Source organism: Colias croceus, chromosome 25 (genome assembly GCF_905220415.1).
Source record: "Colias croceus chromosome 25, ilColCroc2.1".
NCBI lineage: Eukaryota > Metazoa > Arthropoda > Insecta > Lepidoptera > Pieridae > Colias > Colias croceus.
Window position 1 is genome coordinate 5,190,577 of NC_059561.1, and position 137,279 is coordinate 5,327,855.

General features: G+C 31.7%; 1 protein-coding gene and 1 long non-coding RNA gene across 3 annotated transcripts; one reads left to right on the forward strand and one right to left on the reverse strand.

The window, feature by feature from the left end:
- The first annotated feature begins 42,325 nt into the window (after nt 1-42,325).
- On the forward strand, nt 42,326-52,275 carry LOC123703299. The gene is made up of 3 exons (XR_006752970.1): nt 42,326-42,878; nt 42,953-42,957; nt 52,262-52,275. It is a non-coding gene; the product is annotated as an uncharacterized LOC123703299 (long non-coding RNA).
- A 1,251-nt stretch (nt 52,276-53,526) lies between these two features.
- On the reverse strand, nt 53,527-120,984 carry LOC123703186 (Down syndrome cell adhesion molecule-like protein Dscam2). Of its 2 annotated transcripts, none has more exons than XM_045651109.1 (32): nt 120,763-120,984; nt 116,089-116,155; nt 107,960-108,024; nt 106,554-106,645; nt 104,873-104,964; nt 103,663-103,814; nt 102,242-102,332; nt 100,944-101,343; nt 99,656-99,791; nt 96,611-96,730; nt 94,769-94,936; nt 92,383-92,527; nt 91,735-91,883; nt 88,408-88,573; nt 85,990-86,126; nt 84,457-84,609; nt 84,019-84,109; nt 82,787-82,869; nt 78,548-78,682; nt 78,093-78,245; nt 77,016-77,145; nt 75,617-75,795; nt 71,948-72,127; nt 71,151-71,345; nt 70,472-70,672; nt 69,735-69,895; nt 69,225-69,399; nt 68,804-68,921; nt 67,314-67,468; nt 66,772-66,885; nt 54,063-54,140; nt 53,527-53,585 (listed from the first exon to the last, which is right to left on the reverse strand). In XM_045651109.1, exons 1-32 carry the CDS (start codon nt 120,806-120,808, stop codon nt 53,557-53,559), a joined length of 4,356 nt encoding a protein of 1,451 aa, XP_045507065.1. In that variant the 5' UTR covers nt 120,809-120,984; the 3' UTR covers nt 53,527-53,556. The 2 variants fall into 2 exon arrangements, with proteins under 2 accessions (XP_045507065.1, XP_045507064.1); XM_045651108.1 differs by having other exon boundaries at nt 94,769-94,945.
- Between the last annotated feature and the right edge of the window lie 16,295 nt (nt 120,985-137,279).

The following is a 137,279-nucleotide window of genomic DNA, read 5'->3' on the forward strand; positions in this document are numbered from 1 at the left end:
ATGTCTCGTGCGTGAGAGTGAAAGAGAGAACAACTGTATTGGTGATAATGCGTTAGTAAGTAGGTATGTATTAATTACGCTGTTTTTTAGTGGAATGATGTTGGCGTATGCCGCGTCTACTAGTATAATAGGTCATTGGTTAGTAACGCGAACGTCTAAACGCAACCAAGCTAATTTAGCTGACTTATAACGGAACGTGTTTTTATGCATACGATTCTACCTCAGTTTATATATTATGTATTTAAATGATATTAGTAATTAATCCTTTGTTAATTACTGTAAGAAATAAATACATTGAAATGATTAAAATTTAAATGATTTCTTAAATCATGCCTACTCCTTGTTTTGTCGAAGTATCATTTTCTAGACCCTTCCAGAAAACACTATCCCTGTAATATCCGTTCATTGTAATTTTAACTTCGGCCCATTGAATTCAGAGGACAAAAGATTTACTCCCGACAAAATATTATGTCGAGAACAATGTATCTTTAACAAAACATTTTTGTTTTCCACTAAAAGGAAATTTTGTGAAAAGATAAGATATTGTAAGAAAACGACCCGTAGTGTATTCCCATTAAGATATTTCTCGACGTAAAACAAATATTCTTGTTACTAACTTTATATTAAAAATTCATGGTATAATTTTTTGGATTCAAAATTGAGACTTGAAATAGTTTACGCTAATTAAACGAAATTGGAATAATAATGAGTTTTTTATCCGGAAAATTATGCTATTTTGTAACAAAGATAATAATATAATAATGCTGATGTAACAGTATCGTATTATACAAAGCTAATGATGTTGTTTGTTGTTTAATTTTCAAAGTTGGTAAATAGACTGGGGTAGAAGCCTTTAAAAATAATAAAAAGATAAAAAAAATCGCAGTTGGATGAAACCCATTAGAAAAGGAGGGGAATATGATGAAAATAAAAAGAAAAATAAATTATGGTCAATGGTTCGGGAAGTGGGAGGGGGGAGCTTTTAAGAGAAAAAAATGGTTTCTCTCGATTTCCGACAAAACTACAAGTCCTACGGAAAAACGTTCAATCGCAAAGTTGTAGGTAATAAAAAGATCTATAACTTTTGTATTAACAATTTTTTCACATAACCTCAAAATTTAGGTGAAAAATGCAAAAAACCATGTTTTTTGTTTTTTATTTTTATCTACTTCTACTTCTTTGCAAAAATAAATTAAAAATTTACTATTTTGGACACCGAATCAGGATTAGGTACAAGATGTAGCGTTTAACAGCATAAAAGTAAAGCACAACAAACGAAAGAAGTTATATTCTTAACATATCTCTAAATACGCACAAACAAATAACAAATAAAGGGAGCATCAAACAGACAATTGAGATACACTAAGAAATCACTTAGAAATAAAAGATTATCCCTTCAGGCAGTTGTGTTGAGCAAATGTACGTAATCCTATTTACTTGGGCCCTAATTCAGCGGACTTCGGGAGGCTTTACTGAAATCACTGTAAGCCTTTTGCAGGCAACTTTTCCGCATTCTTCTTCTAACGAATTTCAACTCTATTGTATGTGATTAAAGCTCATTTAAGAATACGCGTTTTTCACATAATAGGACACGGCTGTTGAATTTACGGATTGTGTAATTTCTGCTATGTTTAGGTGAATGTATGTTTTATACGTTTTTAATAAGGTCTAAATTACCCTGTGAAAAATTAGTTTGCAAAGTATTTAATTTCAGCAGTGTAATATTTTAATGCAGTATTTTAGAGAATGGATTTTTAAAAAGGTGGAGATAGAAAATAAAATATTGGCGCTGTGTAATACGAGCTTAATTAATTTTTTAATCTATAACAATTAAATTATAATGTAATTATCCCTTTTTCGTATGATTACTTTTTAAAAATGCGATACAATTTTTCCCTCTCTTATTTTTGGCAATTTTATTTGAAAAAATAAGCATTGCTATCCTTTTTCCTTTTCTGTCTTCGTTAAGAGAATAAGTAATAGTTGTTGACCGCGTTTTATTTTCATTATAAAAAATTCCCTTTTCGCCCACTCGCCTTTTTAAATATGATATATTTTTTTAATTAGATGATAATTGTATCTAAATTAATATTAATGAACGTTTTTCTCATTAGTAAGATCTTTCACAATCTCTTATTATTATGGATTACTTGCTATCAGGAGTACAATTACATACACGTATTGCAACTACATACTAATTAATTTTACTGATTTTACATATTGTTATCGGAAGGACATTATGATAAACATAGTAGTGTCTTGACAATAATTGTGAATATACAAGTACGATAAAAAAACCTAACAATTTAATTCAATCACAATTCCCCAACACAAAATACATCATGTATTCTTTTTAATCTATACATTCACATAACACATTAAAAAGCAAGAACGTGTAAAAAATCTTAAAAATCATCCAAGTGAAAATGTTTTTCTCTTGTAAAAATATCCGGTGGAGCCGCGGTAACAAACGTATTATTCCAATCGTTGTACTGACTGCCGGTTTAATCCCGTCAAACGGAAAAAATTGGCAGGGGACTATTTTTGTATCGTTCGGTATGAAAATATAATTATAATAAATATAAATATTCAGGAAAATTTTCACACACGGCACAATCTGATCCCATACTAAGCTTTCGCTTGTGTTATGGAAACCAGATGGCTGATAAACATACATATAATAATTAAAAAAAATACTTATATAGATAATTAACACCCAGATATAGAGCAAACATCTATGTTCATCACACAAATATTTGCCCCGAGTGGGAATCGAATCCACAACCTCTGACTTGGAAGGCAGGGCCACTACCAACCAAGCCAACCGGCCAGTCATGGCTTAAATATTTTATTTCACAAGGATATGTGTAATAGATTATTGTGTTATATTAAGGCAATAAAGTTACCTGCTATATTATGACTGCAAAAACTGTTACTGTCAAATAAAATAATTTAATTAGGTACAAGACGAATACACAATAAAGGTAGAAGAAGTTTGAAAACAGCAATAACATTACACTATAATATCTGAATCTTGCTTCAACTTCAAGATGCCATATTTTGTCGTATTGTATCAATAAAATTACATGGTCGTTTAGTAAGTTAGGGATATAATTTGTATAATAAAAAGTGATGTCCCATTTTCTATTGTGTACTAGTATTTCACACCTGTTTCTTTGATGGATTTTTTTACGCATACGATAATACAATTTCATCTCGCAAACCTCAATATTATTCGAACACAAAATCGAGTGACATAATAATACGCCCCTCACCCACATTTCATTTCCACAGCCATTACTGAGATTGAGGGAAAACAAAATTTAGAGAGCTTATACACTCCACATGAAGTGGGATTAACGAACGTTTTGATTCAGTAACTGGGTTAAATATTAATCAGATGTAAACTGGTTATATGTAGGTCTTTAGCATTTATTGAATTTATTTGATTACTAGCTGTGCTCCGCGGTTTTACCCGCAGTGCTCCGCTCCCGCTGATCTTAGCGTGATGATATATAAGCCTTCCTCGATAAATGGGCTATCTAACACCGAAGTTTTTTAAATCGGACCAGTAGTTCTTTTTTTTTTTTTTTTTAATGTCAGAGCAAGCAAAGGGGCAGGTGGGCCACCTGATGGTAAGTGGTCACCACCGCCCATAAACACTTGCAACACTAGGAGTGTTGCAGGTGCTTTGCCGGCCTTTTATGGACAAATAAGCTCTTTTCTTGAAGGCCCCAATGTCGTAGTTGTTCGGGAACACCGCAGGTGGCAAATCGTTCCACAGTTTCACCGTACGCGGAAGGAAGTTCCCGAGATTAGCGCTTTCAAACAAACAAACAAACAAACTCTTCAGCTTTATAATATTAATATAGTAGGTACAGATTCGTCGTTTCGTCGTCGTGGTCGTTTGTTAGATGAGCGCTAACCTTATGGTAGGGTTTTTTAAATGCCGAAGGTTATGAATATAAATTCAGAAGTATGTTGTTATATTGTATCGGAAGCTGATTCTTTTAGGTAGAAGTGACTGTAATTATGTATTAATTTAATCCAATAATTAATCAGGAAATATTAAGCAAATCAGTATTTAGTTAACAATGATTCAATTAAATGATACCACAAAATAGCTAATTAAATTAGTACTCGGTAAAAAAGTTTAGTTATATTTTTACCGGCGCGCAAAATACAATTTCTACAAACGCGAATAAATATTTATTTAAATACAATTACGTATTTACTAAAGCGCTATGTTTCACCTGAACATATAAAATTATAAAAACTCGCGTAAAAGTATGCGAATTAAAAGTTTTAAAGTATCGCGGTTACATAATTAAAGAGGTGAATTTTAGTTGCATTTTCGAGATTTGTTGAGAGCGGCCATTTTGTAGTGCTGCAGCTGTAAGCTGCACGAGTTAATGAACGAAACTAGCGTTGGTTTTTTTTTAATTTTACCGCGCGAATGTTTTAATTTAAAATGTTTTCATATTATGCTAATTTATGTTGCTTCGTTAATTTGGGATATGTAGGGCATTTTTAATGTGCGCTACGCTGAAGGGAAATGATTTTATGTACGTACTTATATTTGTATATTTTTGACGTGAAGACACTTTTTAAGTGAGTATTAAGTTTCTTCAATTAACACATCAATTCATTCCCCAAGCATTAAATATATGATTTTAACAATATACTTTTGCAAATTTATTGATAATAATATAAACAACGGAACCAAGTACAGAAATCATCATGTAAATTTATATTGATAACACATTAAGCTCAAAATACAATTTGATACAAAATTTTGAACACAAAATTCGTTGACGATGTCGCAGCCTATTCAGGCGTTTGATAAATCAAGCTTTACAACACAATTGTTGTATGATATTGATTGAACTTGCTCATTTCCCTTTTGTTAAACATACCTAAAGATATAATAAAATGTCAACAGCCATTGAATCTTTTGTCATGTTCTCTCAAGTGTCATTTTCGAGTTGAATAAATGTGACATCACATTCAATATGGCGGTTTGAATATGAATATCCACATGAACATCAATATACCCTTAATATACCTATAAAATACGGAGGTATCAATATATATACTATACCTAATAATATATTATATAATATAATAAAGCTGAAGAGTTTGTTTGTTTGTTTGAACGCGCTAAACTTGGCTCCGATTTGAAAAATTCTTTCGGTGTTAGATAGCCCATTTATCGAGGAAACCTATAGGCTATATATCATCACGCTAAGACCAACAGGAGCGGAGCACTGCGGGTAAAACCCCGTGGCACAGCTAGGCAGAAAATATATGTAAATACTTTTTAAATAAAGTTTATGTAAATGTAGCAAATTTTATAGTGTAAAGTTTATAGAATAGTCATGCTACTTGCATGACTATTCTATATTATATAATGCTTGTTGTTCTTAAGAAACGATGTTACAAATCTTTTCCTTTCCTTTACTTTTTTGTTTGTTAAGTTCATTCGATATTCGACCGATATAAAGTCACAAAAATAACCAATAAATTGAGGTCTATTGAATCACACAAAGGCTTGAAAAAGGTTCTACGATACTGCGATTTATATCGGAATAAGTGTCACTTTTCACGGGATCTAAAATGTCGTTTTACTGAATCGTGTAGGTATATTTTGTTTTTTTTGGAATAATGTTAAGACTTGAGGTTTATTGGAAATACGAGATATATTCATATATTCTTGGACAGCTTATATAACGGCTATCTCGACTTAATAAGTACCTAAATTATTTTATACGTATTTTTTTTGTTAAATTGAGGATCGAATTATCGAACCCATATTGTCTTTCAGAATAAGGCCACCACGCCAATTAATTGCACTTAAAAACCCAAGTCTGCCATAAAACGGCTCCCTATTCTGTAAACTTCACACATACAATTAAAAATAATCCCCGCTCACGTTACGTACGTTTCTGTACGATAAATTTTACGCGTTAATAATTCTAGCGGCACCAATGACACCGGCTTTTAGCTTGCTTTGATGTCTCCATTAGTGCGAGCTCCAATATACTATGGTACGATTTTGAAACGCAACATTTTGTGCGCTAATGGAATTCTATTTTCAAGAAATGTCTCGTCATGATTTTATCACGTAAAATTAACATGTCGCGTGTTTCGCAAGGGAAAAGGGAATGTAAGCGATATTGTGACATCAGGAATTTTTACTGATTATTATATTTACTACTTCTGCGTTTTATCTGCAAGTTTTTTATATGACACTAGCTTTCCGCCCGCGTTTTCAAAGAAAAACCCGTATAGTTCCCGTTCCCGTGGGATTTTCGGGATAAAACCTATCCTGTGTGTTAATCCAAGTTACCCTCTATATGTGTGCTAAATTTCATTGTAATCGGTTCAGTAGTTTTTACGTGAAAGAGTAACAAACATCCTTACTTTACTTACAAACTTTCGCCTTTATAATAGTAGTAGGATAATCGGTAAGGGAGTTGGTGGGTTTGTATTACATCACGCTACGAGTCATAGCGTAGCGTAGCGGCTACGAGTCGTAGCATAGCGTAGCGGCTACGACCAATTGTGTAGCATACAAATCCCAAAACTAAACCTCTGTAGTTAGCTAAATTATTATCTAACATAATCTTACTAAGCGCATATCTACTAACATTACTTCTGCCACAAAAATATGCATATTAAAGCTCTTATAATATCTGGCTAAATACTCTATGTTCTTACTATGTTCCAAAGATTAGTACCCCTAAAGTAAAAGTGTAAACATACGTTAATGGTTCCTCAAAGACTTTGCTAAGTACTTGGAAATTTTGTTCAGTCTATTTATGTAATTTGGTTCACATTTTATATACTTTATATATAAACGGATGGGCTAAATTTGGATAGGTTGGACCCAGGATTCGTGTATCTTTAATTTATATAAATATTTAATTAATTTACCTTTCTTTAATTTATATCTATAAATATCACGGATGGAAGAAGGAAAATATTTGAAAATCACATAGTTACATTGTAAATAATAATAATTAGCACAAGAATTCAATGTTTTATAGTAAAGATAGTTTACTATTACAATTTACAGTCCAAAGCAAGAAATATTTTTTAAAATGTTATGTTCGCGTTTATATTATTTTTGTAAATTTATAATATTACCCAGGAGATAACCTGCTCTATACCTAAACCCTGTTAGAGATACTATTATAAGTCAGGTATTGAAGACAGAATATCAGATTAGTTATTAAACGCTTTAACTATTTTGTGAATTTTTATTTGAAAATATGAAAAAACTTGCAATATTTCGTCGCAATACGGATGTTTTAACATTTTTATCAATATTCATATCTGAAGAGTCGTTAAGATTAATCCCGATGATTCTGATGGATTCTGCTGTATAAAAAAGAAAACGTATCCATTACAAGTAGTTTTGCTATTGCTTTTATATCCAATAATAAGAAATACGTTAACATTTTCTTAAATATAGTAGAATGAAAGTACCGGACAATTTCAAGAAACTACCAGTAAATCTTTTCAAAAGTAAACTGACGAACTGGTTAATGGTGAGACAATTTAATGACATTGAAGAATTTATGACTTTGAAGTAGTGTAAACTGAATTCTGTGTGATGTAATCGTGTAAATTTTGTACATTTAAATAATTAGATTAATTAAAATTCTTTTTTTAATATTTGCACACCCAATCAATGGGTAGAATGTATTAGCCACATAATATTGTAATTAAAACATCTATAATTTGTAACTATCTTCTTGCAAATTAATATAATTTGAATTTTGAATTTGATAATAATTAAGTTTATTTTTTTAATATTTGCACACCTAATCAATGGGTAGAATGTATTAGCCACATAATATTGTAATTAAAACATCTATAATTTGTAACTATCTTCTTGCAAATTAATATAATTTGAATTTTGAATTTGAATTTGAAAGAAGCTTATATAATATTTAATTTGTATGAAAAGTTTTAGGTCGAGTAATAAATTAATTAAAGTTAAGTTTGACCGCCAACAAAGTAATATATACGTAAAAAGATGGAAGATGAAATATTTTTAGTACCTATACAACTAATTATTATTATTAATATCTAGACACAATTATTGTTATACACAACTTCACAATTTCTTTATATTCTAAAGTTTATTCAGTAGCCAAACAGAATTTACACAGAAATTTAGTCATCCTCACATATTATGAACTAGTATATATTTAAGTTACATGTTGTGACGTACATAAAAGGCGTTTAAAGGCTTATCTTGAAGACTAGAACCATAATTTAACTCAAAGCTTCTCGCCTAAAGAGATTTCTAACGTTTTACATTCTTAAAAGCTTGCTTCTGTAGAGGTGTTTTCGTAAAAGCATGTGGGTAATTTTGAGGTTTTAACATTAAATATTAGTGTTTAGTGCCGTGGGTAAGTGGTGGAAATTTTATGTAGAGGTGTCTATGAGAGGACAAAATAGCATGAAACGTTAGGTTTTATTTTTAAAGTGTCTGAATAAAACACAGATAATTATAATACTTTACAGAAGTGAAACTATTTAAAATGAAACTGACTTTATCTCAATACGTATTTAATTTTTCGTGTATTGTAATGACATGAATAAAAATGCAAAAACAATGATTCAATTGTATAAAATATTTTTTTACGCAAATAATGTGATCTTCTTTTTCTTTAGTTAGATTTCGTCAAGCAAGCATTGTTTAAAATACTAGATAAGGTTAGGTTAGTTTTACCACCGTTTTCTTCAACTCACGTACGCTTTATGCTAAAATGCATAAGATTTACCCTTTTTCAGTCCATTTCCCGCGTTTATCGTGCCGTGACAAACTGACATACTATAGAATATATTGCGTGTCTTAACCATTGTGCTATGGATCTATAAATACTAGAAACGACAAAGATTTCCATTAATATTAAGTATTAACAAATTGGCTTGAATTCAAAAAGTTCTTTTTTAATGTCATAAGTAATAGTAATAGTAAAAATAAGTAAAATAATGCACAAAATATATAACATATACAAACAAGCAGCGCCTCCTATCGATAGCTTTTATAAAACTATTGTTAACCATCTAGTCTCTAGATATTCAATACAAGGAACGTTCTAGTCAATCAACAACCTTATCACACGACACACTTTATACCAACAAACAGGAACAGAAGATTCCATTAAAATAACAATTAAACCTTTGTTTGTTTATAGCAACAAAAAAATCGACACAATAACAAATAAACATAATTCTACGGTTTCTTCCAGCCTACATATTCCGTGATAACAATGACACCGATTTGTAAGGTCTCCGTTGTTATAAATTCAGACTCGTACGTGTGAAGTGTGTATCGACAAAGGCGTTTTGTTCTACGCTCTGTTTTACAAACGCTTTGTAATTTCTATTGCGCCTTTTATCATTGTAAACCGTTTTATTGTTTAAGATTTTGTTGTTTTCTTTAACCGTTTGAATGGATTTGGGTAATGTTCTGTTTATTTTTAGTAGTGTAATAAAAATAAGGAAAGTATGTATTCTTCAAGTTTCCTTAACAAGGAAATAAATGTAGATGCAGGAAAATGTAGTAGAAGCATGAGTCTTTAGCGGTACTTACTAGCGGTAGCTAAAGAACAACAAATAATTAACTTATAGAGGTTTCATAAAAATAAGAAAAAAAAAAACCTAAATGAAATTCAACAATTCCATAGCCTACATATAAAAAAAAAGACGTGAGGCACTCGGGAACTGCCGCGGTAAAGCTATTGCATAGCATGCCTTCAAGCCACACCTCCGAGCCCGTCGGAGTGGGGAACGTGAGGTTTTTTCGTTACGGAATTTCTCGATGATTCGGTCCCCGCGCTCAAGGCCCGCGATAGAAGCTATGCAATAGCTTAAAAACAAATTCAAATTCACGTTCCACGCACGAAATGTCAAATGTCAAACGATAAACGTCAAACGTCAGCGCGGTATCAGAGCGGAATCGGCGGGATATCGTAATCTAATACCGTAGCTGGTACATAAATCTGCGGAAGACGGAACCGGCCGCCATAAATCTGGCTCGGAATATGCATGAGCACATTATGGGAGACGGGCCGTATGTTTACTTATGATATGTAGTTTCGTGAGGGACAAATGTTAGATACCTATATAGTATTGTAATTGATGTTGCGGTATGTGAGTTTGATATCTTATATCCGTTGGCTTAGATTACAAAATAAAGTACAGATGGAGCATGACAACCGCCCGTCGCCCTTGTCAAAGAAAATACGAAATCAAAAACAAATACGTCGCTGCACCATTGCTATAGCGCATATAATGTCATGCAATACGTCAAAAAGGGTTTGCAATTTTAGTAAAAAAATGCCGTCTTGTGATAATAAAACGCTGTAAAATTTGTTCCCGAAAACAAAAAAAAAAGATAAAACATCGTTTCACAGGTTTTCTGTAGATTATTTGGCTGATTTATTTCTTTAATACGAATAATAATTTTACAGATATGAAGGAATACAAAACTTCAACGTATGTTGCCAGTATTTTGAAAATGAATTTGCCATTTTTATTGGTAAAACGGTAAAATGGTTAAAAGATCTTCAGGGTAATGCTGTTGGATTTTTCGATCGTGAATGTGATTATTTGTATAGTGCACTAAAGGTTCATGATCATTATTAGATTATTTTAATAAGCATAATACATTATTTTGTTACTTTTATAAAGCTTAAAAACGTCATAGTCGTTTTCGCTAGCGATTTAATTTATGTGAACTCCATGATGGATATGATGAAAATAAAATGTCCCGTATTCTCGACTAAAAACTACCGCTATTCGTATTTCGTATTCATATATTATGAAAAATAAAAAATAATATAATAATTATAGTTAATATTGAAACTTTTTTTATGTAATTTATTTAATAAAAAATTGAATACAATTATTTTGTCCATATATAACTTTAGTAGGCAGGTACTTTATGTAATAAAAGAATTTAAATAAAAATTAAAACTTGACTTCTCATTTATGTATATAGCCTACGTCACTACCGCCACTAACATAATAATTCAGATCATTGCAATGAAACCTCACCACTCAAAATCGGTCCAACGGTTTATACTGCAGGGCGTGTCAAATAAATATTATATGGTAAATGTTAAAATAATTATGTAATGACGATTCGAAAGTGCTACTAAATAGTAGTCTAATTGAATAAATGAATGTTTGAGTTTGAGTTTGAGTTTATACATACATACATAAACTCGAAAAACATAACCCTCTTTTTTCCGTAGTCGGGGAAAAAATTGGGAAATTTTTCAATATCTGGCAACATTACACGCACACAGAAGCACCGTGTACGTACAGTGCAGCGGTGAAATGACAGCACACATAGCTTTATTGAAAATGACGATAAATTATTCGGTTTAGTTCGGCAACGCTCCATCTGTCTTTTATTTTGTAATCTAAGTCCGTTGGTATGTGAGAAAGCTCGTGTTACAACTTTTGAATATAACAGTAAAAGTACTGTTCCTTTTGATGTTACAATTTGATTTTTATCTGCCTAGATAAGCTCTTAAAAAGGTTGAAAAATAAATATATATGTATAGCTGTAAATAATACATTCAGTGCTCATATTTCTCATAGAATATCAGTTCATGCTTGACGAAAAAAAAGACATTCCATAATTTCCATTTTCTTCTTCAAATAACGAACGGACAATTCAATATGCATTTGTCTCAAACTATTTTACATAGCCCTTGTTAAACCTAGCATAAATATTTTCACACTTATACCTATTTCGAATGAACTACTACAACATTTACTAGTAGGTACCCTAGTTCACGCTCCGCCACTACCAGAAATAGATTGTGACGTCACACCATCCGGATGTAATCCAATAGTCTGAGCGTAATTAATTTGTAACCATCCAGCCAGGAATACAGGAAGATTAACATCCACTGCGTTTCCTAGATAGAGGGCTTGATTAGGGTTTGGTCCTTATGTGTTATTTTACGCGAGTATTAGTTTTCAAGTGTAATGTGTATACCTACCATTACATTTAGTAAAATTTACTAAATGTATGAATGTTTGTGTACGCAGCATAAAACGCGCCAATATAGACACAAATGTAAAATGGCGGCACTAATAATTTCGTCTTACTTACAACACGTTACATTATAAAGAAGTAATTAAATTGAAGTTTCACATCTATACTAATATTATAAAGCTGAAGAGTTTGTTTGTTTGTTCGAACGCGCTTATCTCAGGAACCACTGGTCCATTTATCGAGGAAAGCTATAGGCGATATATTATCATCACGCAAAGACCAACAGAAGCAGAGCCACGCGGGTGAAACCGCGGAGCGCAGCTAGTCAGTACATAAAGATTAAAAACAACAATACGAATCCATCAGTAGCACCTCAAATATTCCAAAGAAGCCATATTAAAGTTATCAACTTTTAACTCCCATTGAAATTGAAAACAATAGAAGCCTTCTTCAAACAATGATTAGTTTGAAAGTTGACTTCAGTTTCTTCAGCCTTAATTAAATGAACGACTTCGCTGACTAAGTCGATTATGTTCGCTTAACTTTCGGTAACCCCTACTAAGAGTTGCGCGGAAAGTTTTTTAGTTTTCTTCCTGCAATTTTATTTGCGTGCACATTACTTATCATGTAATGACTGTAATAACTCTATCTTTTAGGACTATAATAGTTACAACTTATTCACGTTTGAGAATTGTGGGTTTATATGTGAAAAAAAAAGTATTATCAACAAGCAGGTGGCTCGATTCAAGTTACAATATTGTTAGTCAATTTTATTATATGGACTTATTTATATAAATGGTTTTTGCAAGGCTAAGCTTCACGATTTTTTAATTTTTGACATAAAATGTAACTACAATATATAAATACATATTTATTATAATTGACATTGAATTTACAAAGATATTAATAGCTTTTAAAGTGTTAAAACCGGATGAATATTTTTATCTGTTTTAAAATTAAAACGACATAACTAATATAAAGTTAGCGTACTAATTGACAAAAATAGTCAACTTTTGCCGCGAAACCAAAACGTGAAGGGGTTACCATTAAGTGCAAATTTGTATTCAGTAACAGTTGTCAAAAATAAACTGAAAAGCTCAAAGGCAATAAAGGAATAAAACAACGCGGTTATAAATCGAGAACATTTAGTTATAAAATCATAAATTTGTTTTATGCTTCGCACCCACTTCATAGGCGCCGACTCGATTCAGCGTCAATTCGCTATTAAGAAAATATTAAACTTGATTTTGGTACTAAAATACAGATTGTTTCTGTTTCATATACTGCCAATATTCTCAACATAATTATTCGCTATTTTAGTGTATAAATACGACAAATGTTCTAGAATTCTAGATCAAAGCGTACCTACATAGAAAAAAAGGGTTCCAATTTTAATTGCTTTGTCGAATATATGAGTTGAATGGAAATTAACTTATTCATGAACACGTCTTTTAATTTTGCGTGTCGTTCTTATACACAGTGTAGCTGTTTTTTTATAGTGATATAATACTTATGTGTGTCTTTAACATATCCAAGAAACATGATAATATGATTGTCCTTATTTTTATTGATTGTGTTTTTACACATTCAAGAAAGAAACAGAAAGTGAGAATTTAAACAACGATTCAACAAACTGTATAAGTAAGGTTACACTCAGAGCTAATCGTCCTGCTAGACCCAGATTTAAATATTCTGGACGTCTTCGTTGATTAAACATTTCTTGAATTAAATGTTTAATACTAGGACTATGTAATTACTTTAAACCCACGTTTGTATCTAGGCCAAGGTTTAAAATAGTATGAGCATATTCTTAGCTGCTAAAAGTCGAAAACAAATTTAAATTCTTACTAGCCTTCCTTGCTGATTTTAGCCGCGTAGGTATATTTGGATAGAAATAAATAAATAAATTAAATATCACTTATGGCACTCGAGATTAATGTAGCATTCTGCTTGGGAAAAAGTTGTGTCTATTCGATACATATTTTAAAAATACCTCTATAAACTTTTTCTTTACATAATATAATGCAGGCATAATATTTATTGGGTCGAGCCATTATTAAAGGAGAGAAGAAAATTCCTGATATTTTGAAGTAAACAATAACATCAGGCATATAATTTGCATATTGAGTTTATAAATATAACATCGTACATAAATCTATTTACTCACTTTTTTATTTCATCCAACATCTCGCAAATAGCATCTAAGATAAAAGTTACAGTTTAAACATTCATTACATCGGAATAAACACGAAGGCATGGAGCGGGTAGTAATAATCTAGCTACAGTTTCTGCCAGAGAGCACTTTAAGTACGAGGGTAAACAGGCTCCACGGGCGAACTCTTTTTAGGGGTCCGTACTGCAATATAAAAAGACCTTTTTTATAACGCCTGATGGTAAGCGATCACCGCCGCCACAGAGCACCGAACCATACTATTATTATATTCTGTGACCGAATACGCCGCGGCCGCCCATGAAAATTTGCAGAGGTAGGTGAAAATGCGTGTAATGAAGAGAAGATTATGGATAGGATGGCCTGCAAAAAATAAGGAAAACTTTTAGGCCCAATAATATTTTGGTAAATACTAAAGTTGAAAATATTAAATTTAATAATAATATGTTCAAAGGCATGAAAGTGTGTTGAGTTTCTCATGTGATGTTGCCAAATTATAACGATTTAGGAAAAGATCTATTGCCTCCTCATTATGACAAAGTCATGTGTAGATATAGAATTACTAGGTTTTCGCCTGCAGCTTCGCTCACGTTTTCAAAGAAAAACACGCGTAGTTCCCGTTCCTGTCATATTTCCGGAATAAAAAGTAGCCTACGTCTTATTCTGGGTCTTCTCATATCAAATCGGTTCCGTAGTATTTACGTGAAAGAATAACAAACATTCATCTAATATCTATATATCTAATATATATTATAAAGGCGAAAGTTTGTAAGTATGGATGTATGGATGTTTGTTACTCTTTCACGTAAAAACTACTGAACCGATTACAATGAAATTTAGCACACATATAGAGGGTAACTTGGATTAACACATAGGATTTTTATCCCGGAAATCCCACGGGAACGGGAACTATGTGGGTTTTCCTTTGCAAACGCGGGCGAAGCCGCGGGCGGAAATCTAGTCATTTATAATATTCAATTTTATTACGATATAATAAGCCACAATTGCTGAAGTTTTTTATTTTTAAACACAGATGAATAAAAATATGTTCTATAATATACGGAACAGAGTTAAAATTTCCTCGCAATGGAAAACATTTCGTTAGATAGATAGCAAGCGAATTTAATGTATTTCACAGTTCAACGCTAATGCGGGGATGCATATTTGAGCTAGTGTTTCCATTTCAAGTTTCATATTATATTTATTTTAATTGTTGTTACAGTTTCATTATTAAATGAGAATTCTGGGAATGTTTTAATGAGGAGTATTTAATACGAATATTAATTTTAATGTAATTAAAGTTTAAATAAGATTTGTGAAGGAATTTTTATTTTTTGCTTCAGTTGTGGTTTGGATTAAAGCGAGAAACTATAAGTTAAATCGCTAGTAAGAAGCCCTGAATAAAAATTTCAATCTTCGTTAGAATTTTATCAAAAATTTATCTTTTCTTAGATTCATATTATACATTACTAGCGGTCCGCCCCGGCTTCGCCCGTGGTACATGTTTACGTTTCTCTACATACGAATATAATAAAAAAAGAATTATCTAAATCTGTCCACCCGTTCATGCGTGATGCAGTGACCAAGGAAAACGGGTTTCATTTTTATAAATATATAGATTTCATGAATAGACACAACTAAATACATAAAAAAAGACTCTTTAACGGGTTTTATACGTCTCTGACTTAATAAGTACAGCGGACGGCAATATTGCAGTTGCTACAAATATATGAGTTTAATCCGTAATAAATTTTTGATTTCTCAATATAATATAATAAGAAGCAACATTAAAATAGTATTTACAAAATTATAACAAATCATTCCCATATTAAAAGGTTCACCTCTACGTATTTGTGTAAACCACGTAGCACCGTAGAACACGGCTACGTAAACAAGCGCAGACGAAAAACTTAATTATAGCAAGTCGTGATTTTCACTTGCTACGTGACTTGCGACTACTTAAACTGTATGCTAAAATCTACACTTGTATATTATAAAGAAACAATTGCTCTAGGCACTGGGAGAATACATTTCATCATAAGTTTTTCAATTGTTTTGAATGTAATATGGTAAGTTGGTATGTGTGTGTGTGTATTGGGGTTGTGTACGGATGTGTGTGAAATCTTAATAGTTATGTAGAAACGTTATTATTTTTTTTGTTTATAATACACTTCCTTTAATTCCTTACGACTGACACTACAAAGTTTCTTGGCGCACTACTCTCTAGAAAATGCTTTCCAAATTTGTTGGTAAATTATGATTTATTATGATGATGCAAAAAAGCATTAACCAAAAAAAAACCTTTTTTTTTTGGTTAATGCTTGAGTTTTAACTATCTCATATTTTCAAGGAAATACAAAAACAATTAACACATACCTACGAAACCCAGGCTCTACGAAAGACAAATTTATTATGTCAATATTATGTAATAAACAGGAACATAAAATTCCCATAAAAAGTCAAGTCCACATTCACAGTGGTTATATAAGAGTGTTAGAAGTACTTCCAAAGTTTATTGATTTACAAAGAAATATAAAGAGGTCGGGATTATAAGATAGAAGGGAAAACTTCAAGATCGAATAGAGTTCTGTTATTGACTTTACTGTCATGGGATTGTGTTAGTGGTCTAACTTATTAAAGAAATAGTTTTAGTATGAAAGTTATGAGTGAGGAGTAAATGAAATGATATAGTCAATTCACAATAAGTTATAGATAAAAGAACACTCAGTTTAGTTTAACACATTGCAAGTTTAGTTTTTGGGTAAAGTATTAAAAAAAATCTATATTAATAATATCTATAGTTTTTTTTTTCAATTTTTTTGTGGTGGCATATAAAAGGTATAAAATAAAATATTTTCAACCGATATTTTTTATTACAAGCATTCCTTTTTGTATTTTATAACGTTCATTATTATGATTGAAATCTATATATATATATATATATATATATAATATGTTTGCTAACTGCGATAATTTATTTTACTACTGTGAAAAAAGGACTTATTACTGTTTTTTCTATCGAACAGTAGGCATTCTATCCAGCCTTTTTTAAGCCTAAAAAAATGTCGCCACAACTATTCGCAAGGCCAGCGAAAAATAGCCATCAATCTAGACGGATTGACCACTTTACTGAGATAAAAGAATTAAGGTTATTATTATGTCATCTTTGACCGTGCACTCAAACGGCTAGCATACGTTAGTTTTTGCTCTGTGAAGAATTACTATTTCTTATAGTTATTTACGTTTAAATTGCAACAAGTACTTTCATAACTTGACAATAAACCAGTGCTGCAGTGAATTACATCAAAAATATCAATAAACAGTGTGTATTTTAAGCGAACTAATATCATTCCGTTCAAAAGTTATATTACAATCGATGTACTGACGTCTGCATGACTTGTGATTTCTACGCGTAGTGCGTGCAATTTGCACGGTTCCGCTCCACGCATAAGCATCAGAACTGCTTGCCTGCCGCGTTGAAGCATAGTCCCCGCCCATTGCGTCAAAGAATAAGCGACGGAACGTAAGTTACTTAGTGCCTTGCCCTTGTGTGCCGCTGTGAGAATCTTTATATAGGGAAAATTCGGAAATATAAGTTAAAGTTTTTGGATTACACTTTTTAAATATATACTATGGCTACTGTATCCGCATTATGGGGATGTTGCACAAATGACGATGATACTGGTGGAAACCAAAAGTGCATTATATGTTCATCGTGTGGAAAGTCATTTCATTATGCCTGCTTATCTATGAAGGTTTCCCCCTACAAATCTAAGGAGGAAAAATCCTGGAACTGCCCTATATGCCTAAGCAAGAACCCAAAAACTTTGAAGAAGGATTCGACTCCTATCCGTAATGTAACCTTGAATAGAGGCAATAAAAGGCAAGCCTCAGGATCCCCACCACCAACTTCTCCGATATCTAATAATGAAGATTTACGTTTAATGATACAGAATATTATAAAAACGGAATTTAGCGAGATGTTAGGTCAATTTAATGTTAGTATTGTCTCCACTATCAATAAAGAACTAATACCAGTCCGTGAGGAAATGAAGGAGCTCGTAAGATCGATGCAGTTTATGAATGCAAGATTTGATGAAATTGAGAAATTACAGCAATCGGCCACTGAAATAACAAAAAAATTAGAAAAAGAAAATACCGAACTTAGAAATTCAATTGATGATTTACTTTTACGAATTAATAACCTGGAGCAACATTCTCGTTCGAATAATCTGGAAATACAATGCATGCCTGAAAAAAGAAATGAGAATCTATACAACATCGTTACTCAACTAGGCAACGTTGTTAATTGCAACATCGGAGAAAAAGATATTTTGCATTGTACTCGCGTTGCTAAGTCCAATAAATCGAATTCTCGCCCACGGTCTATAGTGGTTCAGTTAACGTCAACAAAGATGCGCGATCAGCTGCTTGCCTCGATTCTGAAGTATAACCAAAACAACCCTCACGATAAACTAAACTCTACTCATCTGGGCTGTGAGACACAGAGGTCTCCTGTTTACATAATGGAACACCTTTCGCCAGCCAACAAGGCTCTTCATGCAGCGACCAGAATTAAAGCTAAAGAAATGGGTTACAAATACGTCTGGGTTAGAAATGGTAAAATATTTGTACGTAAAACCACAGACTATTAATAATATACTACGTGTAAAACTGATGGTGCTGAATATATATTGATCAAGAATAGTGTTAGTCTTAGCAAATTAATTTAGCTGAACCTAGATCGTAAGTTTTTCTTTTATTATAACCATGATTGAGACTTAACCTCTACAAAATTCAATAATTTAAAAATCTATTACCAAAATTGCAGGGGCCTTAGAACTAAAACCAACACTTTTTACAATAATATTTCCTGTACCGATTATGATATAATAATCCTAACCGAAACCTGGCTAAATAGCAATATACTTAGTTCTGAACTGGTTGATGATAGGTACGTGATCTATAGGCGGGATAGGGAGACGTCAGGTTTTCACCCAAATAAAGATGGCGGTGGAGTCTTAATTGCTGTTCTAAGGAAATTTAACTCCTACCGTATCGATAGATGGGAAAGTAGATGTGAGGATCTCTGGGTGACTGTTGATGTGCCTTCTAATCACGTCTCAAATCAAGTTATCTTCTGTGCAGTGTACCATCCTCCACCTGTTTCTCTGTCCTCCATCGAACATTTTATTGAGCACTGCAATATAGTCATTGAGTCGACAAAAATGCCAATATGCATAATAGGAGATTTCAATCTAGGTAAAATAAACTGGACCTCTAGATCCCTTAATATATCTCTTCCTAATGTGTGCAAAACATTTCTGGAATTTGTTGATGTTAGTAAACTGTCCCAATTCAACTGTGTTAAAAATATTTCTGGTCGAACTTTGGATCTTGTCCTTACTTCCTTATCTTCATGCTCAGTAAGTGAACCCTTATTCACTTTGACATCCATTGACGTACTTCACCCTCCGCTTGACATTACACTTATATTTTTAAAGGAACTAAATCTACCTTACAACAAACACAACTTGAAACGTAATTTCTACAAAGCAAATTATAAGAAAATTATAGAGTACCTGAATAGTCTTAATTGGAGTGAAGTTCTTGGTGGGTCTAATGATGTTGATAGCATGGTTCAAATTCTATATGATTTGCTAAATGAGATCATAGCTAAGCATGTTCCAACCAGTAAAACCTCATCGACTCGTTATCCACCATGGTTTAATAAAGGAATGATACGTTCATTAAAAGAAAAGAATAAGTTGAGATTGCGTTATAAGATGTACAAAAATCCAATGGATGAAATTGAATTCAAATTAATAACAAAGAGATGTCAATTACTAGCAAAGGACTTATACAAAAAATATATGGACTCATTAGAATCTAATCTATCGAAGAATCCAAAGCTCTTATGGTCTTATATCAAGTTAAAGCGCGGTGGAACCAGTTCCTATCCCCTGACTATGAGCGATAGCGAGACTTCTTCATCAGATGCTACAACAATATGTAATCTTTTTGCTTCGTATTTTTTATCATCATACACAACTGCTCATGACAGTGTCTCTCGTGTTCCTTATCATCTAGATGCAATTGAAACTAATAGCCAATGCTTAATAATACCGTCACTTGATAGGGACTGCATTCTTAAAAAGTTACAGTCGCTGAATGTCGAAAAAGGTGCTGGTCCTGATGGGATTCCGCCTATTTTTATATCTACTTGTGCGACAGCCCTCGTTGACCCCCTGGTAATAATTTTTAATAAGTCGCTGAAGTCTGGAACTTTCCCAATTCAATGGAAGAAAGCTAAAGTCGTCCCCGTACATAAGTCCGAGAAGAAGGATATAGTCTCAAATTATAGGCCTATTTCAATTATCTCAACATTTGCGAAAGTCTTCGAGTCATTAATTTGTCCTTACATCCAACAACATTTCAAGCTCTATGTAAGTGATCACCAGCATGGTTTCATTCCATCAAGATCAACAACCACAAACTTGGTGACGTTTACAGAGTCTCTTATCCGAAATATTGACGCAAATAAACAATTTGACGTCATCTATACAGATTTTAGCAAAGCTTTTGATAGAATCTCTCATCCTATACTAGTCTATAAACTTTCTGCATATGGCATCACAGGGTCACTATTAAATTGGATCCAGTCTTATGTTACGAACCGCGAGTTCTTTGTCGTCATGAATGGGTACAGATCCAATAGTCACCACATTTCATCGGGTGCTCCCCAGGGTTCGCACTTAGCACCCGTCCTTTTCAACATCTATATCAACGACCTGCCCCGATGTTTTCAATTTTCTGAATGTTTTATGTATGCCGATGACTTAAAATTTGCTAGAGCTATTGATGAACCGAATGACACTGCGCTACTTCAGGACGATTTAAATAGGCTTACTCAATGGTGTTATCAAAACAAAATGCAACTAAATCCAAAAAAATGCTACCATGTAAGTTTTTCCCGTAAAAATTTAACCTTTCGATCGCAGTATCTAATTGGTAATGAACTAATTCAAAATGTTGACACAATCCGAGATTTGGGAGTAATTTTTGATAAGAAAGTAACCTTTGTACCTCATATTGATCATGTCATTAAGAAGTCATCCCGAATGTTAGGCTTCCTAATCCGAAACACTAAGGACTTTATCCGTGAGCGTACAAAAATTATGCTATACAATAGCTTAGTACGAAGTATTATGGAATACTGTAGTATCGTTTGGAGGCCGCACTTTGCCACTCACATGTTGAGATTGGAAAGGGTCCAGAAACGTTTTTTATGGCACTTAGCTTTTTTTAAAGGGAAAGCTAAGCAGCTGTCCTCTTATAAGGAGCGTCTCGGCTTTTTCGGAATGATCTCTCTATCGACCCGCTATAATGTCAGCGATGTGTTGTTTCTCTTTAAAATTCTTAGAAATAAAATTAACTGTCCAGGCATATTGCATCTGATAAATTTTCGCGTTCCATCCAAGTACCCACGTAAATGTATTACTCCGTTGTGTCCGCCACTACGAAGAACGGTTCTAGGGGCAAATTCCCCCATCGGCAGATTAACTAAATCTCTAAACGAATACAGTGATCTAATAGATATAAATGCAGACAGTGTGGTTAAGTTTTATAATGCTTCTCTCAAATATTTCAAGGAAAAATAATTGTACCAAATAATGTATTTATTTAATTGTAGCTTTTTTATTGTTTTTGTTATTTTAATTTTTTTTCTTTAATTTTAATATTGTAATGTAATTAATTGAATGACGATCTTATCTTAATATTAATATGAATGTTTAAATTATTTATAAATGGATATTTTTCTTATGTTTGTTCAAACTATATTTTTGTGTAGATATTATAAAAAAAAATTGAATTTTTGTGTTGGTTTTTTTTAAGCTTTTTAATATTATATTTGAAAATTGTAAATTAAATGCCGATTTTATCTTAACTTGAATATTTACATTGTTTAAATAGATATTTTGTCCGTCGAACTTTATTTTTATGTAGATATTATATTATATTATTAATATTATAAAAACTGAATTTTTATGTTGGTTTTTAACTTTTTATGTACTTTAATTTAATATTTTAAAATTGTAATTTTTGTATGCCGATTTTATTTTAATATGACTTACATTAGTTTTTAAATAGATATTCTGTTGATAATTTGTTAAACGTTATCTTGTGTATTTATTAGTTTTTTTTTTAATGTTCATAAGTCATAACCGTTTTCAAAAGCATGTAGTGTTAGCCTGTAAGTAATTGTTACACTTGATACGTTAAATTGTATTTTTCCTTTTATGCCATATATAGTGTAAACAATTGTTGGCTATCCTTGGTAAATAAATAATAAATAAAAATAATAAAGGTTGAAAAATTGGTGCGAGGTTTAGCAAAATGCTAGAATTAATCACACTATACCACGTATTTAACTCATTGAGATCGATATAATATAAAGTAATTGCGCTCTACATCAAAAATGTAACACATAATATTATGAAATACGATCTATGAAAACGAATATCAATTACCTAATTACCTATATGTCAAATATTATAAAAAAACGAATTACTAAAATTTTAAAGTATTTTTTGCATCTCACCATATAATTTTATTTGCCTGATTGTTGCATCAAAATTTAATAAAAACGTTATTGCTAAAGATTATTAATTCGTTATAATTAATACCTATGACGTCACAACATGGCGCTAAATAGATCCTGTTCATAGTTGGATCGTATATAACAAGCTCGTATTCAAACTTAGATACAATCTATCTCAGTTGTACCATTTTTGGTACATCGACATTTCTAGGTACGTGACAAGCTTGGTTCTGTTGATTCATATTCCGGCAACCAAATTCCGCATTGTTCGATCTTACTAAATGAAAAACGGGAATGTTGGACCACAGATTACAAACTTGACTGAACTACTACTACTGACTGGAGTTTAAGGTATCTATCTATGTTTTCATTTCATGTATGTATCTTTTGGTTTTGCCCTTGTTTTCGTAAATTGTCCATATTTACGAGAACTTTCTTCTTAAAAAAGCCTTTCATAAATTATATTATATTAGTATTACCTTCTACAAGATAATAGATAAAATAATTAATAACAATACTATTAAAGGTATAAAGATTTCTTTACAAAAGAAGTACTACATAAAACACCAAAAAAAGTACTGTAACATATTTGATTCATGCGATCCTTGTACATAGAATTCTGTTCATCAATACCATAATAACTTTTCAATAAACTTAAACTTTCTGCAAGTATTACTTGATATTTTCAATTCTAATTACAGTATTAAATATTCAAAAGACCCTATGAAGCTCTTAGAGTTTACCTTTGTGCTTATTAACGCAGTTAAGCCTTTGAAGTAGAATTCGCAATCAAACAATTGCGCGAACTTGAAGTCAAACAAACTTTGTTGCTTGCTGTGTATTGCTGGCTCGTATTTCTAGTTTATATTTGGCTATGTTTTATATTTGGAAACAAAAACAATTATATCTAACATTATTTATTACCATTTGTAGTTCAAGATCGAGATACAAAGATGCATCCACGTCAATAAAAAAAAAATACAAAAAGATAATATCAAATTCTATGCCTACAAATATAAAATAATAAGATTTAAAAATAAACTTATCCTATCACAAATCTTCTAATATATAAAAATCAATGCCACTTTTCGTTGTAATTCCATAACTCGAGAACGGCTGAACCGATTTCGATAATTCTTTTTTTATTATATTCCTTGAAGTACGAGGATGGTTCTTATGTAGAGAAAACGTTAATATGTACCACGGGCGAAGCCGGGGCGGACCGCTAGTATATTATAAATCTATTTGATATAAATACACAGAAAGTCCTTTGCTCAGTTATAATATAACATTCATAACTCATAACATAATAATTCGTAAATCAGTGAAACTCATAAAATAAATGAAAATTGCTCAACATAAATATTTCACATTTAATAACTACAGTTCAAACGCAATTACAGTCCGGTCAGACACTCTCCATTTCATTAAACTGTAAAATGTTAAAACCCGTGCAATCTTGAAAATCTAAGCTAAAAAGTTCATTTAGAGAGATCTCGCAGAATTTTCATCTCACGTTTTTGCATCCGCTTTCCGGACGCATCGCGGTATGTTTTTTGCGTCTATGTTGATGTTGGTTTTGGTTTTTTACTATTCGAATCGCAACGTCGAGGGGTCAACTTATACTGGACACTGTATATTGCAAATTTAATGAAATGTTAATTAAAGTTCTTGGAATATTAGTTTATTTTATGCGTGGTGTATCAGTTGAGTTAATTTGAATAGAAATGTTGTGTTTTAATTAGATACGCGATGTAGTTTGCGAAGCGGATATGTCATTGCTAATTATTAGTATTTTATTAAATTACTAGCTTTCCACCCGCGGCTTCACCCAATTTGTCTATAACTTAATAAACTATATACTAAAATCTTCCTCTTGAATCACTTTATCTATTAAAAAACTGCATCAGAATCCGTTGTGTAGTTTTAAAGATTTAAACTAACATAGTGACATAGGGACAGAGAAAGCGCCTTTATTTATACTATGTAGAGATAAGTAACCGGTACGTAAGGGAGCTTACTAAGTATATACAGAGTAAAAACCTTCAAAAGTACATCGATAAACTTCTTGTTAATGGTTAGGAGTTGCTGTCAATCAAGTAACAATTGAGCGTAAAGAAATAACGAAAATAAAGTGGAAATTTCATGAAAATAGTATGGAAAATACAATACGCTACGTAATCTGCGTATCAGCTGAATATTTTATTCCGCCAGCGTTTTATCTAAACCGTAAACCGTCATAAGACAAGAGATCGAGTAAAACGTGAAACATAAAGTTAAATAACAAAACAAAACGAACAATTAAACGGGAGATAAAATTTAAAACAACCGGCATTGATAATGCTTTAGAATCAACTCTTTATTTGCGTGCATCACTACATAGTATAAAACAAAGTCGCTTTCTCTGTCCCTATGTCCCTTTGTATATCTTTAAAACTACGCAACGGATTTTTTAATAGATAGAGTGATTCAAGAGGCGAAAGGTTTTAGTATATAATTTATTAGGTTTTAGACAAAGCGGGTGAAGCCGCGGGCGGTAAGCTAGTTTTTTATAAACTTTTTCTTCAATAGCTGTTTATAGGCTTTTGATTATAATTCTACTATACTTAGATAGTATAATGACCGTGAAATTTTGAGGTAAAAATAAGCGGTTTTTTGTTTAATTGAGCTATATTCATTGTTAGGGTTGCCTGGTAGAGATCGCTACCTAGCGATAAGGTCGTACTGTATTTATTTTCAAAGCAATAAAGCATTTTCATTCATTCATTCACTCATTCACGCTTTTAGAGTAAGTAGAATTCTACTCCTACCGAACCCGAAAGTTTGTGAAGATGAATGTGTGTTTGTTACTCTGTAAGAAAATAAATGCTGGACGGATTTACATGAAATTTTACAATAAAATAGGTAAAGAAATATCTGACGTCTGTAAGTGAAATAAAATCTCTTCATACTTCTTATAAAACGTATGTGACATTCTTATTTATGAACAACAATACATTACTTTATGACTGTCTGCCCGATTTTCGTCAGGCGCCATTTTCAACACAGCGCTGGAATAAAGTACAGTGCAAAAGTCTGAGTACTTTCTAGATATTATTTATTCTTTATTCCTTACTTTCAGCCCGATGTGAAAGTCATTTAATATGATGAAAGCAGAGAGAAATGGGCGTCCGAATATTGCTAATTTCCTGTAGTTGGATTCTTTACGATTATTTTTCAGTAAACGAATATTTTATGTCTATTTCTTGATGATATAAACTGGCCTAAGGTTGATGAGTACTGTACTTTATGATTCACTAGCTGTGCCCCGCGGTTTTACCCGTATTGCTCCGCTCCTGTTTGTCTTAGTGTGATGATATTATATAGCCTACCTACCTACGATTAATGGGCTAACTAACACCGAAAGCATTTTTCAAGCTGGACCAGTAGTTACTGAGTTTAGCGCGTTCAAACAAACAGACAAAGTCTTCAGCTTTATTATATTAGTATAGATGGAATATAAATTATAATAAATCTTTATGGAACTTTCAAAATGCTACAAATAATAAAGTCTGTGTTTATAATAAATCTATGTAAGTTCACAGTTCCCTTTTTTACTGTTTTCATGCTTCATCGGATTGGATAATTATTGAAGCGTAGACACATGGGACCTTGAAAGGGCACGTATGTTTTTTGTCGCTAAAACATAACATGAAGGGAGTCAAATAGGGCGTGAAATTTTCAGGCAAACATTCGCGCGAGTCAAGTTAAATGCTGAACACTAGAATAAGAATATTCTAAACCTTTTAATTTATAGTGTTATAGCTTTGAAATACTTTATAAATGATAAATTTTGTTTAGATATAGGCTAGAGAAAGATAAAGTTTACTTTGTACCTCGGTCTCTATCATTCCCATAGGAGTTTTCTTTGACAACGCGTGTGAAATCTCAAACTTAAACATTTCTTTATTCAATTATTAGACTACTTACTGGGAGCACCTTTGAATCGTGATGATATATTTTTAACATTTACCACCTGCTTTTTTATACTTAAAATAAAACCGCTAATTGCGAATTTGTTTTATTTGTTTGTGTTTATTTTACGTCGCAACTGAGCAATTTAAGGATATGATTTTTTGTCTGTAGATAGGCTAGATGTAAATATTGTTATATAGCTTACTTCTAACTCCGGTCTCTATGATTCCCATTGGAATTTCTTTGGCAACGCGGGTGACGCCGTGGGCTGAAAACTAGTATTATATCCTATCCTACTAATATTATAAATGCGAAAGTTTGTGAGTATGTGTATGTGTGTGTTTTTGTTACTCTTTCACGTAAATACTACTGAACCGATTACAATGAAATTTGCACACATATAGAGAGTAACTTGGATAAGTTTTATCCCGGAAATCCCACGTGAACGGGTTTCCGTTCGTTGACAACACGGGTGACGCCGCGGGCTGAAAACTAGTATTATATAAACCCATATATTATAAATATAGACACATTTATAACCGCTCAAAGCGAATAGCTCCATTCGTTGGAATTTAGATCTCAAGAGACTCTTGATGAATGGATGTAGCTTCTCTCGACTAATATTCTGTATATTTCACGCTGTGAATATAATATAGACGACTTCTCTTATATATAGTGCTGAATTTTTGCTCGTTTTATATACGTTTAACGGTTTTTAATATATTTAAAAAAGCTTAAAATTTATTTAGAGAATTATTATACGTCGTTAAAGCAAATTATGTGGTTTGGATAAATCAAATAGTTTATGATAATTATTATTTCTTACTATAAGTCTATTAGTGGTCTAATCAATTATCTTTTTATTATCTGTGTTCCTTTTTTGTTAAGTTGCAAAACAAACCTAACGATAATTTCTTATATCTAATTTGTGAACTAAGCGACTAATCTTCTAAACTAGGTATTTAAATACAGACCCAATTTGTGAAAATCTGATACGATTTTGAGAAGCGTGGTAGATCTGAAATTCAGTATAAGCACAGATAATATAATACGATACGTATAAGATTAATATAGCATGAAGCCAGTTTTAGTTCACACTAATATTGGCTTCTTTGTTATATTACATAGCTTTCGTAGAGTACCTATTTATATAGGTACCTACTTCCCAAAATCAATACACACAACTACATTGAAATGAACTTACGATAATCCGTGATTTATTACTCTTAAACAAATGTACGTTCTGTTGTAGTTGACGTCTATAATAAGCTATTATATTTAAAAATCATTAAAATATATTATCAAACTAGCTTTCCGCCCGCGCCTCCGCCCGCTTTGTCTAAAACCTAGTTAATTATATGCTAAACCTTCCTCTTGAATCACTCTATCAATTAAAAGAAAACACATCAATATCCGTTTCATAGTTTTTAAAGTTAAGCAGTTTAAGAGACTTTGTTTTATACCATTAATCATACCCAGCTTTAGCCGACATAAATATACTAAATTCCTGACATAACGCGACCTATATTGCGGTTATGATAATATACAGTTCAATTACATTACGATGATAAACTGTTTAATTAATTGCTGGTAATTATTGTGGCTTAGTGCATTCAGTTAGTAACTAAGCTATCGTATTAATCCCCTTAAAGGTTGGGGAGTTATGTATAATGTGATTTTTCTTATGTTAAATTCTGGAGTAACACCCCCAGATTAAGTCAATATTTTTTACTCTATAGATACGATAAAAAATACTTTTTATACTATATGTACCACGTGAAAAATGTCATATACTAAACCTAGTTAGAAAAACAAATTCGTGTAAAATGTGACTCAAAAATAATTTCCCTACAAAATAAATTCAACAGTGCTTCGCAAAGAATAATTTTAAACATTTATAGAGGCATGATAACATTGGGAAGATTTATCTGACCGCGAATGGGCCATTTCTACTGTTCCTATTAGCTGTTACGAGCCAAGCAATGTTATGTTGTAACTTATGTAATTTCCGTTTGCTTAACTGTTTAAGTTATCACTTAATTTGAAACATTTGTGCTTAAGTGTAATTAAGAAACTTAATGACTTTGAATTAAATATTTTTTTATATTGAATGAAAGGAAATCAGAAGCCTTATCGATCTATTATTTACTAGCTTCCGCCCGCGACTCCGTCCGCGCGGATGTCGGTCTTCGCGTGGATGGTTATTTCTCCATTTTGAGTACCTCTGTCAATAACATCTTATAAATATCTATTGGACCCAATTCCCAAATACGGCTAGGCCTATAATAATACGCAACGTGTGTTCGCGGTTCTACGGAACAAAGTCTATGGATAAAACTGAAAAATTAAGATTAATTTTTTTCTACGTATTTTTCCAGGATAAAAAGTATCCTATTTTACGCCCAGAATAATAAGGTATAATTATACCAAGTTTCATCGAAATCGAACTGATAGTTTTCACGTGATGCCTTCACATACAGACAGACAGACAGACAGACAGACAGACAGACAGACAAAAATTTTTTTAATCACATATTTGGGTTTGGTATTGATCCAGTAACACCCCCTGCTATTTATTTTTTCAATATTTTCAATGTACAGAATTGACCCTTCTACAGATTTATTATATGTATAGTTATGTTGTTTTTATTTCTAGTTCTCGCGGAAATGCAAACTCTTTTGCATGTTATTTACACGCAAAAGAGTTTGCATTTCCGCGATGTTCCATAATAATTTCTATTCAATCATACTCTTTATATAAAAGAATATAATATTTAAAATATGAGTAGTTAATTGTTATTTGTTTCAGCTTTATTAAGCTGCTCCTTAGAGCTGCTCTAATTCTTCGAACGTGACATTACATGGAATCAATAGATTGGACCTTGGCTGTATTTATTATGGTGTTACTTCATACTTGAATAAGTAACTGCTGTGTCATTGTTAAAAGTAAATAACACGTTCCTATAATATGTATCTGTATATTTGCGGAAAAGGACATATAACCTTTAGAAACTGAGCAGTATCTAGCAGCCTGCAGGCCACCATTCAAGAGTGAAGAGAGATGTACCTACAATTACATTAGAGAATCAATGTACCACACATATAATACACTTTTCTTTCTTCTTCTTTCTTTTTCAGCCCGGTTTAACCCAAAGTTGAGTATAGGCCTCTTCATGGGCACGCCATTCTTTTCTGTTCTTCGCCACCCGCATCCATTTTCTTCCCAATACCTTCACTATATCGTCAGCCCACCTAGCAGGCTGACGTCCAACATTTCTTCGCCCGGTCCAAGGACGCCATTCCAAGATTCTGTTGGTCGCTTGGATATTGTCGCTTAATCTACAAACATGGCCCGCCCATCTCCATTTCTGCCTAGACACTTTGAGTGCTATGTCTAAAACTCCAGTTTTCTTTCTGATCGTCTTATTTGGAACTCTGTCTATCAAAGAAATCTCGAGGATAGTGCGTTCCATCGACCTTTGTGCTACTTGGAGCTAGTGCACTAGTTGTTGGGTTAGTATATAATATACACATTACACAAACATAACTATAAGACATTTATCACAAAAAAATACACTATAAATTCTCATACATAAAGGAAGAGAGCCAACACTTTCAACTCTTTATACGAGTCCAAAGCCAAACAATGAGGAAAATAAGTTTCAAGTTTTCTTCAAAATAAGTTTAATTCTGAGATTACTGAGAGAAATATGATCCTCTAACTTTAACTAACAGAGACGCAGTACGTTTCCTTGAAACCTCCATTGTTTATAGACGCTGTAAACTTTGGAACTTAGCAGGAAATATTGAAGCTATGAACTTTTATTTATTATAACGTTTTGTTGCTATTACAGTTATTTCGTTTCGTATAAGCCAATTTGTTTTGTTTTTAAACGTGTATGTATATTGTATACATTAGTATTTGAGATTTGATAATGATATTTCAGGGTGTTTTATCATAAAATTATGTATAACACACTAGCTGTGCCACGCGGTCTTAGCATGATGGTATATAGCTTCCTCGATAAATGGACTATCTAACACCGAAATAATTTTTCAAATCGAACCAGTAGTTCCTGAGATTAGCGCGTTCAAACAAACAAACAATCAAACTCTCCAGCTTTATAATATTAAATAAATAAATAGTATAAATTAGCCTCTAATAATTCAGCCACATAATACATTATATTCAATAAACACGTATTCACGTAAAATCCACCCATTTTTCACACGTTATTAGCGAGGCTGTTATTAAGGTTGCTATTTGCTCATACCTCCGATATATTATTGATAAAGTAAAAGACATATTGTGAAGATGAATGACAATACGGGGCAATCCATCACGGTGATCCCTTTAACGTCTGCCGCACTATAAAAATGATTCATTGCTGTATAATGAGCGAGGCTTTGGAGGCTTAGGAACTATTATAACGGTATACATTGAAGCATTTCTGTGTAACGTTCTTACGAATACAATTTCAAGTGAACGCTCAGTTTGTAAGAGTTTCCCTGTAATGTAAGGTTCCTGTGAATGCTCGACGCTCTGTTCGGCGCAATGCTCACGATTGAGAATTTACCTGTTAAATTTAGTTGTTATCACAGAATATATAATAGTTTGTTGTTACTTTAAATTTTTGCTTGGAACTCTTTGCACTAGAAGATGTCGTCTTTGTACTTACCGATAGGCTCGTTGGTTTTAAAATCAGGGTGATAACCATGATGTCTTAAAGTAGTATATAACCAGAAGTAGAAAAATATTACGTCTCTAGACGACCTCCATACCTACTCTGTCATTTTCCCGCCCTGAAAGTAATACTGCTTCAAAGTCAATAAAGGGTGGTTACCATGATGTCTCATAGTAATACAATATTGAACGTCGCCTTCGAGTGGTGGTTCGATAAAATATAAAAACAACGAATGTTCGATGTTCTGGTACAAGTAAATGCTCTAGAGTCTAGTCTATCCTAATGTTATGTTGTTTTATATTATACGTGGTTATAAGGCTAAATGATATATGTATGAGGAAGGTTTGTTTGGGCGATAAAATGGGTAAATGTTTTAATGATTTGATACATATTTTTAGATTGGATATAATGTATATAATAATTACGACGCAAAGAGAGATCGTAAGATCATACCTAGCAACTATATGTTAGAAATGGTGCCTTTTTATTTTTTGGAAAGAATAATTATTAAAATAATTGATGTATTTAGTTTATATTGAGATTGCTTTGGTTTTAAGTTATATTATTTTGTGTTTAGTGACGAAAATCATCCTCATTTATCTGTTGACATATTATGAACAGTCACTGAATTAATTCGTCGTTTTGTATTTTATAAGACTTACGTAAATACTTAAATTATTATTCCAGATTCGCAGCTGACGACGGAAACTACATTTGTGAACTTACACAGCATCTGTTACATTCGACGTAGTTTTTACAAATACTTTTCAACGGCCACGATTTATGTACCAACTTCCATAACTAATTTTTTGCTCCACTGCAGTTTTAATGTATGAATTTCGAGAGTAATTTTGATGTTCCCGTAATGAGGCGGTTAGTTTGTCGATTTAAATATTTTACATGTAATTTTTGGTATGACGCTCGTAATATAACCACATTATTATTCAAAAAATATCAGATGAAAAAGGAATAATGTTTTAGCTTTAGCCATGATGGTAGTCTGTTTTTTGTTTGTGAAAGTTTTTTTTTGGCAGGCTCTATATTGAAATGCTGGCAAGAGGTATTGATAGATTTATCACTTGTGAGAGCAACATTTGTACTTATTAAGCTAATTTTCTATTTTAGTAATTTATATGTAAAAACCAAACAGAAGAAATAGCTCTATGGTAAGCTCTTACGTTCGATTTATTGTTGAGATAATAGCTTGTTATAACTAACTACATATATATGAAATATAAAACAACATCTAACATAAAATATGGTAAACTCAATGAATATTGAGTGCAATATATACCTAATCTAAACACGAGAGAGCCATAAAACGCATAAAACTTGGGTTATATTTTAAAAATGCGCGCGCAAGTTATGTAACATTAATAAAATCACAAAGTTTATAAACTAGTGCATCCATATTTTCCCCATATTTGCATATGTATGAAGAATCGTGTTCCCAAACCATGCAACTTTACTTTTGAAGTTTGCACGTATTTGCTACTACGGTCTACGATGTAACTTTGAAATAATACGTATAGAAACCTCTATGCTCTCAAAAGTACTGCTTCGGTTTAACAACATGTTTAGAGTGTTGCCAATTTATAATATAAAATCAAACAAGACCGGTGAATTTAACGGAAATTTTTTATACATTTTTGGCATCGTGATTCACACATTTTTGTGACTCTAGTTTCATACAGCTTCTTCGTAGTCTGTATCAGCTACATGTATATATGTATGTATGTTATACTATTTTATTGTATTTTAATATTTTTTCAACTAACTACGAATGTACCCTAATAGTACAATATTGAAAAAATAAAAAGAATGTGATGGGTTTTATAATCATTTATGTGCACACACAAGTACAATTCAAAACTACCAATAGAGTTTAAATAAGTCCGAGTTATTATAATAAATATATTCGTTGGCATATTTATTGTTCCTGAATTAATTTTATAAATTATAAAAATATTATGAATTTTATGTCAATTATATGAAAATTGGAGTAGATATTTGATCAAAAACTTTGCCTGCATCCAAGAGCTGATTCTAATCATTAAATTATGCTTACTTTACCAATTGGTTTTGATATTTGCGCAAAATCTAGAAGGAAATCACGTAGCTGTCAGTTCAGTATGGTAACTTACTTCGTTTTGTTATGGAGCCAACATTACAATTTGTACCCATATTTACCTTATTAAATCACACAAAATTAAAAATCCTATACACATTGAAGGTACGTTAGCGTAGGTCATGGTGGACCGTGGTTACGCGTAGGTATACAGTTTTAATGATATAACTGCTAACAGAATAAAGTGATAGAAAGTTTATAAGTTGGTCTAAAGGAGGAGCAAAAAAGAGCAGAAAAAAAGGAGCATTAAAAAAAAATCATTTATTGAACAATTTGTGGGTTTAGGGGTACAAACATGTCACATTTGAACCCCAAACTAGGACAGCCTGTATTTTGGAGTCCACATTTTTATTTAGCCAGTTTAAAATAAAATTATTTCCTGTCACTACCCTTTCTATATTTTAATCTTATAATAAACTTTAATCGTTGAAGACGATGAAGCTCATTTAAACATAAAGGGGAATAAAGCTTGCTGGGTGTAAAGTTGTACTATACGCATTAGTATGTTTACTAGAAACGGTTCCATTTCACGGCAGTGTAAGTTTGTGAAGGGACTTTCCCTAATCAGACATGTGACAGTTGCATGGAGTTATAACTAAACTAGTAAATTCATTCTTGTTACAAATAAAATAATTGTGAATATACTAATACGTAATCCATATTAATATTATAAATGCGAAAGTAACTCTGTCTGTCTGTTTGTTACTCAATCACGCCTAAACTACTGAACCAATTTGCATGAAATTTGGTATAGAGATATTTTGATACCCGAGAAAGGACATAGGCTATATTTTATTGCGAAATATGTACCACGAGCGTAGCCGGGGCGGACCACTAGTTAGAAATACTTGTTGAATCTCTACAATATTTCAGTAGAATTTAATTTAATATAAACGTAATAGTAACGGCTATTATATTCATTAGTAAATCAGATTGCTTCATTTTTTAGTAATACTATGAAACATTTAATTGTTTATTTTTGTTAATATTTTGATGAACACCTTACATGCTTCTGGAGTCCCTTATTTACTTAAAAATATTTGTACTCACTGAAAAACAGAAAATAATATTAAAAAGTAACATTAATACAAAAGTGCACTGTTTTGTATACCGAGTTTGTTTTATTGTAACAGTACAATCTTGTCCATTGCCCTCAACAATTACCTACATATAAGAATTTCCTTTCTTTTAAAATTCTAAGGCGCGCTCATTATCAAGAAAACAACAAATATCAAAAACAATGTAGGTATCTTGTCAGGGCCGGACTCTACACAACCAGGGATTTAAATTTTTATAAAAAATAGCTAAATGTATTATTTGCTTTGAACAAAATCTTTACATTATACAATCCATACTAATATTATAAATGCGAAAGTAACTCTGTCTGTCTGTCTGTTACTCAATCACACCTAAACTACTGAACCAATTTCTTTTGAAAATAAATGTCTCTAAACCTAATTTGCATGAAATTTGGTATGGAGATATTTTGATACCCGAGAAAGGACATAGGCTACCTTTTATTGCGAAATATGTACCACGGGCGAAGCCGGGGCGGACCTCTAGTTCTACATAAAGTTATAGAATTCTATAATTAAAAAGAACTCCCAAAAGTTGTTAAAATATACATATCCAAATAGCTTTGGCTTAGCTAACCTATTATTGTCATAAATATTTTGAAATTCCAAAATCTTTTAACAGTTTTACATCCCACTTTGTATTTGTTCTGTACAAACTTGTGTTCTATAATAACTCTGCACTGAAATTCAGAAGTAGTATTAATTTTATTACTAATTATATAAACTGCGTGATTAAGAAAATGTATGTATGAGGGAGGGCCCCCGCCACGTATTCATGAGGCCCTGTTCAAACCAAGACGGTGCCTGTCTTAGTCGCTTTTTATATAGGCCTTTGTTTCATTGGAAAAGAGGAAGGCAATGAATGCAGCTATTCACGAATGGGCCCCAAGCCAGCAATTATTACTGTAGCGAGAGACAATGGCCATGTATTGTCTAAATTAAGCGCTGACTTTAGGGCTTCTTTAATTTATTTATTGAAATTATCTTTTTAATTGTTGCGATGTATGTGAGTCATTATTATACGATTCAGGAAGTAATTTAATACGAGTGATATGAGTATTCATCATTAAGAGTAATTGTAGCTTAATTTTTTTTCTTTATTCCCTGATCATATAAATTAATTCAACAGACAAAGATTTACGATAGCACCAGAGAATAGAAAGTTTTATTATTTGAGTATGAATTCATTAGTATTCAATCTTTCTTTAACGCTTCAAATCGTGAAAAATATCTGATGGATAGATATCTGTTGGAAATTAGTTTAACTGTTCACATTTGGCAATATCTATAACATTTCCAATAGATACTTTAATTAAAAGAATTATATCTCGCTACATAATATTATCATGAACACATTCTTTAATCGCGTTCAATACTTTTTAAATCAGTCTGCATGAATAATTCATTATTGTTAATAATGTTGAAGATAATTTCCACTATCTGTGATATTATTAAACCTAGATCTTGATGCTTTTTATTCAATCGTTCACTTAACTCTTCAGTCAGAGAAACATTATCCATACCTTATTATGGATAGTCGACTAGAGATAAGATTTCTTCATACGTTTTTTTACTTTGAAGTTACATGATAGGTTTGCCTTATAATTTGCATCATGAATTCTTATTCAATATTTCAAACACTGTATAATCACAATATATTAAGCACAACTGATTAAACACACAAACCTCTCTGCTCATTCCTATCTAACAATCCTACATTCTAGGTACTCCTAACTGATTCCCAGTAGCACAATTATTGTAGTTCTAGTATCCATAGCGAATATTGCCTTTAAACGATCGTACACAAATGGCTTTGACTTTCTAAATCTGTGCGGAGTTTAGCTGAATTGTCGCCTGCAATGCTTTGAATTGCATCGTTAAACGGAATGTTTAACGGTTAACTATTGTTTAGACGCTTTACTTTATTATTGTTTCTGTTAGACTGGGAAGTTGGAGTTTGTTCTGATATTGCATTAGAATTAATAAGGATGATTCGATTGTAGTGCTATTGGTGTTTTATTCTTTGGCTTTGTTTAGGTCTGATAGTAGCGTCTGTTGATTATATTGTATTGTCTTGTTATCGTCGTTTTTTTGTACGTATTTTTTTTATTTTTCTTGGCAATTTTCTGTCACACTATATCGCTAAATAAATATTTTTTATTTTTCTAGTGACATTATATTAGAATGTAATATTTCACTTATTATCACTATAATAGGCTCTTATGAATTGTTGTTAAAAAATAATGGAATAATATTTTCACAGAAATATCCCGCCTTCACCTTATCCAACTTTTACACTAGATCATTCAGGTACTATCTAGTATAGAATGATTTTATCTTACTTTCGCTATTCACTCTATGTGAAGAGATTTAAGTTTCACGCGTTTGAAAACAGATAATGGATTACGGAAGCATAATAATCTGATTTCCAATTGAATGGAAAGGTTTTCGTAAGGGTTAATTTGTATAGGATCCGCATTTACATGTTATTTCAGTTTCAAATAAACTTCTTAGTATATAATCCATTGAGTGTAGGAAGACATGAAAGTCTAAAATGGCCGAATATAGTGCAAGTATACAGTGAAATTCTAACATTTTCAGATACATTTCCTAGATAATAATTTGTTTTGTAAAAGCAAAAGTTTTTATAAATGTTTGTTTAAGATAACCTACGAGTAGTTTTCTTAATTAATAACCTACGAAATAAGCTAATATTGTGACTGTTTAATTTATTTATTTTATAAAATTTCTTTTAAAATAAGTTAATCTAGAAGAATTGTTCTATGAAAAAAGACGATTCAATGCCAATACAGATTATCATTTTACAAACTGGGAAGTATCGATACCACCATAATTTTTGCTACCCACTATCATTCACAAACATCCGCTGCAAAATCCCGAAAACAAAATGAATATGTATGAAACCATAATGGAATAGGTACTTTTAAATTAATAAACGTGAACCAGTCATCAATATTCATGGAACTATCGAGACAGTCCGCTATCAATTACCTAATGCTCGAGCATGGTCGATGAATATAGGAGTCGGTCGTTAGTGCCCTGGATGTTTGGTTAGGTCAGGGTATATGACACTATTAAGTACGAAGTTGTATTGAGAATAGAAGTCGCGAGGGGTGTCCACGAGAACTATAGTCAAAGTGGAACTAACAAGTGAAACTATCCTTATCAAGAGGAAATTTGATTGAAATAAACCAACTTTTTAGCTTTATAGCAGCATAGATAATGACGTCATGCTCTCTATGACGACACGAGTATACTTTGACGATTCACTATGGTTTGTCGTGTCATGTTTCAAGACCGTACTTAATTAGTTGAAATCTTTAACTCATACTATGAGCCCAGCGTTCAAAATTTATATATAAACAATGCGTGTGTGTTTAAAGTATCAACTATCGCCCAAATCCTTTGGAATTATTAACAAAATTATTCAAATAATGCATATTAGTAGACATAGTAGCTGATACATAAAACAGTGATAAATAAAGCTCTATTTGTATATTCAATGAAATATTTGGTCTTAAATCAGCTGACATTAACGCGAATGCCGCTAAAGTACTTACGGCCCATCACGGACGAATTTTCTGCTTTTTTCCTCATCTCAAAGTTTACTTCATTACTCTTTGCAGCCGTTTTGTTTCATTTTAAGATGGATTTAATTGGCATTACCCGGATAAGATAAGTAGTAACGTACTTGTTTTAATATGTAACTCTTTATCACTATTTGCTTAAGGTGTAAGGAATAATATTGGCAACTATTAGCTCGTTATATTTAATAAAACTACAATTATACATGTTATAGGTATTTATTATAGTAATAAAAACTAAAAAAACACTCACAAAGATTCATATATCTACTACGCAAACTTATATTATATAGAGCAACTTATAGGTATTCGGTGGCAATGTATATTAATTATATAAAAATTAATATACAAAACAAACTATTTTTGAGTACGTTTATAACAACATAAAACTAAGGTCATATACAACCCAATTACTTATAAATTTAAGTCTCAATTTATTTATTAAAATGCATTGTAACAACAAGCTTATTAATAAAAAACAGACTCTATTTTTGAACGCATTTATATAAAACTAAGGACATAATAATATAACGCAATAACTTATAAATCTCAATTTATTTAATAAATGCACTATGACATTAAACTAATAAAAAAACAGACTACACAATGTACAACTTAAGACTCCTCTACACTAGATTACATGTCGTTTTAGCAGCCTAGTACTTATCTAAATTAGGTCCAGTGACTGAGCATGATGTAATGAATGAAAAGAGAGGATCTGTAGGACTCTCTAGAACACTCTCTCTAGGCTTCGCTTTTTTACGCTCTAAATGGTAAATCAGGTCGGATTGATACATCACAATGGAAGGGTGGTTAGCTGAGAATAATTAAGTTATTACATGTGATTGTGTGTTTAAGGATTTGTACTATTCGTAGTAATTGTTATAAAGGCGAGGATTTGTATTGAAAACAGATTTCAAGATTCTTAATTTTTTAAAGGTACTTTAATTTTCATTTAAAGTATTAGCAAATTACACAGAAATAAACTGTATTATTTATTAAAGTGCATACTTTATATACAAATAAGGTACGGGAGGCAACCCTATTAATGTTTCTTTATATATGATGAGTTATGACAGACAATTTCAATGATAGTAGATATCGGACACTTTATAAATATGTAGAGTAATCTAGCGCACAAGAGCAACTTTTGTCTTCGCAACTATTTTGTCCCTCCCATCAACTCTATGGGGAGTTGCGTCGTTACGTGCGCGCACTTTCTTACTAGCCCATAGAGTTGATGGGAGAGACAAAATAGTTGCGGAGACAAAGTTGCTCGTGCGCGCTACCTCTTAAATAATAATTTCATTTCAAAGTTATTATTTTTCCACTAATGATGCAAAAAATGGTCGTTGTCTATTATAAATGACAGTACCTTCACAAACCGTGCAATTATTATAAATCACTCACCACGTTTCCCCAAAGTTTAATTAACATAGCATTTCTCTCTCGACTTTCATCAATCTACAACTTTCCTATTTAAACGGCTAATTTACAGAACCCTTCTAAATTTAACTTGAGACTCCGGAAGCTGTTTTTAAAGCGCGGGAACATTTTACGTAATTTCCGGTGTATTTACAAACTCATTATAATTGACATTTTGAATGGATTAGTCAATTTTGTAGTATAATTAATGTTCCTACTAGGGAAAGTTTGAAAACGAGCTTATTTTAAAGTGTGTTACTTGTATTTTAGTAGAATATGATTCGTTGCTGAAGTAAATCGACTTCGAATGTATGTAATAAAATTATAATTATACGGGCCCTTCTTCTTTAATAATATTTTTTTTGTGTTTTTCATTACGTTTGTACAGGTTTGCCTTCACTACTTTAATATTGGTTTCTTACTTCGAACTTAAATGTGATAATAAATAATTATGAATGGTTACTAAATAATATGAAACCATTGTGTATTTCTATTTTTATTTTAGTTAGAATTTTATCTATCGTAGCCACTCAGAGAAAACACTTTACTTTGAATATTATTGATTACTTACTCCCGGTAAATATCTATCAAAATATGCCCAAGGCTGATGACCGAAGTTGGACAAAGAAATATCATTTATAAAGCACAACAGTCAAAACTTTTCTAACCTGATTATAACATTTCTTAAACGTCGAGAAAAACAAATTAAACATTCCCAAGTGAATCCCGGTGAACTCTAATGGAAAACTGGAAAATTAACTTTCCAACGACAATATAGCTGGGTTAATTGAAGATTTCTTAATGAGAATAAAGAAAAAAAAAATAACTAATTAGTCGCCCGTAGCTCTAGCCACGCTCCATAGAAACCGTGTAAAAATATCTAGATTTTAAATTCATTTTAGAATGAAATTACGAACTTTTAAACTTTCATCTGCTTGCATGTTTTATATTAAAATGTGTAGTGATGTGAAATTCTTATATCTTATTTTTATATGAGAAATATTTTGAAATTAAATAGAAATATTTGGGTTTCGTGAAAGGTTTTCAAAACATGATGCTAATGTATTTTTAAAATGAGTTTCAAGTTGGTTTAGTAGAGAAATCTAATTAAGTAGTTTCTAACTCCGTTTTTGTAAAGAAAATTGCATTAATGTATGGGGTATAAAAATATATGAGGCAGAGTTTATTAATTACTAGCTGTGCCGAGCGGTTTCATCCGCGGACAAAATCATGTATTTCTAAAGCTCAAAGCTCATGTATCAAACCTATATTACTGGAAAGTTTCATCCAAATCCGTCCAGTAGTTTTTGTTGAAAGTGTTACAAACATCCATCCTCACAAACTGTCATATTCATAATATTAGTAGGATATACACCACTATTTTTAAATCAGTACAAAAACTTTAAGGACATGTTAGCGAATACTTTATTATCGTGATCATGATTTTAGAATTACATAATATCGATAGATAGCAAAGATATAATCATTTGTTTATTTAAGAAAGTCTCACTAAAATCATAGACACATTGCAGAGTTCATTCACTTATTCATTGATAGTATTACCTAACCTTGGGCAATAAAATGAAACAAGAGATGTAGTTACTAACTTTATTTATTTTAATTTCCTAAATTCAAATCTCCCCTTCATACTTCATCCGGGCTTAGGACCGGAATAATTACTTTTTTACAATAAATTAAATAGGTAGGTACGTAGGTATGCAATTACAAAACAAACAATATCAAAATCGAATTTTGACGTATAAATTAAGAAGTTAGAATCAGCTGTTTTTTACAATACCTAATCTGTAATGAACTTAGGATTTTGGCGTGTTTAAGAAGTTAGAACCAGCTGTTTTTTACAATACCTACTCTGTATTGAAAGAAAAAACGATTTTGGCGTGTTTAAGAAATTAGAATCAGCTGTTTTTACAATACCTAATCTGTATTGAAAGAAAAAACGATTTTGGCGTGTGAAGTTAGAATCAGCTGGTATTGACAATTATCTTAACTAACCTTACAAGTATTTCAATAATAAAATTGTCCTTCAAAATGTCCACCACCATTATCAATACAGACGTGCACGTTTTATTAAATTGTTTTTTAACGAGAGAAGTAAGTAGGTATGTTTTTTTGTCTTTTCACTTCATCCAATATGCGCTGTTTTAATTATTGTTCGACACTAACCGGCTCACTTTTGTTCACTTAATTTCACTCCACAAAAAGAGGTCCAAGGGTGTGAGATCAGGGGCCTTAGACAAAGTAACAATTAAAAAACGATAACGAAGTTAGAAAAGGCAAAAATGTATGGGATTGACATTAGATAGACCACGTGATCTAACGCGGCGTATGTCAATCCCATACATTTTTGCGATTTCTAACTTCGTTATCGTTTTGTAATTGTTACTTTGTCTAAGGCCCCAGGTGAGCGAGGAGGCCAAGCAGCAGGCCCGCCTCGACCGATCCACTGACTTCCAAACTCCGCTGTGAGAAATTCATGAACCGCAGCGTTATTCGACATTCGTACTACGTCGATCCTCTTAAAAATACGCTAGTACATTACACGTTAGCATTTTGTGACAACGCCTGCTGGTAAGCATTTACCACGACGGTTCGTACATTTGGCGATCGAGCGTTCGGGACTCGGGTACTATTTATCTGTACATACGTACTGCTGCACTCGCATTTTCTCCACTCAAAAAGAACGCACGAAGCATAAGTACATAATCCCGTGATATGAATTGATATGATATTGTACCAGGAAAAACGTAAACAAACGCGACGAAAAAAAGCAAGTTTTCACTTCCGCTAACAATTAGGCACTGTTTGTCCGTTGTCGCAACGCGTTCGGCGTTGGGGTGCGAACTGCGAACTGCGAACTGCGACGCGGGCGCAGGCCACAGAGGGAAAGGGGGTGGCGGGGTGAAGGATGGCGAGCTTCGACGCGAGTTTGCCGGAATTTATCAATGGAGCTGTCCAGCGGACCTATTCGAAATCGTACGCTAGAAAATTACAACACAATACCTAGTGTGGGTCATTGACTAAGAATAGGTTTAACAATTTTTACATATTTATGTGGACAATTTTGGGACATTTCTGTTTGTTAGTGTTTTTAATTATTTCTTACACAAATATGATTGGTTAAAGGTACTTAACACCCTGTAAAATTTTATGTACTGATTAAAAAATAGTGGTGTATTATGTATTATTAAATAATTATAATAAACGGATGGTTAGTGATAAAAATAATAATAAAAAAACTTTAAAACTGAGGAGTGAGAGTTGCTAGAAAATTTAAAATTCAAATTCGCTTAAAAGCTTTTTAAACAGTATGAAGTGGGGAATTGATAAATTATGCTGAAGTAGAAAATGTGCATTGTTTCAATATTCTGTTTTAACTTAAGATTAGATAGTTATAAATTAAGATTTTTTTAGATTATCTAGATCTGATAAAGGTAAAAATGTAAGTATTTATGTGTTTGTATGAATAAAGTTAATAATAACTGATATTATGAGAAAGAACTGAAATTACTGATTTCATTTTGAAAGTGATTTATCTGTTCCATTTATTTTCTGATTTTGTTTATTTATTGTTACAATTAATTAAAAATACAATTACATGCTATCAATTTTAATTGTATAGTGTAGTACACATTATTATTTAGTTCTAAATATGTAAACAGTTCTAATATTACAAAAAAAAAAAAAAAACTATCACAGTCTACTCGCGCCCACATAAGAATTTTTCTCTTAAATTTTCCGCTCAAAAAACGCGGGAATCACCCTTACATAAACGTGACCTTTTCAAGTACATCTTGATTAATTTCCCAGAATCTTCACCCTTTGATGAAGAGGGATATAAGGTTAATAAAGCCGCGGCTTGATACTTATCATTCACATCGATAAGAACTCAGAGGCTCATGAAAACCTAATCGCTGTGTGATCTCTCTCCCTTATGGACTTAGTGTAGGGCTGTCACTTTCCAGGATTTGTTGGGGATTAGCTCACGCCATTTTTTGGAAAACTACAAGTTGAAAATAGTATATATAATAAATAAAGTAATTTAGTTTTACAATCGTAAATTGTGTCTACAGTTTCAATCAAATGCAATCAAAGTAAATATTAAATTACGTATTTTGACAATTTACAAGCGCTTTTGAACAAAGTTTAGTTGAATGAATGTTTGATTTTGGGTTTCATTTAAAGTTAACGGTTTGAATGCTAAATAAACTTAAAAAGTGTATTATAATATGTCGTGATTAGGTACTAACTTACTTGCGTACTATGCCCGTTTAATTAATGATGCCCATAAAACTCTGCTTTTTCTTCGACAGAAATATTTAGATCAAATTAGTTTTGTGTTACATAATTAAAATAATTGGATGGATGAGAAAAAAGTTTTTTCCGTAATGTATTTAAATAAACTTGCTAGACTTTAAAAGCTCCATATATTTTCAGGGCTGCTTTGGCTGCTCCCAATTAATTAATACTATTTTTCATGTATAGATTGATTCAGTTATACTCTTTGCTGATAATACACCTGATGGTTTAGGTGTTTGACACTGTTACTGCTTACCTTATTGATCAGCATAAACCAAGTCTAATATTTTCGTTAAGTACTATGATATAATCAAGCGCCTGTGAAAAAACCTTTAAGAATAAAATGTACAGGTATATTGTGGTAGGTAAAAGTTGTGTTGTTGCGTTGCCGAAAAGGACTAATAATAGGGTTGCTACAAATATGTATGATTAAAAAAAAGTACAAATGGATCGAATAATCGACCATGGAAATAAAACAGATTGTCTGACATTTGATTAGTTTTATTTTTATAATGTGATTGAGTACTACGAAATTATCTATGTTGTCTTCTTTTTTATGCACATTTATCTCGAATTAATTGTTATGCTTCTTTTATACAAATTCAAACACAACCATTTATCAAGTGAAACTTCTTTATCGGGGTTGGAAAAAATTTAGCATAACATTTTTTCGTTACGCGTGACATTTTTCCGTTACGCGCTTATCTTTTTCTTATCCCTACCACGCGTGATTTGACGTATTTCTGTAAAGTTGAATATTATAGTAAATTATTTTTTGAAAAATAAGGTCAAAGAAGTTTCACTTCTTACGTGTGTACATTAGTACACGCACACATTTTCTTACGAAACTAGGGGTCTACTAGAAGTGCTTTTCCTCAGATTTAGAAATATTTATAATGTTTATATTGATGAATCTTGAAAGATCTCATCTATCGCGAAAAATTATGTACGTAGTTAATATCATAGTGTGTAAGTGACAACCCTAGAGCCACGGGCAATATTCATCGGCATGCATTATTCAGTTTCATTACTCTGGCCACTTGAGCTATAAATCGAACGAAGCTTTCTTTTTTCTGTACCTTTAGGCAAATAGTCATGGAATATCCATTTAAGCTTATTGTTCCAGTTACGAATTTTAAACTAACTTTGTTGAACTGTTTCATTTCTGTAAATTGAACAGGGTCTTGATATCTGATTTAAAAAATAAGTTAATCGTAGTTTTATTTCTGACATAAAATTAAATAACTAGCTATTTACATTAAATATTTCGCAATAAAAAGTAGCCTATGTCCTTTCTCGGGTATCAAAATATCTCCATACCAAATTTCATGCAAATTGGTTCAGTAGTTTAGGCGAGATTGAGTAACAGACAGACAGACAGAGTTACTTTCGCATTTATAATATTAGTATGGATGAACATCTGGGTTACGTTGCGATAAAAATTTAGATAACTACGTATTTATTGCTATTGTATTATTTCATTTATTTTCCTACCTACTTTATTTGTGTTCATATACACGGTTTTAAATATGCTATAAAAGTAGGAGGAAGGCCGGGGCCCATGGAAATAAACTTTTTTTTTATTAGGAAAAGACTTTCGTAGCTTTACATCCTTCCTATCTTCTCCATAGGGCATAGATACTGCTTTCCGAATCGGTGGTAAATGTTAAAAATATGTAATGACGATTCGAAAGTGCTTCTAAAAGAAGTCTAATTGAATAAATAAATGTTTGAGTTTGAGTTTGAGCTTATTAAATATTTCAATGAATAAACTAAAATATACTTTTTATAGTGTAACACTGAAACAAATTTAGTTTCAGAAATAAATAGTCTGAAATCGCTATCTTAAATCATATGATTCCTCGATTCATTAATGTATCTACCTCCACATATTTATTAAAAATAAATAACAATCTCAATATTTATTTGCTACAATAATTGAGATCGAAATCTGAAATAAAATATTCATCTCTTAATGTAGTAAAAAAGTCTGCAATAGAAATCGCTAGTAAGTGCTATTAAGTTAATCGGATTAAAAGTTCTACCACGGTAAAAGATTCTATAGAATTACAATTTTCAACGCATCCAATGCTGCTTTTGTTTTGAACAACGAGTTTGCTATCTTACAAATGCAGCAATGTATTACGTACTTTGTAAAATACGTGAACCTTTTTCTTACCATAATGAATTTCTAGAGCAAAGGCGAAGCGAAAAGTAATCTAAGTTAAGTCCATAAGTCGTTTTCCTTTCGATAAAGAACGTACCTACTTAAAGTTAAATTATTATTAAAGAATTTGAGATTTAAACGATTCCGGATTTCACTTTTTTATTCACACATTCATTTGGTAATATTATGTACTTTTCAAGTATCTACTTTCTTAATTATCGTTATACCTAAATACATAAAAGTATGATATTAAAATATTGAGTACAGAGAAAAACATCAAATCAAATCAGGATAATCGGGGACTTACAATATAATTTTTCTGGTTATTTTTAAATAAGTATGTAAATGTAATATTAAGATATATAGAGATAAGAGAACAATCCAGTATTTTATTAACATTTTTTTAAATATTACATAGCCTACATCCCTGCCTCTACATTCAAATAAAAATAGCCTAGTACACCGTAGTAGTACTAGTAAACCCTGGTATATCATATAGTAGGTTATAAAAACCAATCCCTGCTGTAGATAAAATAAACACAAACTGGCAGTTATCAATAAAAAGAGAAAAAAAAAAGTTTTGAAAATGGAATATCATAACAATTTCAATATTCCTCCGCGTCGAAACCAGGCCGGTTTTAAGTTGACACTGGCCAAAAATCTTCGGTCATTGCCATAATTGAAAAAAAAAATAGTATGTAACAAGCTGTGGTAACAAGTATGGAACAGTATGCTACGGTACTAAAATAAGCGTTGTTGGACCATAAATTCCAGTTGCCAGTTCAAAAGCATATGTTACTTGAGTCCGGGTCACCTATTTTTAGTTTTACGTAAAACCTCTGCGGAGCAAAGATTTTAGGGGCACCTATAAAAGGATAAAAGCCTTTTTATTGCATTATTTTTATGGGTTACTAAAAACCATACTTTTTCTTAGCTTACTTTGTATTTTTTTGAATATTTATAAAAAAGAAGTGTTTCATATTATAACATTTTTTATAGAAATTTAATTTTTATAAGAATATGCAAAAACATAACATAAAATAACTAGCGGTCCGCCCCGGCTTCGCCCGTGGTACATATTAACGTTTTCTCTACATAAGAACCATCCTCGTACTTCAAGGAATATAATAAAAAAAGAATTATCGAAATCGGTTCAGCCGTTCTCGAGTTATGGAATTACAACGAAAAGTGGCATTGATTTTTATATATATAGATATAACAAATATTTATTTTTTGCATTACTGAAATTCATAGCAATTTTTAGTTTTATATTCAAAGTGTACGGCAATACATTACATACCTACTTAATGTTATGAAAATGTTACGAAGAATTCAAAAGTTTCGATGAAAGTATAAGTTAAGAAGTAAGGGAATCATGTACTTATATTAAATCTTATACGGAAGCTTTATCCTTGAATTTTACAGTCACCTAACGCATTTATGAATAATATTTGCGAACAGAAAAGTCCATGGAACCAATGTTTGAAGGTGGAAATTCGCGCGTCACTTATTTTTCATATTATTCACTTTAGTTTATTCTTGCGTGAAGGCTGGAAGATAAAGTTTTTATGTTTTACATGGGTAAGGTAAATTTAATATAATTTTTTCAGTTCTTTTTATGGGATTTTATTGAAAATTCTAATAATTTATCAAGTTATCCGAATTTGCAAGAGATTTAATAATATGATAGGTTTTATCCCGGAAATGCACGGGAACAGGAACGATGAAGATGACAAATTAACGTGATTTCTGTATTAATTAAAAAATTGAAATAATGATTAATGTTTGATGATAATTGATGAGAGTTATTCGAATTCTTTTCTCATCTACATAAATACTGATATAACAATGATATTATATGTGTATGATAATAATAAATAATAATAATAATATAGTAGCATGTTTGTTACTCTATCACAAAAACCTGCGCATATTTATGAAATGGCATTTTTTAATATGCCACGCGTGCAAAGTCGCGCGCAGAAACTGTATGTTATTTTTAGGATGAAAGTTCTTGACAAAATAAATATCTAACAGGCATGCATATCATAACTTAAAAACCCGACTTTAATAACTTTCAACTGAAATATAAAAAAATTAGAGCGAAATTTTCTCATCTCAACATACGAAGTGAAAATTTAACTTGATTAAAGGCCTTCGTGTGTGAATTTCTAAAATATCATGAGTATTTAGCTAATTTCATTTTATTTTCTACTGAATTGTGTTTTGTTGTAGGTCAGTTCGTAATAACTACACATACGGTAAGACCTAATAAAATGTTACCCATTTGCTATGCAATAGATTAGTTATTGCAATAACATGTCTTGTTTTTATGATTGACGTTTCATATGAGCAAGAGCAGGACACAGCTATGGTAGAAAATGGTTGAAATTTATCCATTGTTTAACTTTTTATTAGTAAGGCCTCTAGTTAATAATAATTAATTGTATATTTATTGTATTGGTTTCAATAATTTATTTTTATAACATTTAAAATTTTTCAGGACAATTTTTCACATAATAAGCTTTCGCTTGTGTTATGGAAACCAGATGGCTGATAAAAATACAATATGTACATTTTTTATTTTTTTAATAAATACTAATATAGATGATTAACACCCAGACACAGAGCAAATATCTATGTTAATCGCACAAATATATTCCCCGGGTGGGAATCGAGCCCACGACCGCTGGCTTGGAAGGTGGACCTACGAAAGTTACAAAATTACAGCTTACAGCAGATCCAAGTAATTTATCATAAACTAGCTTACCGCCCGCGGCTTCGCCCGCGGCTTCGCCCGCTTTGTCTTAAACCTAATAAATTATATACTAAAACCGTCCTCTTGAAACGGATCTTGAAACGCATCAAAATCCGTTGCGTAGTTTTAAAGAATTAAGCATACAAAGGGACATAGGGACATAGGGACAGAGAAAGCGACTTTGTTTTTATACTATGTAGTGATTAATTCACAAACACTGACAACATTGAGCAGATCCTAAAACATCGAAATTCCACAAAAACTGGATCACAGCGTACTTTATTCTCATCTTTGTGTCGTTTTCGTAACTATCTTTATCTTAACGTACACGTACACGTTAAAATAATACAACAAGTAGCAGCACTACACACAGCTAGTACATATTAAAAGTTTAAGCCTTCCTAAGTCGAGTTATGATGGCGCAATGCACTATTTTGTTCGGTCAGGGCCAGCAGCAAACTTTACTAAATTTAGACTTTGAAGCACACTTGCGTGAAATTCCCATTTAAAAAGTTTTTAGACCTTACAAATTTTTAAACTTGGTGTTTTAAGGCGCTTTATGTTTAGCTAAATTAGAAATCAGGAATTTTCCCGGGTTACAACATGAACAACAACAAAAATACTTTATTGTGCACCAATAAATAAAAATTCCAAAAGTCAGTATATAAAATAAATAGACACAGTTGAGCACAACAGGCGGTCTTATCGCTAAGACAGCGATCTCTTCCAGACAACCTGGTGGTCAAGGAAAAACAGTGTAAGTATTCGTTTATAGGCAAGAGGTGCATTTATAAAGTTTAAAATACATAAATAAAGTAGTATAAACACAGAGAACATATTATATACATCCCTATTATACCTACATACATAAACCTACATACACATACATACATATACATACATTAGGGTTAGAACTAAAACAAAATAAATGTGATTGGATTTACTCTAGAACTGTTAGTTACATCTACTGGTTTGAGAAATTCATATTTTGCACATCACAACGGTCCAGCAAATTTTATTTCTCCAATCGTTTATTGTATGCTTAGATTGTATGTATTTAAATATGAATTACCTAATTTATTTAAGACCCATACAACCCTTCCTGTTGTTTTCAGACCCATAACTACATTATAAATCACTGTGAATAATTATAAGTGGGTCGAAGGACGCTTTATCTGGCAAAAATTAGTGGATAATTAGGAAGAAGGGCACTTATGATTATTATGGTTCAAGATTTTTGAAGTGAAACTTCTTTAGGCGCGTTAAGAGTAAAATTCCAAGCAATACCGTCACGTCATGGACTAAGGTGACGATTTTGGTATCTTTGAATCTTGCAAAAGAAGTTTTACTTCTGAGACGTGCCGTCGGCACACACGCTCTTTTTTAACTTCAAAATGACCATGCAGTAAGGTTCGTAATATTCGCAATACCAAAATATTTCAATAAGAAGAATATTCATGGATCATTCTAGTCTAGTCTAGGAAGGTAATTATGTCTAGATCTAAACGTAGGTATATCTTATAAGAACTAATGGTGTTAGACATCAAACTCTAGCTTTCGTAATAGTCATTCCGCTTATACACTACCAAACCATTAAAAATCCGAATTGAGTTTTTATAACAAATATATAGTATATATATATTATGCCGGCACGCTCGCAAAGTAAAATTGAAACTGAACATTCGGCAGTTCATAGGGGAATAAAAGCGTAGTTTTAACTGAAATTTACGGGCGTCTCAACTTATTTATTTACGCTCTGTGGCTGATTTAGGGGGCTCAACGTCTGCTTCACTGGAGTTTTAGGTTAGGAAAGCGGTTTCATATAGACTGCGTTTCAACTTAATAAGTAAAATGTATTTTTACAGTATGTAAGGAATGTTTCTTTGGGAATGGACTCTAAGAGAGCGCAAACCGCAACGCTTTCAGCAAAATTAAATACAGTGATTTCTGGAAACGGTAGGTTTCTCTAAAACAACGTGTTCTTTGAAGGAAAGCCTTTGTATAATTTACCTGGTAAAAGTACATGTAAAAGGTACCTATATTCAAGTTTTCTTTTAATTCAATGTTTATTATATTGATAATAATTAATTTGTAGTTTAATGATGAATCATTTTTATACTTGAAACAATTCGCAACTCAAAATACTTATGGAAAAAATAACTATGGTTTTCAAAAACAAAAAGATCGATCCTTATTAATTTTCCCGCTTTATCCTCCAACGATTACATCATATTTATTAAATTTCGATCACAAAGAAGAGAACCCAGGTCGAGCCAAGCCATACGTAATTTGAAAACGAATTCTTCACTAGAAGAACCGGTCAAGTGCGAGTCGAACTCGCGCATAGAGAGCTCTGAACAAACCTTTTTTATTATGTCAAAATGCTTTTTGCATTTTTTTCTTAATCTGTGTTATAAGATATTGCTTTTACCAAATTTCAAGACCACTTTCTCTGTATTCAAGAGAAGTAACCCTGTAGGTTTTGATTTGCTTGTGAATGTCGAAATCTGTGAAAATTTGCAGCATAAACGGCTGTATCTTTTGATTGCGTTGGCTTATAAGTTTGATTTTTTTCTCAGCCTCAAGGGACCGTAGACTTAAGTTTTAATATGTATCAGTTTGATAGATACCTATACGGTTCCTGACATAATGGGTTTTAACATAACGGTTACAGACAGACGGATAAGTGATCGTATAAAGGTTCCATTTTTTCCTTGTATTATTTGGAACCCTAAAAAAGGATCGTAATAATTTTTGTCCACGTACTTTGTAAACACGAAGGAGTTTTTAATGGCCATCATTTCGTACGTGGGCCGGCGTCACGTGTGAGCTGACCCTTACAAAGTTACCGTAATAAAAAGTCAGTTAGTTGCATTAATTCCTCAAGGGTTTGTATGATTTATATTTAACGTATTAGTTCAGTTTACTCGTGGGACGTTTGGGAATTATCACGTTTTCTGTATATGAAGTCTGATGTTTGAAGTTTGCTCTCACTTTTATAGTTGTTACTTGTGTCTCAAATAGAGATTGTTCTTTGTACAAATGAGTTGAGTTTTATAATATGTGGTTTTATTAGAGTCTTATGTATTATGTTTCAAAAAATAGAACCCTACAAGTGCGTACTAGAGTCTTTGTAACATACAAATTCTAAAAGTTATACAAATTAATAATACGTATTTTTTAATTTATTTTACACTAGATTCCCGCCCTTCTTCGCCCGCGTAGTCAAAGAAAAACTCTCAGTTCCCGTTTCAGTGGAATTTCTGGGCTAAAACCTGTCCGTTCTCAGGTCTTAAGCTGTCTCTGTACAAAATTTCATTCAAATCGGTTCAGTTTGAAGAAGAGACAGACAGACAGAGTTACTTTTGTTTTAAAATTAGTCAGCATAATATAGTAGTACCTAGTCATAATATATTTTCAAATTTTCTATGTAAATAAGCGAAGAGGATATTATAAATTAAGATTATAAAATAAAACACATAAAAAATTTCAAACATTTATTACGACATACAGTAAGTAGATTAACAACAAAATACCTATTTATTACAGTGACTAGATATATACTCAAAGGGTAACTTTCTATGTAATGGGCAAATTATTTCAGAATATTAATAGAAAACAAGACGAGAAAAATTATAAATTTTCATCACATCTACTTCCAACAAAAGTGAACGAATTTTTGTCTAGTTTTCATCAATATACCTAATATTACACAATTTAGTACACAATTTAAATCCGAGAAGACACAAAGTGCTAATAAAAATAATGACTATAGGTAAACTATTGCTACCTAGACATATTTAAACAATTCTCTTATAACATTGAAATAGATCAAAAAAATTGGCGTCTTTATCTAATCAAACATGATTGAAATATATTGTTTCAAAAAACAATAGATAAATATTCGGTACCACTTATTATCGTCGTTTAATAAAAATAAATGTATAGCACATTATGATAAAGATTACATGCAAATATAATGTAATAGTATATATTAGAAACCTGAATCTGCATATATTTTCAGTTATTAGGTACACGAATGCGTTTCATTGTTCCGTTTTTCAACACTATTTCAATGAATTTTATCAAAGAGATAGATTAGACATTATTTCTCATGCTCAAAGGCTTTTTAGTCGCAAAAACAAATAGGGAAAGATATGGAGCTGTAAAATTTGTATGAGCGTTAATAAAAACACATTTTTCAGATTTAAAAATATGTAAAGTTTAAAATATTTGGCACAAACACATTTTAATACTTATGACTATAGAAACATCAGTCTTTTACAAAGATAATACGATTGGATAACACTACTAAGGTTTTTTTATTATTTACACAAAATAAAACGCTAATCTAATTAGACAAAAATATGAATAACCCAAACAATCTTCTTAAAACTAGAATCGAATTGAAAAATCATATAATTCATTTAATACTTTATAAGTATATTTGAAAAAGAAAACTAATATGAAATAAACTCGAATCCAAAAAACATTTATTTTAATTCCTAAACATTTACTTTAAAATTATCGGCTTAAAATTAAAAATAAATGTTATATTAACTTTAGTTTCTTATGATATGGTATATTTTTAATAAAACAGAAGTATATAATATATTTGTATTTTATTTTATTTTATTATCTATGGTGTGGAGTTCGGCAGTGACCTGTGAAGGAAAAAAAAAGAATTAAATAAATTTATCCAAATAAATCACAATGGTAACAATATTTACATTTTACACACACTCATATACGCATACGAATATAAACACATTATGTTTCAAAGTTAATTACTTAATTATTTCATTTCATCAAATTGTAGAGTCATCAAAAAATAGTTCATTTATAAGTTTAACTAAACTATGAAAACTACAGATTACCTTTTTATCTATACTAATATTATAAAGTTGAAGAGCTTGTTTGTTTGTTTGAACGCGCTAATCTCAGTCAGATTTGAAGAATTCTTTCGTTGTTAGATAACCCATTGACCGAGGAAGGTTAAGGCTATATATCATCACGCTACGACCAACAGGAGCGGAGCAATGCGGGTAAAACCGCAGGGAACAGCTAGTAAAATATAAAATATAAACCGACCAAATTACACAACAAGAATACAACTATAATGTACGAGAAATATGACTTACGTCTAGACATGGCAGACACAGTTGCTTTCGAAGTACTATCGCTGTCATCAGATTCAGAACGTGTCTGAAAACTCGTCTCTGTTGGGAAAAGAAAAACAGTTATTAATTAACATAACACTAAATAAAAACAAAATCTACAATAATATTATAAAGAGGAAAACTTTGTTTGTTTGTTTGTTTGATTGTAATGAATAGGCTCATGAACTACTGGACCGATTTTAAAAATTCTTTCACCATTCGAAAGCTACATTATCCACGAGTAATATAGGCTATATATTATCATGCTAAGACCAACAGGAGTGGAGCCACGCGGGTGAAACCGCGCGGCACAGCTAGTGTATTATATTTTGTTGCATACTTTAAGGGAGCTTTTCTACCAATAATGTGCGAGGAATGTGTTTGTAAATAACCAACAGTAGAGCTAAACGCATCAAACTTCAAACAAAATGAGGCGATATGATTGGTTACTTACAAACACATTCCTCGTTATACATCCTTGCACAATATTGGTGGAAAAGCACCCTAAAACCTACAGAGGTCTTCTAATCTTTATAATCCTTATTCGGTCTTTACTAATATTTACTAATATTATAAATGCGGAAGTTTATTATTTTGATTGTCTTTCTTTCATGCCTAAAAGGAGCTATTTTATCAATTTATTCTTGTATTTGAAGATACGTAGGAGATTAGAGAGTGACATAGGCTTTTTCTTATACATTTCATTTCCATGGGAGTTTCCTTTGAATATTCAAGTAGGATTTGACACATGACTTAGAGAAACGTATGAATGACGTTCGTTTCATGTTTTGGAATTCATTCATCTATTTCTATTTACAAAAAACTGTTTATTTTTATAAACGCGGAGGCTAAAGGCCACGTGTAACAAGTTCTTCTTTATTTATTCCTATTGGATGTAGTTAGCTTAATTTAGTTTTGTTTGATTTATCACGAGTATCAAGATAGATTTTTGAAAATTTTCTGTAAAAGCATGGAGCATGAATATAATATATCTAGGTATAATATTACCACTTAACATCAGTTGGCCCTGCATAAAAAAAGTCCGCTCAAGAAATTGCCGCTACATTAAAGAATTCGAAATTCAAACTCTTTTTATATTTAATTATTTCTTTTTCAGTGTTGTGGCATTAACCTCTTTTGTCTATGAAAAAAATGATCGAACAACCTAAGTATTGAGCATCCCAAAAACTCCACACAATGAAGATGGATGGAGTACCAACAATATCCAGGTTCGATCAATCAGTGCTTCAGAAGCAGATAAGGCGCGAAGTAGCCGAGAAGTTAAATGGAACGAACAAAGTCATTAATTTTATTAAATTAGAACAAGATTGATGGAGGGAACGCGTTCGGCTTCTACATTAGCGATATTGTTTACTTTTTTTTAAGACGATGGCACAGATAATGTATACTAGTAGTGGTTTAGGTAATGTAATAGTAAGTAGTTAATGTTATTAGTTGAATGTACTTTTGTGTTATTGTAAATTGTTGTTAGTTTTATCGTTCTTCTTAAGTAGTATGTTATTACTTTAAGCATTTTAGCTCTAACTATACTTGATAATTCACTGTACAACTAATCAATCTAGTACAATTTGACGAGAGATGTAACCACAACACGGCCGGAGATAGATCCGGCCACATGTTCTGTGGAAAGGTCTGACTCAGGAATATAATTTATCAAGGGTGGGCAAAATGCACTGCAATATAATATAAATCTAACCTAATATTATAAAGCTGATGAGTTTGTTTGTTTGTTTGAACGCGCTAATCTCAGAAACTACTGGTCCGATTTGAAAAATTATTTCGGTGTCAGATAGTCCATTTATCGACGAAGGCTATATTATTTAGGCTATATATCATAATGTTAAGACCAACAGGAGCGGAGCAATGCGGGTAACACCACGGGGAACAGCTAGTAAAATATAAACCAACCAAATTGCACACAACTTAAAGTTAAGAAAATTTGGTAGCCTTATACAAGACTCGAGATCCAAAATGCTAAGCCAACAGAGAGCAATTACTTACAACGTCAATATAACTTTGTTCATTACAGACAGACAAGACAGTTCAAATGAGACAAAGTTTCAACGCATGATGGTTTGGGATAATTAATCAGTTAAAACTACAAGTGAGCAATCCAAACTTTTGCTGGTTTTCGGGTTAAGGGGAGTCCTTTCAGCGAAGCGGAGTAAAATTGGTTTGCAAGATCAAATTTTTCATGTATTTGCAATTATATGACGCTTCTAGAAAAAATAATCAATACACTTCAAGATATTTCCTAAAAAGTGTGCTAATTTGTTACACAACCACGTGTATTTTGGTCGATCATATAAAATCATAAAAATAGGCTAAAATAAAGATCGAAAACGAATTATTTATTAATGAAATTTCTGATTTTGGAAATAATTTTTATATAAGGATATGTATTTTGATGTACTGCAGAAAACGTGCTAAATTTTGGTTTTCTACTGAAGCCCTGTAATTATTAAATACATATTATATCTCAGAACTTAACGTTGCCCAGCGTTTTCTTTACAAACCGCGCTGCCCGCTACCCCGCCAGTCCTGATCAGGCGCTTGCTAACGTAGGACCTGTGTCAAATTATCTCCGCTCGATTTTACGTTTTGAGTAACGATAAATTATTGAAAATGGGTAACAAAACAAACAAAATTCGGAAGAAAGCAGTGTCAGTATCAAAAAAAAGAGTAAACTATAAGAAACGGTATGTAAATTGAGTAATATGATAAAAACGTAGTTACTTGATGACACAGAATAAAAATATCAGTTGGTCATAAAGTTTCACCTCGTATGCTTTTATTTCAAAACGATAAAAGCTGCGTTACTGTGAAATAAGAGTTTAGTTTATAATAATTTGTTTTATATATATAATACTAGTGGTCCGCCCCGGCTTCGCCCGTGGTACATATTTCGCAATAAAAGGTAGCCTATGCCCTTTTTCGGGTATCAAAATATCTCTATACCAAATTTCATGCAAATTGGTTCAGTAGTTTAGGCGTGATTGAGTAACAGACAGACAGACAGAGTTACGTTCGCATTTATAATATTAGTATGGATTATTATTACGTATAATTGGTGTATTATTTGCATAATTTTGGGGTATTCTTATTAATTACAGTTGTTTATTTTAAGGAAAAAAACAATAATGATTATTAGTTAAAAAATAATTGATAATAGTCAAATAATAATGATTATTGACTTATAATAATTATTAATCACTACAGTAAAAGTTCCTTATTGGCGGGGTATATGTTCCATAAAATATATGCCTCGAATCCAGAAACCGTGAATACGGAATGGTAATTATTATATGGGATTATAGGTTCTACGTTATACACTTATACGTTCCTAGGTGACGATTGAGATTTTTTTCGTGTCTCATTTTTTTTAGTTGACATTATAAACTAGGAAGAGTGCAGTAGACGTTACTCGATCACAATTTTTGTAACGAATGTGAAAGACGAAACAATAAAACACGCAAAGCGGCTTTTACTATAAACGGAACTACATTTAAAATAATATACTTTATTTATTGAGTTATAAGGTTGCTTCCATTCTGTTTATTTACGCTCCTTCTATGTCTCGTTTCAGCACCATACTATGCCTGATTAAATAAATAGATATTAGATAATAAATACAAGGGGAAGTGGGAGGCGGACACGCGCAGGCTCGCTCGCGCACCCTTCGCACACCTTACTGCCGCCACGTGATCGTAGTGATGTGACTTGACCAACGCTGTACTCGATAGTTTACAAGAAAAACTATATTTTAACATATTAATATTTGACTTTAATATTAAAACTCTTTTAAAAATATATTAAAAATAATTTTGTGTTGTGTTTTGTATCATACACTTTCTAATATTATGAATGCGAATGTATTATAGTGTAAATGTAAAGTATGTAATGTTACGATATTATATTTTAACCGCTAAATTGATTTTTGAAGGTTTTGATAGGTATAAAATTGATATATATTTATATTGTTTATTATTTCATTTTAAATTATTAATTAATTCTTATTTTTATTTAACATTAAATACTATTATTATTTGATTTATTATTAAAAAATAGTACTAAACCCGATCTTTTATTTTCTTAATTTTAATAGTTAAGAAGTCCACACGTTTTTTCAGATATTTCAATTATACATTTTTTTTAAACTACTTATAATTAATAGAAGACTTTACATTATTATTTTAATTACATATATTTATACTTTCTTCATACATTTCTCCTTTAATAACATATTGAACAATATATTTTCTTATGTTACATATTTATTTACATAACTTATCGATAGCTCAACACGCAATTGATACCTACCCATCCCTATTTGTCACACACACATTATAGTATCTATAGCTCATCTGCCTTCGATGCGCACTAAGCAATTTGTGCAATACACGCGCTCTATACTATTCTAATATTATAATACTCTAAGCTTCTACTGGTAGCAGCAAGTAATATTTATTAGTTACACCAAGTACTTCCATAATTATGTTGTGCTAATTAATAAATTCCTAGTACCTACTTATCTCAGTTTATAAAGTTGTAAATGCTTACTTTATTTACTTTTATATTTACAATCTGACACAAACACTTTTACATTGCTTACATAATAAAAATTGATCACAATTTACTTTTGATATATTTTACACTGTGGCATAGCGCACGTTACGAAAAACAAACGACGCGAGGAGCGCGAGGAGTGCGAGTCACGCGAACGGCCCCCCACACTTCACATCCTAAAATCTTGCCTCGCGTTGAAATACCTCGCGTTAAATGTACAACGGAGCACACTGGGACGAATTGACGAAGAATTTTAATTACAGTGCTGTTTTAGTTACCACGACATTATTTAGCACCTTCCAAATTAAAAATATGTATTGATCAATATCGAAAATTTTAAGTAGGTGCATTTTAATTCACTAAAACTCATGACAAAAATTGCCAAGTTTAAAAAAATAACTGTAAGCGTCTACAATCGATAAACAATTTTTTTTATAAAATATCACATGTTTTATTGTAGGTGTGCTAATTAATGACAAATTTAACAGTACATTATAATAATACTAGCTTACCGCCCGCGGCTTCGCCCGCTTTGTCTAAAACCTAATAAATTATATACTAAAACCTTCCTCTTGAATCACTCTATCTATTAAAAAAAACTACTTCAAAATCCGTTGCGTAGTTTTTAAGATTTAAGCATACAAAGGGACATAGGGACAGAGAAAGCGACTTTGTTTTATACTATGTAGTGATGTCTTCATGACGATCATCACATTAAGTTTACCAGCAAAAGTTATCATTTTTATTTATCTGTGATTTGATGGAAATTTATTGTCTATCAGTGTGATGTTACCATTTATTATCAAGGAAATAATAAAATACTGTTTCAAAATTTCACATGCGGTTTCATCAAGCACTCGCTTTAAAAACTTATATAATTCGTCCAATCAAACAATATTTCAGTCCATACAGTTCACTTTCCCCGGGGTGTAAAGGCAATTTGCCTTTGCATCTTTATAATATACATTTGTAATAAAATGTATTTGTAATATTTGAAGCACATCATTTTGTATGGTAATGCTTTTAAAAACTAGTTATATGTCCCGGCTTCTCTTGATTTTACAGCTTTTGCTATAATATTTATTTTATTTTTATATCGTCTTTAAATTATGAAAAAAAAATCTCATTTGAACTAAAGTAACTACTAAAATTACTATCACTATTCACATTAAATGAAGATGAATAGAAAAATCGTATTTTTCATGACCTCATTTAAGGATAAATTGTATCTTCTAAGATGGCGAACTTTCGAGAAAGCCTTATAAATAAGAGGGTTTATTGATGATATTGTTTCTTATAAGGAAAGTGTTAGAAATTCCAGAAAATCTACCATCTCACCATTTATAAGACTACTGAGAGGACATCAAACACTTAATAACTAATATAATATTGTGTTAGTATCTCAGATTTTAAGTCAAATTGTTTGATAAAGCTTCAATTTATCCAACAAAAGAGGACATATTCTCAAAATTATTAAGACTTTATTATCTTTTGACATCTTTCCAGTATTAAAAATGGGCAAGTTGTGAGGGTAAAAATCATATATATTATGCAAGGATATATTATTAACAGGCTGATTAGATCGATGCAAGTTATTTTATTACATAAAGCACAACAACAACCAACAACAACTGGGACAACCAACGATAACGTTATTTAAGAAACTCTTAAGCAATGAGCTCTTTTCACCTCCAATCTTCACTGTATTCACTTCATGATAACACGTGACAAAATATATGAAATAACAGCTAAAGTGAAAAATCTATGACCTCATATTCTAGCGTTGCAGGCGCGTTATGACAGGGATTTAAATTGAATTGTAAAAAGAAACTTCGAATATAAATGCTACAGTTTAAACCAGTGTGTGACCCAATTCGTTGACCCAATGCAGAGCACTCCACTTCTACTATATCAACTGAATTCTTTTAAAAGCAATCAAATAATAAAGTTTCTTCAGTTGAATAACATGATATGTGACTTTTCATTGACCTAAAAGCGCTCTGATCAAAATCTATTAACTTTTCTTTCAACGCACTGAGTAAGGCTCTCATATTTATTGTATATCAAGCAGCTGTAAAGCGCTTAACTGATTGCAACATCCAAGTTTTTTGATTAACGACCAGCCTTCCATTAGTTTTTCAAGCGGACAAAAGCGCTTACCGATCAAAGCATACAAAGTGACTTCATTAAAAGACCGATTGGCTCTAAACCCACAAATCTCTAGCCAATTACCATTGCGTTTGACCATGACTGTTTAAGCTGGGAACAAAAGCATCAAATCAATGATTCTTTGGCCGTAGCAATTGGCTAGTAAACACGTAATTCAATGTAATACAGCCAGTTTCGTTTTGAATGGAAGGTGGAAGATAAATTGTCGAACGGAGACGGTTATATTTCAAAGCAGACGTGATCCCGTTAGTGAATGCTGAATCAGCTTCGCGGATACAAATACCTGGATATTATCGTGTTGAGGAAACGAAGGGTATTACTTTGAATTTATTAGCTTCGACTGTCTTTTGTTCTATTGGGAAGTGGATGTTATGTTTGCAGTATCATTGATAAGAAATATGGAAGAATTCAAAGCTATAAAAAAGTTATAATTTAACGTATATTTAGAATAATGATGGTGGCTTAATGTAACAGGGTATACAGTTAAGTTTTATTGATTTAAAAAAATGCACTGATATGTTAGAAAATAATTATTATCTATAGTATTCCATAACATGACAACCCAAGTTTCTATATCTAGAAATGCCTTCTTCTAAATCTTTTATACAACACAATATCACTTATCTTATTATCATTTATATTTTGTATCATATTATAATAACCATCTTGATCCCAGTTTGACCACTAACCACACGAATTGTTTAGTAGTGCTACAACGAGCTGTTTACTAGCACTTTTAAAATCGTATTAAATTCAAATAAAACAAAGAATTAAGAACCTAGAAGCACCAGATCATTGAGAATCATCTATCTATATCGTTGAAAATGCACTTATCCCATCCAGTACATAGCAATCCCGAAGTGACAATGTATTCGCTTTTATTACCCAAGTTGAAACTGCAGCGGAACCATCAAGAATATTGAATTTCCGATCGTCTATAAATCCCTGTTCTATGAAAAGTGTTTTATCTCTTGAGTCTTGGATGCTTTTGCTTTGCGTGTTTTCTTTGTGATTTCGTTGATAATATTATTATCCGCTTTAGATGTTAGTAAGTGATTTTATTATGTAGTTAGATATAAGTTACATAGAATGTAAAATTAAATTGTCATGATTAAAAAGAACTATGGAGTTTCGGTTCTTCTCCAAGATATTTCCGAATCGGTGGTAAATATAAAAAAAATATGTAATGACGATTCAAAAGTGCATCTAGAAGAAGTCTAATTGAATAAATAAATGTTTAAGTTTATTTTATTTCTTTAAGATAAGAGGGTAAAGTTACTAAATGTACGTATAGAGTGATGAATGACGGTTGATCATTTAGTTAAATTGTATAGAGCGGTTTTGTGTAGAGTTGTAGCTATTATAGTCGAGCCAATTTAATAGGCAATATTTGACGTCTATCAATTTTATCTTCGAAGAGAGGTAACCTGCTTAAAAACATCGATTAAAGTGTATCGCAGCGAAAGCAGCAGGATGATAAACCAGCCCCCATCACCGTGGGCTTCAGGACCTCTGGAACTGGCACCCGTGACAACTGGCTGGCTCAGCGCCGCAAACTCTCCGAGGTTAACAGCAGCATGGTAACAGGAGGAACAAAACTGAATAAAGTTTACATAAACGAAGATCTAACTAAAGCCACACGATCTCTACTATGGAATACGAAGAAGCAGCTCATCGGGTCCTACAAATACATATGGGTGGTCAACGGGAAAGTACTCGTAAAAAAGGCGGAAGGCGACAAGTCCTTATGGTTGAGAACCGAATCTGACATACGTGATTTACTCAAAAATAAGTAGGTTAACGCGTTATTATGTAGGCATCTAATTACCTAATCACAAATTACTAATTATTCTGATTTATATTGTATAAAATCACCATTATAATGACCCTTCTAAATAATATCGAATCCATATCTGAGGATTCAATAAACGCCGTTAAAGTAAATAGTTTTGATACATGGATATCTACCATACAAAATACCTACAAAAGCAAAGATAAAATATGTTTGTTGCATGTTAATATTCGCTCAATGAAGAAAAACTTTAGTGAACTTCTACTAACGCTGGATAGTTACATATACCATATCGATATACTGATTGTAACCGAACCAAATATAAATTATTCCATGTTAAGTTTTTATAATATAAAAGGTTTTAATATAAATAGTTATACTCGTGAGGGACGTAGCGGGGGGGGCGTGCTGGTGTACTCGCGGGAGGGGCTCCGCGCACAGGTTGACAACCGAGCGCGCGCTGTTACCATGCGAGCGGCGGAGTGCGTTCCCATTGTACTGCACTTTAACGACGAGATATTGCACGTAATAGGTATTTATAGGCCGCCAAAAATTAAAAGACAGGATAAAATTGTTCATTTTCTTGAAGACTTACATACATTACTTGAATCTTATCCGAGCAAAGAGAACGTAATAATCTGCGGGGATATAAATATTAATTTGTTAAACAAAGAAAATAATCATGTCATTGAATACGAGACTATAATAATATCAGAGTTTGGTTTCACTAAGTGCATCGATAAAGTAACGCGTAAAGAAATTGTATCAGAAAAAATTGTCGAATCCTGCTTAGATCACATTTACACACGAGTACCTATTACGAGTACTATCAACTCTGCTATTATTGAACATAAAATATCGGATCATTATTATGTAGCTGCATCGATACAGTGGAAACGCGCCTCCGCCGCGCGATCCGAGGCCTCCACCCCGCCGAGGCCCCTCGCACCTGTGCGCCGGCGCGTTCTTGACAACCGTCTAGTAAGGGATAAACTTTTGTCTACTGATTTTAGTTACTTAATGACTATTTCGTGTCCTTTAAAATTGTATAACGAATTTTCTAATTTATTTAATAATATATATAACGACTCTTATAAGACTAAAATAATTAGGCCTAGCAATAGAAATAATAAAACTTGGATAAATTGTAATTTGAAGAAAATGCTATTAGAAAGAGATAGACTATTTAAAATATGGAGTAACGAACCAAAAAATATGTTAAAAAGACTTGAATACACTAAATATAGAAATAAATGTACAAAAATTATAAATAGATGTAGAAATGAATATGACAGACAGAGTATTTTAGACTGTAATAGAAATATAAAAAAACTATGGGAAAAAAATAAATATGTTAATGGGGAAAGAGAGATCTAGTCTAGATAGTATTATACTTAATAATATGAGTAAACAGGGTAGCACCAAAGAAATATGTAATAACTTTTCAAATACTTTTACAGACGAAATTTCGCAAATAAAACACTTATGTAATGATGTCTGGCTCGATAGGAAGGACTATGTAAAAAAAACAGACGTTTGCATGAGATTGCAACCTGTTAGCGATACGCAAGTTAAAAAAGTTATAAGTAATATGCACATCAATAAGGCGCCAGGTAGTGATTTAGTGCGCATGTCTGATCTTAAGATTGTAGTGAACCAAATAAGCCCAGTCATTGCGAGATTAATTAATATGTCAGTAAAACAACATATATTTCCAAACAAGTTAAAAGAAGCAATAGTTAGACCAGTTTTCAAAAAAGGAACCCGTAATAATTATTCTAATTACAGACCCATTGCTATTTTATCTAGTGTAGACAAAATTATAGAAAAATGTATTATTAATCAACTCAGTAATTATCTTCAAAAAAACAGTATATTAAATTCATGTCAACACGGATTTCAAAAAGGAAAAAGTACAAATACATTATTATCTAACTTTACAAACGAAATAAATTCACACCTTAAAAATAAAAACTTTGTTGTAACAGTGTTATTCGATTTTAAAAAGGCGTTTGACACTTTAGAAACTAACACCCTTTTAAACGCAATGGAGGAGTGCGGGGTCGTAGAACCCCTTAACAATTGGTTCCGTGACTACCTTACATCACGCTCTTTTAAAGTCCGAATAGAAGACACTTTCAGTGATGGGAAAGCGGTTCTGTGCGGAGTCCCTCAAGGTTCTGGCTGCGGGCCTGTGTGCTATCTTATGCACGTAAACAGTCTATGTGGTGTACTTAAACATTGCTCAGCACACATGTTCGCAGACGACCTGTGTGCCATGCGCGCGGGTACGGACCTCGCGGAGACCTGCCGGCTCGTACAGACTGATATAGATGCAGTAGTCAAATGGTCACATGACAATGGAATAGTCTTAAATACTGATAAAACTAAGCTTTTAATCGTACACTCACCATACCTACCTCTCAGTCAAACATATTCCATGTTCACCCACACTTTTGAATGCATCCATAATCAATTTAAAACTTGTATTTGTAAACCGATTGAACGCGTGAAAACTGTTACATATCTGGGCATGAGGGTGGATGAACATTTTTCTTGGACTACACATATAGACTATATATATGATAAATTAAAAGTATTGTTAGGTAAATTCTATCACCTAAGTTACAAAGTTCCTATAAAGACTTTAAAATGTCTGTACATGGCCCTTGTTGATTCTATTCTTAGTTATTCTCTGGATTGTTATGGACTTACTACTAAAACTAACTTAAACAAATTAGAAAATATGCAAATTAGATTTTTAAAACTCTTAGTCAGTAAAAAGATAAAACTTAAATATAAACATAACTATAGAATGCTATTTAAATTTTGTAATATTCTTCCAGTCAGCCTTAAGCACAAATATCTTCTTGCTGTAAACAACCATAGCTCTATTTCTTCTCTAATTCTTTTAAATACCAATCATACAACAAGGTCAGTGACCTCAGGAAAATATGAAGTACCTAGAGTCAATAATTATTTTGGAGATCGAACCTTAGATAAACGTTTACCATATTTTCTCAATAGTTTACCAGAATACATACGAACAGAAGCAAATATCCACAAATTTAAAAGATTATTAAGAAAACACCTTCTTCAGTCATTAGAATGCTAAAGCACAAGCTCCTAAATAGATATACCTACTCACTCAAATAAAAATATATACATAATACCATATTTTTTAACAGATAATAATATATTTATATAATATATTTAGTTATAGATAAGATATAATATATTACTTGATCCCACAGACAAACTGCATGTGCAGTTTTGTGGGACTTAGACTTAAGTTATTGTTAGTAATAATTTGTAATAATAATTTCAATAAAAAAAAAAAATAAAATAATATTAATCGATACGGATTTGAAACATTTGTCAATCGAATTTATTAATTTATGATGATTTTTATTCACAAGTAATCAATGCATTCGATTCTAGATGTCAGATTTCGATTTTTAGAGTAACGTCTCTAGTATTTAAAAAGAAAAAATGTTTATTGACACAAAATTGTAGCGACGTCAGTTCTTCAATTCAGAAATTGTTTATTATGTTTAGGATGGTTTATCAGTAAAATGAAATCTTAAAATTACTTGTATCGGTCATTATTATTATAAATATGTAATCGTAATTGAAAAAAGTTAAGCAAATGTGCAGTTCTAACAAAACGAAATATCATGTTATTCTATGTCGTCGTTACTAGGTTACGTTGTTGAATTTTGTTGAACTGTCAAATGTTGCCTATTAAAATGGCTCTACTATAAGATAATGATAATAGATACAGTTGGAATACAGTGGTGTTAATGGTTTATAATATTATTATGTAGCTGATTACTCAATTTAGTCATTTGTTTGGTGAGTGTTGGATAATATATTAATCAGGGACTTATTAAAAGTAAAAAATGTCATTGATAATTTTTTTTTTCATTTTTATACCTACAAGATCTACAGATCTTTCTATATGAAATACGATTATACCAAAATTATTTGTTAAATACGTGAATCTATTTTAAACATTTAATTATTATTTTTGATAAGCTAACTAAAATTGTGAAAAAATTGTCTAAAAATATAGCTGCAATGTTTTTATTAAAATGCAATGGTTTTATTAATAAACTTACCTATTTTAAAAACTACACTTACCAGTATCGAACCTAGGTCTTCCCGGCAATCTGCTGGGCAGGTCTTGGTTCTCCACGTGATCGAACGTGCGAAACCCGAGGGCGAACTCAGCGTATGGACTTATTTCGAACATTTCTATGCAGAAATAAAATATATATTTTATCGTTAAAAAGGTGAAATAACATTTGCATTTCTGGTTAAATATTAAGAAAAATATTGGAAGGATTTTTGAGTGGATACAGTTTAACAATTCAATCAATCAACCACAAAACAATAGCCGCATCTAAGACACCATAATATGGATTCAAATTGTTTTATATTTCACTAAATAAAGCTTGCTTTTTTGTTTAAAAACTAGGTACATAAAATCAGACAAAGATTATTTATAATATTTATTATAAATAATCTTTGTCTGATTTTAATGACTGTTAATTTTAACAGTCATTAAAAATGTATTAATACAAATAAAAAAAAAAAAAATCTAGTTCTCATTTATCAATGTATTTTGCGTAGGGATGAAGAACCCAATATCCTATACATTTTGACATAATATCATTACGTACCATTTTTACTAGCTTTCCTTGGATGAACAGGCGATGTATAAATCCTCGGCGTATGCGCATATCTCTCCTTATGTTCGGAATGTGACGCCACGCTTTCGTTCCGCGACTTCGCTTCGTCCGCGATCGAGTGGTGGTATTGGGAAGAATATGTTTGCCTAGAAATAGGTATTATTTATATGTTCATAGTATTTGCAACTGTAGAGTTATTAGCATACAGTCGATTATTGTATAGCATGATTGTAAAGGAAATTTAATTTACAACTGTCAGTTACGTTATAATATGGTCGATAATTGCGTGTTCGGAAGAGTATGTTTGCCTAGAAACATGTCTATATTGAAATTAATATTGAATTTGCAACTGTAGACTTATTATTATAGAGTCCATTATTGAATAGCATGATTGTATTGCTTGATAAATAATTATAGAATATCTCTTTATGTTCGGTTTGGGACGCAAATTCGTTCCGCGACTTCGCTTCGTCTGCGATCGAGTGGTGTAGAGTAGGTTTGCCTAGGAATAGGCCTTTAATTAAACCTTTTTGAATTTTCAACTATAAAGCTATTGCTGCAGTGATGATAATTGATTGCTTGATTAATAATTAATTACATAATGATCACAAAACATTTCACTTTTGTTTTGTAAAAAGTATAAAGTGATATTGTAAATTTGTAATAGAGGGTTGTAAGAAATTGTCCCTGATAGCCGTATCTGATAGATAACTTTTAGATTTCTGCTTTTGTATATCCTATCTCTCGTTTTAACTGACAGATAGGTAAGCTAATCAGAACACATCCAGAATTTGTGATCCGCCATAAATATCGAAAGAGTTAAATAGTAGTTGAAAAGTTCGTCCAGATTTACAGGGATTTTCCAGTGTAATTTCCGGAGCTAAAGATCGGATTTAAAATTCTTTCACTAATGGAAAGCTATACTATTTCCGAGCGTTGAAAGCAATATTTTAAAGGAAAAAGTTACTGAACTATGCTAGCTTCAAATAAATCTCAGATACATTAAAAATAAAGTACCTTATATACTATATTATTTATTTATAGTTAAAGGAATTGATCTAATCGTAATACAAAAATGGTCAAAGTCATATTTAAATTAAATAGTAAAAAGATTATTGTCGTATATATATATTATTATTATTATATATTATCCATTCCTTCTAGAAATATGATAAAATATAATAATAAGTTTTTAGGCGTGAGATTTCTTAATAATTTTAGTTTGAATGTTACGAGTTGTTCAACTAGATAATAATTCGGCGAACTTTGGCCTTTAGAAATTTTCTTTTTTTTTTCGTCCCATTTACTTATTCTGATTTATTTAAAAACGATATCAGTGTCTATTGGGTTATAAATATTAAGAAATATATAATAAAAAATACATTTTAAATACAATGGCACAGCACATCCCTCTGATGAAAAAATTAAAACATCACAATAATAGAAAATAATACATAAATTTGAATTATTTTATTAATTACCTGTGCCTCTTAAACAGTATACAGATGAAAGCCAGCAGACACATAACAAGGAGAATGGAGCTGCATATAATCACCAACATGTTGAGATCCAGGAAATCTGATGGTGGCCCGATTTCCTCTATTCATAAGAAACAATTACTTCATTAAATATACGTATAATTATTTATATATTAATATAATATTCAATCAAATTAAAAGAGCAACTATAGTTTCTTGCTGGCTGTTCTCTTTTCTCTTTCTTAACTGGTAGTAAATATCAATCTATGTATTATGAAAATTCAAAGGCGCTTCCAAAGGAAGTCTATAGTTGAATAGATTAATGTTTTGAATTTGAGCTAAAGCGGCGGGTGCGAGAGACCCGATCAGTTGTTGACCCGATCGGTGATCAATAATCTAAATATTCTATCAACTAACTACTTACCACCATCCAGCCCCTTAGTAGCGTACGTATACAATGTAGTAGCGAACCCAGCATCATTAGTGGCTGTAACTCGCAGCTGATACCACGTGGCGGGTGCGAGAGACCCGACCGCGTAGTTGGAGGGTGCGGAACGGAGCGAGTAGTCGTAGCCCCAGTGGAGCGGCATGTCCATTGTCTAGAGACAATTGTGGGTTGTTCGTATCATAATACTATCTTACGTAGATATAACTAGCTATTGCCCGCGGCTTCACACTATATAATAATAACGTTACGACGCAAAAGAAAGATAAACAAACACACCTTGTCATTTAAAATACGATAGCTATTTGGTTGAGGGTTCGAACGCGTGGTCAAAAGAAATTTCTATGAGATTGAGATATTTCACCGCGATAAAAAATATAGGTACACACTCTCTAGTCCGGTAACTATATCCAGACATAAAACCGTATACTAAAATATTTTATCCTCCTATATTCTGAACTGAAAGTGAAAATTGCTACAGATACTCACAGCTCTATTATCAGCTCTGTGCCACATATTGGAGCCAAGTGGTCTGTAGTCTACATCCCACTTGGTGACGTCACAACCACCGTCATCCCACCCACTGAGTTGTATGTAGATATGGGATGAGTTGCTCCATAACCAGTCAGTTGTGGGGGGAGATACGGGCGCTATGTTAGAAGGAATTTATTTAATATATTTTACATAGTTACTATGTCTTATAAAGTGTTTATTATTATTTTGTTAAAACAATAGTGTAACTTGTGTATAACAACTTTGTCGTGTTTATGCAAAATATGAAATGAGGGAGGGCTTTGACAAATTATTTAAATTAATAAAAAATGATTCGAAAAGATGCACACATATACAGTATAGATCCGCTTATAATATACCTGCACGCACACATATATTGAAAATACAACAATAAGAAATACTATTTCAACATAATTCGAATGCACAACGGGATTTAATCATAATTTGCGCCAAAAACAGATGTTAATTTCACTTTACATGTTTCACTCATCTACATATCTTACCTCCGCCAAGTGTAGTGACATCAACATGTGCAAGTGCCGAAGTGCCCAAATTATCTGTAGCGGTTAGTCGCATGAAATACTTCGTTCCGCCCGGAAAGCGTGTGTTGTTGAAGCCCGAGGGCAATTTATCTTGCCAAGGACCATCCCCTTCGCGCCAAGTTAGCTTGTAGCCTACAATATGTAGTCTACATAAACTAGATAGATACTCACCTCCGCCAAGTGTAGTGACATCAACATGTGCAGGTGCTGAAGTGCCAACATTATCAGTAGCGGTCACTCTCACAGAATACTTCGTTCCGCACTTTAGCCCGGAGAGCGTGTGTTGTTGCAGGCCGGGGGCGCGGTGTTCCCGGGCGGAGGGCCAGGCCTCTTGCCAGGGACCGTCCCCTTCGCGCCAAGTTAGGTTGTAGCCTACAATATTTGTGTTTTATTGGCCAAGTAACGAATTATGGCAAAATTGTACGTGAATGCTTTGGAAATGCAATAGAAAGAAAGATAATGACAGAATAATTGCGCTACATTCCAATGTTTACATTTATATCTATTTATCTGTCTATCCGTGCAAATTGATCTATAGATTGTAATCGACCTACCACAGTTAAGAACAAGTTATATTATAAGATGAAATTTTCCAATGGTGTACCTATTTTGAAATCGATTCAGATGTTCTTCAACTTTTACAAACATAAAAAATCAAATCTATCCTCTTTGAATAATTTTAGAAATGTTAAGAGAAACTAAATAAACTAAAACAATACTTAAAAAGGGTGGTGGAAAGGTGAAAACACGAGTAACGAAACAATAAGCATTCAAAACAGTTTAACATTATAAACATAATCAACACAAAAAGAATCTCATTGTAGAAAATTCTAGAACAAAAAATACTCACTAATCCCATAGGTCAAAGTATCGTTACTCGTCTTCAATTCATCCCACTCAATAAGTATGGAGTCCTTGAACGGAGTGGCCCTTAAGCTCGGAGGGTCCGGGAGGGGGAGGACTCGTATAGTGTAAATTACTGAGTCAGAACCGTAGAGATTTTTGGCTAAACAGGTGTAGTTACCTCCAAGGGATTGGTCGATGTCTGAAAGAATGATTTTATGTACTCTGGAAGTCGTAAATTAATGAAATAGTACTATTTTTAACCGACTTCAAAAAAAAGGAGGAGGTTATCAATTTGGCCTATATATTTTTTATTTTTTTTATGTATGTTTTTCTGATTATTTTTTTTTAATTTATTCATACCATGATTATAAAAATTCAGGTAGCTGATAACATCATACGAGTATTTTTTTATAACATTCGTAGGTACAATAATTATTATATTATATTTATATTAGATTTTATATTTATATTAACTTAATTATGATGTTATCACGAATATAGACAAACATGAAATAATATAAACAAAAATCATTTCCAAGAATATTCAGTATCAAAGATTATTAAATTTATTCGATACCATCGACAGCAAATTACTGGTACATAAAAGTTACTTTTATATTTATCGTTAATTTATTAATTTCATTTATAAACAGTATAAGTTTCAATGTAATAATGACAAAGAAATATTAAGTTATAATTATTAGGTATACATAGAATATTGACATTAAGTAATAATCAACTGTACATATTATTATCTTCACACTATAATACAGAAATAACTTACGACATAAATCTACTCACTCTTTATTAGCAAGCTATCGTCCTTATTCCTCGTGTATCTCGGATGATGTGTTATTATATAATGGTTATGATACCACACAGTTCGTGGTGGTGGTACTCCCACACTCCGACATGATAGCACCAGAGACCCACGCACTGGTACTACCACTTCACCTCCTAGAGACGCTACACCTGCTACCACTGTAGTAGGGGGAGAAAGTATTGTATGTAATTGTAAACAAAGGGTACTTTTGTATGGGCTAGTGGCGCCGTGATGACATTTTCGCGGCCAGTGATGAAATTTGGATATTTTAAAAGAGCAATATATTGCGTATATAAGCGTTCACATACAACGTTTTGATTAGAATTCTTAAATAAATAAAGACGAAACCTAAAAAACTCGGAAAAATCTTATAATAAATCATCTATAAGGTTCTAAGTAAATTTATAATACAAAATCAAATATCTCTGTTCCTAATACGTTTCGAGATTTGTGTCGATAATAACTTTTGCTTACAATATATTGCTCTTTTAAAATATCCAAGTTTCATCACTGGCCGCGAAAGTTGATCACGACGCCAACTTTACCCAAACTTCTTCATAATATATATAATATATAAATATAAAAATATAATATATAAAAATAATTATACATAAAAGCCAAACAAATTAAAATAATGTGAAATTGTACTAGTGTGTTATAATAATTGGTTGTTAAAATCTTATCTACTCATTCTAATGATTCTCACCGGAGTTGCAATGCACGTATTGTTATGAAACATTCAACAATACTGCCTTGTAAGTAGTAATACTAAAACAATGAAACTATTTATAATGGAAACACGTGCATTGAACTCTGTAAAATATTTAAGAGAATTGCCTCTGTATGAGTTTATATTAATATTATGTGTTAATAAAACGAAATTAATAATTTAGTTGCACTTATTTACGATTTGGGATAAAAGGTGGTAGGAATTTTTAATAATAGTCCGTAACTTTATCATACAAATAGTTGTTAGTTTGTATGAATATCCTACTTCCTACTTTAATCTTATAAATGCGAAAGTTTGTGAGGATGTGTGTGTATGTGTTTGTTACTCTTTCACTCAAATACTACTGAACCGATTACAATGAAATTTAGCACACATTTAGAGGGTAACATGGATTAACACATAGGATAGGTTTTATAAATCCCACGGGAACGGGAACTATGCGGGTATTCCTTTGAAAACGCGGGCGAAGCCGCGGGCGGAAATCTAGTTAATTATAGTTTTTGATTTCTCAACGCGATTCACAATTTACTTTTAATATAGTTTCTCTTTAGTTACTCCAGACTGCTAAGTAGATACATTGAAAATAACTACAATAATTAACATGTAAATACAGTAATTTAACTATTCCATAATAAGATCACAGCATAAATTTGTGGTGTTTTCGCTTATTCACCATTGATCAATTATTAAACGCTGACACAAATACCAAATAGTTAAATTGTTAATTAACATGTTAACGCAAAACTGTACAGCATTTATGCTGTTAACAATATTATTGAAAAAGTCACAATTTATTAATAATAATAATTGAAAGAAAGAAACTAACTAGTAATCAAACATATAACCGATAGACCTTAATAGATTATAAAATTACTAGATTTCCGCCCGCGGCTACGTCCGCGTTTAAAATAAAAAAAATCCCGGATAATTCCCGTTCCTGGGGGATTTCCGGGATAAAAAGTAGCCTATGTCCTATTCTGGGTCTTCAGCTACCTACATACCAAATTTCCTTGTAATCGATTCAGTAGTTTTTACGCGAAAGAATAACAAACATCCATCCTCACAAACTTTCTCATTTATAATATTGGTAGGATATAGACGCATAATTAATTATTGAGAAACTACGTTTAATACATAACGAGGTAGAAGGAAGTTTTAGTTTTAATCCTTAGGGATATAAAATTCAAGTCGGTCAGATACTAAGCACAGTTTCTGGGAAGTTTCCCAAGTGTCTACAAGTCAATGGATAGTTCACTCTGCTAAATAAAAATTTCAACGCGAGTTTAAAATATTACGAGAAAGAATTTTGCTAAAACTTCTAGAGTTCGCTTTTAAAAACAGTTTTAAGGTTTATTTTGAAAGCATAATGATTGAAATAGAAATAATACATAATAAAATTTTATTACTATTATATATAACTAAGATTTTTTTTAATACCTGATAGAACGAAAATTTTAATGAGCGATTCGAACCAACATCTTTCGATTTATCGTAGCTTTCGCTACGATATTAGGAATTAAAAAAAGTAAATGATACCTAATTAAGAACTTCTAGTTATTATGTTAAGAACTTTTTTAAACAATTGAATTAGTTATAAATTTATAAAGAAGAAAAAATTCGATCACGAGGCGGGACTCGAACCCGCATCCCTTCGCGCCATTCCGGGGCGGATGCCTCACCAACTCAGCCACTCGTGACCCGCCCGAGACAGACGCATAAACAGACACATAAAGCTGAAAGAATAGAATAAATTCGATCGCTCAGGCGGGTCACGAGTGGCTGAGTTGGTGAGGCATCCGCCCCGGAATGGCGCGAAGGGATGCGGGTTCGAGTCCCGCCTCGTGATCGAATTTTTTCTATTCTTTATAAATTTATATTTATAAAGCATTTGAATGCCATAAAACCAAAAATATAAATTCAATTGAATTAGTTATTAATAATTGTCATGTAGTATTAATTGTCTTTTTTTACGCATAAATAAAAAGTAACAAAAAATTAGCCTTTTGATGTTAATATCCCACTTCCAAGTTTAACAAAGTTGCCATAACATAGAGGAGTTAGCTGCTATTGTAACCGGAATATGGTTGTAACAATATATGCCTGAGAAAGCGCAGTGCAAATAAACGTACATACATAGTACACGAATAAAATGATGTGTGGCAAAATACAGTGTATACATACAGGGTTTTAAGAATCGGCCTTGAATCAGCACTTTTAGGGCGGTTGCAGAGCTTCACCGACCATCAGTGCTTACGTCAGTCGCGCTTGTCATATGTATGGAAATACGCGTGCGTATGGTCGGTCTAGCTATGAACGGTTTTATGAATTTCCATATATACGACAAGCGCGACTGACGTACGCACTGATGGTCGGTGAAGCTCTGCAACCGGCCTTAACAGCCTTCTACCATCACACTTATATTATAAACGAGAAATTAACTGTCTGTATTCAACACTCTGAAGCTTAAATTAAATTAATTAACTTTTTTTTCAACAATTTTGATGGCAGTAAAATTTTAGCTTGGAAAAAGGACGTAATAATATCGTATACCTTTTGTGTTTTAATTAAATGAAACGCAACAAAACCAAGTTGAATGAAACAAACTTTAGATTTACACAATGCAATACAACTTACTAACAAACAATCCAGAAAAAAAAAATCACAAATAGTATCAATTGAACACTTCTTCATGGAGTATGTTCGGAATGATGGTAAAAGAAAGGACTTGCTGACGAAATTTAAAACAAAGTCTATGAATATTGGTGTATATCAGCATTCTGGCTATTAATAATAAATAAATAAATTTCAAATATAATAGTTAAGTGTTAAATATTTGTACAAGGTACGATAGGATCGTCATCGCTTAAATAAACAAAGATTAAAAATAGTATCAATATAAAAGTATTAGGTACTTTACCTCTTTGCTGTGGAGCATCTGTTACCCGTCTACTCTCTGGCCCTTCCCCTATAACAGTACTAGCAGTTACCCACACATCATATTGCTTGCCTTCTTGAAGCCCCTTTAGTTCGAGTGTTTGTGTCTCTTCATATGTGGAATCTTGGGCATCTATTCTGTGAGATTCTGGCCCGTCGTTGCTATGTGAAAATGAAATAATCTATACTAATATTATAAAGCTGAAGAGTTTGTTTGAATGCGCTAATCTCAGCAACTACTGGTCCGACTTGAAAAATTATTTCGGTCTTAGATAGCCCATTTATCGAGGAAGGCTAAATTATATAGGCTATTTCATCACGCTAAAACCAACAGGAGCGAGCGGAGCAATGCAGCTAAAACCACGGGCACAGCTTGTAGGCCATAAAATATTTATCTTATGACTTTTATTAATGAGTCCTTTTGCTTATACGCATTTAAAACTAAGTATATGAAATATTTTGTAGTTATTATGAATGTTAAGTTAAAAATGAAGATATTAAATTAAACATTTATGAAAAGATAATCTTCTTCCTTCGATAACCCTTTGTTAAATTTTCCAAGAAAACCAGCAAAAAGTCAAATTAACTTACATTTTAGAGGTTAATATTTTAAGAGTTTAATTAAAGTTAATCCTCTGAACTACTTACTCGATATCAAAATTTGAGCCAGCTTCGTTTTAATTAAATATAATGAGGTCATTTAAATGTCGATTTTACTAAATTAGTGTTACTATATTTTCTTATGCCTATAAAATATAACCTGTATTGAATCTGTTTTATGGCAGAAAGAAAATACTGCGACCGTTTTAGAATCAATGCATGTAATAATATCATACATACTTAATAAGTTAAATAAAAAAATGACGTGCCTTCAAGCCACACCTCCGCCCGTCGGAGTGGGGAGCGTGAGGTTTTTCGTTACTAAATTTCTGGATTCGGTCCCCGCGCTCAAGGCCCGCGATAGAAGCTATGCAATAGCTTAAAAAAATATTTATTAGCAAATTTTACATATTCGGATCAAAATAATTTTTCTCTGTCTTCTGAACTAGAACTAGAACCTATGTCTCAGAAAACAGTAACAGTAAGCAAATAACTACTATCAATACTACAATTATGCGTATATCGTATGTTTTATTATAATATTATTCCTGCTGAAAGTTGATATTTCTTCTGTTTAATTTTATAACTACAAACATAATAGTTTAGATAAAATTTTGACGCGTTACTTACAAGCAAATAGTTAGATTATATTTCCACCAAACTATATTCCTGAATAAAACGCAATCACAAATAAACACACATTAGAGGATACGAAACAAATGCAGTCAACAACCGACTAAATATCTTTGGCACAAAGGAAATAGACCCTTAAATCAACTTACCTTGAGCTGGCTTTGCAATAAACTGTATAATGGAGTAGCTTGCCATTTGGTTGTTTCGGTCGCTTCCAACTGACTAGCAACGTGGTCGATGATTGCGAGAGAAGTTTTATTTCTGATGGTGCTTCTGGTACTAAAATAGGTATTTTTTCAGTGGATATGTCTAGGTATAGCGTGAAGAATCTATACTAATATTACAGAGAAAATAAAACTGATTATTCGAAGGATTATCGGCCGTAAATGTAAAAAATGTTATAAAAGTGCTTTTATAAGAAGTCTAATTGAATCTTAGATAATATACAGTAGGTATAATACTATTATAACCATCTCATCGAAAAGCATAATAAAATATACACAGAATCGTATAATAAATTCTTATCAATAATCAGATCTAATAATCAGATTTCTGATTTATCAATTGAGTAATAGACCTAATTAGAACGTGTAGGCAGAGGAAAATTTATGGAAAATTAACATTATTATAATATAGGTAGATACTGTTCTTTATGCTATCTGAATCTTATTTGAATATCATCATAATTAATCACAAGTTAATGTTCACTAATTAAATATTTTAAAATTATTTGAATATTTTATATTATACGATGTTGTGTAGGTATGTTCTTCTTTGTGAAATGAAATAAATATTAAGTGATACATTTTTGTCAATAGTCGTCTAATTTGTAAAGATAAGATATTCATATTGAAAATACAAATCTAGATTTGTATTTTATCTCTATAAACATATAAGACATAATATAGTAAAGTAGTCGGATACTTTGTCTACGGGGCCAGTAGTCGTATAAAAAACATCTGCGTGCATTTACATTAAACGAGCGAATGCTATTTCTAGCTCCACTATGTCAAATTATTTTAGTGTAAACTGGCGTTAGCATTATTTCCTTGTTCTTAGTGCGTTCGAAAAGATTCTAAGTATACCATGTTCTAATACTGAATAACATTGAATACGAGTTGACGTTTACACTTAAAGATAACGAAATAATGGTCTTGCTCTAGCGTTCGTTTGATGTTATGAATGAATGAACACTTGAAGTAAATGCACCGTAACACAATTCTTACCATCCTGCAAAGTCGAGCACACGATAGGGAACGAAAACGGCCCAACACCATAATTGGAGAATCCCGCGACTTTGACTGTATAATTGGTGTATTTATTGAGCCCTTGCAAGCGAACCTCTGTTACTGGTGTGCTAGCGTTTAGCCACTGACGACCTGATAGAAAAAATTGAGTTTAAAAATAAAGAATTTGTATTGAAAAGGACCATCCAAAAATTTTGAGATAAGGACAGGATTGTATACTAGTTTCTGTATTAAATAATTAATTGTTTCTAAATATGATATTATCATAAAATAAAGCCTCCTAGTCATGGTAAAAATTTGTTGATCAACAGTTGAACAAAAATGTTTCTGGAAAATGTTTTGGAAGGTCAAGTCAATATCAAGGAAGGTTTTAATATCTACCTATATAATTTGTGAAAAGTGTCCCTTTTAAAAGAAATGAAAATGAATATTACCTTGTGCAGCATACAATACTGTGTAACCAATCAGAGAGCCAGCTTGCTTGTGGTGTGGTATTGGCTGCCAGCTGACTCGCAGCGCTGATGACGTCACACCACCACACTCCACGGATGTGGGACCTTCTTCGGGAGCTATACGAAATTGTTTATTTAAGTCTCTAATATATATTATAACTAATTTGAATACAGATGGAGTACAATTTATTGTGCGGATTTACCAGTATCACTTAGTTATGTAATATTATGTACTATAAATCTATACTATTAACTAATATTAATACCTATAACGATTATAGATTATTTTTTTATTCTTTATTAAGAAACGTAGCTATATTACGTTACCTATACCGCCTTAATAAATATTTTATGCATATTTTCCGATATAATAATATAATGTATGGGTCGCAGTCAACTAGCTTTGTCATACTTTGAATAAGAAGCCCCTTTAAAAAACGACGCTAATCAAATGCCTCAATAACTTACAATTTTCTACGGAAAAACTGGCATGGAACGTTCTAGTACTTACAATGGAATCGTAAATTGTAAATTCGATAATGTTTTCAATTCGATGTGTGTAATCTGTTGTTGTAAACAAATGCCATCAACTTACGTTAATTAAAAGGCTACTGTTGGGTATTGAAATGCGATGATTAATCGTTTGAATTTGACTGGATAATGAGGTAATGGTCAAGTGTAAATAACTGGCTGTGCACCCTTGCTTTGCCTTTACCCTGTAGAAGATTTGTTGTACCAACTCAAACCCTTCGTGGGCTCATACAAAATACTTTGCTGAAGATCATCCCATGTAGAAATTAAAGACTTTAACGGATAAGAAACGTGATTTATTCAATTTATCCTGACGTTTTGCACACTTTGCATTCTCATAATTACATGATAAAATGCATATTATCTAGTTTATGATTCTTTAAACGAAATTTAGACAATCATTCATTTAAATATAAATAGTTAGATATTATATTTCGTTTTACAACTTTTAATGTGACGAGAATAGAATTAATAGCAGATTTATAATGAGTGAGATTTATTCTTTGTTGCTACGGCATTCTAATAAAATCCTGAACAATACAATGGTTACATAAAACAATAGATCATATTGTAAAGATAGACACTATTGTATTATTTTTTACAAACAACTCGATTATAAAAATCTTTAGTAATATTTGATTCTCCTTTCGATTTTTTTGCTTGTTTCCTTGTTTGCTACATACCCAATTCTAAATTCGAATATTTGATTATTTGTAAAACTGTAATTCATCCATCCTGCCACGATTTAAATATTTATGCATGTATGTTTTTATTATTGTAGTAAAAGCAAGTATTCCGAAACATAGTTCAATAGACTCTACCATAAAAATAAGCACGTTTAAAAGTCGCAACAAAACTCTTTTGTTTCTTAAAGTAATCTTAATATCTCACAAAAACTAATTAAAAACAACCCTCAAGATATTACAATAATGGAAAAATTAAAAAGACACTTAATGTACGGATTAAGCTCACAAAAGCTCGAAGTTTGAACAGTGGGCGTTAATTATGTTCAACTGAAAAGAATAATTAAAATTAAAAAGGTGAAAAGCAATTTAAATTGAGGAAGTTTGATAAAGCTACGACTGGGGTTTTAACAATTGAGTTCTTAGTGAATAAAGGCATAAACATTCATATGGAATTACCTATTACTTTTATGATTATACTCTACCATAAAAATAAGCACGTTTAAAAGTCGTAACAAAACTCTTTTGTTTCTTAAAGTAATCTTAATATCTCGCAAAAACTAATTAAAAACAACCCTCAAGATATTACAATAAAGGAAAAAATTAAAAAGACACTTAATGTACAGATTAAGCTCACAAAAGCTCGAAGTTTGAACAGTGTGGGCGTTAATTATGTTCAACTGAAAAGAATAATTAAAATTAAAAAGGTGAAAAGCAATTTAAATTGAGGAAGTTTGATAAAGCTACGACTGGGGTTTTAACAATTGAGTTCTTAGTGAATAAAGGCATAAACATTCATATGGAATTACCTATTACTTTTATGATTATGTGCGTAAGATACTTATAGTAAAAAGTTTAGTCTAAAGAGTTTATGCTATATACAGAATGGATTTTTTTTTAATCACTAATGAAGTTGATGTTCAGTATGTTTGAGAGATTTCATTATTACAATTTAATTATAAGTAACTAACGATTGAATATAGATGAAATAAAAGTACAGGATGTAATTTTAATACATTTTCCGTCATTTTTTCGATTCTCGGTTGTGGCAAGCAATTTCCGATGCAATTAAGGTCATTATTTTTTTAAATAAGCGTGTTTAACACATATCTTAAAAATAAATAAGTTAAATCCCGAAATTTGATCTGAAATAAATGGAGTTAAAAGACGACTTATTCAATATTCAGTTTGATGAGAAGCGTGATAACAACTTTGGAATAAGCGTCAAGACATGTTACATCTCAGTTTGCCGGTTGCTCAAAGTGTTCGAAACATCGGGATGAATAATGTAATTAATGAATGTTTTAAATCTTTTAAAATTGTCACTAATTTTCGTACTTAAATAAATTTAACTGCATGTAAAAGAAACACAGGACATGTTATATGTCTAATAAACATAGCTACGTTATTTTAACATTATTTTTAGCAGAGATCTATAAAGTCTTGTTTAGACTCGGCCGATATCAAATATCAAATAAAAAATTTGACTAACAAGCCTTTATTATATTCATAGATTTTCGGTTTTTAGTGACCATTTGTAGTTTTGAAGTCGGTTTAATTTACTTATAAATGTTATTCGTTATCGAATGTTTTTCTTGAAATCTAGCGCTAGAAAAAAAAAATAAAATGAAAAAGATACACCCTGTACATTGATATAAGTATTGATTCAGTCCATACGAGCTAAAAGGCAAAAAATCACATAGTTCAAAGTGCTCACTTTACGATATTAGTGCATATTGGCCTAGATATGCAGTTTCGTGAGATATTTGGCACATTTTGCAAGTAGGTTAGTTGCAACACCCTGTATGTAGAAGTTATATGCTAACTTGCGAAATTTCACGTTACTTTTTTAATATCGTAGTAGAGTATTTTTGAAATTTTTATTTATTTAAGCTTTGGAGTCGTAAGGAGGTTTTTCTAGCGTTGAGAGCTTATTTATAAGAAGTGTCTTTATGATTTTTTGTATGTTTTATTTGAGAAAAAGAAGAAAAGTACTGCGCAATATATTAAATATTTTATAGACTCATAAACAAGGAAAAGGTGAACTCGATAATTACTTTCATAGCGTTAGCCAATTTTGATGATTCTTATTTTATTTGGAGTTCCGGCCGAGGCCGAGCCCATAGTTCCTAGGACCACAGATTACTAAAAAGTTACTACATACCTAAATGAATAAACGATATAAAAAAACGTGTCCTTAATATAATTGAGTAGAGTCAAACAAATTTCTGTATTTCATTTCTGATTGCAAAATTAATAAAAGAGAGTACCAACATTTTCGTTATATTTTACGTACAAAGTAACGTAAAATTAAAGCTCATTCATTACTCATGAACTCCCAATTTGCAACATATTTTATTGCAAAAATAACTTTAATTTTATGTAGTTCCGTGTCAGTTATTACGTAAGATTATCTTTTAATTAAGCATTTTGTTTGTAGAGAGGTACGATTCAAGTGGAAAAGTTTAAAGAGCTAGCGCGCAAGAGCAACTTTGTCTCCGCAACTATTTTGTCTCTCCCATCAACTCTATGGGGAGTTACGTCGCTACGTGCGCGCACTTTCTTACTAGCCCATAGAGTTGATGGGAGAGACAAAATAGTTGCGAGACAAAAGTTGCTCTTGTGCGCTAGCTCTAAATCAGAAGTTTCTTTGTTTGAACTCAAGAATTAATTTCAGGAGTATTTATGACCAATTTTCAATAAAAAAATATCAACTCTTAATCACGACTGTTTGATAAAAAATAGCAAAATCGATTAAATATTAATGTGTCTCTACCACCCATGGACTAGTATGAAAGTGCGCGCACGTAGCGACGCAACTCCCCATACAAATTGATGGGAGAGACAAAATAGTTGCGGAGACAAAGTTGCTCGTGCGCGCTAGCTCTTAATCACGACTGTTTGATTAAAAAATAGCAAAATCGATTAAAAATTAATGTAATAATTTTTATGAATGTATTAGCAAAGTTTTACTTCAAAACTCGTAAATATAAGACGTAGTACTTACCTCCCTCCCTTGTGTCTTCAAACAGAGGAATCGAAAAGGGTCCATTGCCAGCACTATTGAAAGCTGCGACTGATATTGCATACCTTAGAAACAAAATAAAAATGTTAAATAATTATTACTATTTATATAAAAAAATAAATAGATAAAAAAGAAATACACATTGATAATCTCCGCTTAGCTTATAAATAAAATAAAATCAGGCTAACTTTTAGATGTGTTTGTGTGCTTTAAGTCTTTTACATGTAATAAGCTGTAGAATTTCTCTAATGTGTGCGTGTAAATTATATGTGGCCTAGATATGTTAAATTATCAGCCAAAATTTAGAATCTGTCCAGATAAATTAATAATCGAAACATAAAAGTTAAATTAAACACGTAAAAGTATATTGTAAATAAACTATTATTATAAATATAGTAAGGTTTAATTTTAACCTTTAATCATAAATGTGAAACAAAATGGATTCGTGGAAACGGAAATTTAAATACAGATATACTTCCATCAAAATATGATATTTCAGTTTTAAAGGTCAACAATAAATTATTATTTTTCATTTTAAATTTATTTCATGAACATTTGGGTCAAAAGATATGAGACGTCATGAGTTACCAATGTTTATATCATAGCATTAAAAACTTTATTTTTTGCAATTAAACAGATTTTCAAATGAATAATTAGCTTACCGCCCGCGGCTTCGCCCGCTTTGTCTAAAACCTAATAAATTATATACTAAAACCTTCCTTTTGAATCACTCTATCTATTAAAAAAAACACATCAAAATCCGTTGTGTAGTTTTAAAGATTTAAGCATACAAAGGAACATAGGGACAGAGAAAGCGACTTTGTTTTATACTGTGTAGTGATAATGTTATAGCTATTGTATTATAAAAGAGCAGTGGTGGCTCAGTGGTGAGATCTCGAACTTCGAATCGATAAGTCCAGGGTTCGAGATCAGACGAGAGCGCAAGAAATAAATTAATTTTTCAATTTATCTGCGCATGTTGTAACATAACCACTGCTCGAACGGTGAAGGAAAACATCGTTAGGAAACCGACGTGTCGAAGAATCAAAAGTTCGACGACATATTATTGTGTCATCCGCCAACACGCACTTGGCCAGCGTGTGACCGTGTCCCAGCAGTGGAAACGTATAAGGGCTGATGATGAAGATGATGATGGTGATGATGATGATGATGATGTGATGATGATGATGATTATAAAAGAAATGTTCACAAACCTTACTCCTTTCAGAAGACCAGTGATTATCGTTTCTTGTTTTGAATAAACGGACGTTGTTTTGATTATTTTATCGCCGCTCTCTGGAGATTCTGGTAAATTAATATATTCATTTAAACACACGTAAAATCTGTACTAATATTATAAAGCTGAAGAGTTTGTTTGAACGCGCTAATCTCAGGAACTACTGGACCGATTTGAAAAGTTAGAGTAGAGCCCATCTATCGAAGAAGCCAGCCTTCCTCGATAAATGGACTATCTAACACCGAAATAATTTTTCAAATTGAACTAGCAGTTCTTGAGATTAGCGCGTTCAAACAAACTCTTCGGATTTAAATATTATAAAGTATAAACACCTCATTCAAGCTTTTATTTGATATTTTGGTTTTATAGTATTCAAATGCCTTATAAATATATTTTTATATTATTTACATGTTACCTTTGATCCCAGTCAATTGTGGCACAGCCCGTATTCTATATCCCAGTATGAGTCCATTATGCGTGTCAGTGGGGGGCGGCAGCCATCTTGCTAAGAGCTCACCGGGTGAAGACGTTTGTTCGAGCTGAACTCCGATAGGTGGTGATGATGGAGCTACAGGAAGTTACTCTTTTAATGAGTGGTATAAAAAGTGGTAAAAAGAGTTATTTCATTTTTGCCTTATTGCTCTAAAACGTTACAAAGATAACCTGATTATAGAGGTAAATTAAAAATTTGGCTGTCTTGTTGCTATAGCAATTTCTTACAAATAACCAACAACTCTGTAAAATTTATGATTCATGTCTAAGGTACATCCTAAAGCGATAAATATTAATTATTGATTTAATTTTTTTAATCAGACGTACGTAAGGAAATAAAGGAGAGGAGTAGCATCTATATGTATACATGTAAATAAAATGAGATAACGTAAAGATGTCCTTACTCCTTCCTAGAATAAATTAAAAGACTCAATTAAATATCTCTTATTAATTATTAAGAGCCCGTAAAGCTATCAGATTTCTCTCTAACTATATCTAGTTACCGATAGATCGGATTATAGCATCGTCAAAAGTGTATTTGCTTCTTATACTTCTTCACATAGTTCTAATCGACATTGGCCGCTTGTTCAGAAGAAATAAACCATTATATTTTTCCTTCAAAAAACCACAGAAATCGCTGAGCCATTTCTTCGAGACTCACAAATATTACATTATAACAGTCCATTACATTAGAGCGACATTTTTAAACCCTCGTTCTTGATACCAAGGGAATGATCATAGGCCAATGTTATCATGGAATATTCTAGCAAAATAGACCGGGATTTATTTGATGTATTACGTCATTCCCAAGCGGATACAGTGAACTATCCTGACATTGATAAATTAAAGATACGGAGTAAGACGAAATCTTATCTCCTGGGAGCCAGTTGTATTACCGAGATGGAATATTTAGTATCTTGTACTCTGGGATTTGGATGTAATTGACAAAAGACGTTGATACTGTCCCTGTTAATTTTGTGGCGTAAGGCAAGATTAGTTGTTTATTCATTTAGAAGGTATGTGATCATTTTTATGGGAAAAAAATGTGTGCGTGTACTAGTGTACCTACACACGTAAGAAGTGAAACTTCTTTATGACCTTAATTTTTTTAAAATAATTTTTTTATGCAATTTTATAGAAATACGTCGAATCACGCGTGGTAGGGATAAGAAAAAGATGGCGCGTAACGGAAAAATGTCACGCGTAACGAAAAAAATGTTACACTAAATTTTTCCAACCCCGATAAAGAAGTTTCACTTCAATTAAGAACGAATGAACAAGCGCATAAAATATTTTTACATTTACTTTAGGATAGCAGTGTGAATTAATTTTAACTAGGTTGTAAAGGAAAATCATGATATCGAGTAGGTATTTTCTTAATAAAATAGAGTTATGCATGATTTGGTTTAATTGTAAGTAAGAGGATAAATGTGTATATATAATAAGTAATACAAACCTTCTTCAGCAGTAGTGAATCGAACGGGCATGCTGTACGGGCTGAGGTCCGCCTGGTTGCCTCCAGCTACTCTAGCTGAGTACCCCGTCGCTGCTTGCAATTGGTCTATTTCAAGCGTGTGACGGATTTCGTCCGATCTGATGGATTGAGTGGGAGGTTTTTTGGTGGTTTATTTAAGAAATTTATAAAAAATATAGCGTGTGTGCACATGTGTAAGAAGTGAAACTTCTTAGGCTAGATTCAAAGATATCGTCATAGACTAATAAAATTTATTTACAAAATTAACGATAGAAAATTTACTATCTACCTTTGAATAACTAATTTTAATAAGGATTGTAAGAAATAACTTTGGTTACCCGCACATTCCGTAAGACAGGTCCGGATTCAGTTTGTAATAATTGTCGATTTAATTACAATACTTAATATTAAGAAACAGTTAATTTTAATTATCTCTTTAAACTCGAATTATTGTTAAGGTGTGAATATTAATTCATCCTAGTAATGAAGGCAAGTTTTACTTAAACTTCGTAATATACTCATACTCATAGGTACTACAGGTAAATTAGCTTGGAGAAATTTTTGCATATGTAGTGGTGTGTATATTACTCAGATCTAAGAGCGCGTTTCCACTATATCGTTCTGGCCTATACAAAAATGTTTCGATATCCTAACATTACTATTTAATTTTATACTTATTCCTAGCAACACTTTTGTTTTCAATAAAAACAACTTTTAATTTGAAAGAAAATGGTTTTGACTTTATAAAAAAATATATCATTCAATTTCACGTCCTTGAGCAAACGACAAGGCGACTACCGTGAAACAATAAAATATCGTGTCCATTATAATTTGTTTCATAATTAATATTTGACCATAATAATTACGAAACAAAACAAATAAATAAATCGTCACTTGATAGTGGAAAGTGGAAACACGCACAAAACCAGAATAAACCAGTTTACGCTGTCCGCAGGTGCCAAATGCAGTTGTTTGGTACCGTTAGAACATAAAGCACACATTTCATTCAAAAATTATAATTATTATTATTATGTACGTAGTTTAATTGATAAAGGAGAATGACCACGGGTGGTATCGGTAAAATTTGAGTTGTGCCACGTATTCGTGATATTGTTAATTCCTATTTGTATTTATAATGATCATAATATGTATCACTATTAAGTCTTAATTATACCGGATAAATTGAAATAATATTAAAAGTTTGTGTTTTGAAACATGTATGACCACGTATGGAATCGGTAAAATACTAATTGTGTCACGTGTTCGTGATATTGTTAATTCCTATTTGTATTTATAATGATCATATTTATCACTATTAAGTCGTAATTATACCAAATAAATAGAAATAAAAGTAAAAGTTTTTGTTTTGACACATATATCTATCTCTCTTGCAAGCGTCCTGCGTCTTATGTCATAGTTTCTATTTGAAATGAATCTTGAATGAATGTGTTCGACGCAATGTTCGACGTAAGTAATTTATTTTGAAATAGGTAATGTTTATTACGATTTACTTTTCACATTTGTCTTGTAAATTAAAATATTACCTATGTAATAAATGTAAAACTTAACGTTCATCGTTAGTTTAAACTAGATAAAGTATTTTTTGAAGTGTTGAATAAAACTATTGTTTTATTTTTATTGTCGCGAACTGCGGCTTATTTATATAAAAACTTTAATCGTTTCTAAAAGTACTAACATCAAGCTTTAAATTGAGCTATATTTCATCTTGAAACAATAAGTTTGATTGCGATACCAAGTGCCATAGTCACTTGGGCAATCTCCTTTTGTATTTGTTGATTGTTGTTATTATTTGTTATTATTGTTATAATATTTGTTGAAGTGTTTAATTTGTGTGTAAGTGTTGTAACTTTATATTGTTAATTCAAAATGGCTCCAGTGTTAAAACATGGTCGAGGCAAGCCTTTGACTTCTCAAACTAAAGAATTAAACTTTAAATGTCGTTTCTTTTTCAGGTTAGTAAATTTTTCATTTTAGTAACATTGTCATTTTGTAAAATCATGTTTATTTTGTAAAAGTTATACGTATGTTAAATGTGCAAATATTAAATTAAAGTCTCATCTTTTTCAGAGGAGAAACACATATAGTTTAATTTAAAATCCCATATGTATATATAATATATACATATATAAAATAAAAACTAAAAATAAAATGTTGTTTTATTTTATTTGCTGACCATACACTACTACAAACGCAAAAATTTCTCCAAGCTAATTTACCTGTAAAGCATTTGATATTGAAATGAAAACAAATGTTTGATGAATAACGTTTTAAAAATCCTATAAATCATCAAAATATCACACTCATACTTATAAAAAGTCACAAATAAATATGTAAACATTTACACATATCCAAAAAAATCCTATATTTCACAAAACTTACCTTGTAACATTAATACTCCTAGCTGTAGTCCAGGACAATCTCTGCGTACTTGTTATTTGTATTGTGTAGTATTGAGCTAGAGACCGAGTACTATCAAGCCATGACAGTTTGACTGAACGACTCTTGACTGAATCCACTGAGAGATCGTTTGGGGGGAGGGGCGGTTCTAGAATAAGGAAGAACATATATCATATTCAGGTCTTTTTTGCAATAATTGTTTATTTCAATATTCTTGTGGTGTGTGTATAATATTGATATGAAAGTCTCATAAAGGTTTATATTATTTTTTGTATGGAAGGGGTAAATATGACCATAAACATGAATATATACCATGTTAGACGAAGTATTAAGGTCTTTGTGTTTACTAATAACAATTTCTTTTTAAATAACTACTGCCTTCAAGTAATGCAATATTTGCTGCAAATTAAATATTTAACCTTTGCATATTAACATTGTGTCTTTTATTAAATTATGGTTAACTAATTAAACTAAGAGGACACAAAAATAAAACATACAATTTATTTCTTCCAAAGATTTCAATATATTTGTGTAATGAACATATTGAAATATTTGTAAGAAATAAATTGTATCGAATTAATAAATACCAATACCGACATAATAAATAAGACGTATATCTCGATGTCAGATAGAACTTTATGCTTCTTGAAATTAAATAATTGGGATGTCGTACCTTGAGATAGTGTTATGTCCGAAATTTTATTTGTTTGGTTAAGGTCTACAAACATAAATTAGTCCTTATGCCTTTAAAAAGTGCTACTTTATCGTTGTAAAAAAATGCCTATGTGAAGAAGAAACACTATTCCATTGACTTTGTGACCACACACCGACGCGATAGAATGACATCGGACATTATCGCCGGTCACTCGGCCGTTTTTGGCGCCACAATGGTTTGACCTATCAGCGCATAGCACCGAACGGGTGCATTTACTTAAGTTATGTTGAGTAAAGTAAGTTTATTGTGTTACAGATCCTGGCCAAGAATTTTCCGATTATGATAGTGATGATAGCGTTAAAGACAAGACTTACGAACCACATGAAGATCTTTCGGATGGCAGCTACGTCAGTGGTTCGCCAGAAAAAGTCTTAGCTCTATCGAGGTATTTGAAGGTGAAAAGAAAGCTTTCTTTTTCGGAAAAATCGCCTGAAAGGCAAGCTAGAGTGAGAAATAATGAAGATATTAATTTAATCACTTTAGACGATCTTCTAAGTCCACGAAAAAATATTATATCTGCAACTTCAGTTTTCAATGAAAATCCTAAAGAAAACGATCGTTGCTTTGCTGCAACAGCTCAACAAACAATTCTTTCTGTATATCCGTCGGTAGATAACCTTAATGAATCTTCGCTGTTTGATCAAGATAGCCCTAAAAGTACGAATTCAAATAACATGATGTTGATTCAAGTAAGGGCGAGTACATCTGCTTATAAAAATGATCACATTGAAAACCGTAATTTAACAGACAGAGACCATACTACAGGCTTGTTAATTGTACCCCATTTTGATGAAAGTGTTAATATTTCTGATACTACTATGAATGAAGATATAGTTAACTCGAACCGAATTATGGTCGCAGATAAGAATGGGAATGTTTATATACCAGATGACCGACAAATAAGAAATAATGAAAACATACAGCAGATCGTTACAGCAGTCCCTTCAAAATCTAACACAAGAAAGAAAGTTAAAAACGTAACTAAATGGAAAAGAGTTGCGGCTAAAATTGCAAGACTAAAAGGACTAAGACTAAGGACTTAGGACTAAAAGGACTAAATCTCCCTATCATTCAACTGTAGCAAAAAAAACCCTGAAATAGACGGTCGTGAAATGAAACCTCCATGTAAGTGTAAATCAAAATGTTACGAAAAAGTGCCTAATGAAACAAGAATACAAATACTTGATGAATTTTGGAAAAAATGCAGCAGTTGGGATCAACGTCGCCAGTTCGCCAGCCAGCCTCTAACGTCACAAAAAAACAAAAACACACAATGAGAACGACTGGGAACTTAGATACTGACCGAAGGAAGTTTACATACGAATATAGACTTATTGTAAATTCTAAGAGCGAAAAAATATGCCGGAATATGTTTCTTCACACGCTATCTATAGGAGAAAAGTTTGTTAAGGTGAGTTTGGAGAAACAGCTCGATGGAGGGTTGGAAGCTCCAGATCAGAGGGGAAAGCATATTCCTGGTAATAAAACTTCAGATGTGGTAGTGCAATCAGTGATGGATCATATTAACTCATATCCATGTTATGAGAGTCATTATTCACGACAAAAGAGCGGACGCAAATTTTTGGGACCGGACTTGAATATCCCTACTATGTATAAACAGTATAGAGAAAGAATGGAATCTACAGAGATCGCTCCAAATTTGGTAGCCAAAGAATGGTTGTATCGAAACATTTTCAACACCAAATTCAATTTAAGCTTCAAACTACCGTCGATCGACACATGTGATGATTGCGATGCATTTGAGAGAAAACTGTTAGATGTTGTGGATGAAGAGCTGAAACAAAAGATAGAAAAAGAAAAGGACATTCATGCTAAAACTGCTGAAGAAAGATAATATAACTTGAAGAGAAATGACAAAAAGGAAGCAGAATCAAATTCAGGCGAAAAAAAAGTATTGATGTTTGATTTGCAGACGTGTTTGGATACACCGAATTTAACTAATAGTAAATCTTTTTATCTACGAAAGCTTTGGACACTAAATTTGACAATATTTGATTCTACAGCTAATAGAGCTGCAAACATGTTATGGTCTGAAAATATAGGTGGCAGCCCATATCAACGGCGAAATTTGTTTGAAGTTTTTTTATTTTATTTTGTTAATTACGACCTTATGTACTTAATAATAAATTCATTTAAATGCCTCATAATTGGATACATGATAAGATCGGACGTAACTAAATTTCTATTTTTAGCCAATCATAACGTTACATCTTTTATTAGAGCTTAAAATACGAATAGAATTTACTAAAAAATTGCAGGCATAAAGTTGTATCAGTAAATATAATTAAAAGCATTCGTCGTTTAATAACTGTGTACAAGCATAAGGTTGGATGTCACTGAAAAAATGTTTTTGAAAAATAAAATATTTTTATATTACTGTGATTGGTTTTATTACTATACTGATACAAACTTAGATAACTTATCTAAAATATTATACTATTTTTGTTAGCCTATTCGATAATAAACAAAAGTTATGACACGATTGTGTCAATAATTTTCTTTTGGCTCTCCTCTAAACTTGTAAAATTCCACATCAGACCTAATGCGTCTCAGGTCGAGATATATGCACTTACCAAGTATAGTAAGATAAACGGTATACACATCAGCTCCAAAGGGATTTCCAGCCTTGCACTGGTACAGAGCCCCATCACTGACTTCAGTTTGAAGTAGTTCTAGTACACTAGTCATGCCATCTTCTGTTTTCATTTCTGATATCTTCACCCTATATTTAAGTTAGTATTTGTTACAATAATTGTTCAAATGAAAAATCGTTATTTATTGTTTAATTTAGAAATAAATAGATTTATTCATTATATTATTATTCCGTTGTTCCAAACACTCTTTAGATCGTCGGAGGTCTTTGTATAAGTCGTTATTTAGTAATATTCTACATAAGAAAGTAATATTGTAGGCGTAAGGTAATATTATAAGGAATAAATAAATATCTATATAATGATAATTCTAGGAAGTGGAATCTGTTTATTAAACTATACTGGATATAAATTAATTTTCATTGAATAAACAGAATAGATGTTTAACAAACATTGTGATAATATTTAATTAAATGACTTACTTACATAGAAAATGTTGCTAACAAAATTGTTTTTAAGCATTATAAATCGTATCTCATCATCTTTAAGAATAGTAAAACAAAACAATGGCAGAGCAAAGAGACAAAAAAACAAAATAATATAAAAATGAATATTAAGAATTATAATTACCTTTGTGTTAATGGATTGATTGGCTTCCCGTTCCTCGTCCACATCATGCGAATAGGATCGTCTCCTTTAGCTACACATTCTATTGTCACTTGTTGCCCCAATTTAGCTGTTATGTTTCGTGAGGAGACGTCAAACGTGATCGGTTCTAAGGAAAAGTTTGATATATGAAATTTCTAATAATGTTATGGAGTTGAATAAATAATGCGAATTATGAAGTTAAATTTATGCATAGTTGCATACTGCATCACTCTAAATAAGTTTTGATGAGCATGGCAATCTGTATGTTTGTATTCTGTAAAGTTACATTTATTGCGTGCACGTGTACGAACTACGAAGGCAATTTGTCATTTTAACTTCTTCCAGTTAAAACTTGTATATAGTATGGATATCATGAATCTAAATAAATTCAAAACGCAATTTTAATTTTTTATGTTAATTTTTAAAAAGGAAAATTATTTGGAGCCCCAAACAGCACAATCCGGCCCTGTCTATGTCATTTAAACTCAAACTCAAACTCAAACTCAAACATTCATTTATTCAATTAGACTACTATTTAGTAGCACTTTCGAATCGTCATTACATAAGTATTTTAACATTTACCACCGATTCGGAAAGCAGTATCTATGGAGAAGAATCGGCAAGAAACTCCATAGTTGCTCTTTTAAAATCATGTCAATATTACATAATATGTAACTTATATCTAACTTATACATAATATATCATAATATGCCAAAGAACTGTCCTGTGGCTTTTACGCGACAACCCTCCATGGGTCTTTATCGTCCATATATTCCTGAATACTGTAGTACGCTCTCTGAACTAGTACACCTTTTATATAAGTTTTAAATTTAGAACTACTAAACTCTTTAATATTGAGAGGAATTCTATTGTATAAGCGTATACCTTGACCCATAAATGAATTTTTAACTTTAGCTAATCGGAAAAACGGCATTTCAATTCTATTCCTGTTCCTTGTGCCATAATCGTGTCTATCTCCTACTCTTGTGTGTAAGTCGGCGTTTTTGTGAACATGCAAAATATTATTAAATATATACTGTGATGGTACAGTAAGGATACCAGTATTCTTAAAATGATCTCTTAGTGAGTCCCGAGCACGCAAATTATATATTTACCCATCGATCGTTTAGTAAAACTAACATTTTCGCATAAGAAGGGTTTTCGTAGAGGATATTAAATTAAACGTGGGTCAAAGCCTACGACTACGTGATTAAATTCCTGGATGTGTTGTCACGGTCATCTTTGTTAAAGTGAGGTTTAGAATTTTTGACTATGACTTTATTCAAAACTTTTTTTTATTATTTTAGGAAGTTCAGCGTCAGCAAACAATCAGTGCATATTTACGTTAACTTTCTAAACATTTTTATGTCGCACAAGTCAAGTTTTCAAGCCTTGTGAAAGTAGCATAATTATGTTCCAAAAAACATGGTAGTTTTTTCGAAAAGCAGAAACTCCATGTCATACATCATTATCTACTTTTGTAATATATGTGAATATAAGTTTGTTTGTTACGCTTTGACGCCAAAACTACGAAACCGATCTGGATTAAAATATATGGTACAGAGATAGCTTTATACCTGAGAAAGGACATAAGATAAGTTTTATCCTGGAAATCCCACAGGAACAGGAACTAAAAACGTATGTGGGTTTTTCTTTGAAAACGCGGGCGAAATACTAGAAGGCTATATTTCTTAGTTTCTTTAAAACTGCATTAATGGAACTTGCGTCATAGCGCTCATTTGTTTACTACAAAAGTGAGGAGGCGGACCATGACTGCATAATTAGTGTTTATTTATGGATGGGAGTGTTTATGATTTACTCTTTAGCGTGGCTAAATTAGTTTTAAATGCTTCTACTATTTACTTATATGCACTTTCCCGCATATTTCCTTATAAATATTTATGAAGTAGTACTGAGTAAATCAACGAATTAACTCAATATCTAACTACATGAATCTGAAATTTTCTTCACACCTTATTCTTTATTATCACGACATTCATATAAATTCTGAACATTACACGTTATCTAACTTATAACTATATAATATATCATCATTACATAATAAATAAGATTGTACCAACATCGAACCACATCAATCCTTGAAATTATTTAAATTTCCTTCACACCTTATCCTAAACTAGCATCCATCCAAATCCTGAACTTCACAAGCCATCCAAACTTAACATATAACCTAGAAATTTCCCAGAAAAAAACTTAAACACCACACTTCTGAACGTATTCATATTCCAATATCTTACTATTAACAGGAATTTATAACAATTTGAAATTAATCTAAATTCTTATCATCATAATAATTATCTATCTTATTAAAAATTAAACATCTTAACCTACAATAAAAAAAACTTACTATTAACAGAGATCCACACAGTTTTGCTCAATGCTTCGCCAACACCGTTCTCCACATGGCATGTGTATAGACCAGCATCAGACAGCGACACAGAGTCGAATATAAGGGAGCCGTTGGACAAACTGAGCACCCCTCCACCGGCCACTTCTAACACTGGTCTCCAGGTATCTGATACCACTGTTGGAATTAAATCTATACTAATCTATACTAATATTATAAAGCTAAATATTTTATTTGTTTGAACGCGCTAATCTCAGGAACAACTGGTCCGATTTGAAAATTTCTTTCGGGGTTAGATAGCCCATTTATCGAGGAAGGCTATAGGCTATATACAATCACGCTAAGACCAACACGAGCGGGTAAAACCGCGGGGCAAAGCTAGTAATTGATAGTTTAAAGTAAGTAATGTTATAAATTTATAGAGGCGGGATTCGAACCCGCGTCCTTCACGCTAAGAAATGCTTTTTGAAATAGCTTTTCTCACGCAGTATATTGAGGAAAATACTGTTTGTATATATAGTCGCTTATGCAGGGCATTGCCAGCTCTGAAAAAAATAATATTTTTCCCGCTTTTGAAACCTTTACTTGCATCTTTATCTCTATTCCGACAATATATAAATATAATACTCAAATAAAAGATTATTCTAATCCATTCACGCACATTAATGTTTTCACAGGGAGAGACTTAAGATCAATTTTCCAGTTTCTGTGTTTATCCATTACGAATAATAAGGCTTGAATATTGAAGCTCATACGTAAAATTATAGTATTTTATGCAATCGTATATTCAGTTAATCCGATTATACACAGAGCTTAGCGAATGGACTCTACAAATTCTAGATATAGGTATATATAGGTATACATACGTATTTAGGTTATGCAAGTATCATCGTGATCTAATTTCCAACACAGACTAGGATTTAGGAACACAATTAACGACCTATGTTTTGACTAAATAACTCAAGTAAACAATTCTGTAATTTCCTATGCACAAGCTTTATTAATTACGGTTTATTAAAAACAGCATGAACAGAATTTGTTTTTATCGTGTATAAGGGTATTATTTTTCGTTGCGTATTTTTTTCGATGAAGCAATCAATCATGGACCAAGGCTTGGAAATTAGAAAAACATTTTCATACTTGAATTAATATAAACATTTTAACACAGATATTAGGAAGTAAAATAAACTTGGGAAAATTCATAATAATAATAGCTTTTACAATTTAATTAGTTAAACGTAGCAAACATTAAACGCAACGCAAACGTAGCATTTTAACCGATCTGTTTAAATTGCAGGACACAGGTAGTCTTCACAGTAAATCAACGATTACAAGTTCTAGTTCATATACGTCAATAATAAAAAAAAAACTAGACACAATCACTCTCAAAAAACTATCATTAGCAAACTCTTACATTAGTGTATAATAGGCATGTAATGTGTATAAACGGTACATTTACATCAAACGAGCGAATGCTCTTTCTAACCCCTGTGTCAAATTCTTTTAGTGTAAATAGGCGTAGAGAATTAGAAATAGAAATAGAAATAGAAATCGTTTTATTTGCCACCATGTAACTCTTAGTAATTAATACACAAAACAGAAAAAAAAGATAGTAATGGAGGCAAAAAGGACTCCCCGTCAGCAAAGCAGCAACCATTATTTAAAATGTGTTGCTGCACTGATCTTGTTCTTAGTTACTATGTTCTAATACTGAATAACACTGAATACGAGTTTTCGTTTACATTAAAAGATCGCGACTCTAGCTCTATGTTCGTTTGATCTAAATGCACCATATGTTTAACGACCATTTAATAATTGTGAGTATAATTGTTAATTACATACCATCTTTCTTCAACCAATGTGTCTGAGGTTGTGGGTAACCATTCGCCTTGCAGGACACATGCCCGTTCCGGCCCAGGAGGAGAGACGTGTTCTGTGGCTCTTCGCTCCATTTTGGTGCAACTGTCATGAACATGATATTGTAAAGATTATAATATTATATTATGTTGTATATTATAATATTAAGAGTTAATCTTGTGTTTATTAAACGCAAAGGACGGTTTATGTAGGAAGCAATTAGAACTTTTTAAATTTATAAAAAAATATTGAACGAAATACAATACTGGATATTGTGGACATTTTGTGATCAACTCACTCAATCACTCATACTTGGCTTAAAGGTCTCGGAACCAGGCCATTAAATCTTCAAAAAAACAATACTGGATAATGGTACCACTTCGTATAAAACAAAATGAGTAAATAATAAAAGTTCGTGTTCAATCAATTTATCACTATTTTGAGCACTATCTATGTTGTTCATAAAACCTGTTTATTATAAAATCTTCTCTACTAGTTCCTTTTAGTGTAATTATGTGGTCGAAAATATGTCTCAACGTAGCTGCGAACAAAATTAACTTGTAATGTATCCGCACGCATCGTACTCTAAAAAAACGGACACACAAAAAATACCAATCTCAACAAAAATTAAATTAGTAAATCATCAACTCCAGGTCATTCTGCGTCGAGTGTTAAATCCTAAAGTACATCATTAAGACCTCCCTTGACCTAAGTATATTCAATAGCTGTTGAGTTCAACTTATTTTATTTCGTCTCGGCTTATTTTTAGAATATTAACGTTGAAATTTCGATATTTTAACGAGATAATTAAAGTGATTTGAGATTTTGAGCGTAATGAATGTTGTTATTATTATAACTTCCAAATATATTATAAATTTAATTATACATTTGAACTTTCACAAATATAACAATTTTAGATGTTGAGATATTGATTTGATTTGATTTAATAACAAATCTTTAGTACTTTAAATTAAAATGTTGTTTTCGTTTCTTATAGGTACTTATTCTTTTTAATTTATTTGGAGCACACAACAATAAATGAAAACATGATTTAATTAAATTCGTTCCTACAACTAACACTCATACAGTACAACAAACATAATTTCACATCATATTTTACCACTGTTACAATATTTAAAGCTAATTAAACAATTTCCGTTAGCGTAATTTACGTCCAATATTTGCAATCTATACAAATATTATAAAGCTGACGAGTTTGTTTGTTTGAACGCGCTAATCTCAGGAACTACTGGTCCGATTTGAAAAATTCTTTCGGTGTTAGATAACCCATTTCCCGAGGAAGGCGGCTATATATCATCACGCTAAGACCAACAGGAGCGGAACAACGCAGGCAAAACCTCGGGGCACAGCTAGTATTAAATATTTAAAGCCAATTAAACAATCTGTTATAGAGCTAACATGCCAGTAATTCACGTCCAATATTTTCAATATAAAATAAAAATGAACGTTCATATTTCGGGATTATTTCTTGCAATACCTGACATTCGCGGAATGAAAATATCCGACATAGATCGTTATGAGAGTCGTTTGCAATGCTTTATGGCGCCAACCAAGAAGCTTATATCCTCTAATACACGATATAAGCTTCTTGGCGCCAACGGATTTACAGATTAAAAACCGCAATTTATTTTTATAACTGTCGATTTGTTTTAGATTAAAAACATGTAACATGCATTGTTTTAACGATTGCCATGTTTGAGCTTTGAAATACAATGAAAAATTTGAAAAGGTGATTAAGAAATTTACTGTTATAATACTGCTGAATATATTAGGTATTTGTATTTGGAACAATGCTATTCGTGTGTATAATATTTTGGATTGAAAAATATAATTTGATTAATTGCGGCAGGATAGCTTGAAATATAAATGTTTTTTTTGTCTTTAGCTATTTAAAAAAGTATCTAATACAAATGTTATTTTATGCTAGATCTAGTTTGGAAAAAAAATGTATTTTGACTTTAGTGTGTTCGAAAAATAACGTACACGGGAATATGAAATTAAAAAATAAAGTCTGTGAACTTCTGTAGAGCTGATATAAATGAGTTATTACTTTTAATTGCTTTTTGGTATTACGATCGAATAATTAAATTCACTTGAATAAGCTTCTGGAAGTGAGAATTTCTGGCAGTAAATTAGAAAATATTGTACCAAAGAACAATAAGTATCTATTGAAATTATAAACAATGTAATAAACAACGGAGTTTATTTATAGAAAAATTTTAAGTTTATTTTGAAAGTGTTCTGTCCGCGGCTTAGCTCGCGTAGTCAAAGGCAATGCCCATGGGAATGAGATGTTTCACCGTGGTAAAAGAAATATCTCTTTTTACTTTCACTATTTTCAGCAATAAAATTATATTAAAAGATCAATCCGTTGCGATGTGAAAGACAAATAAACAGAAACACTTTCACATGTCTACATATCAATCTATATCTACATACAGGTAACTAACAATATAAAGCAGACGAGTTTGTTTAATCGCGTTAATCTCAGGAACTCCTGAACCGATTTTTTACAAATTTTCACATCATCCCTGTGTGCTAGCGTCCTCAATAATCCATACTAATATTATAAATGCGAAAGTAACTCTGTCTGTCTGTCTGTCTGTTACTCAATCACGCCTTAACTACTGAACCAATTTGCATGAAATTTTGTACAGAGATATTTTGATAGCCGAGAAAGGACATAGGATAGGTTTTATCCCGGAAATCCCACGGGAACGGGAACTATGCGAGTTTTTCTTTGACAGCGCGGGCGATGCCGCGGGTAGAAAGCTAGTATTATATATGCGGAAGCGTGTTTTTATGTTTTTTGTTATTGAGCTAGTTTGTTACGAGCGATATTATAGAGCTAGCGGTCTAAAGTAACATAGGCTACTTTGACTGGTGCAATATATAAGTATATATATTTTTATTTTTAGAAATATCTCACTACTATGGGAATTTCCTTTAAATACTCGAGCGAAGCCGTGGGCGAAAAGCTAGTATTAAATAAGGCTAAAGATATCTCACCTTTTATATACAAATTCACCGTCCGATTCACCTTCGCAACATGATTGGCGGCTACACAAGTGTATGTACCACAATGGTCCAATGATACATTTTTGATTATAAGCACACTGAATACTTCTAGACTCCTCTCGACTATCTGTTGAAGAAATTGTTTATAGTCAAGGAAGCAAGATAGATGAATATATAGAGAAATGTAGAGAAGGAAGGGTTTTGTTATGAAGGATACCAACGCTTTAATACATTGACACATAAAGCATATTTTAGTATGATAACGCAAATTTATACACGATTTACTTTCCACACTTTTTAAATTATTTAATAGCGGCTTTTGTATTGTTAATTTCTTTTACGGTTAATGAATAAAATAATTCATCATTTATGTTTTATAGAACAGCTACTTCAGAAAATATGTAGTCAGTGTTACGTGTTACAACTCTTTCTGATCATGTCAAAGTGTCAAACAACTGAATGATAAATAAAACAAATGAATCAACTATGTCCAAAGCTGATCAGTTACCATTTAACAAAATGCTATTATAACTTCGCTAACAGCAGATAAGACAGACAAATGAATATCGTAACACACACACAGATACAACCATTAGGAAAGCTTCATACAATACGTTTGAAATGGCTCACGCATACAAGCAAGCGTGTTTACGAGAATCACAAGGTTATTCTTATATCTATCAATTGTGCTAATTATCCTACGATTCTCGTACCTACGCTTTCTTGTGTAAGTAAGCCATTTCGGACGTGTTGTTTGAAGCTTCCCTACTGGTTATATCTGTATACTGTGCTTACATAATCACTAACAGATTAACCCTTATGTCGGTTTTAAATTTGCGTTAGATAACATCATGTTTGGAATATTGTGTACGGTAATTTAGGTTATGTAATGGGTTACAATAATTTCTGGATTTCCCAACCGATATCTAAATATTTGGCATATCTGTATTGATTTTGGATCGAGTTCAACGGGCTGTAATATGTACTTTGAAACAATTATTAATATACCTAACGTTTATAATATGAATATTTGTGTTTTAGTAATTTATCGAAATAAATTGATGTTCAATATTGAAACGAACGGCTACATATTGTAATTAAACATAACATGAATTTTAAAATAAGACCAAGTAAGTTGTTGTAAGTGACTGCGGGAAGGTTTTAAAAGCTTAACATAAAATATAAATATCTACTCTCCTAAATAACACTCCCTAGAATACAGAATAGTTCACGACACAAAATTTATGACGGAACAGAATAAAGAAGAAAATTGTCATACCTTCAAGTGCGACGGTATTTTCTTGCCATCTTTCAGCCACGAATAATAAACCGGCGAATCACCGCTCTTCAAATTGCAATGTATTTGGACTATTTGACCTTCCTGTAGGTCAGGAGCTAGTAGTATATCTTCCAGTTGAGGTGCTTCCACAACTTGTAGATCAAAAGACCGTTTGGCCATTTCCCCAGACGGACTCCTGACTATACACGCGTAAGATGCCCCATTTTCAGCTTTGCTAACTTTATTTATAACTAAAACTCCATCATTATTGGATACATCGCGCTTTCTTAATTTGGGCTTACGACCATATATTTCTACGCTCAGTTCAGTTTTGTCGGATCGCTTGTAGCGATTCTGTTCTGAGGTTATTTCTTTGCCTCTGTACTCCCAAGTGATCTCTCTAGAATTTGAACAAATGTTAGAGAAGGTAAATTTATAATTTTGTAAGGTATTTATTCATGGATAGGAACTAAAGCTCGTTTGCATGTGTTAGAATTTTAGTTTAGATCATGAGTGCAATATTAGAAATTATAGACAAATTATTGTTTAAGCAATAGCTATTGTTTCATATATCCAGCTATGTGGATATTTCTCTGGCACGATACAGCGTTAATGGTGAATAGAAAGCTGATGAACTGTTGGACATTTGGCGCCAAATCATCAGTTTTTTTCTTCTCCAATACCTACCTACTCGGTTTCTAATGGGTTCAAAATGAATGATCAATGTGTATTGTGTAGTTCTCTTTGATTATAATTTATAGGTTATAATCAATAAATCAAGGTTAAAAGTAATCACTTATAATAATACATCTACAATATTTAAAAAAGAAATATACAAAACGAACGGAATACCCAATATTTTTCCTTTATTATAAACATTAATTAAAACCAACCTCTGTTCAGTTATCTTTTATAATTAAATGAAAATAGTGAGATTATATTTTTTTATTCATAACGATAAGCTTTTGCTAGACACTTAAACTCGTAGTTTTTCAATATAAAATAGGAAAATTTTATTAATAGCGGAGAAAAAACTTTGATAGACGCAGAGGCTTGAACTTATAAACTTTTATAATTAAAATTGAAACTAATCGATATTTCTGTTCCTTCTTTCTTACGATAAATTGCTTATACATATATGAGAGAGATGGAAATAGGAGAAAATTAATCAATGTCTGTTTATTTAAGTGCGGTCAGAAAGCATATTTTGATAAACGAATGTTTGTATTTTGTATGTATGTTCATTTTATACTTTAAAGGCTGAACTAATTTGAATCAATTTTATATTAAACATTTACCTTATAGGATATCCATAGTACGGGCATTTTAACGTCACACTTTGGCCACTTTGTACTTTGATGGGAGGTAACGTTCTTATGTATGGAGGACCTAAAACAAAAATAGTATATTATTTCTTATGCAATATTATGACTTTCCAACAAATAATATGCAATTACTACCTTAACCAAAATTTCAAGTTTCAAAAAAGAGTAACGATAGCATATTATAAAAATGGTAAATAATATAGAAGTCCTCAAAGTGACTCAAAGGTATAACTTTGGTGTTTATTTTCAAACATTGGTTGTCAATAACGTTGCAACAGCGTAGCAATTGCTACGCTACGCTACAACGTTACTGCTACGGTATTGCTACGAAATAATACGTGGATTAATCATGAGTTATTCATGTACATACGATTATATTTGCTATTCTAGCGCCAATTTGATAGGTTTTTGAAGTGATATTTATTGCTAAAAGCTGCACACGTTTTCAGCTTTCTACGCATTTGAGACGGTTCTTTTAATCATTACCTAAATCTCTCTCTATTCTAAAATTCACGTACAGAATGGAATTTTGTACGAGTTTCTATACAATTAAGAGTACTTTCAACCTTTAGATGTTATCACAAAAATCTACGCTGTACATTTCCAAATACAATATTTAACACGAAACACAAAAGAAAAAACAAACTTACAAACATTTGAAATTAAGTCTTAATAGAACTTCTACTTTACCGATTTTTTTCTTGAGTCTAATTTAACGTTGGAAAAAATTATTTGTCCGAAAGGTCTGATTTGGTTCAATGTTAGTTTTCTTTAGCTAAAAAATTACCATCTAACGAACCGTTTCAAGACATTTTATTAGATGCAGAATAATATTAATATAATAACGATGTCATCCATATAACAAAACAATAATTTCAATACAATATTATTCTATCGAAGCATTCCTTTGTTAACTAATTAAATACAACTTGAAGTTTATAAATAAACCGCAAGAAACTTTTCCAATACAAAAGTGTCTGCTTTCTTTAGAATTCATTACCATTTCAAAATTAACTTTATTCAATAAGGAATAGAATACAGTTTCAATTATTATCCGTTTGCATTTTTTAACGTAGCTTTTTTAACATTCCTTGAGTCGTCTGGATAATTTCTTGTGTTTATTTAATTCATCTATTATTTCATTTATGAAACTTGATATTAGATAATGTATTTTTACATAGCATAGCATATTATACGGCTGATTAATTTCCTATAGGGACCAGAATAGGGCTTTAGACCTTTTTTGCCTCTTCAGTCTTCTTCCATATTACCTAAGAAGAGTATCGTTGCAAGAAAAGTCTATAGAAATATCAGTAAAACTGAAAATTCCTTCCTTATTACCTTAAGTACCTATAGAACCGTAAAAAGACTATCATATATGTTCAAAAACTTACCATAAACATTAATCCTATCCTCATGGCTTACAACGGTTTCCCCATGATGGGCCACACACGCGTACCGTCCGCCATCATCAACACGTATATGAGATATATTCAGTTGCGTGACCACTCCACCATCCGCGGCCATTGTTTGGCCAATCGCGTACCTTTGAGGAGAAATTAATACTGATATATTATACACAAGCAAATACTTAATTGACACTGATGATTTAGTAATATGTATTTCTTGGAAACGACCCATGAAGTTGCTGCGTATAAAAAATGCATTTTATTACACTATTAAACTGCATATATTTTATTCATGTAGGTATATAAAGCATTATTAATAAATCGAAATCCATACATAAAGCTAGTGAAACTGCAACTTTGAGTGCTATTCTTCGAACGAGAACTGAGTTCACCAATTTATTTTAATTAAAAATTAAGTCTTACATATTTTCAAATTAAAAATCATTTCAATCCGTTCTTGAGTAATACTTTAGTCGTGTAACTAACACGACTTTCTGGTATACAAATACCGGCCTATTACTCATAAATATATTTTCCTGCAAAGGCAAAGCGGGCAAGCATGAATCGTAATCGTTCAGGTTGAAAACCTTCGCCCCAATATTTTCAGTTACAAAACAACGTAATTATAAAATAATCCTCATCAATACTTTTGTATTGAAAACTTTCTTAATTATTCCCAAACTTAACTTATAATTATTCAACGATTCGAATAAATGTTCGAAATTATTAATTCCTTTTGGTATCCTGTTTGATGATAACTTACTGTGGTAGAATTATCCTCTGATTTCAATAATATAGGACCTTAGCTTTATTTTATATCGACATATATGTTTACCACATTACAAACTATATTTACGTATTTTTCTACCTAATTATCGTAGACGTGAACACTTATAACTTAATTTTGAAAATACGAGCAAAAATATTAAAAAACGACGTGTGTCACTCGGGGACTGCCGCGGTAAAGCTATTGCATGCTATGCCTTCAAGCCACACCTCCGCCCGTTGGAGTTTGGGAGGTTTTTTCGTTACGGAATTTCTCGATTCAGTCCACGCGCTCAAGGCCCGCGATAGAAGCTATGCAATTATAGCTTAAATTTGTTTCAGCTAAATATATAGTCGAAACTTTCACGATTAAATAAATACTAAACATCGAACTCTTAAATAATTAACTACAATAAACACTAAATCTTACCTTGAATCCGTGTTCGTGGATATAACAATACCATCCCTCTCCCAAATAAACCTCGCCGGGTGGGGGCCGTTGACTACACACTGTAAATTCACCTACAACAAATAAATACCGACCTTATTCCAATTCATATAGAATTGATTATCCGGTACACTTCACTAGTCCTTCGAGTATAATTACATTCGTAATTCATGAAAGTGAGCCGTATTTTGAGAGGAATAAATCACAGTATTGCTTATATTAAAAAGCTCAATTAGGTGGTAAGAGGCTGTATGGTTTCCATTTATTAGATTCCAGTCGATTTAGTTTTGTAATGTGTTTCGTATTCAAATCTTTTGTTTGATTTAGCCAAACAACCAGAATTTAAACGATTAAGGATTTGTCTTGTCATTTACACACAATAGACGAATATTATGTTTTCTTTCGTTCTACATTTTGTTTGGAGACGTTAGATTCGTTTATATTTTGATACCTTTTGTATTCTGAGTAATGACAGTACACACATCTTAAACTTTATTGTGATTTGATAGATTTTTGTCCTGTTTTAAACTGCAATTAAATTGATCTCACATTATCTCATTGTAATAAATTATGTATATTATGTAGGGAATAATTATTGGGTAAATCAATTATTCTATGAAACAGTCATGTATTCTTTTATTCCGCAATTTTATTTAATTAATTATTTCGAAATTATTATTCGTCAAAAATTATAAAAGGCTTATATTTATTGTTTTATTCACAGAATACCTATTGTGTACAAATAACGATAAAATAATTGAAAGCTTTGATTTTCCTCACAGACTATATTACATTGTTACCCAAATTACAATACACTAAATTTGAGCAACATTTCCTGCCTCCATCCACTAAGATGAATGTGATGTCGACCTCGATTTTGATTATATCGGATAGTATGAACGACGTGTCTAACCAAATTCAAAATACTCATACTCATTAAGCATTTTTGAACAGTTCAATATGGGAATCAATCTGTTAAATAATATTATTGAAGTGAAACTTCTTTATCATGGTTGGAAAAAATTTTTGTTACGCGTGACATTTTTCTGTTACGCGCCGTCTTTTTCTTATCCCTACCACGCGCGATTCGACGTATTTCTGTAAAGTTGCATATACTAAATTATTTTTTGAAAAATAAGGTAATAAAGAAGTTTCACTTCTTGCGTGTGTACACTAGTACACGCACACATTACTACTGTACTATGTACTCCTATATTGTCATTAAAAATACGTTCCCTTGTGAGGATTCCGGTAGATTGACCTCACACCTGTTTCGTAGATTTATAGACCAGTATATGATTACTCTCGAACGGGAAAAGAACTCAAGACACAACTAAAGAAGCGGTGCGAGTAATGAATAAAAAATACACATGAAATTTAAATCCAATATGATTTATCTGATACATTTACATTTGCTAATGAACCTAACATCAAATTATGTGGTTATGTAAAAAGTAGTGAAGAAATAATATGATTTAACATTAACATTTGTTAATGAACTCAATATAATATTATATGGTAACTTATTTGGAAAGGAGCTTTATATTTGCTTATATAAAGATGTATATAATATAATATTGTCATAAAGCTCTATTGAATTTGCGAAGTTATTTAATAATTCCAAGACATTATAATACAAAATAGCAGAAATAGTTCAACTTACATCAACACCGGCGGTGACTGTGGTCTCTCTGAAATATTGTGACAGCATAATTGGTACGTTTCTCTTAAATCGACTGAACACATTTTGCGAATCTGTAACAAAAGGAACGGTTAACTAGATTCCTGAAAACTTCTTACATACTTATGTATGTGTTGCTTTTTAGAATGGTACATATAGTGAATAGTAGATAGTGGAAAAAAAGAGCGTACTGTATGACGAGCACACGTGTCAGAAATGAAACTTCTAATCGGCAAGATTCAAAGACACCAAAATCATCGCCTTATTCCATGACGTGACGGTATCGCCATGACACGACCTTGAAATTTTACGCTCAACGCGCCTAAAGAAGTTTCACTTCAAAAGGAGACATTTTTTTACTAGTAAAGTTAATCGCTAGCCAAATTTTCCTATGTTCAATTTTTCGTAATTAAAGATTCTTTTATAAACGGAAATTATTATCTTAAGGTATATGACGAAAATCGAAAGAAATATTCTGACTAAATAAATTATAATTTAATTACTGCCAGCTTGCATCTCTTTATACACTAATGTCTCTAGTGCAGAGACTTAGGCTTCCTTTGAGGGCTTGTGTGTTAATCCTGAAGCTTAGCTTAGTACCCTGGATTCCATCACATGTGATATTATCCTACTCGGTCTAATATGTACACTTTAAATTGGCTTGAAGGACCCAGAAAGCTTACTTATTTTTTACTTATGGTCTGTTTCTTTAACAATATAAAATATTATTCACATATCGCTGTCATAAAAGAAATGAAATAAGATAATAATACAAGTTATTCTTCAGTTCAATCTCACAAAGATTTTACATGAATTGACTTACCTTTCATTACGTTTAATTAGACTTTGATTCGTTTTGACCAGTTTTGGCGAGTATGGTTAATTATGTAATATGAAAGATGGTACTTACAAGAAGTATTTATTTGTATTTTAGAATATAATATAATAAAAAAATGTGTGCAGTGAAACTTCTTTATGACCTTATTTTTTAAAAAATAATTTACTATATGCAACTTTACAGAAATAGGTAAGTCGAATCACGCGTGGTAGGTGGCGCGTAACGGATAAATGTCACGCGTAACGAAAAAATGTTACACTAAATTTTTTTCCAACCCCGATAAAGAAGTTTCACTTCAAAAATATTGAGTCGCTATATTGTAAACCATATAATATAACAAACAATAAACAACAATCTGTAATTCATACATAAGAAACAACACAATATTATAACAAAGTATCAAAATTGATGAAATAACTCATATTCTAGAAACAGTGATAATTTAAGGTTTCCATTAATCAATGATATAAGTATTATAATGGGAAGGCTTAATTGAAATTAAAATAAGCGCAGGCACTACTGAGAAGTAATATTGAATACAAAAACTCACCGAATTTCACATTGGCTGGAACATTCGTTTCGCTGTAATAATTCTTGTTAAAACTGGATATTGATCTGTAACAAAGCCCGAAGCGGCAATTATTTTTAATGAAAACGTAATCGACACTCACTTCAGTGTTCATTATTTAAAAAAGTTCGCGCTATTTGAATATTGATAAAAGTTATTTGGTGGAGTTGTTAATTTGTTAATGGGTTTCCTTTTTGGTACGTTTAAAATCTATACTAATATTATAAAGCTGAAGAGTTTGTTCGTTTGAACGTGCTAATCTCAGGAACTACTGGTCCGATTTGAATAGTTCTTTCAGTGTTAGATAGCACATTTACCGAGAAAGGCTATAGGCTATATATCATCACACTAAGACCAACAGGAGCGGAGCAATGCGGATAAAACTGCGAGGCACAGCTAGTTACAAATAAAATTGAAGGTAGGTACACCGTACAAGAAGTACTCAAACTATTAATGTAACAGTTATGTAGGTATAACTAGCTTTTCTGCATTGCCAAAAACATAACAAATTATATACTCCAACCTTCCATCAGAACGACTATATTATCAATTAAAAAAAATCACATCAAAATATGATCAAAGCACACATAGATAAAGACAGACGACTTTGTTTTATATTACCTACTAGCTTACCGCCCGCGGCTTCGCCCGCTTTGACTTAAATCTGATAAATGATATACTAAAATCTTCCTCTTGAATCACTCAACCTATTAAAAAAACCGCATCAAAATCCGATGCGTAGTTTGAAAGATTTAAGCATACAAAGGGATATAGAAACAAAGATAGCGACTTTGTTTTATACTATGTAATGATAATGATGTGTTAACTAGTATAATATACAAAGCTAGAAATTCGATAAATATTAACGAATCAGTGATTTCATCCTATGAACTCATAGATAGCAACATGAATAAACGATATTTTTCTTGGAAATCCGTAATATGCTAGACGTCTCCCGAAAAAATCAGATAAGCAGAATATTTTTTCTATTCCGTCAATATTGAAATAATCTCTGACTCGTAGTAAATATAATTTCTCATAGACCGGTCTATCCAATATTCATTGGGCCGAATGTTTATGTCTTAGAAGTAGATTGAAGTGATTCAAAGGTCGTACGACTTTGAAGAATCGTATAAATAAATATAAGGAATCAAAGGAAATTATAGACCTCGCTTAATAAATATGAAATGCTATCAAATTCATACATATTATAAATAATAATGTAACACATTATACTGTTTATTAGCTTATGGTAATGTTGAAGTACGATCTGGAAAATCCTTGAATTATGATGAAATATATTATTATTAAATGCGTAAAAGTTTGAGATGAATATTTGTGACGCTTTTCATAAACTGAAGCGATCAGTATAAAGTTATTATAGATTGGATTCGTACATCCATCCACACTAATATTATAAAGCTGAGTTTGTTTGTTTGAACGCGCTAATCAGGAACAACTGGTCAGATTTGAATAATTCTTTCAGTGTTAGATAGCCCATTTATCCAGGAAGGCTATAGGTTATATCTTATCATCACGATAAGACTAAAAGAAGCAGAGCAATGCGGGTAAAACCGCGGGGCACAGCTAGTATTATATAATATTAGTACAAAAACAAATTCGATAAGATATTATACGCGGCAATATTATCGATAGATAACAATAGAAATGTAATTTGGAAGCGCTCAACTCTCTTGCTTAAAACTATTTATTTGATAAAAGATATAACACGCAACACCATACATTTATATTCAAATGAATAGAATCTTCCCCTATAAAATATGACTATATTACGTAACAAAATAAGTTTAATAAATTAAACAGCCCCATACCTAAACAAAGGCAGGATCGGCCTACAACTCACTTGTAATATTAACGTTGTTTATTGCAGTCATAAAATTAGACGAGGTGTTTTAGGCCCCGTCTCTTGAAAGTTTTAGTCACTTGATATTACTTGCTTAGAGATACATTGAGGTTAATAAAAATAAAGTTGCAAGGAACAATTGTTAATTATTAAAAGCTAAAATTTAGTCAAAATAAAATTAATGTTATTAGATTTCAAAATTCAGTTACTATGTTTAATGATTTTGAAAATCAATGTCCCTGATATACTTTTTACACAAAATTGACACAAAAAATTATCACAAAAAATCTCTGTTTACTTCAGCACATTTTCAAAACAGCTGGATCTATTTTTCAGCACTCACATTAGAGGCAAATAATAGATACCATTAAACTCAAACCCAAACACTAACATTTATTTATTCAATATGACTTCTTCTAGAAGCACATTTGAAACGTCATAACATAGTTTTACCAATTACCACCAATTAAAAGTAAATAAGTAATTACTACTTATGACACTACTTTTATTATTGAAAAAGCAATAATCTATAATAGTCACCTACAACAATTCTCATAATATAACGCAATAAAGTCCCGATAAGCTTTTCAAACAAGCCCTTCCAGCTATTACCGATACACATGTGAAGCATTATCAAAATGAATATTGTCGCGTACACGGCATAATTATTGCACAATACAATGACAAATTGTATTTTAAGTACAGCGTAACGAGTCTGGTTTATCCGTGGGCAGGTGCACACGAATATTGTTTAGTGGGCAGGTGCACACGAATATTGTTTAGTGGGCAGTAAAATTGTACTGTGTGTACATCCCCATACTATTACGTACTTTGTTTTAAACTTTATTGTATCTATTAAGTGGATTTGTATCTGATTACATACATATAAATTGGGCCGTAAGGTTGGTTTATTGTATTCTATATAATAAAAATGAACCGCCAAACGTGTTGCTTAGCGCCGAACACGAGAACGGCTGAACCGACGTACAGTACAGTAACGTAAATTCAAAACTCAAATTCATTTATTAATTGCTTGAACATGTACATTATGTAAAAACTATTACCACAGAAATGAATAATATTACAAGTATGCTTGAATATTATGCTCATAGTTAAATCGCTCGAAGGTATTCTTGGAAACACGATGCAATTTTATTGTTGCAATAAAACTGTATGGAAATAGTGAGTTATTCCTATTTGTTTCTTGTGTTTTCAGTTAAGTTCCCAGTTTGTTAGGAAAAATTGTATGTATTAGCTACGTTTATATGACGTATTGAACAAAATATACATAGAAGATATCAATGAATTAATAATTATTTTTTCCGTATAGAATAGTTGTATAGTGGTTGTTACCGATTTTGCAAAACTGTCACAATACAAAAGATTTATTATGTTATATCTACGTAACGGAAACCAAACATCTAACAGAAACTAATTAAGTATTTTATATAGTGTTGACATAACTTTTGATTTAATATTTTTGTGGATGAATAGGTAGTTGTCAACATAGTTGTCATTATTTCAAGTCTGAACATGCTTAGCTGTCGAATACTATAAAAAGCCGCTTTCCTTTGTCTCGTGGCGCATTCGTACGAATCGTGCCTAGGGGCTCGGACGTTGTTTATACGACGTTCGACCCAACTACCCTCACTTTACTAATAGTCGTTGACTCGCTGCGTTTTGTTATCAACTACCTACATCAATTAGGTAGCTGTGTAGAATCGCAGTACCTACATTCTTATTACATTCAAACTAATATTTAACTCGGCCTCGCGTGTTATTTCTTAGAATAGAATTACTGTATCTATGCAAATCACTTCAAACTTCTCGGTAAAATCTCATTAGAGACCTATTACAATACTGCCACTGCTGTTGCTGTTAGTCTCTCTTTTTCTGGACGCACTGCGACGTACGTATTTTCGTTTTTATATAAAATCTTTTTTGTCTACGTTTGCACGTTCATTACTAATGCTTAAAAGCATGTGTAGATAATTTTTGATTAATATTTATTAATATTAACCACATGTTAGATCTTGAAGCATTTTAGTAGCCATTGACAAAGCTAGCTTAATATATTTTAACGAACAAAAGCTCCCTACTCCTCTATTATATGTTGTCCACTATTTCTTCCAATAAAACACCCATTTTATTACAGATAAGAGATACCAATATTTCTGCCCAATCGCCAATAAAACTACAGTTAACATACGCTACTAGTGACGTCATTTGGCAGTGTTCTTTGCAACCCTGCCAACTGGTGTAGATTCGATTCTTGCGTTATTTATTGAATAAATGCTGTACACTATTTATCGGTTGTTTCGTTCAGAAATGGGCCAAATGTAGAGCGCTTACAGCACTTTTGCATAGGTGTTTAAGCAGATAACGATTTATCAGACATTATCAACCTTGTTCGTGTAGTTTAAAGTCCATTTTACATTGTAGCTTTCTTGTTTCGTTACTGCCTTTCTGTGTTATCGTTTTGCTAACACGGTGGTTAATTATAGGATTTATTGGACGTAATAGAGTTTGAAATATGGGATAAACGTGTTATAGTAAACGTAATGTTCATGTCCTTGTTCATTACTATATGACTCGTCGAATGTTGTGTAAATCGGATAAATGTTGTATCTATTTTGTATAGATTACAACAACTGTTTATATACTATTTGCTCGGAATTAATCGATAACTATTCATTTAAATTAAATAAATAAACTAACGTTAAAGCAACATGGCTGACAATTTCCATTATATTTAAAACGTTTCTTTTCTAACCGTGCATTTACATCAAATAAAAAACGAACATAGAGCTAGAGTAAGAGCATTCTTTCATGATCTTTTAGTGTAAACGAAAACTCGTGTTCAGTGTTGTTCAGTTTTAGAACATAACATAGAATATTCTCGAACGCACTAAGTTTCAGTTTGAGTTTGAGTTTGAAATCTCAAATGTAAATGTACGAATTCACGAGTCTCTAGTATTTGAATGTATATCAAAGAAAAGCTAACAATAACAATATTTACTTTATACATTGTAAGTCCTATTCGCCTTTGAAAATCCCTACATAAATCATGCAAACTTCTTCGTCTTACTGTATATAATTAGTTATACATACAGCTTTGTATAAATTGCCTATTCAGAGTCGTAAATTAGGCAAGTTGGTAACTAAAATCGCTGGTCTTTGTTCCTTAGTCCTTAATGTTGCCGAATTACCGTTGACTTACCAACTTGGGACTTCATTGTGATTTAAAAATGTAACATTTAAATTAACTTACATAAATATTACTACATTCTTTGGTAATAGATCTAACGCTGCTTGCTATAATAGGAGTGTAAATGAATTTTATAGTATTTATTGTATTTTAGCCATTTTATTAGTAATTTATACCAGTATTTTTTACTTTGTTTTAAATTTTATGTAGTATTTTTATTGTATTTTAATGTGATTCGTGAAAAAAAAATTAAAGCAAATAATGTCTCTGGACTATAATCCAGAGGTGGCGGGAAGACCCTGTGATGACGGGTGTCTTTAAAAAAAATAGGAGTGTAAAGAGTGATATTTTAAATAAGTATACTTTTTTATATGGACTATACGTACTCGTACATTTCACTATTAGTAAGTTGGATAATTATTCAACCTGTGTATTCAACATTTTGAATCCCTCTTTCTTTCGTTTTTATTGAGTCTGAATAGGACAGTAATATAGTAAATGTTTAAGTCATGCTTTCAATTGTTATACTATTGTTATTGTTATTACTTTTAGCGACGATTTTTCAATCCTTGGTTAAAATTTATCCGTCCAATAAAGTTACACGAACATTTTAAAATGTCACCTGTAAACTGTCAAATACGAACAATTAGAATATATTTTTGAAATGGTAGTTTAATACGTTATTCGATGAATAAGTTTTAACCAAGGATTGAAAAATCAGCCCTTAAGTAATGTGAAAAACCTGATAAATTTATAATAGAATTAAATAAGAGAAAAAATACTTAATATTCCTATAAAAAACTCGATGTTTTTAATTTCATAATCGATAAGAGATAAAACCTTATCTTTCAACAATTATCTCGCTACCTAAGCGACCGTATTTCTTCAAAATTTATTCCAAATCCTTCCTCAAGGATTTCTCCTAAAATGCGAGCATTTAAACCTAAATTGAGGAAATGAAATCCACACCCGTATTTAATACAAGGGATAATGAGCTTTAAATATTGTTAGGTACTTTTAACGTAGATCCTAATTATTATCATTAATTTAATCTTAATTGCTTTAGGATATCCTTTTAGGGATTCGTTCATTATTAAAATTAATATACATTAGCTTCAACTGGAGCATGGGTACTAACGGCTTAGATTCAATAAGGGTTTTTTAGTATGTGATTAATATAAGTTTTTAAGCTATTGCATAGCTTCTATCGCGAGCCTTGAGCGCGGGGACCGAATCGAGAAATTCCGTAACGAAAAAACCTCACGCTCCCCACTCCGACGGGGCGGAGGTGTGGCTTGAAGGTATAGCATGCAATAGCTTTACCGCGGCAGTCCCCGAGTGCCCCACGTCGTTTTTTTTACTATATTTTTCATCAAAATAATACCTAGAGTAAAGGTATTTACTTGATATTTTATTAATATTTAATTGTGCATGAAAATAGGCAAAACTAGTTTGTCCTGAAATCTGGTTTGGCCGGTAACATATAAAATAGGTACCTACCTTCACTACTAATCTACGCATTAAAGTCTTAGATTACAATTAAAGTATTGATAAGTTATAACTTTGTAATTTACTATGAATTTCTAAAGTTTTCTTATTAGAAATTAATCAAGGCTAATAATTTCAAAACAGTATTTATCGAATTATGTTTGTTCCAGCTATAAGCCAGCATATAAGCTAAGTAATTCCATTGTTTATTTATTTATTCCTTAGATTTATTCAATCAAGAAACGGAAATTCAGCCACATAATATTTTATTTCACAAATAACAACGTTGCTAGGCAACGGAACGAGTCGAGAATTAATGAAATTAGGACGCCCGTGGTCGAAATTCGAGCTTCTGATTATTTCTTTATACTATTATACCTACATTTATTTCTACTAATGGGAGCAAAATGGGAGTCAAACATAGTTTATCATATCAGGGTTCAGTATGATAATATGTTTGCTGGGTTTGCCGAGGTACTATAGTGCGTCAGGAATATTTGCGGAGGCGTGCTGACGGATTTCACGCAATCATGCAGAAAAGAGCGGCATCCATGATGCGCCGTGTCCGGCAATCGTCCAGCAGCATACTAGCTGTCTTCGTGGACAGATGGGACAGCAATGTCTTGAGACATTGAATTAAAATCCATGTCTCAAGCAGGTTGTGAATTAAAATAAGATTGTTTTAAATAGTAGATATAGACCGGGAGATACTGACACAAAATTTCGAGTCAACACATTCGCGTCGGTATGGCGGGCTGTACCTAAGTCACACCGGAAAAGTATGGCATGACACTACCGCCTACTTCTTTTTTATGGGCTATCGGTAAATTCTAAAATTTTTGTGTTACAAATCGTTTGACTTTCGCTATTTTTCCGACGAGTTCGACTAACGCCCACGCGACTAAGCCGCCGGTACCAGCGTTCACACCATCGTTTTTCTTTTTGTCATTGCGTACTAAGACCCCTGTAGAACCGCCATCCTGTTACAAATGACTCGAAATTTTGTGTCAGTATCTCCCGGTCTAATATAATTATAATACTAACATTGTTTTTAAGGCCATCTTAATAACAACTATATGGATATTAAATTTATCTGAAATAAATAAAACAAATATCTACTGCTAGTTTTGTAAGCGATAATAAATATATGAATATAGTGGCTGAACCTTTAACAACCTAAGTCTTTAGGCCTTAAAATTGTCCTAGGTTACGAAGGCAAACAATATTAAAAGTGTCATTAAAAACTTTATAAAAATATAATATCACTGCATAGTCACAACATACATGTCCTGTTTTCTGTTCCCTATGTAGGTACCTATGCTTAAATCTTTAAAACTACGCAACGCATTTTGATGCGGATTTCTTAGAATAGGTAGAGTGTATAAAATATTATGCATAATTGCACCCGAATCCGGGGCGAGCACCTAGTATATATAGTTTCTACACGGAAATTTGAATTACAAAATATTATGATCTGAATAATTATTAAACTATTGTGTTATTATCATCAAATGAAACAAAATAGAATAAAATGTTTTGAATGAAACTTACCTCACAGAGATCGATCTTATTGTATTGTTTAAAATTTCACCTTTGCCAAAATTTGATGTTGCTATACCTGGAACAAAAATCATTAAAATTATTTCCTAAAGCCTTTTATCACATAGTCAATATCAATGTTTCATGTTTTGCCAGTAAAAAATTGTTATAATTACCATTTTATTTCTCTGTACCTATTTGTGACTCAAAATAATATAAAATTTCGGGAGTTCGCAAGACTTCACTTCAACAATAGGCGACAATAGCAACTAATTATAAAAAAAAAACACATTCGAATTTCAAACCAATTTTTTTTTCCCACTCAAACAGAACGAACTTTTTTTTTTTTAATTTGGAACTTATTGAATGACATGACAACTTTTTTATTGTTTATGGTTTTAATTTACTATTTTTATAATTAAAAAAAATATGAAATATCACTACAATAAGCTTAGATTACAAAATAACAATAAGATTATTTCTTAATTTGTAACCGAATTCTAATATTGACAGTAAATAATTATATAATTACAACGTATTTTTCATCTCAGATATTTTTTTTTTATTTACTTCATTTCTAAGTAATTATAACATTTCATATAAACAAAGATTTAATATGAAATGTTAAATAATAATAATTATTTTAAACCAATGCACTAGAATCAAACCTACATACACCATACAACATCCAAGCACAAAAGATTTCTCACACTGTAAATATAAAGCTCGGGACACACGAGGCAAAGTCGTTAAAACTTTCACAATTACACAAGTTACACCGTCGCTCCTTCCGTCACTTGAAAGTTATATTGTGTCTGTTTTTCAGGAAACACTACGTACTGCACACTATTTCTGTCATAAATGCAAGCTGCGACATGGATTTTAGTATTTTTGTGACGTGACAAAAATAGTTAAACATAGATTATCTATCCATAGATAATTAATGTATTGACATAGATTACAGAGTTGTGTGTCTTTGCGTTAATGCTGTTTTTAAATTATACTATTAATTTATTATTAAATGAGTAAAGCGTTTTCGTCGGTACTTTTTAAATGATACTTATAATATTTTTATGATAAACAAATCTAACGTTTGATGAAAAATGTCGCTATTACGAGCTTTGACCCCGAGTATTGTTTTTCCGATACGAGATCGATGGGTTCTTTTTACACTTCGTTTATTGTAGATTTATGTGGCTTTAAATATTTTGACAGGACTATATTATTAAACAGGATTTGCTTTGGTACTACAACGGAAAATGTAACTTTTATTTATCCTATCACAGATAATATAAAACTACATCGTTGATTCTAGTGATGCTGTCTTGGCGCGAACTTTTAAGAGCAAAATTGTCTTTAATGTTGTTTTTTATATCCATGGTTAATACCTATGCTGTTATCAGCTTCATCTGTAGCATCAGCTGTATGTAACCGCCTGTTTTAGACTAGATTTTGACCCACTCTAAACGGACAGATAAAATTCAAACTTTGTACATTTATAAAGGATCGGTTACATTACAATAATTTCATGATTTTTCAATCCTTGGTTAAAATTTATTCATCGAATAACGTATTAAACTACCATTTTAATATTATCGTGTAATACTTTATTGGACGGATAAATACCAAGATTTGAAAAATCGGCTCTAAGTAAGTTTTCGTATCAGACGAGGCTTTTCCTTACAATCACAAAAATAGCTTAATCTCGTCTTAAATCGCACATTCTTCTCTTTTATTCTCCTCATAAATACCCACGAATAACACGTATCTAAGCCACTAAATAGCTCCTAAAAGCTCTCAATTAACGTAACCACCGTACTTTTTTGTAATAAGTCATACGTCGAAATGTCACTAGCATTTGCCCGTAGCAACGTTGTTTCCCGTATCAAAACTGAGCAGGGAACAGCTATAAATCAGGCCTAGTATCCATCCATCTGTTTTTTGCGTATTTCACGCAAAAATGCTGGTCTGGCTTGACACTGTTGCACATACATGCTAATATTATACGAGGAAAGATGTGTAGGTATTTATGAATGTAATGCATACATTAAAGGACTGCTGTACTGATTTAATATAAAGTGATAACTACGTTAAAAACAACCGACTTCAAACTTGCACTTGCAACATTTACAAATACAGACAAAAATGCTCATAAAATAAAAACTACTGGGCCTATCCGAATGAAATTTTTATGGGACCATTTCGACACCATCCCGCATCGAACATCATCACACATCGAATCCTCCTTTTTTGAAGTCGGTTAATAATTGTTTTTATAAAATTTGTATAATTTTTTTTTTCAAATGTAAATCACATTAACAACAATTTAAAAGAAATAATATTAAAGATTTATTTCTCTGCTTAAATTCCAATATTTACATTTATTTATTTAACCAGACTTTATTCAAAGAAGCTTTTGAATCGGCAAAACACAGAAAACAATATTTAACAAAAATTAAATGTTTAACATTTACAAGTGTAGTGAATGAAGTACCTTTTAATAGATGAACGATCTTCCAAAGAAAAAACCGGACAATTTGGCAAAGATAATCCCGCGAGTACACTACACTCTACAGGCTCATTTTTCAAGAAACATTCACAAAACCGTTATCTAGGTTACATCTCCGCTATTGAAACTTTCTTAAACTGAAATACTAAGCTGAAAAGCCTGTTTCGAGATGGGATGTTAAGAAATCCCTTTTAAGATGCCCCTTTCAAATTTAATTTCACTTTATTGTTGTGAGTTCTGTATTAATTTCAGTAATGCTGATGTACTTTTTGTGTCGGTTTTTTGTACTTTTTACAAGTACCGTCTTGAATGGAGTTTACGAAATACTGACTTCTTAAGATCGGATAAAGAAAGGTTCTTTTGGTCTAGTGACAAAAAGTCTTAACATTTATTCACTCAGAATTTGTCTGAGTTGAATTGTAGAAAGAAAAGTTATATTTCGTGTAATAAAAAAATGTATAATGAACCTGTAAACGAATATATGAATAAGTGATGAGACTGTTCTTAAGGTATAGTAAATATATTATTATATCTAAAATCATCATATTGAATGGTATTTTTTACATTTGTAAGATCATATCTTACCCGCGGCCACGCAATATTTTTATTTTTAGGTAGAGACAATAATAATATTTCTCAATAACATAAATGCATAGGTACACAAACCATCTTTATTCTTCTTCTACATAGTATAATTATTATAATTACTCAAATTGAAATAAGTTAAAATGTTACAAACTAAATTAACTGTATCAATACACAATTTATAATATATTTATCCAAAAAACGAAATTATAACGTTATAGATTTGTTATATTTGTGTGGCACATAGGTATTGTAATATTTTAAGTATGTTAAAATACATTCGAATACAATTTTAAGAACGCAGTTGTAAACATAAAGAAGACGAGCCATCATGTTAATTTCAAATTTCACGTGCCTACTTAAAAACTTTATTTTTCTGAATAAAAATCGATTTCAATATAAAGAAAAAATGCTTTAAATACACTATAACTATTAAATACTTATATAACAAAAACGATTAGTAATATAACGGAATATAACCAAAAGTTTGAATTTATATTAGTATAATGGTTTAATTCTTACGAGTGAAATATAATAATAACAATAAGTATGTAACAGGTAAGGTTTACATTAGTCATTTATTAGATTGTAGTTGTTACAGTGATAGCGTTTAGCTACTATTATGTGTTCTGTGACAGTGATTTTAGTTTATGTTATTTTTATTTCCTTTAATTATTATTACTTAGGTACCTACTATTCAATGCATGCTTCTGTTCATAGAATTACATTATACCTACATTGGATATTTTTTTTTATAATAAATCAATAAAAAAATGAAGTAAAAAATGGGTTAATAAGTTTCAGTCAGTTAAATCTGAATATTTAACACAATAGATATAAAATATTTTTAAGTACTTAATTGCTATTCTTAAACCTTCGCATTATAAATTTTATTCTAAAATGCCAATAATATTTTCGTAGCCAAATAAGCCAACTAAAACTTTACATAGATTATACATAGATTACATTACATTATACATAGATATTACATAGATTATTGATATTAATACCTAAATAACTAGTATCTGATAGCATTGGATCTGGAGAAGAAAATCTCTCGAACATCTATTATTATTTATTTCACGAAACTGACTTCTATAGCTGAGGAGGCAACTAAAATATATTTTTTACGATATAAAATCACCGACACATCTCAAAAGATAAAAATATATCGGTTAAAATCCCTTTTAATTTATACTAAAAATATACTATGAATTTTAATATTATGTTAAACATGTAGTTTACTTACAAAGTAAAATAGCTAAACAAAAAGATAAGACTAAGATAATAAAAGTATCTAATAATCGTCATTTTATAAATAAACTAGATTTCCGCCCGCGGCTTCGCTCGCGTTTGCAAAGGAAAACCCGCATAGTTCCCGTTCCCGTGGGATTTCCGGGATAAAAACTATCCTATGTGTTAATCCAAGTTACCCTCTATATGTGTGCTAAATTTCATTGTAATCGGTTCAGTAGTTTTAACGTGAAAGAGTAACAAACATCCATACATCCATACAAACTTTCGCATTTATAATATTAGTAGGATATAATTTAAATATAACCTAAACTTTCTAATATTAAATTGCGTCTTACCAATAATTTGTATAATAAACAAAAACGTCCACATTTTCCCATCCATTTTCAACAATTTAAAATCAAATTAAACCAAAACCACTCAATAAATCCATAATTTTCTCGGTAAAGTTCGTACACATTTTATAGTCATTGTCTAGAATAAACAAATATACAAAAGTTACGTATTTGCATCGCGATTTCCCGCTCTTTTACAACAAGGGCACGTGCACCCCCTGCCGCAACTCAACTCATACTGAAGGCTGTTAATAACCCCTACTAATGATATGCCACTAAATTGATAGTAACTCGAACGTGATTGTACGTGAAATACCATATCAATCGACGTACTGTTCGTGGATTTCGTGAATGCTTTTCTAGAAAAAGTTTCAATAAAAAAAGTATTAATGTATGAGCCCCGTCTGCTACGAAACTGCTACCAGTCTCGTAGCATTTCGTGTAAATGTGAGAATATTCTTTCACAAATTATTATAATTAACAAGCACATTACTTATGAGTTTTGGCTTTTTAGAACCTATTTAATATGTAAAGAATATAAATTGAACAAAGTAGAAAAACAAATTACACGTCTTCAATAAAAATTGATTTTACTCTATCAATATATTATCTATGAAAATAATTGATAAAATAACGCATAGCAACAACATTTATCAAGCAACTTATTCATAAAGAAACGAAATCGAGTCTCAATCGAGTGTTCTTAGTACAACTGGTAGTCGTGCAGATTTCACTCGCTACGTAATACTCTAGGGCTCAAGCATTTGAAGAGATCATCTTTATAGCTCCCGCTCAGAATATTTCAGAATTCCCGCGTTTTAGTCGACGTCTTGACTAAATATTTACATTTACGTCGCTTCCTTTATGCTACAATTTACTTGTTTAGGAAAATTTATGTAAATCTCTCTAAGGCAGACGGCTGGAGTTTTTATAATTTCGTTAAGCGCTCCTTCACTAGGAAAATGTGTTAAGATTATCCTTTTAAACTTGGGGCTGAAATTTTTATGTAGATTTGGATGAGTTTGTAGTTATGGACTTGAAAATAAAATATTGTAATTTGTGAACTTTGCTATTTTACTTACGTTTTAATGTTCTTTTGCCTTGAAGTTCTTTTGCGTAGTGATGTTGACAGCATTAAAATTAATGTTTATATTAACAAAGGCATTAAGTAAACAGTCCATTAATACGCAAGCGTCTTTTAGAAATTTATTGTACAAAATATCATCCACCAACGTATTTCAAACTATGTACCTACCTATGGTATATTTAAGATCAAAATAATAATCCATATAATTTACATTGTTGTTTACCAAGTAATATTTCGCTCATAATATTTTGTAGCATCTTGTATTATTCTTTATTGTTAACATAAACCGCATTAAATACTTATTGAATTTTATATGTTAGATACTTAATATATAGAGTACTAGTGGTCCGCCCCGGCTTCGCCCGTGGTACATATTTCGCAATAAAAGGTAGCCTATGTCCTTTGTCGGGTATCAAAATATCTCATGCAAATTGGTTCAGTAGTTTAGGCATGATTGAGTAACAGACCGACAGACAGAGTTACTTTTGCATTTATAATATTAGTATGGATATACTAAATTTGAACTTCCTATACCAAATTTGAATTTTTCTAACACGATGCAATAAATTCATAAAACCAATATCTCAAAACGCTTTGTTAGCTCGACTCTGCAATATGTTAAGGCAGTGTGTTCGAGACCACAGTGGCTAATTTTGTGTACCAGATGGCGCTGCAAGTCGGCCATTACTGTATGTCATCTCCGAACGACTAGGGGTGGGGGATATCGATAGAGTTGTCGATATATCGATAAATAATTATGTAACAGAATTCTGAAGATTATTTAACAAATGTATTTAGTGTGTAAACACGTCTTATTGAGAATTAGGATAATGTTTGCAGAATTAAATTATGAATGTTTATGAGTATAAAATAAATCTAAGTCCAGAATAATTATTTTCGTCATTAATACAAATACAAAGCAGACATAATCTGTGTTTGTTTAAATTTTAAAGTAAGTTGAATCAAAATATGCAAAAATTATATGTTTATCATTTATTGATATATAGTTATTGGTATAATTTCAAACCAGTGAAGCACAACATTATTAGTTTATTTATAAAAACAGTTTTAAGCGAAAACAAACATCGATAAGTTTATTAATCAACCTTAACTGGGAATCAAATAACAGTTTAAAAATATTAATAATTACTTAATTGTACACCTACATGATCATGTACGATTTATAATTTTGTTCCATCCATATTTACAATGGACTGTACGATCAAATCATTTCAGTTTATCAACAAACCGGTTTATATCCAAAAGCCGTGTATCAAAGATTAAACAAATCGAGCGGTAATTGAGAGCTTTGATGAATTATTAAAGCTACGCACGTAAATGTATCATTTAAATGATTTTAATGAACCTTTGATGTGACTTTAATTCATTTGCGAGCACTGGAGCGTGTTTATACAATTTTCCATTAAACATTTAAAGTCTAATCCGTAACAGCGTATTTAACATATTCAAATATTTGCATAAATTATTTAAATTTCAATAGAGAGTAATTTGCAAATAATATTTGTACATGATTATCGTTTATATTGATACCTACTACTGATCAACTAGTGGGTGTATTTTTGAGAAGACGATTTTAATCTATTTATATGTAACTTGTATGGAATAATTTTAAACGTAATTGTCTTTCATTTTAGAGAACAAATCGAAGTGCTTTATCATGCTCTTCCCACGTTGTATAATGTATGTGGGCATGAATTTATATAATGTATTTATAGGACACCTACACATATTGTTGAGTGTCAGATTATTTATAATTTATTTTTTTGTTTATAATGCTTGGCCAGATTAATGAAATTCATACAGTTTAAAATAATATTATTATAAAAAATAATCGATAGTTTTCATCGATAGTTCAAGCACATCCTTACTCGCTGTCTAAAAGCTATTAGCAGTTGCCAACGGAGCACACCTGCGACTGTCATTTCCTAGAGAGATTACTTACCTTCGTAGCATTAGTGTTGTGTAGCGTATGCTCGCTAAGTGATCTTTGATAACTCTGCCAGATAATTACTTGGTTGCGTTTATCGACACATTACAGCGTAGTATGATTATAGATATTACTATTATGTATTGGTTTCCAGACTTATGTAAATTTTGATGTAGACTGGGTTTTATAGTCGAGGTTTCATCATGAATGCAAATTTTCAATTAGGCGTTCAAATTATTTGTTTTATAAAAGTTTATATAGAATGTTAGTTTAACTTACCCTCTCTATAAATTTAAGAGGATACGTTAAAACTATATTTGTATAGGTATACAATTAATAAATCCTTTCGCTTTTAATGGGAAATATACTTATAGCACAGGATTCCAAGAAGGGGTTTCAATCAAGGGATTTTGAAGGCGGAATTACTTGAATCATGTTAATGGTATAATATTATATAAGTAGGTTCAAGGCAGACAATCAGATTTGTAAAAAATGCGCATAGAAATACTCTAGCAATAAATTTCATAAGTTGTAAGTATTTTGTAAAAATTCAAATTTAAATTCAAAATTGTAAATAGATACATGAAATCGTAACTGGAAAAAAAATTGTTTATGTTTCCATGTGTATAATGTGCCCGGAAAATGTTCCATCTTCAATTTAAAAGAAAGCATTACAACCCATTCTTGTGAATGCATTATGGCTGACTTCTCTCGCATATTTTAAGGTGAAATACTGTGCGTTAGAGCGGATTATTTTTCACTATAAAATAACGTAGAAAAGATCACTCTTCTAAAAAGGTTCTCGAGGAAATAAATCGTCAAAATATAAGTCCAAAGTGAAATGTCTTAATGGTTTAAAGAATAAAAAAGCTAAGTTTCGGCCAGGAAGTCTGAAAGCTGCATAAATCCGAGTCGAAGTAGCAGATTGTTTTCAATGGCTTCGTGGTATGTCCAAGTTATAAGCGATGTGATTTAGGTACATTTGTATGGGAAAAATAATACTACACATATTATTATGCTCTGTGATACGGATAATTTATTAAATGTAGCGCATTTAGCGCGTACTGATTGTTAAAAAATATACTACTGTATATTATTTTCCTTCTTTACTTATACAATACTTATAATTGCACAATCATGATTTCGATCTCGGTCAGAACGAGATACAAATGTATCAGAATCAGATTAAAAAAATAGTAAAAAAAAGCTTTAATACTATGAGCTCGTGGAATTATTATCTACCGATGATTGATAAGAGAGCAAAGTTTGGATTAGATCTGTTCAATTAAAGTGCATCAAAAATTATAATCGTGTCTGTAGGTTTAATACAAACATAGCGATGATGTTTCTAAAACCATGTTACATTTTTTTTTAATCTATATTCTTTATATATATAAAAATGAATCGCAAAATGTGTTGGTAAGCGCATAACTCGAGAACGGCTGAACCGATTTCGATAATTCTTTTTTTATTATATTCCTTGAAGTAAGAGGATGGTTCTTATGTAGAGAAAACGTAAACATGTACCACGGGCGAAGCCGGGGCGGACCGCTAGTACATAATATAATACTAATAGTACCTACATCACATACATACGTTTTACGTAAGCTCGTCTATCACTTACACCACGATAGAAGACATCGCGACGACCGGCAAAGTTGTTTCCGAGATTATTCAATTATTACTGCAGTTAGAATTCCACTGCTTTTTATTTTTATGGCATTCCACATTTTTTAAATGCTTACAAATTTTTATAATTTAAAAACATATTGTGTAAAGATACCTTTTTTTCTCAAGTGGTGTTTAAATTATTATGAATTCTTATTTAGTTATTTATGTTTGTCTAGAAATAATAAGCAAAATAAATAGCATGTAAGTTTAAATAAAACTATGTGTAAAAAGTCAGTGCTATAGTTTTGGAATTAATTCAGTACAAACTAAAAATCTTTCCTCTTTGTAATATAAGTAATTATTAACAAATAATACAAACAAAGTTTCTGAATTGTGGCAAATTTTAAGAGAAAATCAATATTCTAAACAGGAAAAAGCCTGAAGGCTCATTAATGAAATAGATTGATCGTAACAGGATAATTAACTAAGAATGATCTCGTATAAAAAATACTAAAAATAAAACTTTCCCGGTCAAGGAAACTAATTAAGTAAAACGTTTTGGACTCCCTCGGCTACATTTACTTTAATATTTTTTTGCAAATATGATAATTTAAAAGAGCGGTGGTGTAATTTTCTTTTTAGCCAAGTAGGTAACAGACTTCTACTTGGCAGACAGTACCTAGTTTTTGTTATATAACAGGGCTATTTTGATTTGAGTCAATAATGTGTGTATTGAGTTATTGTCATAGATATATTAATTGATTAATTGCTTAAAAGCCTTCAGTCTCTCATAAAAACAATTTTCTAAAAATGAAAATTAAATCTAAATATCGTTTATGTTCCTGTCATAGGCTAGAATTAAAGCTTTGTGAAATCAAAGAAGGTTTATAATGTACAATCGTTAATTTCATAATGCGTCAAACAATAAAACTACAGTCGAAGCTATTCTCAACGGCACAATAACTTAAGCTTTGTCTATCGGAGCTTTTAAGTGATTGAAATCGAACCCCAATCTCTTTGTTTCCACCCTCCTTTGACAATCTTAGGTCGATAAACTTTTTACAAGTGTTTTTCAACACCTGTACGAGCCCTAGTTATTGAGGCGGAACCCCCCCTTTTTAATCTAAGATAAAGGGTACATTGAGTACTTAACCATCCTATCTCGGAAACACTATTTTACTTCAAACGCTTAGTATAAACCTCAAGCCAATACAATAAGATACATTTTGCACTGCTCCGTTAACTTTTAAAATGGTATGTCATACTAATAACCATCTATGATCCTGCGGGGCTTTTAGCTTTTAATCCTTTGGAATAAAGTCGATTTTCCCAAGCAGGGTTTTCGTTTAGGTTTGCATCATTGTGTCACTGGATACAGGACATGACAATGGCTCCTCTTGTTTTACCGGCCGATGAGCAGAATGGGATGAGATTTAACTAAAGATAGAAGCGAAAAGCGATTTCCTAACTTTACCTGAACAAAGAAGTAGTTTATAATCTAGTTTGTAATAATGAAAAATGTTGCCATGTTGTTTATTCTAGCGTCTAACATAATTTTGTTTAGATAGCGTAAAAATTGTTCAAAGTATGATTACTTGCACCGTATACAAGTTGTATTAATGTTTTATGATTACTGCCTAGCTGTAATATTAACTTGAAAAAGAATTTGTTTGAGTTTAATATTAATAATTATTGGTAACAAACATAATGTTTATTTTAGCCTAAGGTTGTGTGGTAACATAATAATTTTCTTGTGTGTAATATTATTGTTTGTATGTCTATCATATGTATATCTGAAACAAACTGAATATAATAGTTTATATTTTATTCATTCAATAATACTTTGGCTACAATGTTATACCAATTGCTCTTAGTACTAAACAGATTTCTATAAAACCTTCACTGACGAATTGTTTCAAAACATAATAGCAAGCAAACAGTCAACACTCAAATTATAAAAAGTATGTAATAAAAAATGTGTAACAATTTTATAAGCTTAATTCACCAGACTCTACCTTTACCCGAGACATAATCTTTCAAAAAAAAAAGAAAAAACATTTTAAAAAACGGTAGCAAACCCTCTTCCTTATCTCTTAACAGATTAGATCGACCACTCCACTCCCGTTTTAATATTATCCTAAAATATATCCTTTTTATTGAGTCAGCGTTTCAACTTAATACCACTTAACGTTAATGGCCCTTAAAAATTAGTTAAACTCGAGGAAAATTTATAAATTCCTTAAACAAGACGTTGACTTAAGGCTTCTTTGCGGAATTGCAAGACGTGTTTTTAAAGAAGGGTGAATTTTTGGTTGGGTTTTTATGACATTGCTTATATAGGGTGTAATCGTTAAGTGTGCACAAGTGATTATTCCGTAACTATTGCAGATATCAAAAAACTTTAAACTGATATCGAAAGTACTTAACCTAATGAGTAAAATGGCCATAATAAATTTTAAAAAATAAAACGAGAAATATCCAAAAATGTTACATTCGATATCAGTTAAAGTTTTTTTTTTTATATCTGTAATCGTTATGGAATAATCGCATGTGCACACTTAACGATTACACCCTATAAACTTGTCTTTGTCGTGTATATAATAAAATATTATAACAAATCTGTTTTTTAAATCTGCGTAAACCACAAGCAAAACCTGTTGTAATTAGTTATCTTTTATTCGTTTATCTACCACACTAAAAGCTTAGAAACTACTTACATGATTTTCTGGGAATTCACATCATAAAAAGCTAATACTATTCCTTAACGACGGGCTATCTTTTTTGCTTTAATCCTGAGCAAAGTCATTAACTATTTACAACTAGACTTCTATAACAATCATTAATTCGAAAAAATGTCTGAATATTGTGTATATTTTAGTTTGACTGTAGCATGTAGCATATATACATTAAAACATTCAAATAAGTTAGCGCCTTATTTCGTGGTTAGAAATTTTCATAGTCTATTGAATATTATGCTCATTATAAAACTCTGCCTAAACTATGAAGGCAGCGTTTAGCTTCGGACAATTTTACAGTCTGATTGTGTGTGTATTTGTCTATTGTACTGCGTGCGTCAATGATTGTAAGGATGGTTTTCGCCTGTAGCGTTATAATGAATGTACGCTCTACGCTCATTGGCGTTAATTAAATAGCCGCAAGCAAAAACCGCCCTTACAATCCAACTAAATCAAGTGTTCAACGGTCATTGTCTAGATCAGGTATTACAGTGAGATTGGCCTACGGGTGTCGGGTAACAAAGACAATGTTAGACGTTGTTAGCGTCGCTAAAGTCTGTACAATGGTGCACTTGACTTTTGTTTAATGTTTAGCTTGTTATGTTCTGTTTCTGTTTGTCGAAATTGTATGGATATTGAAATAATTTTCTATTCATTAAGTTGTTAATATGTGAAGTTGGTAGATAATATTATAATGCCATCGAATTGTATTTTAAAACTTACCTATGTTTTATTCTAGAAGCTCGAAGCTTAGAGCTTCGAAGCTCTAAATATTATTTGATAGTGAGGATATTATGGATACGTATTATACATTATAAGAGTTACTTCGTACTTGCAAATTAAAATACTTAAACAGGTTTATTCAAACACATTTTACCTAAATTTGTTAATTTTAACAAAATATTATTTTATTTGTAAGTATTAATGATACAAAATGTTGGCTAAAGTGGTTAACGCTTGAGCATATTTAAGCCAATAAACCAGCTAAACCACATAGGCTGGGCTTATAAGATTATAATATTAATAACTAAAATGGCATAGGAATTAGTTATTAAACTTTACTAAATAGTGCAAATATTTTGCTTAAAAATATCGGATAGATAAGTTGTAGCTAATGTACAAAATCGATCAGTTGTTTGACGAGATACAATAAGATACAATATTAGTAGGATTAGCAGGATATTGTATTATTTATAAGCGCGGCAAAGATAGTACATATTATACTTCAATAAATAAAGTCTAAAGAAGTTTATTCATACTGGTAAAAAATATCCTGAAAGATTTTTTTAAAAATCTTAAAAAAATAGATCTTAATAAAAATTTTAATACAATGGACCCAGAAAACAATCAAGTTATTAAACAAGTTAAAATAAATTCAATTCCATTATCACAAATACGTAGCAATCATAAAAATTGAACGAGAAAAATACAAAATATCTTTCTTGGACGTGACCGAGCAATTAAAGAGACGCAGGAATAATATTTTCTTACCATTACAAAAGGATCTTTATGTTGAAATATTTAAATGAATTGGGAGTTTCCACGGTAGGTACTATGATAATAAGAGTACAGGCACATAATAATTATATAATAGTACTGTACAGGCACAGTATAGGTACCTTCGTTACTTTTACTACATAGCCGCTCCTACCAGAGAATAAAAACTAGTAACTAGCGTTAGCTTTACTCAGGCCGTGTTACTGTTAATGTAGATCAAACGAGCGAATGCTCATTCAAACCCCACTATGTCAAATTATTTTAGTGTAAACAGGCGTAGAGCATTCTTTCGTTGTTCAATGCGTCTTTAGTGCGTTCGAAAAGATTCTATGTAATGTTCTAATACTGAAAAACACTGAATACCAGTTTTCGTTTACACTAAAAGATCACGAAAGAATGCTCTAGCTCTATGTTCGTTTGATGTAAATGCACCCTTATACAACCAATTATCAGATAATAATTCCCTACAACAACTTTTGGCATATTTTAATAAAATAGAACGATTGTGAAAATACAAGTGCGCATTCAAATAGGTTTAATTATTTATTTTATTATTAATTATAAAATAATTAAAACTATGCGCACATCTAACTAATATTATAGAGCCGAAGAGTTTGTTTTTTTGTTTGAACGCGCTTACCTCGGAAACTACATGTCCGATTTGAAAAATTTCAAAGATACGCAATAGAATTGATTTATCGTCGAGTCAATTATAAATATTCGTACGTGGTAACTTTCCCCATATACCTACTGTTATAAAATATAATCTTTATCACATAAAAGTATAGATAGAGGGTTGTCAGTCCCCGACCATTATGTTGCGAGTCTTTGAGAATGTGGTTGCAAGGTAAGTGTGATCCAATTATACCGAAATTTCCTTCACTCCCTCTACTACGATCAAGTTTTAGTCAAGTTATAGTTTTAGTCTAATGCAGTACCTACGTAGGTATTCTAATCTGCCACTTTATAGTTTACTAGCTGTGCCCCGCGGTTTCACCTACATTGCTCCGCTCCTGTTGGTGCGTGGTTTTATAATAATATAGCCTTCCTCGATAAATGGACTATCTAACACCGAAACAATTTTTCAAATCGGATCAGGTTCCCGAGATTAGCGCGTTCAACCAAACAAACTCTTCAACTTTACAATATTAGTACCTATAGATTAGTACAGATAATATTTTTTTGCAAGTATCAGATACCTATTATTACACAGAAAAGTAAAAAACAAAGACTTAAGTAATTCGAAACATAATTCTTAATATATATAAATCTCGTGTCACAATGTTTGTCCTCAATGGACTCCTAAACCACTTAACCGATTATAATAAAATTCGCACTCCATGTGCAGTTCAATCCAACTTGAGAGATAGAATAGGTTTTATCCCGGAAATCCCTCGGGAACGGGAACTATACGGGTTTTTCTTTGAAAACGCGGGCGAAGCCGCGGGCGGAAAGCTAGTATTATATAATGTAACGAGTAATGTTAACTTCTGCACAAACATATTATGCCTTCTAAACTCACTTGCAAATATATTCATTGCTGTATGTTTATGTTTTTGTACTCTAATTATTGAGCTCATATTATCACACAAGTTCTCTTTATGTACTCAACATGTTACAAATAAAAAAACCACACGTAAAGAAATTTGACAAACCCATAAGAATTTCACATAGTCTGAAATCAGCCTTACAAGGTCAAAAAACTTATAAAACACTGTAGATGACATCGAGAAAAACATTCACTTCCATTACAAATTCCGCTTCACAAATAAGAAAAAACCTCCATGTCACGAGCTGATAAGGTATCTGCTTCGGAATCGTTTTTTCAACGAGGCTGCGATTATATTTGACTTATTTTGTGCTTTAACTATACTTAATATTATAAAGCTGAAGAGTTTGTTTGTTTGTTTGAACACGCTAATCTCACGAACTACTGGTCCGATTTGAAAAAATATTTTAGTGTTAGATAGCCCAAAGGCTATAAATCATCGCGCTAAGACCAACAGAGTGGAGCACTGCGGGTAAAACCGCAGGGCACAGCTAGTATTATCATAAATTTAATATAATATTTTACATTTTGAAGAATAGGACATAATGTAATATCACTGTTGTAATTTTCTATAGCAGTGTAATTCGTACATTAAGGATAAATTTTCTTTATAAATACACACGCACCATGCTCCATATACAATCTATCCGTATTTTTCCCTACAACAGATGTCAAGAGCACGTTCGTTATTGTATTCTGAGCTATTGTTTATAAAACGGCTTATCGTTCCTTGCTCCTTGTATTGGTATGCCCTAGGTTTTGTTTGGTATCCCTCTGAATTTAATGAACGTAGGTACCTACCTACTCTAACTTTAAACATAGGCTGCAAATATTTTGGGCGAATAAAATGTAGTGACTTTACTTTTAATACAAACAAAATTGACAAGCTACTTGATTTCGAAGTGTGTAATTTGACCTATGCAATAATTAATACAAATACTAAACTACCAGGTTATCACTACATAGTTGATAGTATAAAACAAAATCGCTTCTCACCGTATATCCTTATGTATGTATAAATCTTAAGCTACACAGCGGATTTTGAGACGGAGTTGATGAGTTTTTTATAATAGATAGATTAGGTATTAACATATAGGTACGTAATTATTATAAGTATTAGTGCCAGCAAAGCCGCGGCCGGAAAGCTTCTACGATAAATTACTTACATAAAATAAATTTGAAACTCTACTACTACTGAAAGTAACTTATAACTAAACCTAAACATTTCTCAAAACAATAACGTACACAACCGTCTCCAGAATTTATTCAACGCAAGCGAATAAATAAAAATCAAACCAATCAGTACGCTAAGCCCCGCAGTATATCGAAATATTCAATGTCCAATAGCATCGAGATTTCCAAGTGTTCCTTTAGTTTTCTTTTCAATTTCCAACTGTCGCAGACTCGGCTGAAATGTTCGAGACAAGAGCGGAAATAGATCGTTGCAACTTTGTGGATACGCGAGACAATATACTTATGTTTGTGGAGGCAATAAAACAAAAATTTTCAACAATATACCATGTTTGTGGAGGCAATAACACAAATTTTAATAACAATAGAATAGTTTTTGAATCTATGTTAATTGGTCAAAATATTACAACATTGGACAAATTTAAATAACTTGTCAAAGTAACCAATTTTAGTGGATGCTGCGTAAATCTTCTTGGGCTATTTTTCAACTTAATTTTTTCGTCTTGTTTACTTTATGTTATATGCAGTGTATTGTCATAAATCTTAAATAAATGAACTAAAAAGGAGAAAAAGCAGCATTGTACCTAAATGTCAAAGGTCCTTTTATTAGAATGCAGCACGTCAGCAAAAAGCCAGAAACATCAACATATCACTCGTGTCTAAACTAGTCAATAAAATTATTGTAATGACTGTAACTATTATTTCATTGCCCTAATGCAGAAAATTGTCTTTCATTCAGGCAATATTCATTCTTATAGAAAACATCGTATCCATATAATTCTTTAGTTAAATTCGATACAGCGACTTAAATTCGATGTTTATAGAAAAGGAAGCGCCTCCACTAGAAGAGAAGTTAGTTTGCTTAATATGATTTCAACTGTCTGAGCAATGTGTATACTGTATAGGATTATGGAAAATTGTGGTAACTAAAACGTAACTAATAAAATGAATCGAACGATACTCGATAACGTTTACATAATGTAAAGATTATTCTTTAAAATGTAATGAATTTCGATTGATTTGTCATTTAATTAAAATAGAAGAAAAAAAGTGTTGATCATGTATGCTGCCGTTCCCATTTGAGCAGTGGTGAACTTCCAAGTAGGTATATCCAAGGATGGATCGTACCTACAACGTGCCTACAACCAGTCAACTTTTAAATTCCTTCAAGATGATTGATTAGTGTTTTGAACTGTAATCTTACAAAATAAAGTAGGTACAAAATTCGTACCTTCCAATTTTGAGGAAAATAAGTACCTAATGAAAAAGAGCGTGTGTGCCGAGCACACGTGTGTCATAAGTGAAACTTCTTTGGCAAGATTGAAAGATAATCAAAATCGTCGCTGTACTCCATGACGTGACGGTATTGCCATGACGCGACCTTGACATTTTAAATGTCACGGGACGCCTGGCAGATGTGAAACATCGACATTATTAATTAGTACGAGTGATACGGTGAATCATGTGAAAACACTGGTAGGTACTGCATATAAGCTGTAGACTTAGTATGTACAACAGTATTTCCAACAGGAAATAACACGCGAGGGGCCGGGTTAAATATCAGTTTGAATGTAATAAGAATGTACTGCGATTCTACACAGTTAAGTGTAAGTGTAGTTGATAACAAATCGCAGCAAGTCAACGACTATGAGCAAAGTGAGGGTAGTTGGGTCGAACGTCGCGTCGTTTATACAACGTCCGAGCCCCTGTAGTGGAGCCAATTTAATAGGTAACATATTTTGACGTCTTTCAATTTTATCTTCGTAGAGAGGTAATCTGGTATAAATAATCGATACGGACTTGAAACATTGTCAATCGGACTTGAAAAACATGTCAATTTTAAAATTCATCTGGCAAAACCCTGTCCCAGTAATATTTTTTCTTTCGTAATAAAATTTAAGGAGCAAAATAAGACAAGACAGGCGTTTATTCAGGTGTACTTTATAGTTAACTTTATAAATAACTAGCTTACCCCCCGCGGCTTCGCCCACTTTGTCTAAAACCTAATTATATACTAAAACCTTCCTCTTGAATCACTCTATCTATTTAAAAAAACCGCATCAAAATCTGTTGCGTAGTTTTAAAGATTTAAGCATACAAAGGGACATAGGGACAGAGAAAGCTACTTTGTTTTATACTATGTAGTGATAGTGATTAAAAGAATAATAAATTAAATTCTGTTTTATTAGATAAACACAACGCATTTATTAATTTATGGTGATATTTATTCACAAGTAATCAATGCATTCGATTCTAGATATCAGATTTCGATTTTTAGAGTCGTCAGAGACGTCTCTAAAAATTGTTATTTAGATTTCTATGGTGACATTCGTATTACTTGTAATTATTATTCTTTAATTTTAAGGAAAAACGGCATTATTTCTAAAAAAAAATAATTACCGATGAAATGTTATTCCTTTATTAGTATAGCAGGATGAATTTCCGCAATGGGAAATGATGAAACACACTATGTTTACACACGCACGTCTCGAGAGCAACTGCAACTGAATAGAACGACGAACGCACTGGAGGCTTGGAAGTCACCTGAGTGGCGACAAGGTCACGCGTGCTTACGACTTCTAGTGTCTTGTTATTTAGATTTCTATAATGGTTTCCGTAGTACATAAGGCTACTAGTGATCTGAAATTTTTCAGTTGATCTGAGAATTCTGAGATTGTACTTGATTTCGGCCCCACTAAACCACCCAATATAACCCAAGAGCCCACGACGGCAAGACATTCCTTATTTTAGGAAAGTTGAAAGTTTCTCTGTTTATTATTATGTCACCGATACAGACAAGAACGACTAGCGATTATCAAGTCTGGGTTGTGGTTACTTTGGCAGGAAACAGGTAGTAAAGGTGTATAAAATTGTACCTAACTTTCATTATAGTTTAAAAGCTAAATTTTATATATAATATGTTACTTGGGGACCTATAAAAAGATGTTACCTTAAGAGCCGGACAGTTTTCATGATTCTTACATCTAGCCAGACACATTTAAAAAATAACTAACATATCATCAAATTAACGTTACTACCTAAAAGTGTATCAAATATGAAATAACCCACTAAAACATTAGGTAGTTTACTATAATTATTAATTATTAAAAAATAATAGTATAATTTGAGTAATAAAGTTATTACTTATCTTATACGGGGACTTAATATGTTGATGGAATTCCAGGTATCTCGATGACTTTTTAGTTATTGTGTCAATGAAATGTGTGTGTGTGTGTCATGTGTGTGTATAATGAAAGTTAGGTACTATTTTATACACCTTTACTACCCGTTTTCTGCCAAAGTAACCACAACCCAAACTTGATAGTCGCTGGTCGTTCTTGTCTGTATGGGAGACATATTATACAGAGAAACTTTCAACTTTTCTAAAATAAGGAATGTCTGGCCGTCGTGGGCTCTTGATCTAATAGACTTTGACAATAGACATACGACTTTGCCAATTTCGAGTTATCTGTGCTTGTCAAGTCTCAAAATATTATGTCAATTTTGAATTTGACGTTTCAGTTTTGAGAAACCATATTGCCGCGCTTAGGTACTGTTTTGCACTTTATAAACCAACATAATATATTGTTTAGTTTTTGTAAAATGTACTAATAGTAGTATTACAGTTAAGACAAACCATGGAGATAACAACTAAAGTATTTAACAAAATATCAGCCCAACCTCGCAGTGACCTGATAAAATTTGATTATGATACTACAAGAAAGAAATATTTTTCTTATTTTTACGAATTCTTGACTGAAATAAATCGTCAAGACCCTTGGACTCGGGAAAAACAGAGAGAAATGATAGAAACTTTAATTTCTACGGCTAAAAGTGTAAAAGTCAACGAGATGAAACAAAAACTTACGGAATATGAGGTTATAGCAATAAACCAAATTAACACTCTTGTTCTTTCTAAATCAACGATTGAAGTTCTTACTTTTGAAGATTGTTTTGACGTTTTCGTTGAAGCTCATATCCACGCTACTGAACACGGAAACTACCAGGAAATGCTAGATTTGCTTGATAGTAATTACATTTTCCATACAAAATGTCTACGTTATTTCACAAAATGTTGCAATGTTTGCGGTAATAAAATAGAAGAAACTGTTGAGGACAAATATTACAGGAACAATGATAAATTCACAGCACAGTTAGATATATTGGATTTAAAGAATATTGTTGGTACAAATTCTTATAGATATTTGTTAGTTTATATTGATAATAATTCGGAATATGTAATTTTAAGAGTGTTGGCTAACTTATTAGTGCCGAATATGGGAGCGCAGTTGATGAAAATATTCACAGATTTTGGTCCACCATCTGAAGTACAGGTCATAACCTCTATGGTGCCTAGTTTCAACTCTGCTCTGGAATATGTGAAGTCTGTAATGAAATTTAAATGTGAAACAGGGTCCAAAAGTGATCCAAATCCAAAGAGTCTCCGAGCATTTGTTTTGTTGAAGGAAATGATATTGACTGAATGTGCGACTAATATTATGACAAAATGTTTCTTTGTACAGAAAACTTTGAATTCTTTAATGGAAAATGGTCAATGTCCAACACAGAAATTGTTTGGCAAATACATTCTTAGGGACATGATAAATAAACCAAAACTTGGCGCGTACAATGAGATTTCAAATGACTGTCATATTGTAACTGATTTACAAACAGAAGATAATCCTAGATGTATAATTTGCCACATTTGCAACGAAGATATACTTAACTTTAAAAATGAATGCGATCTTTGTAAAAAAGTTATACATTTGGTGTGTGGGGTGCGTGTGCCGCTAAAGGAAGGGGATGATGAAATACCAATTCAACATGGCGATATTTATTGTATAAATTGTCATAGATTTCAAACTAAATGTAGGAGAGAAAAAGATTGTGCAGTTACTTAAA

Bases quoted from the DNA above. Each gene is read 5' to 3' on its own strand.
- LOC123703186 (XM_045651108.1), bottom strand. From the start codon at position 120,808: ATGGATGGGAAAATGTGGACGTTTTTGTTTATTATACAAATTATTG. The intron at 69,896-70,471 runs GTGAGTATCTAT...CTTCTAACATAG, and splicing joins TGTCACTACACTTGGCGGAG to CGCCCGTATCTCCCCCCACA. The intron at 66,886-67,313 runs GTACGTAATGAT...ATTTCTGCATAG, and splicing joins AAGGAAAGCTAGTAAAAATG to AAATGTTCGAAATAAGTCCA.